Source organism: Eretmochelys imbricata, chromosome 18 (assembly GCF_965152235.1).
Source record: "Eretmochelys imbricata isolate rEreImb1 chromosome 18, rEreImb1.hap1, whole genome shotgun sequence".
In the NCBI taxonomy this organism is placed as follows: Eukaryota; Metazoa; Chordata; order Testudines; family Cheloniidae; genus Eretmochelys; species Eretmochelys imbricata.
In genome coordinates this window covers 20476168-20617958 of record NC_135589.1, presented here as the reverse complement: position 1 = coordinate 20617958, position 141791 = coordinate 20476168, and the positions used below count along the sequence as shown (strand labels likewise).

General features: G+C 44.4%; 6 protein-coding genes and 1 long non-coding RNA gene across 15 annotated transcripts in view; 4 read left to right on the top strand and 3 right to left on the bottom strand.

Moving 5' to 3' along the window:
- Positions 1-26477: 26477 nt before the first annotated feature.
- On the top strand, positions 26478-33864 carry C18H1orf174 (chromosome 18 C1orf174 homolog). Its single transcript, XM_077837486.1, has 4 exons — positions 26478-26634; positions 29937-30050; positions 31896-32405; positions 33430-33864. The coding sequence occupies exons 1-4, from the start codon at positions 26620-26622 to the stop codon at positions 33532-33534; spliced, it is 744 nt and encodes a 247-aa protein (XP_077693612.1). The 5' UTR covers positions 26478-26619; the 3' UTR covers positions 33535-33864.
- Positions 33865-35647: 1783 nt separating this feature from the next.
- Positions 35648-42017, bottom strand: DFFB (DNA fragmentation factor subunit beta). 2 transcript variants are annotated; one of them, XM_077837484.1, is made up of 8 exons: positions 41812-42017; positions 41143-41269; positions 39930-40118; positions 39436-39486; positions 39095-39174; positions 38714-38884; positions 37203-37303; positions 35648-36631 (listed from the first exon to the last, which is right to left on the bottom strand). In XM_077837484.1, the coding sequence occupies exons 1-8, from the start codon at positions 41923-41925 to the stop codon at positions 36412-36414; spliced, it is 1053 nt and encodes a 350-aa protein (XP_077693610.1). In that variant the 5' UTR covers positions 41926-42017; the 3' UTR covers positions 35648-36411. The 2 variants fall into 2 exon arrangements, with proteins under 2 accessions (XP_077693610.1, XP_077693611.1); XM_077837485.1 differs by lacking the exon at positions 39436-39486 and having other exon boundaries at positions 41812-42016.
- A 78-nt stretch (positions 42018-42095) lies between these two features.
- On the top strand, positions 42096-83885 carry CEP104 (centrosomal protein 104). Of its 7 annotated transcripts, XM_077837028.1 has the most exons (24): positions 42096-42191; positions 48618-48744; positions 49899-50072; positions 51141-51279; positions 56820-56882; positions 57516-57592; positions 59659-59827; positions 60062-60220; positions 61028-61258; positions 62517-62720; positions 63386-63553; positions 65356-65529; positions 69279-69455; positions 69879-70085; positions 70679-70795; positions 71586-71622; positions 72220-72301; positions 72977-73085; positions 75205-75343; positions 75828-75895; positions 76575-76665; positions 77506-77555; positions 79765-79816; positions 83756-83885. In XM_077837028.1, the coding sequence occupies exons 2-24, from the start codon at positions 48632-48634 to the stop codon at positions 83761-83763; spliced, it is 2808 nt and encodes a 935-aa protein (XP_077693154.1). In that variant the 5' UTR covers positions 42096-42191; positions 48618-48631; the 3' UTR covers positions 83764-83885. The 7 variants fall into 7 exon arrangements, with proteins under 7 accessions (XP_077693154.1, XP_077693150.1, XP_077693155.1 ...); XM_077837024.1 differs by having other exon boundaries at positions 79765-83885; XM_077837029.1 differs by having other exon boundaries at positions 48618-48749; positions 79765-83885.
- A 5323-nt stretch (positions 83886-89208) lies between these two features.
- LRRC47 (leucine rich repeat containing 47) lies at positions 89209-108179 on the top strand. The gene is made up of 7 exons (XM_077837248.1): positions 89209-89883; positions 90722-91183; positions 94155-94271; positions 102255-102370; positions 103325-103427; positions 104849-104938; positions 107228-108179. The coding sequence occupies exons 1-7, from the start codon at positions 89227-89229 to the stop codon at positions 107468-107470; spliced, it is 1788 nt and encodes a 595-aa protein (XP_077693374.1). The 5' UTR covers positions 89209-89226; the 3' UTR covers positions 107471-108179.
- Positions 108180-114720: 6541 nt separating this feature from the next.
- On the bottom strand, positions 114721-124436 carry SMIM1 (small integral membrane protein 1 (Vel blood group)). Of its 2 annotated transcripts, none has more exons than XM_077837391.1 (3): positions 123949-124436; positions 117260-117395; positions 114721-116008 (listed from the first exon to the last, which is right to left on the bottom strand). In XM_077837391.1, the coding sequence occupies exons 2-3, from the start codon at positions 117361-117363 to the stop codon at positions 115882-115884; spliced, it is 231 nt and encodes a 76-aa protein (XP_077693517.1). In that variant the 5' UTR covers positions 117364-117395; positions 123949-124436; the 3' UTR covers positions 114721-115881. The 2 variants fall into 2 exon arrangements, with proteins under 2 accessions (XP_077693517.1, XP_077693518.1); XM_077837392.1 differs by lacking the exon at positions 123949-124436 and adding an exon at positions 119690-119715.
- On the bottom strand, positions 123922-134132 carry CCDC27 (coiled-coil domain containing 27). Its single transcript, XM_077837390.1, has 9 exons — positions 133913-134132; positions 133018-133147; positions 131580-131708; positions 130843-130985; positions 130248-130409; positions 126975-127194; positions 125890-126020; positions 125637-125714; positions 123922-125113 (listed from the first exon to the last, which is right to left on the bottom strand). The coding sequence occupies exons 1-9, from the start codon at positions 134051-134053 to the stop codon at positions 124514-124516; spliced, it is 1734 nt and encodes a 577-aa protein (XP_077693516.1). The 5' UTR covers positions 134054-134132; the 3' UTR covers positions 123922-124513.
- Positions 134133-139979: 5847 nt separating this feature from the next.
- The window catches only part of LOC144276934 (uncharacterized), a 4019-nt gene continuing 2207 nt past the window's right edge, over positions 139980-141791 (top strand). The window contains exons 1-2 of the long non-coding RNA XR_013348365.1: positions 139980-140213; positions 141256-141430. This is a non-coding gene — a long non-coding RNA (uncharacterized LOC144276934). The remainder of the gene's footprint in view (positions 140214-141255; positions 141431-141791) is intronic.

The following is a 141791-nucleotide window of genomic DNA, read 5'->3' as shown; positions in this document are numbered from 1 at the left end:
ATCCATTATTTATCAGCAGCGTTTGTGTGTGTTGTATTACACTCTGAAGTCTTGCCTAGTTGATGTAGGACTGGCTGCTCTGGTTTCAAAGCTGTTCACTAATGTGCTGGCATCTAAGGCAGCTCTCGGTACAGCTGTGCCCGGCTCCCCGTACCTTTGCTATAGACACATCCCTTGGCCAGTTCTAACATCCTTCTTGGTGGAGTCTCAGTTTTTGGGATGGGAGCCACAGGAGTTTACTCTCCAGAGATGCAGCCAAACCTCCTCTGCTACCTCCCAAGCCTTTGTATCATCTAGGACTTGCATCACCTGGTTTAGGGAGGTGATGTGATTTAAGGCACTCTCCCATCAGCTCTAGTACCCCAGCTCCCCAAGATGGGTCGTTGTGAGGGCGACTCCCATTGACCCAGCACAGTGTAAACACCGCAGCAAGTCAACCTAAGCTACGTCAGCCAACGTGTCTCAGTTATGGCCATCTCTCCCTAGGGTTTCATACTGCATTTGCCCCCATGGTATCAGCAGCCCCATCCAGGGATGAGACAGCAGTTTATGCTCCAGGACTGGGAGTGTCGAAGGAGCCCAAGGGAGTTAGGTGCTCAACTCCAATTGAATGTCAATGGTGTTGGGGTGCCCAATTCCCTTAGGCACATTGGAAAATGCCAGCCCATGTCACATTCAGCCTCACCCTCTGTGCTGAGGCTGCGCATCAGTGAAAGGGCTCTCTTTGAAAATGTTTTACCTCGATGGCCATAAATGGATGAAATACCCTCCCTACCATAAAACACCTATTAGAGCCATGCTCTCTCTTCTTCTTAAAAATCTGTCCCCTCTCCCAAATCCACCAGCAGTTCCACCCCTCACCCAGACCTTGATACTCATCATGCACCTCTGGGTTGTTCACCCACCGGGCAATACCACCGACATTGCTGTTTGTAGCACATATTTTCTTTTGCTCTCCCATCCAAGCACTGACCAAGCCCAGCCTTGCCTAGTGAGATCCAGTTAGGTTACAGTTATGGTGGAGTGGCTGCTTATTATTCCTCATAGTGCTAACAGTGTGCTAGGTAATTTTGCACTGCCTACAGACCCCTGTAGTTCCCTCTGTGCAAAATATTTATTTGTCCCTTTCCAGAGCCCAGAAGGAGAAGCAGAGTAGGTAGATACTCATATTCTTTGATAAACAGAAACTTTTTGTGTTTTAGCTGAGAAAACCCTTAACTGTGGAGGTCCAGCATATTTGAAGGGTAATAGTGTATGATCAGTGATGCAATGATATAACTGTTCATTTCCCCCTCCTAATTATCTTGCATGCCAATTTAATAGCTTAGTTGCTAACTAAGACTAGATTTTCGTAGTAATAAACAAAACAGTCTCTTGATGGGAGGGATTTTTGGCATTTCATCTGAATTCCATAATGAATAATTTATAGAAAAGCTTTATTGGAGCCCAGAGTTACACAATAAATGTTCCATGAGAACATGCTCAAATCTTTCAGTGTTAATATCTCTCCAGTGAATTCCACTGACAGCCTGAACCAGATTGGAGTTGCTACATTGCTTATTTACGTAAAATATCATAATCTCACTTTTATTTGCATTTCCATGGGGTTGTTAGAGTGATGGATTTGGAACATACATGCCCAGTTAGCAGAATGCAGCTATGGCTGTTGATTTGGGGTGGGAAATGAGCTCAGGATTTCAAAGCAATGGGCAGTCAGGAGGAGGAATGGCTATTGGCAATGAATTGCCCTTGAAACACAAAGCAGTGCTTGGGTAAATGTCAATGGAATGGGAGTTAGGCATTTGTGTTGGGGGGAGTGCACCTATGGGTGATTGGGTGTGAGCACATGGCACTGCATTTGATTGTGTGTGTGTGCTTTGTTCCTCTTTAGTTAGGGCCTGATCCTGTCGTCCTTACTCTGTGAGCAGCACTATAAAAACCTAAGGAAAGAGGGAAGGAAATGGTCTGTTAGTGACAAAAGGACACGTGATAAATCTAAATCAATATCGGCCATTTCAAAATTGCCTGCAAAGATTCAAATGCTGTCCTTCCACCACAAATCCCATCCACTGTGCATTCATCCCCCATCCACACCCCATTTAACCTGTCCTGTCAGGAACCACCAGGGAGAGTGGATAGGCCTTGCAGCATGCCTTGAAAATTGATGCATCCAAGCTCTGATAGACTGAGGCAGGGCAGTAAGTTGCAGTATCGATGGCCCCTCACTGAACAGATGCCAGCACCAGCGCCTCCTCCCATGTAAACCTGGGAGCTGCTGCCTCATGTGCACGTGCCCCTTGCAGGTTGTAATGTTCGGCAGAGCATGCCACAAGACTGTACTTCCAGAGGAGAGAAATACGTCTGGCACATCAGTGTCATGGACATATTCACTTCAGGCCCTTACAAGAGCTAGCAGCTCCCAGGCTCAAATGAGAAGAGGGGCCAGTGGCTGGGTCTGTGCAGCATTTGAAGCATCAGCTGATGCCGACCCTTTTCCTCAGTGTCACTGAGGACTTCCCTCGCCGCCAGGTGCTGCTGCACCATGGCACATCCCTCGCTGTCACTGGTGGTTTTGGAGGCACCGAATGTTTTGTGGAAGTGCAAAAGGCCCGATTCTCCTCTGCTCCATGCAGAGCTCGATCTGGAGGCCTGTGTAACCAACGCTGCGAAGCGCCAGCTCGCCAAAGGGGCGAGTGCGATTTATCTCTTCCCAGTGACTGCAGCTCAGGCCGGGCAGCACTCACCCCAGGCACCCTCCCTTGGCTCCCTTCTGAGCCACTTCTCGAGAAGTTGGTTTGCCAGTTAGTGACGGGGAGTTCTACTTCCAAGACCACATCATCTCTTACACTGATTTGAATGTAAAGGCAAAAGGCAGGATGCCAATACAGGGGGAAGGTAATTAATCTCAGGAGGCTGGAATTGGGATTTAAGCAACAAGATCGCATTAGACGGATGCATTTTACCTAATTAAAAAGAGAAGAAATCGCTCGAGAGCCTGCTGCTTTTTAAAAAAATCTGTCCTGCACTTGGACGTAACATTGCTGAAAGGGGCCAGACTATCCCCCTAGAGAATGAGATCCGACATTTATCCACAGACCAGGGACAGCAGTGAAAATACCCCAAGTGGACCCCTGCTTAATGCTCCTCACCATGTGCCCTGAGGTTCCCAACAATGAGAGTGGAGGTTGGTACATTTATTCCTTAGCCTCCCTGCTGAGAGGGGAGCTAGCGGCACCAGGGTGTTTGGGGTGATGTGGACACCTGATCTCAGGGAACCTGACTGAGACCAGCCACCTATCACGTGTGTGTCACTGTCCAGCATTCAGAGCAGCACCAGAGACAGCAGGGAGAGTAGAAGGACAATTTCACCAGCCATTCTAGGAAAAAAATTGCCCCACGTTGTCTTTCTCTGCTCCCTGTTGCGTCAAGCTGACCTTCCTTGTGGCTGGATGCATCTCCCAACAGCATTTGTCAAATGCTGTCCTCATGTCATTCAGAGAAGAGCTGCAGAACAGTGCAGTCCTTGGGTCTCAGGAAGCGGAGCTTAGGAAGAGGGGAGGTTTCAGTCTTTCCAGAATCCACATGTCAGTTAATGTGCATTTCTGCTCTGAAACATGACTGCAAAATGGCTTTGCAGGGGTTTCATTGTCTCACAGGGACTCCTAGTCAAATCCACTCAGTTTATAAATAAAATAATGGCTTTTTTCTCTAACTTTCATCCCTGCAAACTCAGCCTGGGATCGGAGAGCCAAGCTGGGCTCTTCCCTTGCTCACTGCCAGCAGTAAAGTTTCCACGGGTCAAATGAGGCCCTTGGTGACACCCGTGCAGCCCCATTGTTGCCAACAAGTTTGCCAGGTGCAAGTGATAGAAATGTAGCAAGCCGTTCTATTGATGACACACGAGTAGGGGTAGAATCCAGCTCACTCGCTCTCTTAGCTGTGTTAGACCTGCAGGGCTAATGGGTTTAGAGCTCATAGATATGGGAATGATGGGTGCTGCAGAAGAATCTAAGGTCGGTAAAGAGCAGTACAACTTGTTCTAGACGATAACGTGAGCTAGCTGAACTAAAGACTCGGTAGATCTACGAAGTGACACTATTTTTACATAGTCACTTTTGCAAATAAAACCACACGTTGAAAACAAAACCTTCCTTTAAGTCGGGTGCCATTTTGAGGCTGCCCACATTAGCTCTGATCCTTTATCAAGTTTCCCACTTGAAACTGATGGGAGAAGAGCTAAAACGATGGAAAAAGGGAGTTCATCTGATCCAACAGCAAACTCAGCAGCATTACTCTTTCCCCATGGTATCTTGGGCCCAGCTGCACAGCCCTGTCATTCTTCTGCCTGGGCAAAGAACTTGTGACTAATGAGTGTTTGTGATTCCAGACAAACCATAAATTCAAGCCCTCCTGTAATTGCAATAACCCTTGTCAGCGCTGTGACCATCACAAAGAAAATGGAGTTGGAGTTATCTCACCAATCCTTTTGGGATCTGGTGAAGATAGCAGCACAAACAGCAATATGAACATTACAGCTGTCTCCTGTGTTTCACACTGACAGTCTTAAATATTTAAGGAGCAACATCCCTTTCACAAAAAGAACAGGAGTACTTTGGCACCTTAGAGACTAACAACTTTATTAGAGCATGAGCTTACGTGGGCTACAGCCCACTTCATCGGATGCATAGAATGGAACATATAGTAAGAAGATACATATATTCAAACAGAGAAGGTGGAAGTTGCCATACGAACTGTAAGAGGCTAATTAATTAAGATGAGCTATTATAAGCAGGAGAAAAAAACTTTTGTAGTGATAATCAAGATGGCCCATTTAGACAGTTGACAAGAAAGTGTGAGGATACTTAACATGGGGAAAGAGATGCAATATGTGTGATGACCCAGCCACTCCCTTTCACAGTTAGAGAGACTCAAAATCCATCCTAAATGTATGAGGCATATTTTCCTCTCTGTTTGGGGAGAAAGGAGATTTGTACAGGAAACTTCCCTTGGTATTTACAGTGGGATTTGCAAACACATCAGATACGATCTCATGCACTGACCGGATATTACAGTCCTTGGTGTCTCTCTTATGAATATGCGCAGTTTGAATTTTTCACTTTGAAATCACAAACTAATGACCTGGAATAGACATCCCTGGGCTGGACAATATCATCTTTCAGACCTGCCAATCTGGACATTTGATTGCTAAGGATAAAACCTATTCCAGACCTGGCTTTTATCCCTAATACACACACAGTATATGGTGAGTGCAGCATCTTATACCAGTAATAATGCTTTGTGATTCTATAGTCCTTTTCAACAGAATATCTCTGTAGTGAGTGAAAACCAGACCCAAGAATAGAAATGAGAACTCCTGATTCCCACTCCAACCACTAGACCACACTTCCCAATTCCACACAGAGCTGGAAACAGAACTCAAGAGAACCAGTTCTCAGTTACTTGCCCTAAACACTTCTCTTTCTGCCAGCAAGAGAATCCAGGAATCCTCAGTCTCTGTCCTCTGCTCCAGCCACTAGGCACAGTATCTAATAGTTCACCACCACGTTTCACTTTCTTCTCAACACTATAGATTTTGATTTTCTATAAAGGGTAGGTCCTGTGCAGCACCCTGGGAGGTAGGGTGACCTACTGGACAGAGCACTGCATGGGGTCTTAGGAGACCTGGGGTTTATTCCTGGCTCTGACACGGGCCTGCTGGGTGACCTTGGGCAAGTCATTTTGTACCTCTGTTTCCCCATCTGTGAAATGGGGATAATGGTACTAACCTCCTTGGTAAAACACATTTAGATCTACTGATGAAGGTCTAGGTATTGTTGTTATTACTATAATCAGGCTCACAGTTTAATTGCAGCTGAATTAATGAAGCCCATGTATTCCAAACGTCTTCCCAAGGGTCCACCAAACAACAAAATACATCTTTGTGCCTTATTTTAATTGCAGAGGAGAGGAACAAACAACCACTAGACATAAAGTGCCCCCTGGCTGTGCAGGTCCCATTCACCCTTTCAGGCCAGGTATCTTTGCTCTGAAGATAGTGAGCACAGCAGGAACTTCTGGGATTGTTTTTAAAAAATACCCCACTGGAGCCTCAGACATATTTAATGCAGTAATCATCATTTTAGTAGTTTAATAAACTCCATCATGAAATATTTATGGAGATCCATTTCTTTACATTTCACCGAAGATGCAACACGAATGAGGCTTGGGGTTTTTCTTCCCTTCCCTGATTCTATACTGTTGAAACAAAACAGGGGAAAGCTCACTGCTGCAGCAAGAACTTGTGACCCAAAGCACAAAGCAAAGTGGAACATATACCCTACATTAGAATGCATTGCCTTTAAACTGCTATAGGTAAGCAGCTGGGGGACCTATACTCTGTAAGCTTGACCACAGCACAATCCTGTGGACAAATCATATGACAAAAAACAACACAATGCACCCCCTGAGGAAGAACATAGGTCCCTGCTGACATAGATGTGAGATAGCAAAGAACCAGATCAACACCCCAATGTAAATCTATGTAGCAACCTTGGCTTAAACACCAGATGAGACATATGTGGCCCTAAAAAAATCAGGACCTATGAGAAACATACAGGACTAGAGCCCTTCAGAGGACAGCAATTGTGTTTCATGGTAACTTTCAAAGTTTATACATTTGTTTTCATTCTGTTGTTGATTCAGCAGGATTGGGGATAACACTCCGCTCTGAATCCAGCAAAGTAGGGACTTAAACCTGGGTCTACTATGATCCAGGCCAATGTCCTAGCTACCAGGTTATCAAGTCAGTCTCAGTAGCATTTGCTGTCTGTCTCCCCCATTACTTTTGACCCAAATAGACTTCCCGATAAAACGTTGTCAAAACCTAAATGTTTTGGCTTTGACAAAACAGCATCTTTCATCAAGAATGCTCCTTTCATCTCCATATACAATCCATGACTCACAAAGGGGAAGGCAGCCCTGCTAACTGTGTGAAAAATCATGGAGATGTGTAGCTGCAATGTACTAACAGCTTATTAGCTGCATCTCTGAACAACTTAGATAGCGAATTACTTGTTTCCTCTGTCATTCAGCAGAGCCCCAGAATGATAGACCCCACACCTAGAATGACTGCTGTCGAGGCATTCTGTATTTGACCTATTTGTACCTTTATATTCTTAGCTCTGTATGGCAAATACCATTATTTGGGCCATCCATATTATTCATTTGTAGCATAATAGACTGACTTAATTTTACTTTAACCCTACTAATACTTGCGCTTATTTATCATGCAGACTGATCAAGGTTAGATCTTTCCTATGTTAACCTGGCTAAAACCATTTTCCATCCAGGATTAAAAGATCCATTCAAGTGCTTCCTTCTGATCTCACTGGCCACAGGAGGCCAGTATGCTCCTTGCAGTCCATTACTTTGTTAACTTATGCTTGCTCCTTTGGGGAAATTGTCCTTCATGCCTGAGCTCCAATTCCCCAACAGTGCCAAGAGCTGCATGCTTTGTTTTCTATTTAAAATCACAACATGAGAGAGGGAAGCAGGAAATAGTTTATTCTTTTAAGAAGTCTCTCATGTTGGCTGACGTCATGTCACAAAATGTCAAAATGCCACAGCACACAACCTCTGTCCCTTTAAGATGGCATTTGAAGGACTGATTCTTTGGTTGAAAAGAGATCACCAATGGGGACTGACTATGAAAATCTGGTAAGGAAGATCCTGTATGTATGCTAACAAGTATGACTGTTGTTGTTATCTCACATGTACGTATAGCACCTTTTGTCCTGAAGGATCCCAAGCTCTTTACAAACTCTGGGTCAGGTATCGAGCCTGGTTAAGGCCCAGTTTCCCTTTTGGGGGGGCACAAGTCCCATCTGCCATTTTGGCACCTGCAAATGAACCGTGTGCACAGCTCTGAGTGCTTGCACCTCTAATGACCTGATTTGCATCCCTGATTTGTGGGCAGAAAATGAAGGTGCAAATTTTACAGGCTCAAATTGCACTCAGAAAAGAGAGAGGGAAGGTGTCCTTTCAAAAAAAATTCACAAAAATCTTGATATCTGGTTAATGGAGCCAGTGGAGTTCTCCCAAAAGTGAATTTGGCCAGGGTGGATGATTCCTGTTTGGTGTTGTAAGTGCCCTGACTTTATAACCAATTAGGCTTTAGTACTTTAGCTGCTTTAAGACAGCAGTAAGCTCTTGACATCTTTTACAGCCATGAAAGCCATGGCAAAAGAGCAGCATGTTATGAATTTCCGAAGAGCGGAAATCAGTGTGCCCACAGAATAAGTCAAAACTTGCCCCTTTTCAACAGACACAGGGTTTATGACACAAACCTCAAACAGAATCAGTGTGCAAATGGACTGAAAACACAGATGCCTTAGAACTGTAAAGCCTGTTATTCACCTTCCTGTATCTCAGCCATCCGGGCAGACAAAGATGGGAAGTGACAATCTGTGTTTATGTCCTCAAAGCAAAGCCACCCCAGACTCTGCAAACACATGCTTACAGTGCACTCCTTCCAGTGACAGTTCATGACTCAGCACAAATGACCTGGCATGACAGTCTCAAGCCCAGAGGTGTCACTCAAATCAAAAACTCTCCAAGTATAAAAAATTGTTTTCATTCCCAGCGGTCCCAGAGGGTTGGTTTTAAAGAGATATAGTACGCTAAAGGCAGGCAGAAGACACCAGGTAGATTTTCAGCCAGGATCGTGTGTTTTGATAGCACTTTTCATCCCAAAGGTTCTATTTAATTCTGTTTGAGTGATTCTGCGTCATGCACTGAGCATTGTCAGTGTGCACAGAAGAAGCCTGGAAGAGCTTACCCACCTGTCATGGAACAACTGATTGCCGAGACTCTATATGGGAACAAGGGAAGCTGTGGTGTGAATTACATCATACCCAGCTGAAACTGCAGAAGGTCCGAATCTGGCCAGGACATGCAGGCAACCATTCCTGCTCTTGCAAAAAGTGCTTTTAATGAACCAGTGATTGGTGATGTAATGTTCCCTTTGGTGGTTGGTAGGAGGACGTGGGGGGATATTTGCACACTAGTAGGTGAAAACCCATGCTGTCACAAGGGTGTAATTCATAAAACCACATGTGTAAAAAAGCCAAAAATGCCTGAGAACTTAAAATTGGACGGTAACAGTCCGTGAATCCCCGTGATGATTCCACCTGGTGATATTCTAAACAAAAAGCTCTCAGCGATGCTTGCAACTGTTTCCATCACTTCATGCTGACTCAACAGACATTCTAGTTTTCTGAGTGATGTTTGGAGTTATTGTGTGTTCTGGATGTGTTGTTCATGTGAGTGGTTGTGAAGGTTTGTGGGTGGGTTGTGTTGTGCTGGGCGAGTTGTGTGGATTTGTGCTGGTGGTGACTGAGGGGAGGTGGAGTCCTGTGGGGAGGGACCACGCGTAGGAGGTTGTACATGCTGGTTGTGCTGAGATGTAGGTGGTTGTGTTGATTTGTGTAGGGGTGTTGTGCTGGGAGACTTATGTTAATTTGTGCAGGTGGTGAATGAGGGTTGTATGCTGCAGTGAGGGGCTATATGTGTTTGGGGTTACTGTGTGTGCTGGTTGTGTATTTGTGCTGGCAAAGTTGTGTAGTTTTGTGTGAGTGGCAAATGGGGGGGTGCAGTGGTGAGGGACTGTGTGTATTTGGGGTTGGGTAGGCTGGTTGTGTTGTGTTATGTTTGGGGTTGGGTAGGCTGGTTGTGTTGTTGTCTGGGTTGTGCTGAGTGATTTGTGTTGATTTGTGCTCATGGCAGTTGGGCGCACGGGTGTGGCTATTTGCCCAAGTAAACAACCAGTCTCCCTTAGACCACCAATGAAACTGTTGAGTGCAAGTTAGCTGTAGAGGCAGGGTGGTACTTGGTTGAGTCAGCTCTGATATCACTGGGGCCTCTTGGTATGGCATAGGTACCTGCCTACTGTCGCTGCACACCATTCAAAACGGCTGAGAACTTAAAAACGGGATAGTAACACAGCACAAAATCCATAATGATTCAGCCTGGTGAGATTCTGAACCAAAAGAGCCCTTAACCAGGCTTGTAGCTGCTCCCATCACGTGGCAGGCTTCAGCGTGAACGCAGACAGAGTGACATGCCTGGGATGTGATCATATCGACGGAATATCAGGGAGGGAGGAGTACGTGACAGAGCCTTGGCTCCCTGACTCTGAGTGGATGCAAGGCTGGTCATTGAAGAGCTACTGCTGCATTGGAGACCCGGAATGGACTGAGTCCATAAGTCCGCTACAGTCTGGGACCTTGGAGAAGTTGCCCTAGCATGGACCTTTCCAGCGGAAGAGTTCCTCTGTTAATTTAGCAACTCTTAAAGAGAACTGGGAGGAAAGTAAGAATATTTTCCTGATTCTCTTTTCCCACTTTACCAATATAAACCCTACCCCCAGGCAACGTTCCCTCTAATTTTTGACAGGCCGTGTGCGCAAAAAAATTTCTTCTGTGCAAATTTTTGTGCATGCGGGGTTTAGGAGCTGTGTGCACACGCACACGGGCACAGCTTAGAGGGAACAGTGCCCCCAGAGCAAACTGGTGCAACCGCCACTACTTCCACATCTCCTCACACTCTCGGATAAAGAGATGGGCGCAGCTCTTTAAGAGAAACGCCTGGCCATGTTCTTTTTCTCTAGCATGTGTTCATTGGTAATTAGCGTTTTATTGTGGGGGAAGCATGAAAGCAGTGACCCAGAATGATATTTCTGCAGTGGCTGAAACTCCCACCCTGTAAGACATTGGAGAAAGATACACCTGCCAAGGAAAATATTTGTGGGGTTTTTTCCTTGCAATGGTGAGATGCTACTTGGCCTAGCTAACTTCATCTCAAATCAGTGACCGGCAGAGAGTTTTATTTCTTATGCTTCTCTGTTTTGGCTGACTCGAGTCCATAGGGATATGACTCATCTTCTTAAGAACTGGCATTTCTTAGGAGGCAGGAATTGAACTGCTGGTGTTTCCTAAACTTTATTTTTATTGAATTTTCACAGGATAAGAAATAGAAAAACAACAACCGTGAATTTAGAGTGACAAGGAGGGAGAGAGGCCACATGGTAATCACTTCACAAGGCAATCCAAATATTGATAGATCCTGTGCGCCAAACAATTGCTACTAAGCCCATTGCTCACTAACACAAGTCCCATTAAGTCACAGCAGTAAATCAAGACTGGGCTGTAGTTTTGGAGCCATTTAAGCCTTGATCTTGCAACAATTTACACACGTGCTTAACTTTAATTTGATCGCAATGGGACTACTCAGAAGCTTAAAGTTAAGCATGCGTGTAAGTCTTTGTAGGATCAGGGTTTAAAACATTCTGACTGTCCTTGAAGAAACACTGTCAGGATAAAATTAATATTACTTAAAATAAAAATTAATATTTTAACAATTGTTGTCCTTCTTTGTGCTATTAATAATACTAGAAGCTGGTGAACCTGAGGAAAATTTTAAAATCTCTGTCACAGTTGCTGAGCTCACTGCACTTCTGTTTCTCTGTGGTCTCTCTGAGTGCACACCCTCTGGTGTCAGGGGCTGCCTTCACTCCTCTCAGGTGAACTCGCACGATTATCCTACCGGGCCTTTGGCTGCAGTACTATGCATCAACCGCTCGTACCCTGCAATTCCAATGAGGTTTAGGATCCTTGTTCCTCTTCAGGAGCCTGTGACCAATGGTATTCAGAGACCCCATACAGCCCTCTGAAACCAAAGTATGGTTTATTTTGTAGGAACAAAGCACTGGAAGAAAATGGATTTTCCTAGAGTCCTTCCATGCCAAAATGGCGACCTACCAGACTAAGGCTAAACCACCCCTAAAGTCTGTGCTGGGTGTTAACTGTCTCTCCTCCTGCTTGATGGACTGTGTCTCTCTTTAAAACCTCTTGGACCATTTGATCTTCCTTCCCCACACAGGGACTGATTCAGTCAGGAAATGGGTCTGGCAAGCCCAGCAGAGCATCTAAGCCAGTGGCTCTTGCATAGTGCTTCAAGTGTTTGTGAGAAGTGAATACCAGGATCCACCTCACCACACCCCTATCTGAAAATGCTGATACTGAATTAACTCAAAAAGAAAACGAGGACTTGTGGCACCTTAGAGACTAACCAATTTATCTGAGCATAAGCTTTTGTGAGCTACAGCTCACTTCATCGGATGCATCCGATGAAGTGAGCTGTAGCTTTCGTGAGCTGTAGCTCACGAAAGCTTATGCTCAGATAAATTGGCTAGTCTCTAAGGTGCCACAAGTACTCCTTTTCTTTTTGTGAATACAGACTAACATGGCTGCTACTATGAAACCTGAACTAACTCAGTATACGTATATAGTAAACATCACTTAACCAGGTCAACATATGATATTCATAAATTATTACAGGCAGCTCCAAATCCAACACAATCTCATTGACGTTTTCCACATTTTTACACTCTGCTAACTTCTTTGCATTTCACTCCACTTGAAATAGAGAAGCCAGACTGGTCAGTTTCATTTTCTGATTCTCCTGCACCAGCAAAGGATGTTGTATTTGGGTTGCAGACACTGCAGAGGAAGGTCTAGATTTCAATAACTAATTTCAATGAAATTAAATCAAAGTGGATTTATCCTCATGGTAGATTTTGTTAAAGATTTTTTTTTTCCCAAATGAAACAAAATGGTGTGGCCAAACTATCTGACCAGGGAAAATCTTGTGGTTCCTCCTTAGTTGGTCCCAATGACAATTAATTGAAAGACCCCCTCAACTCAGATCAGCACAGAATCTAGCCATGCAACCTTCTAGTTTCTGTCCATCTTGATAAGTTTCCACATGGCTACCGCTCACTGCCAGTGACTGCCAATAACATTGCTACGATATACTTGCTATCAATACAAATACAAATTAAGGGTCGAACCCTGCAGCTCTTGCTCAGACTAGCCAGTCTACATAAGGTGTTTTAGATGGAATCCAGGTACTATTAAAGTGGTATTGCCAACTCTCACAATTCTAGAGTCTCGCAACATTTCAGTGGTGGGGTTTTTTTTGTTTTTCTTTCGGGGGGGGAGTTTAAAGTCCCAGTTCCTGGATTCATGTTATTATAAATCCATATGTTTGTGTCCCTCACGGTTATGAAGAAAAGGTGGAGAACATGAACACCAGCAGATAAATAAAAAGAACACCACATGCATTATTTTAGAGTCTCATGATTTTTAAGCCAAACTCGTGATTTTTGGACACTTGGGGTCGGTAATACTGCTGGAGTCTACGAGACTACGCCTCTTAGTAAGGGCCGTAGAGCTAGACCTTTCAGTGTCTGCCCCAGTTCCCTCATCGGTGTTATACAGTGGTTTTTGCTGAAGAGGTTCATGGTGTTACTCAGTCTATTCTCACAAAGGCAGGATAAGTCTTATCTTTATTCACAGCCAAATAGCGTCATTGATGGGTCAGAATTCGGTGGACCCCTGGGAAAAGGTCTCTTTAAGGGACTGTTTGGATTTTTATTTTTTAATATATGAAGTTGGAGCTAAATATTCACCTCAGACTCCAGGAAGGCCCCCTCCATTTTGCCTCCCATCCTTCAGGCTGGCCCTGTTCACCTGCTCTGAACCACAGTTCCACTCAGAGAGCTAATGCACGGTGTACTCTGTCAGATGGCCGGACAAACTCCGATTAATTTGAAAGCATGTTGACCTTTTAAGCACTGTTCTTACCTGAATAAGCAAAACACAAACACCTGAGTCCCTAGGCACAGCAGGAGCAATGGGACAGCCAATTGCATTTTAAGGAAACTCATAATAAAGGGGAAAGATGTGGTTTGTGGCAATTTTGGGGAGGTTGGGACCATTATGTCAGTCAACTTCAAGGCAGTGGAGACTGAAGATTAGAAGTTAGAGATGAATCAAAGCTGGACCCTTTTTCCTAACTCCCTTTCTGCACTTTGAGGATTAGGAGAGGATGTCACCTGCATCGCAACCACCCTTTACTGCTTTTCTAGAGCTAAAAGGAGTGGAGAACCCACCCCCATCCCCCATTCTGCAGAGCCCAGCAGCTTTGGGAAGCAGCAATTCTCAGCTTAAATAACTGGGGCAGTGGCCTGAAAAACACAGGCCTTTATTACACACTGCCCCAAGGTGGCTGCCTCAGCCCTTTGGACTGCACTGGACTTTAGAGCACTATTGACTCAGGCAAAAGTCCCATTAGCTTCTGAGGGAGCTTTGCCCGAGCAAGGAGTGCGGAATGGAACCCAAATCACTCGGGGAACTAACACACTGAAAACAACCTCTTGATTATAGCTTAGCAATAAAAAACACCTGGATCTGTGAGCGCGGGGAGCTCATCTGGGATTTCCCATTTGACCTAACACTCTGCTCCTCGCAAAGGATCCTTTTTGTGATTGATAAGGTAGAGTAAGACTCCCTCCAGGGCCTGTCAGCACCACTTCCTGCATCTGTCAACTCCCAAGAAGCCTCTTGAGAGATACTTCCTTCCCAGTCCCACCTCCCCAGGAGAGGAGGTTGCTGGCTCAGCAGTTTCTCAGGCTCACTTCATCTTTACAGTAATCTTCTGTGAATGCCACTTTTTGCCTGATTAGGAGCTGGACTTCAGGAACATGCATCATTTATGTCAGACGGTTCTCTTTCAAGCTTCCTTGAGTTTTCTCTCTTTAATGCAGCATGTCCTGCCCTCAGCTCTGCCTCTCCTCTCCATCAGCTTCTCACTTCAATCTATTTCCTGTGGCCAAGTGCACAGCAGTGGGGTGGGAAAGTCCAAGAAGGTGACAATAAAAGATACTATGCAAACAGACCATTTAAAAAGTAGAACATCCCCTAAACACACACTCCCACAACTCAACTTTCCACTGCAGCATGACAGAATGTGCCTTCACTTTTCAATGGGATGCCTAGAAATTACCCCCACTGCTTACAAACTGGGCTAGAGTGGGCTAGACCCTCAGCTGATGTAAATCATCAATGATTTCAATGGGGTTAAGCCAATTTACCCCAGCTGAGGATCTGATCCAGGATATTTTGTGGCCTGATGGCACCAGAAATTATTTGCTATTACCTGCAGGTGATAACAGGAAGAATGTAATTCATTTCCAGCCCACAAGCAATGAGCACAGAGCTTTGAGATGGGTTTTAAATAATCTCCCTGCCTAGACCACCAAGCCGCTTTTAAAGAGCGCTCCACATATTTAGCAACAACATATTATTGATAGAAATTTAATAAAACTTCAGCATCAAATATTTATCCCATTACACTGGCTTAAGTAATTTAAGCTGCTGAAATCAACATAATGTTTATATTTTTAATGAGCCTTCTGTAAAGCGGGCTCCTCTGTCATTGTCAGGTATGTGTGGCGGAGAGCTACATTTACACAAAGCAATTTTAATCTCCCCAAAGAAACAATACTAAATAATGCAGAACATTTACTAAAATGTTTCCTGGTACTGAAGGAAAATCTGGATGCAGTTAAGCCTGATATTCATTAGAGTGTAGGATGGATGCATCTTGCATTCTCTTGCTATTTCCTCTGAAATATGCTCCACGGAAAGCTTTGACACAGGCTGACCTGAGCAGTTTAAGCCTAGAACCATGTTTATTGCACCTAATGTTTGAATTTATATCCCAGACTGAGATTTACAGAAGTTAGAGACAGCATCTAGTCTATAGAAAATTCTCCTTTGCTTTATCCAGGCTAGTGTTCAAAGCTTCAGGCAATGAGGTGTCCAGCACTTCCCTTGGAAGAGATGTCCGGAGGCATATGGGGTATAGCCTCCTATAATACATGCTTGCAAACTGCAGAGACATGATCTCAGTGCAACACACTATTCAATTTGTTGTCAGAGATCTGACATTAAGCCTGCTACGAAATACCTGGAGATGGGAGGGAGGTGGGACAAAGCACACCAGGTTGTCCAACTTTGCTTCAGACCTCCTACATCCAATCTCAACAAAAAGCTTTAGAACTGAGTGAGGGAAGACAGTACCACCTTACTGTCCCCCAGTTCATAACACAAAGGTCTGCTTTTATGTGTCGTGTGTCCCTGACTTTCAAGGATGTCTAAGAACTAGAGATGGGCTTTAGCCACCAAATATAGACCTGGAATCAAACCTGAATGGGATTTCCCCAAAGCCTAGGGAGCAAGGGAGTAGCTCACATCCAGCAATCTAGCTGGGGACCCACTCCACTAAAACCCCTCCCCACATAACAGGCAATCTTCTGAGCAACAGAACCTTGAGCCTTCAACCAGAGTTCCTCCTGAACGAGGTGTTTGGTGCTCAGCGCTTGGGTCAGAGGGCAGCACCCAAATCACAGAGAATTATTAGCCTATATTAATAGAAACAGAGAATAACTATAGGGGTCTGGCCCCTGAGCTAGTGGGAGAATTGCTAGTGCATGCTCCTCCAAAGGGACATGCACTGTCTCTGGAGAGGAAGTGCTTTATGTCACTCTCTAATAAGGACAGACACCCAAGGGTGAGAGAGTGTGATGGGCAGAGAGGAATCAGCAGGGAACGAGGAAGCCACAAGACAGGAAAGAGAAGGGAAGACCTTCCCAGGAAGAAAACCTCTCTGAAAAAGCGAAGGACAAATGGAGGCGTGACTGAGCGCAGCTCATTAGCTAGCACCAACACCAGCTAGTTCCAGTGGCTGTGGGGAGGATAATGCCTGAAATCTCTCAAACAAAAAGCCATCCGGCAGCGTATTTTCTCAGGCCTTAGGCCAATATTGTCAAAGTCCTGATGAGCTGGCAAAGCACTGATAGGCTATTTGAAAGAGGCAGATATTGGGAGCAAGTGTTAACGTGGAACAAAGGGAGATTCCAAACTGTTAGGTGTATCATACAGGATGACAGAGCTGTAAGAATGTTCTGCATGAATCTGGTCAATACAGAAAGCCTGGTAATTAAGAGGAAATCTAAGAAGGGAGGGAGTAAGGAGCCTTCTCTCCATGTGGAACCACAGCTGCTTGGCAATCAGATTACTCTGAGGACCAGTGGGTTGCAGGAAGTCCAGCAATGACAAATCAAACACAGACCAAATCTAGGAGCCAGCAGAGTCAGAGAGGAAATGGCCCAGTACAGACATGAAAGAGAAAGAGACAGCAGGCCTCTCCCAAGGGAGGGGAATAGCAGAGAGGGACAGGAAAGTCCAAAACTGGGAGGGCCTTAGACACGAATGATGCTTGTTTCTATCTCCCACTTCTGCCCCTTTGCACTGCTCTGGAGGCATAAAGCAGGCGAAATGACCCTTCTGAGAAATCTCTCTTGCATAGTCCATTGGTTCGACAATGACATTTTCATGCTCTCTCTTTTTGTGGATCCTGGAATGACTTTGAAGTCCAAAGCATGATGTGCATGCTCATGAGCAGATCGGGCAGACAAAGTCATGAGTGAGCATCTTGGTAGCTATAGCAGTGGTCTGATGCTTTCCCCTTGCAGCTAACAGTTGATTATTTCTGTCTTCTTGAAAGGCTTGGAAACCTCTGGGTGCTGTGTGTCGCCAGGCTGATCTACTTGATGCAGCCTTGGAGATCATCTGGTTTTATTGCACCTAGGAGTGTGCTGCTCTTGATGCTGTCCTTGTAGCGTTTTCTGAGGCAGCCTGGATTCTGGTGTTCTTGTGCCAATTCTCCAAAGAGAATTTTTCTGGGGAGTCAATGTTCAGCCATCCTAATGACGTGTCCAACCCAACATAGTTGGGCTTTTATCAGCATGACCTTGATGCTTTTGGAAAACCTCCAGGTTGGTAATTTTGTCTTGCCAGCGGATCCCCATAATGGTGTGCAGAGACAACATATGGAAGGCCTCTAGCCGTTAGATATCCCATTTGTATGGTGTCCAGGTCTCTCAGATGTAGAGGAGAGATGTGAGCACAAAAGCATTGTAAAGGAATATCATTTTATATACAAGGGTTCCCTCCCTAGTGTCAAGCTCCTGCACAGTCCCCAGAATAGGGAGTGGTTCAGAGCAAGAGAGGAATGATTCTTAGCCTCACATGTAAGGCCCTACCCTGTAATTGCTCTAAAGTGAGACAGATGCCAGGCAAAGCCAGAATTTAAAGGGTGCAGAGGTGGCCTAAAGCCACCCCTGCCCTTCTTCTATCTGGACTTCATTTTTGCAACCTCAAGTATCAGTTGTTGTTTTTTTATTTTAATCAATTCCCAACCTGCTTTCTGGACTCCTGGCTAAGAGATTTCATGGAAGATGGAACCCAGCTTGAGGTGCCAAGCATGCGTGTGTGAGGGAGTGGATGTGTGTGAGTTGCCTGAAAGGATCTGCGGGTGGGTGGAAAGAAGTCACTCTATGTAGGAATAAGTCACCTGCTGTGTTGTGTGAAATCTTGCTCATGTGCCCAGAGGTGTTTCACCAGGTGCATTTTACACCCTTTTCTAAATTATTAAAGAGTAAATAAAAACAAATGAATAACAGGAAAAGAATTTCCGCCTTAAACTTTGGACTTTTAAGCATTCCCCAAGTTTAGTCCTGCAGAAGACGGAAAGTAAAGCTATCAAAATCTGGATTGCTCAGCTGAAATTCGGGAGTGGTGGGGACCCCAGGCTCAGACTGCTTACCTGCAACCAGTCAGCAAATGGAAACAGTGACAGTAGACTGACGGAAACAAGAGTGAAACTGTTTGATGCCAAGTGCCATGCTGGCTGGGAATAGCAGATTGTCAGGGCTATTAAATAAAATAACAGCTCCGGCTCTGTGACTCCCCATGGGCTCTGCAGCAAGGGAATCTGGCTACCCGCAAGAGAGCTAAATGGCTTGGCACAGTAAGTAAGTTCCTTTCATGATAATCAGCTCGCGCCAGAGAACAGCTGCTCCTCACCCATTAATACATTTTTAAATATTACATGTTCATTCCCCAATTGTCTCAAGGGTGCTGAGAGGGAGTCTGCAAATGGAGAAATGGAAAATTAACATTTCCCCCAGCCCTGCTGTGGCTTCAGGCTGCACTCTGACAACCCTGGGAGTCAAGAGATGTGCTACTTGCTCCCTCTATTTTGTCAAGCCCCACCCTGCCCCACACCTGGAACGTTCCTCCCCTCCCCCACATAGGGATAGCCAGGGTCTAGAACCATTATGACCACATGGCAGTGAGCTGCCCTTGCTGACTGCTTCCTTGTCTATGTAGTTAATTTCCTATCTAATACTGACCCCAAGTGTTTGGGAGCTGGGAGGTTTAAACAAAATCAGAGAGCTTCCAACCCAGTGCTCATTATATGATGACCTGTTTAGTCTTTACAACACCAAGGAAAGAGGCACTAAGAAAGACAGACAGACAAATAGCTGACAAGTAATTTGCATCGAAGGACTCAAAATAAGTAGCTGCTGCTGCTGCAAATTAATCCTGGTTCACCCCCACCCGGTGAAGCTTGCTGAGGTTTGCACTGGATGCAGAGTCAAGAGATTTGGCTTCATTTCCTACCTCTTCCACTGTTTTCTGTGTAAACTAGACCAGGTCATTTAATCTGTCTATGCCTCGGCTCCCCTTTCTCTATACACAAAAGGAGAATGTGGGGCTTGTGAGAGATATTCACTAATGATTGGGAGGGACTCAGATACTCCAGTGAGGGGACCATATAAGTAACTAGGTGGGTAGAAGCATTCAGAGCTTGATGCAATTTCACCCATAAACCCGTAGAACTAAGGTTTGGGAAGGAAATGGAAAGTGGTTAAAAAGTGGGTGTTGGTGTAACGCACATACCCTCTGGGTGTGGTGTTCTGTCCCATCTAGTGGCACCGAGACCACTTAGCTAAGGCTGTAGAGCAGACTTGTTAATCTCTTCTGTATGGCTTTTAGCTCATACAGTAGAGGCTCATGCATTTAGCTCCAGAGGTCCGAGGTTCGATCCCGCCCAACGATGACCGGGGTCTGTCGGTATTACATTGGTGTGGTTAACTTAACCATAGTTAAATTAACTCAGAACAAAAGTTCTGTGAGTCCCTGATTTCTGTTGCTTCCTCAGGGCAATGCTCATTCCTTCAGCCCCACTCTAAAGGATCAGACAGGCTCCTGAAGCAATGGTAGCAATTCTAAGGGTATGTCTATACTGCAATTAGACACCTGTGACTGGCCTGTGCCAGCTGACTCAGGCTCTAGGGTTCGGGCTAAGGGACTGTTTCATTGCAATGTAAATGTTCAAGCTTGGGCTAGGGCCCCGGCTCTAGGACCCTGTGAGGGGCAGGGTCCCAGAGTTTGGGTTGCAGCCTGAGCCCGAACTCTACCCTGCAATTAAACAGCCCCTTCGCCCAAGTCTTGCAAGCCCAAGTCAGCTGGCATGGGCCAGCCGCTGGTGTCTAATTGCAGTGGAGACATACTCTTAGATGCTCAGTGGGATATTTCTGCTAGGAGAGATTTACTTATTTTTGATTAAATTCTTTGAAAATAAGCATTATACAAAGCAATTAAGCATTGCAAGGGGTATAGAACCGAGGCGGACTCATTTCAAAGCCATTCACTCATGAGTTAAGGTTTGTAAAGTGCTTTGACAATGAGTAGCACATTGGGGCTAAGGACTGTGACTATCACTGAGTAAATGTGCTGAATACTGGGACCTATTAAATGGATTCTATTGCCAACAACGGGGAACACAGGCCAGGGTCCAGTATCTTTTGTAATACCAGAAACATTCAGAGGCCTGCAAAAGATAACTGTATATTCTGGTAAATAACATTCCCATCTGACCATGAAATTTCTGATTCCCTGTCTCCTTCCCTTAAGCTTTTTGGCTAAGGTCAAGCATATCATAAATCCTGTCTTAGCTGTACCTTACTGCGGAACTTGCTTAATTCCATCCCATCCTCTCACCCTGCTAAGACTCTAATGTAGAATGCAGTATATGAGAAAGATCTAAAGAGCAGGACACAAAAAAATCTCTTCCTTTAATGTAAATAACTTTGTCTATAACCTCTGCTTCGGGACTCTTTATTTCTGATGTGAATAATTTTCAGTGATATTAATAAAGGCACACTAGATTTGTACGGTGCGACTTCAGGACATTTGAAAGTTAGGTTATGGAGTGACACTCTCTGTTGTTCATGCTGGGCTGGGCACCTTAGAATGTTTCAGGAGCCCAAATAAGGTCTATTTTATTTGAACTGAGATGAAATGATAGACGGACACACCACACCTGGGAGTAGAAGGTCTAATGTATTAACTGAGCTTGCGTGACAACCGCCATCTTGGTTGAGACTATGGATTGAACCAGAGAACTCCAGAGCTAAAAGTCTCGACAGCTTGAGCTAAAGATTAACTCATGCAGCTGGGACTATTCCCAATTGACATCTTTTCTCAATCAGACACAGAAAGGGATGTGAAACCCACTCTGGGCGGAAGTATCCTGCTGATTAGTAGACCGTTCCCTAGTCTTCATGCTCTCACTCTCAATACCCCTACGTTTTCTTAACAAAGAGGAATTTGGACACCTTAGCTCAAGATCGTTACTTTCTGATTCAGAAAAGCATCACCAAGTGTCTCTGTTCAATAATTACTTGGCTTGGGGGCTGGGGGGAACCATCCAACAGTTAATAGCCATTACACTTACAGGCAAAATTCATTCCTTTGACTGCTGTCCCTATCCTGTCCCTAATGTTCAGCCAAATGAGCCCAGAAGGTTATAAAAAAAAAATGGAGACACTGATGAGTGTAGCAGGCAAAGAGAAATGTGCTGCAACAGACTAATTTACACATTCCATTTCACAGCTTGTACCTTGCTGCATGTTTAATAAGATTATAGTCTGGTTTCCCCACCCCAGACCCCCTTTGCTTAAAGGCAAGCGAGCTCTCAATACAGCATTTTTCATCTCTTTTTTTTTCTCCTGCCTGTCAGCCCAAAGGTTAAAAAAGACACTTTTTAATCTAATTGAAAATACATCCTCTTTTATGCAATCTGATCCCCTTGTAGGGCTCCTTGGTGGTTACTGGTAACATTGCAATTTCTCAAGTCACTTGTCCCCTGAAGAAGTCTGGACTGGCCTCAAAGGGGATCTCCATTCCAGCTCCCTTTTCATGGTGCATTTTCCATGTCACACTACTCTGCATAGTAGCAGAAGCTTCAGAAAAGCTCCCAGATCTTCAGCTGCAAGAATTCAGAACTTCCATGAATTCTTTGCATTGGTCTTCACTGCAGACGATGTGGGGGAGATACCCACATCAGAGCTATTCTTTTTGGGCAATAAATCCAAAATACTGTCCCAAACAGATGTGTCAGTAGAAGAGGTTTGAGAACAAATTGATAAACTAAAAAGTAATAAGTCCCCAGGACCAGAAAGTATTCACCAAGAGTTCTGAAGAAACTCAAATACTAAACTACAGAACTAACTGTAGTATATAACCTATCACTTAAACCCGCCTCTGTACCAGATGACTGGAAAGTCGCTAATGTAAAGTCAATTTTTTAAAAGGGCTCCAGAGTTGATCCTAGCAATTTCAGGCCGGTATCAGGCAAACTGGTAGAAACTACAGTAAAGAACAGAATTATCATATCGTATTGCCATGGAATGTTGTCATAAATATAAAGGGAAGGGTAAACCCCTTTGAAATCCCTCCTGGCCAGGGGAAAGCTCCTCTCACCTGTAAAGGGTTAAGAAGCTAAAGGTAACCTCACTGGCACCTGACCAAAATGACCAATGAGGAGACAAGATACTTTCAAAAGCTGGGAGGAGGGAGAGAAACAAAGGGTCTGTGTGTCTGTCTATATGCTGGTTTCTGCAGGTGATAGACCAGGAATGGAGTCTTAGAACTTTTAGTAAGTAATCTAGCTAGGTATGTGTTAGATTATGATTTCTTTAAATGGCTGAGAAAAGAATTGTGCTGAATAGAATAACTATTTCTGTCTGTGTATCTTTTTTGTAACTTAAGGTTTTGCCTAGAGGGGTTCTCTATGTTTTTGAATCTAATTACCCTGTAAGATATCTACCATCCTGATTTTACAGGGGGGATTTCTTTATTTCTATTTACTTCTATTTTTATTAAAAGTCTTCTTGTAAGAAAACTGAATGCTTTTTCATTGTTCTCAGATCCAAGGGTTTGGGTCTGTGGTCACCTATGCAAATTGGTGAGGCTTTTTATCCAACATTTCCCAGGAAAGGAGGGGTGCAAGTGTTGGGAGGATTGTTCAATGTTCTTAAGATCCAAGGATCTGGGTCTGTAATCACCTAGGCAAATTGGTGAGGCTTTTTACGAAACCTTGTCCAGGAAGTGGGGTGCAGGGTTTTGGGAAGTATTTTGGGGGGAAAGACGCGTCCAAACAGCTCTTCCCCAGTAACCAGTATTAGTTTGGTGGTGGTAGCGGCCAATCCAAGGACAACGGTTGGAATATTTTGTACCTTGGGGAAGTTTTGACCTAAGCTGGTAAAGATAAGCTTAGGAGATTTTTCATGCAGGTCCCCACATCTGTACCCTAGAGTTCAGAGTGGGGGAGGAACCTTGACAAATGTTGATCTGAGTCAGAATGGCAAGTCATACATTCTTATATAACCTTCATGGCCACTGAGTATAACATGTTTAGGAAGAAGGGAAGAACCTCATTTAGAGAGGATATCAAGCCAGTTGGTTTCTAGTGTACTTTATCTTGTCAGAAGTTACAGGGTGAAGTATTTGAAAGGAACAGTGAGCTGGAAGCAGGACATCTAGGTTATCTTCCCACACCTGCCTCAGACTCACTGTATGACCATAAGCAAGCACCTTGGCCACTGAGCACCTCATTTTCCCCATAATGACAATACCCACCTCCCAACTTTAATGAATTATGTGAGGCATAATTGTTCAGAACCAGAGGTGAAAGTAAGCCGGTATGGTCCGGTACGGCATACCAGCAAGAGTCGGTACACAGCCGACCGTACCAGGGGGCAGCTTCCCCAGGAGGCAATTTAAAAGGGCCAGAGCCCCGGGCCCTTTAAATCGTGATTTAAAGGACCTGGGGATTTAAAGGCCCGACCCCTTCCAGTTGAGGCCCCAACCCCCTGCTCAGGACCCCAGCCCTGCATATGGGTAAGTCCCTTAAGTTACTTTCATCCCTGTTCAGAACATGCTTTAAGATTTTCAGAGGAGAGAAGCTCAGGTAGTGCAACGTGTTAGATTAGATTATTCTGAAAAGCAAGAGTTGCTAATTTCAAGTATTGGCCAAGACTGGCCAAGCTAAAGCAAAGTTGAATGTTGGTTCTGATGTGTTTACAAAGCAGGGTTGACATTTTCACTATATAATAAAAACAATTATCTGTATTGCTTGACTACAAGTGACAATTCTGTAAGGGAATAGAGAACATTAGGATGCTTTTGGAGGAGGATATGAATTACACTTCAGCTACAGAATAAAGCACGGAAGGACCCTTGAGCCGTGCATGAAATTGCAGAACAACGTAGCAGGCATGTCTCTCAACCTCAGTTTAACTGTGAGAGCTTTATGCTGCTGAGAAAAATGTCTTATCTGAATTTTCTCACAGGTAAAACATTAAGCTGTTGCCATTTGTTTCTAAGACATAAGCTGTTGCTCGCTCTTTTAAAGCCGAGAGGTGTGGACAAGAGTTGTTCCCTGAGCAATAGGGACTTGGAGAAGGAAGGTGGGTAACAACATCAAACCACTGATGAGTGTTTGTATGGTTTTGAAATCTGCAAATGTTTGAAAAGTTCCCTGTGAAGAATTCAGCATTCAGACCTTTAATCTGGTCACTTGTCAGTTCAGAGTCACAGTTATGGTATTGTACTGCACTGTTATTCAACTGATGACATAGCAATAAAAGTTTCTATATTATTCTTGATCCATTAAACCAACAAAAAGCAGATGTGCAATTTAGTGTGACACTCACAGATATGCATGCACCAAGGCCCGAATCCAGAACCCACTGAAGTCAATAGCTTCCATTGACTTAAATGGACTTTGGATAGGGCTCCAACTCTTTCCCAGCACATATGCTCTGGGTATTGTAACACGATCCGTTACAGACCACAGATACCAATCATTACTTGAAATGATAAAATACTAAATAATCCTTATTAAAAAAATAACTACATATTTAAATGCAGGTGTCTCATTCCTTGCTTCACATAAATGCATCTATTATCATTGGTGTCACTGGAGTCCTTGAAGTTAAACAGAGATTTGAGTTACTAACATACTTTGTTCCCTGTGGGTTGCACAAATGAACTGAGAGGCAAATCTGAATAAGTCCGTAACTGCACATATTATAAATCAAACTACAGTTACAGAAAGGAGACGCAGTGGGAAGGAAAAGGATCTGCAATGTTTATAACTGATAGAGCGATAAGGCAAAAATTGTGTTTTTCCAAACGTCAGCCCATTGGGGAGCAACTTGAAGCAAAATTCTTCATTTTTATAAAAAGGTGATTTTAACATAGTCCTGTCTGTGGGCAAAATTCTCTACTCCCAGCTGCATAGCCAGCCTCCAGTGAATGTTCTACCCATAATTAGCATCAATTGCTATTCTACATTCAAAATGTGCACTAGAGACCCAGCATGCAGAGGAGAATTTTGCCCCTTTACTATTATATCCACTTTAAAACTCTTTTTATGCCCTGAATTATCTCCCAAAATATAACTTTTTTGTTTGTTTGCAAACTTTTGGTGAGGGGAATGGGTCTCCTTTGTTCTCCCTCCTTTCAGAAAGGGGATTATGTGTGATTCCCACAATGTTTTTTGACAAAAACAACCATTACAGAAAAGATCATAAATGTACGGGAAGTTAAAGGAGAGAACAGTGAAGGAATGAATTCAAGATGCATGTGTTCCTTCCTCCATCTCCTCCAAACTCTCCATGCCAAGGCCCAAATGTGGAACAAACATGACACAGACCCAAAATCGGGAACACACCAAAATTATTAATTCAGGCAATTTCAAACCCGGCAGGATTCCATCGTGTTGTGTAATCAGTCTTTTGATAGCAACAGTTTCCAGACTCTTTATTTCTGATGTAAAATAATTGTCCATAATAAAAGTCTGTCACAATGGCGGAGAGGGGTATAAGTAACTTTAACACTAAAATGAGTGATGTTCCCTCCTGATGAGTGACATTTGAGAGCCATGGCTCTGCAGGTGTGCCATTTTTCTGAGAAAGCAAAAGTCAGAGCAAGACGAAGCTGAAAGGATCTCATAGTAAAGGAAGTGACTTTCCCTCACATACACCCCTATTGCCCTCATCCCAGAGATCTGAAACATTAGCTATAATATTACAATATCAGGCATTCAAACATCATGAGTGCGGCCCCGGAAATCATGAGATTAGTTTAAAATCATGACTTTTTCTAAAACAATAAATGTGGGGTTCTTTTGGCTTTCTGGACTTTGAGCTTTTTTAAGGGTCACATTTTCAAGCTTTTCTTCACAACCGCGGGGGGAGGGGGAGGGGGAAGGCGGCTGCGCCCTTCACAAAGATGGCGCCTGTTCTCTGTCTGTCTTCCCCCGCCTTTCCCCCCCGGCCCGCGAGGGTCAGAACGCCCATCACAAAGATGGCGGCCGCTGCGTGCGTGGCGTAGTGTCGTGAGCACGGCGGCGGGCGACGTCCGAGCTCGTCCCGGAAGCGGCGCGGCGCCGGCTGGGGCGGGGGAGGCAGCTGGAGCTGGCGGCGCCCGGCCAGAGCCGCCCCCTCCTGGGCGTCTTATGAGGACCCGAAAGGTGAGGAGAGCCCGAGCCCGGAGCGGCTCTGGCCGGGCCAGTCACGCTCCCCTCGGGTGGGGGGGGCTACACGGTCAAAGCGCCCCCCCCCGAGCGCCCCTCCTCTCTCCACCCCCCTTTACCCTCCAACAGCCCCCCCGTGCGCCCTTTACCCCCCCGACTGCCCCAACCAGCGGCCCCCCCGTGCGCCCTTTGCCCCCCCCGACTGCCCCAACCAGCGCCCCCCCGTGCGCCCTTCGCCCCCCCCGACTGCCCCAACCAGCGCCCCCCCGTGCGCCCTTCGCCCCCCCCGACTGCCCCAACCAGCGCCCCCCCGTGCGCCCTTCGCCCCCCCCGACTGCCCCAACCAGCGCCCCCCCGTGCGCCCTTCGCCCCCCCCGACTGCCCCAACCAGCGCCCCCCCGTGCGCCCTTCGCCCCCCCCGACTGCCCCAACCAGCGCCCCCCCGTGCGCCCTTTGCCCCCCCCGACTGCCCCAACCAGCGCCCCCCCGTGCGCCCTTTACCCCCCCGACTGCCCCAACCAGCGCCCCCCCGTGCGCCCTTCGCCCCCCCCGACTGCCCCAACCAGCGCCCCCCCGTGCGCCCTTCGCCCCCCCCGACTGCCCCAACCAGCGCCCCCCCCGTGCGCCCTTCGCCCCCCCCGACTGCCCCAACCAGCGCCCCCCCGTGCGCCCTTCGCCCCCCCCGACTGCCCCAACCAGCGCCCCCCCGTGCGCCCTTTGCCCCCCCCGACTGCCCCAACCAGCGCCCCCCCGTGCGCCCTTTACCCCCCCGACTGCCCCAACCAGCGGCCCCCCCGTGCGCCCTTTACCCCTCCCAGACTGCCCCAACCAGCGCCCCCCCGTGCGCCCTTCGCCCCCCCCGACTGCCCCAACCAGCGCCCCCCCGTGCGCCCTTTACCCCCCCGACTGCCCCAACCAGCGCCCCCCCGTGCGCCCTTTACCCCCCCGACTGCCCCAACCAGCGCCCCCCCGTGCGCCCTTTGCCCCCCCCGACTGCCCCAACCAGCGCCCCCCTGTGCGCCCTTTACCCCCCCGACTGCCCCAACCAGCGGCCCCCCCGTGCGCCCTTTGCCCCCCCCGACTGCCCCAACCAGCGCCCCCCCGTGCGCCCTTTACCCCCCCCGACTGCCCCAACCAGCGCCCCCCCGTGCGCCCTTTACCCCCCCGACTGCCCCAACCAGCGCCCCCCCGTGCGCCCTTTGCCCCCCCCGACTGCCCCAACCACCGCCCCCCCCGTGCGCCCTTTGCCCCCCCCGACTGCCCCAACCAGCGCCCCCCCGTGCGCCCCCCCGTGCGCCCTTTACCCCCCCGACTGCCCCAACCAGCGCCCCCCCGTGCGCCCTTTGCCCCCCCCGACTGCCCCAACCAGCGCCCCCCCGTGCGCCCTTTACCCCCCCGACTGCCCCAACCAGCGCCCCCCCGTGCGCCCTTTGCCCCCCCCGACTGCCCCAACCAGCGCCCCCCCGTGCGCCCTTTGCCCCCCCCGACTGCCCCAACCAGCGCCCCCCCGTGCGCCCTTTGCCCCCCCCGACTGCCCCAACCAGCGCCCCCCGTGCGCCCTTTGCCCCCCCCAACTGCCCCAACCAGCGCCCCCCCGTGCGCCCTTTGCCCCCCCGACTGCCCCAACCAGCGCCCCCCCGTGCGCCCTTTACCCCCCCGACTGCCCCAACCAGCGCCCCCCCGTGCGCCCTTTACCCCCCCGACTGCCCCAACCAGCGCCCCCCCGTGCGCCCTTTACCCCCCCGACTGCCCCAACCAGCGCCCCCCCCGTGCGCCCTTTACCCCCCCGACTGCCCCAACCAGCGCCCCCCCGTGCGCCCTTTACCCCCCCGACTGCCCCAACCAGCGCCCCCCCGTGCGCCCTTTACCCCCCCGACTGCCCCAACCAGCGCCCCCCGTGCGCCCTTTGCCCCCCCCACTGCCCCAACCAGCGCCCCCCCGTGCGCCCTTTACCCCCCCGACTGCCCCAACCAGCGCCCCCCCGTGCGCCCTTTACCCCCCCGACTGCCCCAACCAGCGCCCCCCCGTGCGCCCTTTACCCCCCCGACTGCCCCAACCAGCGCCCCCCCGTGCGCCCTTTACCCCCCCGACTGCCCCAACCGGCGCCCCCCCGTGCGCCCTTTGCCCCCCCCGACTGCCCCAACCGGCGCCCCCCCGTGCGCCCTTTGCCCCCCCCGACTGCCCCAACCGGCGCCCCCCCGTGCGCCCTTTGCCCCCCCCGACTGCCCCAACCGGCGCCCCCCCGTGCGCCCTTTGCCCCCCCCGACTGCCCCAACCGGCGCCCCCCCGTGCGCCCTTTGCCCCCCCGACTGCCCCAACCGGCGCCCCCCCGTGCGCCCTTCGCCCCCCCCGACTGCCCCAACCGGCGCCCCCCCGTGCGCCCTTCGCCCCCCCGACTGCCCCAGCCAGCGTCCCCCCCCCGTGCGCCCTTCGCCCCCCCGACTGCCCCAGCCAGCGTCCCCCCCCGTGCGCCCTTCGCCCCCCCGACTGCCCCAGCCAGCGTCCCCCCCCGTGCGCCCTTCGCCCCCCCGACTGCCCCAGCCAGCGTCCCCCCCGTGCGCCCTTCGCCCCCCCCGACTGCCCCAGCCAGCGTCCCCCCCCGTGCGCCCTTCGCCCCCCCCGACTGCCCCAGCCAGCGTCCCCCCCCGTGCGCCCTTCGCCCCCCCCGACTGCCCCAGCCAGCGTCCCCCCCCGTGCGCCCTTCGCCCCCCCCGACTGCCCCAGCCAGCGTCCCCCCCCGTGCGCCCTTCGCCCCCCCCGACTGCCCCAGCCAGCGTCCCCCCCCGTGCGCCCTTCGCCCCCCCCGACTGCCCCAGCCAGCGTCCCCCCCCGTGCGCCCTTCGCCCCCCCCGACTGCCCCAGCCAGCGTCCCCCCCCGTGCGCCCTTTACCCCCCCCAGACTGCCCCCACCAGCACACCCCCCCCTCCACTGCGCCCTTTGCCCACCCAGAGCGTCCCCACACCCTGCCGTGGTGGGAGCAGCTGTGGGGGGGTGCTGGACAGAGGTTAAAGCCATCTTGTTCCTGTCCCGATCTCTCTTGCTAACCCTAACCACTTCCAAGTTCGGGTGCGGACTTCTCCCATGTGATAAGGAGGCGAACCTCCTGCCTTACCTAAATGGAGAGAGGATTCTGCCTCAGCGGTCTGCCCTGCGCTCCTGTGGGATCTGTGTCAGATCGTTTGGGTGCACACCGTGATACTTTCGGAGAGTCCTTGTTGCTCAAATGGATGCTTCTACTGCTAAAGATTTAACAAAACCCCCACATCCCTTCTGCATTGTAAAATTGCATCTGGTTTAGCTTGCAGATGGAGTGCCATCTTCAGAACGCCAGAAGGCTGGAAACAACGCAGCAACCCAGTCTTCATCTCATCAAGAGGTTGATCTTTGCAAATCCACAAAAACAGTGTGTCTGGTAGGAAAAACCTGTGACTTTCACTTTCTGAAATGTTTTAAGAATGTTAAGTAATTTCATTTTGCACTGAGCTGTTCATTTTGGAGTATGATATAGGGGATGTTTTGACTTTTAGTAAGGCCATGAAAATTATATGTTGTACAAAATGTTCTTAGTTACTTCACCCACTTTGTCTCTGTAATAATATCTTTTATTGGACCAACTTCTGTTAGTGAGAGGGACTAGCTTTTGAGCCACACAGAGCTCTTCTTCAGGTCTGGGAAAGGTACCCTAGAGTGTCACAGCTAAATGCTAAGGGACCATTCAACAGAAATTGGTCCTATAAAAGATATTACCTCAACCACCTTGTCTCCCCAGCATCCTGGGACTGACACGGCTACAGCTAAACTTTAGTTAATTTACACATGATTATCCAGAGAGCAAGGGAGATGGAAATAAACATGCATAACATACATGCCTTGTATTAGCTATATAAATAAACATAGCGATGAACATTTAATATATTGACATATGGAACATTCATTTCGCTTGTTAATATGGATGTGTCAGTAATTTGAGGTACGCCAGATCATATATAACTAATTCTGATTCCTCAGGTTGTTACTTCAGAATATCAGGGTGGCAGTGGCATGTTTTCTAAACATGCAACCAGTAGTGCGTACATGCAAATAAATGCACTGGCACCTTTTCCTTTTCACTCTAAAAACAAGGTTTTTTTGCATATTATGTCTATACAGAGGTTGAATTGTCCAACTTTTGTATCATAAAACCTTGGAAATGGTTCTAAGGAACAACAGCATACTATAGAGGAACACACTGGAAGTGAAATCCTGTCTTCCTGTTGACTACTGTACTGGCAGTTAACCTGTTCTGTTTAAAAAAAAAAAAAAAAAAAGTACTCTATAGTAATATGTAGTTTTATCTTGAGTTTATAAAGTGGTAATTTATTTTTCCTTAAACTTACAGTTTCATGGTTGATAATGGCAATAATGAATAGTTAAGGCATTTTCTGGTCAGTCAATGGCTGGTGAAGTTAATGACTCCATTTCTTCAGCAAGTCACTAATTACTAAGAAATAATGTGTCCTCCCCAGCAATCATTATCCCTTACTTTCTGTCTAGGGTTTTACCTTTAATATATGTGCAATGTGGCCTACTTATGGCTGCTGTGGGAACCACAGTTCTTCTGAGGTTTAAAATCTGTTTAAACACAGCAACGAAGGGTTTTTTGCATCTAATTATAAACAGCTACAAAATGAGCCACCAGTGTGATCGATTTAGCTTGAGAATTGGTTAAAGAAAATGTTTCAGATTCACTATATTTACATTATTTGATTATATGGCTATGCAAAAAAACACAATCAAGGGAACAAGTTTATACATTGTGGAGTCAGTTTTCTGGATTTGTTGTTCACAGCATAAAGTGCACTGTGGTAAACCATGTGTGTATGTACTGTCTTGTGAATTCCTATATAGCTATCTCATAAAATAAGGTGTATAAAGTTGTTTGTTCTGTTATGGTAATTATCAAGAAGAATATTGTGAAAAATATGATGGGTGATCATCCACATGCTACGTTAGTTCTGTGCTTTCTATGGGAAGAGGATTCCAAATGGTGATTGATTGTTTGTAATTTTGTGAAATGTAATTGCGTCAAATTTTAAACCCACTGTTTATCATAAAATCAACTTTACTTAAGCATATAGCTTTAGATCAAACGGCAGCCCCTTAAAGAACACCCAGTGTTCACTTCATTAAGCTGTTAAGCTCCATATCCAGCCTGCCGCTAATGTTGTCTAGTGAAGTTTATTTGAACTAGACCTTAGATCTTCTTTCTTTGTGATAGGCTTCTTCACACAAAGCAACTGACAGACGCCCTTCAAAGAGGCTAAAATGTGAAAAAAACAGTCTAGTGAAACTGCAGTTACAAGAACTTGTATCTGGAAATGGAAGTGTTCGCCGTCTGAAAGAACCAACGGAAACATCTGATGAGACTCAACTCTTGGGAGACTCAGTTGACCCCAATATGAAGCCTTTACAGAGTAAAATCAAAAGTGCACCAAAGATTAATGAAGAGAGAGAGGGGAATGATGATGATATTTCCATAAAACCATCTGCACTGAAGGGAAAGAGCTGCCCACCAAAGAAAGAGGAAGGTGAAACTTTTCTGCAAAACCATATCCCAAATGTGGAAGAGGAGAGCAGCTGTGGAACTGCGTTTTCAGATGAGTCTGGGCTGGAGACCGTGGATCTCCAGAAGAAACCAATTCAATTGGATAATAGTGCTTTCTTAGATGAGGACAGTAACCAGCCAATGCCAGTGGATCGATTCTTTGGAAACATTGAGTACATGCAGGTAAGAAGAATAAAACTCTGAAGTGTTTTTTTTTGTTTATTTTAATTTTGCTCTTATGAACTCCTTTCTAGCTTCTAGTCTATATGTCCAAAGAATGTTAGAGTGGTGCCAAAACTTCAAGCAAATTTGACCAATATTGACAATCTGTTAGACAAACATAGAATCATAGAATATCAGGGTTGGAAGGGACCTCAGGAGGTCATCTAGTCCAACCCCTGCTCAAAGCATCCTGAGCTATTGGGTACAGCCGGCTGATAATCTTTCAACTGAACATCTTGATTTGTTTTGTTTTTAAGGGGGGGGGGCAGTCTAATCTAAATTGAAACATTTTGCAGGAACTTTTGATTTTGAAAGGAAAACGTCTAAATGTTTTTTCAGCTTTATCATTTTGTTTTGGTAAGGTAAAATGTTTCATTTCAATAGTGTCAAATTTTTGACTTACTATATTTTAATAATATTAAAGACCATCTTTCATATTCTAATATGACAACCAAAACTAAACATTTTTACCTAAGCAAAAGAATGTTTCTGAATCAGGATTTTTGAGAATTTTCCCACAGAACAGAAATTTTCCACCAGCTGAACTAATGGATTGAGTATGGGACAGGATTTTGAGTTCTATTCCCAGATCCACCACTGACACATTGTAATTTTGGACAAGACATAATCTTTTTCCCCAGCTGTTTAATGAGGAATAATACTTAACCATCATACAGGGGTAATGTGCGGATTTGTTTGTAGAGCACTTAGCCCAATTTTTTCCCCCCAAGTATTAAAAAAAGAAAGCAAGAACCACACATTAAGGCAGATGTTAAGAGCAAAAAATGAGCAGTTTGAGCAGGCTCACCTCAGACTGCTTTTGCTTAAGATGTATGTGAACACAGTCAGCTGCAGTAGAGTATATGTTAATGTCTAGCATATACCAGTTGAGGAACCTGTATAAAGTAATGTGAAATGTCTGTATGGGAGGGCTGTTTAGTTGCTACAGCAGCTGGCTTTTGTTAATAAATTCTCTTTCTTAAAGGACCTCCCAGCAGCTGCAGTCACATGCACCACAATGAGCAGGCGAGAATTTAGAAAGCTGCACTTCATTGCAAAGGAAGACGATGACGACGATGATGCACTTTAAGCACAGAATGCAAAAAACATAACTTTTATAGTTGTTAAATTGTCTCTTTCTATAAGTCTGTTAAAATAATTAGTGATCCTATTATAATTAGCTGCCCTACCCATCACATTTCACTGGCATGACATCTTTGTGCAAGTGCCTTTCCTAGAGAAACTGTCTGTTTCTCTAGGAATCCTAGACAAAACCCCGAAGCTGGGTGTGGAAGAGAGTGAGTGCCTTTACTAGTGAATGTGGAAGTATGAAGTCTGTAGGATTTAGAAGCCACAGCTACTGATTTACCAATTTAACAGCATTAAAGGACTTGTTGCTTTAATAAACTAAGCAATTTTACTTTATCTCTTTGGTGCGAAGAGGAACAGCTAACGAGCATTATGTAAATTTGAGCACGTACAACACAGATAGGTCGCCGTGGGGCTAACAGTGATCTTCTTAAAAAGAAGAAAAACCTTAAAAGCAAAATGTGACTAACACATGTTTGTGTTCTTCACAGGTGCCTAGTAAGTAAGCTGCTGGTACCCAATACCTAAGAGGGAGTCCATCCTGTATTTCTTATGTTTAGTGTTATACCATTTGTTTACTTCTGAAACTAATCAATTCAACTTACAAACCTTTAAATTGTGGTTCTGTTGGGAAAACTGGCCCTGTACAAATGTCAGTGTGGGTTCTGTTTTGTCTCTAGATGACCAGATGTGCTTATTTTACAAACAAGTATGAGAGCTTTACTCTCTGTTCAATGAACTCCACCTACCATCTGAGGTATAAGCTGGGTTTTCTTTCTTTCACATATATTACCAGCAGTAAAGATACTGCAGGATAAATATTGCCCTCATTTATACCTATGTAACCTTACTGTTTTCTTCAGTTGGTTTACACAGCTCTCATTTATGGGAGCTCAGTAAATCTGTTGATGCTCAAGAAGGAATAAAAACTAATCTCTGAGCTTTCTTCAACCATTTATTACTAGATGAATGGGTGCTGGAAGTACAGAATAAGGTTGGTCTGCCTGATTTTCCCAGGTTGTAGTGGTTTTGGAAAATGAGCAGCTTCAAATAACTTCATGAAAATTGTTAGTTCATTTAACATTGGTAACACTTCACTGGCAGTGGTTATTAGGCAATAAGCTTCTAGATCTTTATTTTTGAAACATTTAAGTACTTGCTCTCTATACTTCTAGAAAAGTAGGGAACATCTCAGCAGATGGCTTACATATATATTAATTTCTACAGCTATTGCCTATTAAGCATCCACATAAAAGCTGAATGAATTGTATATGATATGTTCATTCACTTATTTTCACTTCTGATATGATATTACTGTCAGCAATGTCTTACTGCTTTTCCTCTTTTCTAATACACAGGCATTCAACTTTTTTTAAATAGTGTAGTTATGATTTTTAACTAAATCTTGCTGTAATCCCTATAGCTTTTGTCTTTCAGGCTTTTGGGGATTTATTTGTAAACCCCTGTCCCTCATAAGTGTCTATTCAGGCGGAATAACATTTATTTTGAATAGCATCTTGAAGGGTGATATTAAATTATTTAGGGAACATACTGTATAGACCACATTAGATTTGTCAGCAGGGCAAGAACAGGATCTTCATTTTGTTGTTACATCTCCAAAAATATCCTGGAGTGAATGTGTAGATTTCTTATTTACTGGTATTAAAACAGTTACAGATTACTATTCAATTGTTTTGATTGTATAAAGAAGTATATGTTTAAAAATTAACAGGGACAGGTAACTATTGGGTCTGCCATAGCCCTGCTTTAAAAATGCACCCGCTCATTGTATAGCAGCAATGCTGAATGCTTATTTTCTGAGTTTGTTACTCACTTTATATAGTAAAACTTCCCCACTTTGAACAATAAGATGGTACTTTTTTACTAATAACCTAATGCTACTTGGAGTAGTGTTTGTGGTGGAAAAGAGAGAGACGCAAGTACATGGAAAAAACAGACAGGCATATTGTGACCAGTGTTTCACCAAATGTAAAAACACAATTCTGTGCCAAAAGACATTATTCTAGCCTGACCAATTTATACTTCACTCTATCAGAAGTGGGTCTTAGTTCATTTGATTTTGCACTAGTTGCTTGTACACACCTTATCTCTCCTTTATACTTATGTATGAGGCAAAAGATGCCTGAAAGATCTTTATTAAACAAATATATAAAAATACATTGAAGTTTTACATTAACATAGTTCCTGAGAATTCAGTTGATTTCAGATGGCCTTTTTTAAAAAAAATCATTCACATTTTACTACATAATTAAGAGGTAGAGGGGAGCACAGCTGATGAACAGACAATTATCAAAGATATTGAACATACAATGCCTTTTCCTATAATATCCTTCATATGCAGTACTGTACACCACTGCAAGAAATGTCAAGCAGCCAAGGAAGTTGGAAGATGTTTTTTTAAAAAAAACAAGAGGAATATGAACCAAGAAAAAAAAAAGAATCTAGCACCACTGATAGTTCCTTTAGAAAATATGTATGTAAAATAATAGGTTAAAAATGGGAGTCATTAGTAGATTAGAGCAGAGATCACAGGGACACAGAACTGGGAGTAGCTCTGCCACTAACTGTGTGGTAGCCTTTGGTAAATCTAAGGCACACGGATTGTTTGCCCAGCTGTAAGCTCTGTAGAACAACTTAACTACCTCACAGAAAATGAGCTGGGGCCTCAGAAACCAACTGTATGAAAGGTGGAATGACAAATGTTTGAATGAGGTTTGATTGCAGCCACACATATTAGGGAATTTAGCAAGAAGAGATCAATCTATGATGTTCTTTCACTAAGAATTTCAGAAATATTATAAATGGTGTCCTTTCATATAGTTTAGAAAACCACAGCAAAAAGCCATCTTCAGGGAAGTCACTTTGAGACCTTCTGCATTCGCTTTCTTTTTCTGTATATTTTAGTTTTGTCACAGGTGAGATTATGGCTGGCTTTCTTATGGCAAGCAATATGCACTAGTTTTAAATTTTCCAGAGTAAATAGCAACTGATAGAAGTATTCCCAGGCTACTTCCCTTCCATCTTGTTCTTTGACAGCTTCTGCCAGTGTTGGTACAATAGTACGTTTCTTCTCTATTCTGCAATATAAAATGAGGGAACCATTTTCCATTATTGACTGTAACAAACTTCCTTTTAACAAACCATGTATGTATTCCCTAAAGGAAGGATGGGAGCTAACCTTTCAGTCATGTGTAAGATTTTTCTGGATTGATATTAGGATGTGTGTGGTGGTGATGGTAGTTTTTTTTAAATTCTAAAGAAAGGAGCTTAGCATGAGTAATGTGGACCCTAGAATCCTATGTAATTTCTAATTACATAACACCTGAAACAGCTTTGGGCAGGGGCAGAAATGAAAGACTAGTCACCTGAGCCTAGTGGGGGATGTTTTTAATACACAGAGAAGTTAGGGGTAAGGGAAGAGCAGCTAACAATGAATGTACTAGAATGTAGTATGTATTGTAGATTTCTATCTTGCCACCCATTTCTGCAATATCTGAGTACCTTCCATCTCAGCGGATTTAGGATAAAATGAGCAGACCAACCATCAGACTTCCCCATAAGATGAAAACAAGCTGGGTTGGTATCTTGTTTAATGCTGAAGGTGGACGGTGTGTAACAGGTATGTTTGGTTTAATGTTCTATACGTACATATGATCGAGATTCCATGTACTGAAGAGGATTCTGCTCTCCCTGTTACTGTAGGGATTGATGGAATGTTTACACAGGCAGTAATCCCTGTCAAAAGGACCCTGTAAAAAGATAAAGGCAGTGGGATAGTATCCACCCAGGAAAATGTATTCAACTTGTTGCATAGGAAAAGATATGGGAAGAATCAAGGCCATCCACTGACAAAGCCTGCCTTTGGAAACACAGGATAAAATTTTAATAGTTCTTCCCTGCACAAATAAGCAATCAATATCAGTAAGATAACTTATGCTTGTATTTAATTAGGTATCTAAGTAGTTATCTCTTTCCTCAAATTCCATCACTGTAGAGCAGTGGTGGGCAACCTGCAGCCCATCAGGGTAATCCGCTGGTGGGCTGCAAGACCGTGTTTACATTGACTGTCCTTAGGCACAGCTGCCCGCAGCTCCCAGTGACCACAGTTTGCCGTTCCCGGCCAATAGGAGCTGTGGGAAGCGGCAGGCAGCATGTCCCTGCAGCCCACGCCACTTCCCACAGCTTTCATTGGCTGAGAACAGTGAACCGTGACCACTGGGAGCCATGGGTGGCCGTGCCTAAGGACGGTCAATGTAAACACTGTCTTGCGGCCCACCAGCGGATTACCCTGATGGGTTGCAGGTTGCCCACCACTGCTGTACAGCATGCCAGCACTTGCTGCAGCAGAGAACTCTGGCTAAGAAATGACTGTGAAATGTGTGCCTATGTAAGAGGTGAAGGGGGGGCAGCTCTTAGCATGGTGGAACTTTTAACAATGATTGGAAAGCTTGTACTGAAGCCCCTGATACCGCTGCTGTTTTACAACAATTTGTGGATCAGTGGTTCAGGAGAGCAGATGTGAAATCCAATTTTTAGCTTATAAAGGGCAAGAAACAAGTCCTCTTTTAAAGCTGGGTGATTGTTTACACAACCATTGGCACCATGTCCTGCTGAAAGCCTAACAGAAATGTCAGCCTAAATCAGACATTTTACTTAAATAAAATACAGAATCCTGGAAAGCCCTGCCTCCCCTAGTAAGGCTTGAATTTGTTCAGCAGTATGACAATCAGCAAAGGGACACTGTCAACTTAAAAATGTTGTAAATCAGTTAGTTATGTTACCCACACCCTTGATTAATAAAAGAGGTAATATGCCACACTTTGCTTCTCAAAAGTTGGATGCTCAAAGTAATTAGTCAGTTTCACTCTCAGTGCTGCAATGTTTAAAATATCACTCCAAAAAACAAAACACTTGTTGGTCTTAAGTCTTGTTTAAATTTAGTAAAAACACCAAAGAATTTTATCTGAGAACAAATTATGCTGGCAGCGTCCTTCAGTCACTGTAGGTAGGTAAATTATTTCTCTTCAGTTTAATAGTTTGCAGTGCCTAGAGGCTTATTCTGCCTTTAAATGCTAACTCCCATTACAATTTATTTTCATAAGCACAGCACATAAAATATACTTTACACACACTTATTTGTCTTCGAAATAGTTTCTTACTTGACAGGAGAACCATCCCTCAGTAGTGCAGAGGCGGACCGCCGCCTCCTCTCTTCTGTCAAAGTAACAGCCATTATATTTAACAGACTTCAGTTTATCCAACATAAAGTCAGTTATTCTTTTATATTCTGCTTGTGCTGCTGGATGAACAGCTGAAGTATAACTGCTAACCTTTAAGAAAATAAAAAGCACTATGTCATTCCTAGCTCAGACAGTGCCTACTGCACCCTGAATCTACTTAATAAATCCAATAGATTTAAATGTACAACTTATAGTTCCATGGCTGTTTATGGAAAAAAATTCAGCTGTTCAGGTCTAATGTAAAGATTTATTTTTAATAACAGCTTGAAACCAAGCTACATTCAAAACAGCAATTTTTACCTCTTTCATATAACTTCGTATTCTGCTTTCACAACTGTATCTCATATAACTTGATTTATTCTTAAAGCGAGACTCCATACCTAAAAGAAATAAATATTTTATGACTTGTATAAAAAATCTCAAGCTGTTGTTTTACTTGGCTGGATCTCTAGCTCCTTTTCTTTATGAAATGAAGTGAGTATGATTGTTTATTTGCTTTGCTTCCCTGTTCATAGTGTAAGCACTCTGGACACCAAGAATGCCTTACTATTTTGGCTTTACAGAGGGCTCAGTACATTGTTTGTACTTAATAAATCATATACCAATCATTGCTCTTAACGGTACTCCTTGATGGCCCATACCTGGCATACGATGTTTAGTTCCAGGCGCTTCTGTATCAGAAAGATGACAAACTGAAGGGTATTTAGAAAGGAACATCACAATGATTAGGGTACGAGATCGATGGGTTTAAAAGGAGATATTAAAAGAGCCAAATAGATATAGCTTAACTGAGTGACATCTAAAGGGAACAGATATCTAAACAAAGAGGAATATACATCAAAAACATCTAAATACTAAAGAGTTGCCCAGAGACTGTATATGTAGAAGAAATGGGAGGCAAGTAAGAGGAATATCTGACAGATCTACTGAACTGTACAATAATGTTCCTAGGCAAATGGCAGGATCCTCTTCACTTGGGTCATTTTAGAATTAGATTTGATAAAGCATAGAGGAGTTGAAGACCTAGACCATGTGTTGTGATCAAATCTAAGAAATTAAAGATGGAAATTGTTTTAAACTATCTCATCTATCATTCTGCTGAGAGATTTAACTGCTATACTGATACAGAACTTACCTTCAAACCACTTTCTGTCTTCCTCTCTGCTTTCCGCCAAAATGTTTTCACTTAGGTTTGATATGAGATCCACTAGAAGCTTCTGTCTCTTGGGAGCCTGCTCATCTGATAGCAGCTTTTGTGCAGCCTCAACAATGTCATCTTTTTGTGCGTAAAATGTATTTAGGAAGTGATCTATGTCACTGACAACTGTAGTTTTAAATGAAGAAAAAAGCAAACTAGTGCTAGGAAAACTTATGTAGTCTGAACTGTGCTTTCAGCTGGGGTTTTGGTGTGTTCCATAAAAAGTCTCTGGGACGGAATAAAAAACATTTTAAAAGAGTAATATGCTACTTGCCAACATTTATATCTTAATTAAAAGTAAATCCAAACCCGCACTATTGACTTTCTAGTGTTTCATCAGAAATGTGGGAGCAAAGGGTTTCCCTTCAGGCCAACTTCCCATCACCTTATTCATGATGAACAGCATCTTGCTCAGAGTAGCCCCATTGACTTCAACATGACTACTTGGGGAGTAAGATTCCACTCAGAGCAAGTAAAGGCATCTTTACTTTTGTTCTGTGCCTGTTCAAAAACCTACCAGGCTTTTCTCCACCCAAGTAACCAACTCTGAAAAATGAGGGAAATTTCTTCCAGTTTACTTTTTACTTTTACCTTAGTAATAAAGGTTTCAGAGTAGCCGCCGTGTTAGTCTGTATTCGCAAAAAGAAAAGGAGTACTACTGGCACCTTCGAGACTAACAAATTTATCTGAACATAAGCTTGCTTGAGCTGTAGCTCACGAAAGCTTATGCTCAAATAAATTTGTTAGTCTCAAAGGTGCCAGTAGTACTCCTTTTCTTTTTTCTTAGTAATATAGTAACACATCACGAAAAAGTGGGCAGCCCATTGCACACATTTTTAAAATAAGGGCGTGAACAAAAACCCAATGATAATGCATCCACATGTATTTTTAAGATGACCACTGTAGATTAGCTTTAGTAGTTCAGACTAGTAAATGCACAGTAGAATGTTGTAATGAAATTTTAGTATGGTATCATACTCCTTTTTGCAGATTGGTAAACTGAGGCACAAGGAGGCCTTTACAAGGTCACCTTGAGCAACAGTTGCAAAGATGAAGATAAAATCCCAAATTCCGACTCCTTCCCTTTTGGGGTTTCGAAATGTGAAACTGTTTAAGCTGCAAGATAAACGGATAAATTTTTCCCACTTACAACCCTGCCAGGTCTCCCCTGGGGCTAGTAGTACAAGGTCTGTATTATCTGGAACGCTGTGGAAGTAACCTTCAGTCAGTTCTGTCCCATCCTCATACAAACAGAGCCGGCAGTCGGGAAAAGGAAGCTGTTCACAAAAAGAACACACACGCGCACACAGTTGCACTTTAATGAAGGTACCCTGCCAATGGACCCACAGAAACCTTTACAAGTGAGATCCGTTAAAATAAACAATGTCACATCAGCGCAGGTGCAAAAATACAGATTCCTCGAGCACCGAGAGGTGCCTCTGCGGCTCCAGAGCCGGGGTCTGCTCCAGGGCTGCCCGCCCTGGACTCTGGGACGGGGTGAAGGTGCAGGGGCCCCGTGATCGTCCGCTCCCGAAAAGCGGAGTGGTGGTGGGGGGGTATCCGGGAAGACAGGCCCCCCTGCTCTGAGGGCGATGCGCCCCTTACCCCCCACGCTCGGACGCGCCTGCCGGTCGGGGGCGCTCAGGTGCCCTAGCTCTGGGGCCCCCACCAACACCCCGCGACGCACGGGGGGGGGGGGCGCGGGGCCCCTGGGAGGAGGCTGTCCTGACAGCGCCTCGGGCCCGCCCCAGGGGAGCGACGGCGCGGAGCCAGGCCGAGCCCTGGGGCTGCCCGCAGCCGGGCTCGCCGGGGCTCGCACCTGCAGCCGCTTGCCCGCCTTGCGCAGCAGCTCCGGCAGGCTCCGCCCCGCCACCCCGTACTTCTGGGGGCCGCGCAGCCTGCGGATCTTGAAGGCCTTGGGCCGCGGGGCCATGGCCCAGCCGAGAGCGGGGCCCGAGCCTCTGGCATCAGCAGCTCCCGGGCCCTAGCGCCGCTCGGATCACATTGCGCATGCTCACAGCTCCGGACGCCGTGAGAGTTACCGAGGCGGGGAAGCAGTCTGCCCGCCCCATCGCCAACTCGGCTGGCGCATGCGCAGATGTGGCCGGGCCGCGCGGCAGGATGTTGCGCATGCGCAGGGGGCGTGGACTAGGCCGGTTGCCATGAGAGCAGTGGCCCTGGCGATGGCGCCGGAGTGAAGTAGGTTGAGGGCGAGGGCTGCCGGGAAGGGGGGGGGTCGTTGCCCCGCTCGGGGTCCTGTCATGCCCGGGGTGAGCGGTAACGGGTGTCCTTGGCCGGCCCCGCCCCCATAGGCCTGTGACTAGGGGGACCCCAGACCCGGCCGGCCTGGGCAGGGCCGTCTCCTCCCTCCTCCCCACAGCACCCCCGGGCTCAGGCCCGGGCCCCCGGGCGAGCCCCTGGCGCTTCCCTGCCGGCCTCGCGTTGCTGGGCGGGAGTCGCCGCCGCACGCTGCATTTGTCCGCCCCCGCCGGAGTCTTTGTCGAGTTTTACAACAACCCCCCCCCCCCCCAGCGCTTAGGGCCTGGCCCCCCGACCCTTCCCCTTTGACCGCCCTGGAGACAGAGCCTGGCTTTCACCGGGGATGAGCCGCACCCCCCCGCCCCCGCTCCCGTTTCTGTGCTCAGCCCTCTGTGCAGGCGTCTCAGCAAGCTCCCCCCGCCCCCCAGTCAAGGGCGCCAGTTGGGCAGGGGAGAGCGGCCCCCCGAGTTTCACACAGGAGGTGTGCAAGCTCCCAGGTGGAGCTCTTCACCACAGCACAGGGCTCGTGTGAGGCTGTGCAAAGGAGAGGTGCCCCTCGGGCAGGGAGTCAGGATTTTGTTTACAAACAGAGGCCGGTTTCAGAGTAGCAGCCCTGTTAGTCTGTATCCGAAAAAGAACAGGAGGACTTGTGGCACCTTAGAGACTAACCAGTTTATTAGAGCATAAGCTTCCGTGGGCTACAGCCCACTTCATCAGATGCATAGAATGGAACATATAGTAAGAAGATATGTATACATACAGGGACATGAAACAAGGGGTGTTACCATACACACTATAAGGAGAGTGATCAGGTAAGGTGAGCTATTACCAGGAGGAGGTGGGGGAGAACCTTTTGTAGTGATAATCAAGATGGGCCATTTCCAGCAGTTGACAAGAAAGTGTGAGGAACAGTAGGGGGGAAAATAAACATGGGGAAATCGTTTTACTTTGTGTAATGACCATCCACTCCCAGTCTTTATTCAAGGCTAAGTAAATGGTGTCCAGTTTGCAAATTAATTCCAAGTCAGCAGTCTCTTGTTGGAGTCTGTTTTTGAAGTTTTTTTGTTGTAATATTGTGACTTTTTTTAGGTCTGTAATCAAGTGACCAAAGAGATTGAAGTGTTCTCCAACTGGTTTTTGAATGTTATAATTCTTGAGGTCTGATTTGTGTCCATTTATTCTTTTACATAGGGACTGTCCGGTTTGGCCAATGTACATGGCAGAGGGGTATTGCTGGCACATGATGGCATAGATCACATTGGTAGATGTGCAGGTGAATGAGCTTCTGATAGTGTGGCTGATGTGATTAGGCCCTATGATGATGTCCCCTGAATAGCTATGTGGACACAGTTGGCAGCGGGCTTTGTTGCAAGGATAGGTTCCTGGGTTAGTGGTTTTGTTGTGTGCTGTATGGTTGCTGGTGAGTATTTGCTTCAGGTTGGGGGGCTGTCTGTAAGCAAGGACTGGCCTGTCTCCCAAGATCTGTGAGAATGATGGGTCGTCCTTCAGGATAGGTTGTAGATCCTCGATGATGCACTGGAGAGGTTCTAGTTGGGGGCTGAAGGTGATGGCTAGTGGCGTTCTGTTACTTTCTTTGTTGGGCCTGTCCTGTAGTAGGTGACTTCTGGATACTCTTCTGGCTCTGTCAGTCTGTGTCTTCACTTCAGCAGGTGGGTATTGTACTTGTAAGACTGCTTGATAGAGGTCTTGTAGGTGTTTGTCTCTGGCTGAGGGGTTGGAGCAAATGCGGTTGTATCGCAGAGCTTGGCTGTAGACAATGGATCGTGTGGTGTGGTCTGGATGAAAGGTGGAGGCATGTAGGTAAGTATAGCGGTGAGTAGGTTTCCGGTATAGGGTGGTGTTCATGTGACCATTGCTTATTAGCACTGTAGTGTCCAGGAAGTGGCTCTCTTGTGTGGACTGGTCCAGGCTGAGGTTGATGGTGGGATGGAAATTGTTGAAATCATGGTGGAATTCCTCAAGGACTTCTTTCCCATGGGTACAGATGATGAATGTAGCGCAGAATAGGGGCATTAGGGGACGAGAGCTAAGGAAGCGTGGTTCTAAGTCAGCCATAAAAACGTTGGCATACTGTGGGGCCATGCGGATACCCATAGCAGTGCCACTGATTTGAAGGTATACATTGTCCCCAAATGTGAAATAGTTATGTGAAAAAGTCACAAAGTTCAGCCACCGGGTTTGTCATGACATTATCAGGGATACTGTTCCTGACGGCTTATAGTCCATCTTTGTGTGGAGTGTTGGTGTAGAGGGCTTCTACATCCATAGTGGCTAGGATGGTGTTTTCAAGAAGATCACCAATGGATTGTAGTTTCCTCAGGAAGTCAGTGGTGTCTCGAAGATAGCTAGGAGTGCTGGTAGCGTAGGGCCTGAGGAGGGAGTCTACATAGCCAGACAATCCTGCTGTCAGGGTGCCAATGCCTGAGATGATGGGGCGTCCAGGATTTCTAGGTTTATGGATCTTGGGTAGCAGATAGAATACCCCTTCTCGGGGTTCTAGGGGTGTGTCTGTGAGGATTTGCTCTTGTGCTTTTTCAGGGAGTTGGCTGGTGATTAAATTAAAGACATGGAAGTTTAGCCTGTAAAAGAGGAATACGTCCCTGGAGAGGGGGGAGGGGTTGTGTTAGAAAGAACAGGGGATTTAGAAAAAATATAGCGAAGCACTGAGCCAAGGTTACATGCAGAAAAGGGGGAGATTTGGGGGTGTAGGTGGAAAGAAGGGGTCAGACCCAGGGCAGGGCTAGCCATGTATAGAGAGGTTCCCACTCTACCCATGGTACTTACGTGGCCCCATCACCGCAGTATCTGAGGCTGTGCCTCACAACGTCTAACCTATTTCTCCTCCCAGCCTCTCGGTGAGGTAGAGCAATGCTGTTATCCCCATTGTACAGGTGGAGCACTGAGGCACACAGAGACTAAAGGCCAGATTTTCAAAGGTATTTAGGCACCTAGTGAGGTTTTTCAAATGCACTTAGAAGATTTGGTGCTTTGTAAACCGCACTAGGTATCTAACTGCATCTTTGGGTGCCTAAACACCTTTGAAATTCTGTCCTTAAAGCATTGACCTGGGGTGGGGTCAGACAGGAAGTCCATGGGGGGAGTAGAACCCAGGTCTCTCAGGACTAGCTCCCTATCCAGTAGACCAGCCTCTCTCTCTGCTGCATGCTGCAAAAAAGAGGACTCTGATAGATGGGAGCAAAACCATGGCGGCCAGTTCTCTGAGACTCCAGCAAATGGTCCCAGGATGGATGTCATGGTTGACAGCATGAAAAGCAGCGCAGAGGTTAGGAAGGATGGAGAATGAGAGTCAGATGAGAGGAGATCACTTAACTCCCAAGGGGTGGCAGGTTCTGCCCCATGCTGGGTTGTAGAGCAATGGCTGCTGTGCAGTTTTACGTTTTAACTGAAAACCATTTTGTTCAGTCATTTTTTGTTCTGAATTTGAGAAAAAGAAGGAACGAGAAAGTGTCATATAAGTATCAGATGTGTTTATGCCTCAAATTCTTAGGGTTTCAGCTGTATTGAGGCCAATTCCAGAACAAAGAACAGAAACTGCATCCACAGAGTCCATAAAGTCAATGATTGTCATGATTTGCATTATTCACTGGGCACCATCTGTGTGCTCGGCACTCTTCAGAATATGCCAGAAAATCCAGTCCCTGAGCCAATGCGTATAAAATGTGTAAATCTGGATAAGATGGCTCAGATATTTAAATATGAGGTTGTACAGTTATTGACCACACGTTTTCACATGTTCACTGTGATGTTTATAGCTCTGAGTGGAGGCACTTCTGCAGTAGAAGTTTTACTTGATTAAGGACTAGAAGATTTGACCCTCCAACTTTCTTTCTAAAGGAAGAGCTGCCCAGAACTCCTGTGCCTGTTTGTTTTCCTTTCCTGCCTGCAGTTGCTCTGATATACCTCAGAAGTCTGTTTTTTTCTCAACTTTAAGATATAGAATTTTCTTGGTGTTTGGTTTTAAATATTCTCCTGTGAGAACTGCAACACAATTCTGTAGTGTTGTGTTTAAGAGCCTTCTGAAAAGTAACTAGCTTTTAAACAGAAGTAAGCAGTGTTGCCAACTCTTATTATTTTTGTCATGCGTCTTATGATGATGTTTTCCTTAAAGCTCCAGCTCCTGGAGTCAAGTGGCTATGTGATTATTTTAGCCTTCGTTCTTAAAGAAAAAAGAAGTTTTTAGTCCTCATGGCTGTGGAGAAAGCGTCAAAATGTGACCCCAAAGCACCCTAACATCTCAAAAAGCAGAAGGCAAATAAAAAGAACCCCAAATCTGTTATTTTGACATAATCTCATGATTTTAAAGCCAATCTCATGATTTTTGGGGAGCCAGATTCATCATTTTTGAACATTTGGGATTGGCAATACTGTGAAAGTGTCAGCTTCACTCCTGTTTAAGATTTGTTTCTAGTCTATTATTTATCATGAGATAACACCTCTAGAGCCCCAGGCAGGTGCAGTATAAACTCAGGGGGCCCTGCCCTAGTAGGATGTTTCCAAAATTAAATGATCTACTCCAATCTCGATGAACTGCAAAAAAGTGATAGAAAGTATTCTAGATATTTCTACAGTTGTTTCAATTGTTGTATTCAAGAGTTAGTAACAAAGGATATACATTAAAATTTTAAACCTAACCAGTGTTCCATAAGTGATTTTGACGCAAGATGTGAGAACATGTCAGTATTAGAGCTGAGTGAGTAATATTTATTAAATCCTCTTTTTATATATATATATATATATATATATATATATATATATATATATATATATATATATAGGAATTAGATACAGTGCTCCTAATTTTGAAGTTATCTGCAGAAAACAAAAAAAAACTTAAAGTTTTCAGGTGCCTAAGTAGCCCTTGGAATCACAGTTAAAGTTGCCCCCCACTTACCAAAATCTGAAATGGCACCCCTGTGCCCTGTCCCAGGGTCACTGAGAGTTGAGGGGGCTGGAGGAGTGCAGGCTCAGAGAATGTGAGAGATGGGAAAGTGCATGTGCTGTGTTAATACTTGCCACTGTTTGCTGTGCATAAAGCATGATGAGGTGGGCTAGAAGCTTAGCAAAACTGAATTTCCTCCCAAGAGAACCATTTTAACACGTGAAAGTGGACCACAGTAATGGGTGTACAGGGCAGCCCACAAGAGAATGTGTTCTGTGGTGTTAAAGCCTGCTCCAGTCACCAGTGCCAGTGGTCAGGTTGAACTCTATTTAATATTTTTTGTGGTAGGCTCACGGACTCCCAGGATTTTGCATGTATCTCATTTTAATCTAATCATGATACATTTTATTTACTTTGTCAGATGGTATAGACCATTTATGTTAGTTTTCAGAACAGACTGCAACTCGTGACAAACCAGCTTGTGAGAGTTTAAAACGAGGTGATGAATTTTGAGGCAGATGCTGATGAAAACTGAAAGTGTTCTACTAGGAGGGAGCATTTCTTTTACAGAGTTCACGAACTTTACAGGAGAAGGGAGCTCGTCATCCCTTCCTGCCGCCTACTTTTTGTGTGAAACTACAATGTGCTCAGTTTTCAAAGATAACTTAATACATTACTTTTTAGTTATTTTGTTGCCAATTAACCTGTTTGCAGACCACTCTAAGTGCGGGAATGATGGATATGTTTTACAGACATTCTAGGAAAGCAGGTGTTACATGCTAGCTCTGTATCCTTTTCACTGTGAAATGAGTTCAGTTTTATAAGATCACTAACCAGGAGGCTGTTCTTTGATCAGAGAGATCCATGCACTTTTTTGTGCTTTTGCCCCATGAGTAACTGAGTTATGTGGAGTGTTGTGATATCAGAGGTATTTCGGTAAATCTACTTTTCTCACTTACCAGTTCCATTCATTACATAAGAACAGCCACACTGAGTCAGACCAATGGTCCATCAAGTCCAGTGTCCTGTCTTCTGACAGTGGCCATTGCCAGATGCTTTAGAGGGAATGATCAGAACAGGGCAATTTATTGAGTGATCCATCCCTTGTTGTCCAGTCCCAACTTCTAGCAGTCAGATTTTAGGGACATCCAAAGCATAGGGTTGCATTGCTAACCATCTTGGCTAATAGTACAAAGTTCCCTCTGAGTTTGGAAGTTTTTATTGGCTTTATTAAACAATGCTAAAACTAATACCTTTAATATTAATGAGGTTTGATAGGATTTAGATTAAGAATCTGATGTGCTAGTATTTTTATTCAAGAAAGTTCCCATAAAAGTCAACAGTCATTTTGTCTGAGTAGAGACTGCTGGAGTGGGTTGTACTTATTTAGTTGTAGCTTTTATAAAATGAATTAACTTAATTTTAAAAAGTCATTGTTTTATCAGGTCAACTGTGCAGAATGCCACACAAAATTGGATTTGTAGTTATCAGTTCATCAGGACATGAAGATGGCTTCAGTGCAAAAGAACTGATGGTTCATGCACCAACAGTCAATGGATGGAGATCACCAAGGTACTGTAAGTGAAAGAGTTATTTATATTAAGGATGCGTTGAAGTGTCTCTAAAATATGAGATATAAGTAATTCACAGGGAAATAATTCTACCCTGGGTATCTGATTACATCAAAAAATAAGAAATCTAAGATAGAAAATCATGATTTTGCATAATTGCCTCTCATTCAAGATCACAAAGAGTTTGACAAAACCCAGCCCCAGTCCTGTGAACTGCTCCAGGCAGACTCCTGTGTCCACGTGAGACCCCATCAAAGTCAGTGCCCTGGTTCTGTCTGCCCAAAGCAGATTGCAGGGTGAGGGACCTCACTGGTTGTAAGAACTGTGGACCAAGTTCTTTAGTTACCTTTCATCCCACACAGCTCTTATCCCCCAAAACTCCAGAGTGTTCTTAAAAAGGATACCATTAACTTGAAACAAGTCAATTTGGAAAAAAAAAAAAGTGATTTTGGGCACTACATCTGCCTCCAAGTCCTCCTGCCAATTTTTGTGGTTTTACAATCACTTGCCTTCTCTTATTTTTTTTAATGCTTTTCTCTCCACTTCTATTGTGTGACAGGCCCACAGCCCACACATCCAGCAGGGTGACCTGTCTATACATACTGCTGTTAAATAAACAAAGTAAATTGAAAAAAGAGCCCCCCCAACACACACACACCAAAACTTGCTGTAGTGATGTTAGCAGGGCTGCACATTTTGGTGTGCCTGGGCAAGATCTGAAACTGAGGGCCCCCACCCTGCTAAAAAAGTTACCACTGAGGGAAGGTGGGGAATTGGAGAGTGAGCCCACACTACACTCAGCCCGCAGCAGGAGCTTGGCTCCTGTGTCACAGGGCTGGGCCTGGCTGTCTGGTCTGGGCTTTCCAACCTATTACATGGAGTTGCAAAGCCACTGAGGTTTGGTCTGGCTGACCCTCTATTGTGAGTGGCACTATGACCCTGCATGCCAGGCAACAATGTCACTTGGTTTTAGGAGCCCTCTCGAACAAGGGACCTGGGCAAGCTGTCCCTCCTCCCCCCATCCTTCCCAGCATGGCTCTGAATGTTAGGGGCTACTTGTAGCAATAAGAGAGAAACAATTTTTAGACAAAGTGTGATTCAAGTTGGCAATAACTCTTTAAGAAGATGACTATTGAAAATTTTCTTTACTTTCAGACTCTGCCAGTATCCGCAAGAAATCGTCCTTCAGATGGTGGAGAGATGTCGAGTTCGAAAGCTGCAATTACTTGCTCACCAGTATATGATTTCAAGCAAAATTGAGTTCTACGTTAGTGAAAATCTGCCTGAGTACTTTGCACCATATCAGTCAGAGAGGTTTCGCAGACTGGGGTAAGTCAAAAGGTGCTAAATGATGGTGTCACTTTAATCAGAAAGGTAAGATTTGGGAAGGGAGTGGTATGTTAGTCACTGGTAAAATGTTGATGTGATGTTAAGGAAATAGGGAAGGGAAATTCTGTCCCCCAGTTGCATCTGTGGAATGCTACAGTAATAAAGTTGAAGTCACTCAAATTGTATGGGTGCAACTGAGGACAACATTTTTCCCTGGACTTTCAGAACACACATGACAGCTGCATTCTTTTCTGTGGTTTTTATTAAACATGGATATAGACACCAACTAGACTTATTGACCAGTATCTCTCAGTACACAAGCTGACATGTCGTCGTCTTTTTAAATATGCATGTGGAGCAGGCACAGTTGTTGAAAGAAGAAAAATCTATAAAAAAACAGTATGTATTAAGTCCTGTGTTGTTGTTATTTATTTGTATTGTGGTAGCACTTAGAAGCCCTAGTTGTAAGCCTCACTGTGCTAGGTGCCATACAAAAACATGACAAAAATATGATCCATGTCCCAAAGACCTTATACTCTAAGTACATGATTTCAATTTTAATATCTTCAGATAGAAAAGTCCTTTTTATTGCAGTTTTAAAGGGATGGTGGTTGCCATAACTTCAGGTGGTTTTATGCATCCCTGTTCTCTGGTATTCTATTAATAGTTGAGCATATTTAACACATCAACTCTTTTAATACATAGGCCCCAGTGCTGCAATTGTGTCCATATGTGTGGCTGCCGGAGTAGAACCCCAAGGGTTCACTCACATGTTTTCTCAATGCAGGCTCAGGGCTGTGGGGCTTATTCCACTGAATTGGTATAGGAAGTGATCCAAAGCCCCTGGAACTCAGTGTCAAAACGTCTTTTGATATCAGTGCACTTTGAATTAAGTCTGTAGAGTGCTTTTTTAAAAAGAGAAATGGCATTCTTTATTTCAGTTCTCAATACCATTTTAAAACTTATCAAAATACTAATTTGAATGGATGTTCTATATTAACAAAATATATTTTACTTATTTGCATGTTTTTACACATTCCATCTGCCTTATCAATTTTCTTTCTACAGTTATGTCTCTCTCTCAGACAATGAGAAGACTGGGTACAAAGCACGGGAGCTGAAGTCAGTCTACGTGGATGCAGTAGGACAGTATCTAAAACTCACTTTCCATAAAAATTACATCAATAGATACAACTTATACAGTCAGGTAAGATTAATTAAAATGGTGACTTGATGCTCTAGACAATATTGCAGTTGTCCAAGACGGCCATAGCAAAATGCTGCCTTGATTTACAAAACTAAAATTGCCAGTGGGAAGTCGTTGTGAATGAGTAATTCTCAGAAAAATGTCAATTAAAAGTCTGGTGTCTCTTTTCTTTAATGTGCAAATTATTAGCTTCAATATGTAGGATTCTAAAGATTTCTATACTACACTTAAGACATTTGGATATAATCGAGAGCTTTTGTTTGGCACATTTTCATCCAAGCACTGCATTGTATATTAAGAGTATAGATAATATCTGAAGGTAAAAGTTCTCTTGCTGGCTGCTCTTCTGTCAGATTGGCCAGAAGTGGTATTCAGTGTATCCAGAACAGATTAATCAAGTGTGCAGTTCTATGCTGTTTTTCATTTTGCGCTCTGAGTGCTTATTGTATAATACAGGCACGACAATTAAGTAGTTACACTGCACATCTATCCAAAATGAAAGAAGCTGAGAATCACCCTCTCTAACTTTGCATACTTATGCTGTGTATGAATCAGACTTATGTCTACACTACGAAATTAGGTCGAATTTATAGAAGTAGTTTTTTTAGAAATCGTTTTTATATAGTCAATTGTGTGTGTCCCCACACAAAATGCTCTAAGTGCATTCAGTGCATTAACTCGGCGGAGTGCTTCCACAGTACCGAGGCTAGCGTCGACTTCCAGAGTGTTGCACTGTGGGTAGCTATCCCACAGTTCCCGCTGCCCATTGGAATTCTGGGTTGAGATCCCAATGCCTGATGGGGCAAAAAACATTGTCGCTGGTGGTTCTGGGTATGTCATCAGGCCCTCCCTCCCTCTGTGAAAGCAACGGCAGACAATTGTTTCACGCCTTTTTTCCTGAGTTACCTGTGCAGACTCCGTACCATGGCAAGCATGGAGCCCGCTCAGCTCACTGTCACCGTATGTCTCCTGGGTGCTGGCAGACGTGGTACTGCATTGCTACACAGCAGCAGCAACCCATTGCCTTGTGGCAGCAGATGGTATAATAGGCCTGAAAACCATCCTCCTCATGTCCGAGGTGCTCCTGGCCGCCTCGGTAAGGTCGGTCAGGAGCGCCTGGGCAGATATGGGCTCAGGGACTAAATTAGGAGTGACTCGATCAGGTAATTCTCTTTAGTCCTGCAGGCAGTCCTATTGTACCATCTTATGGTGAGCAGGCAGGAGGTGTGGATGGCTTGCAGTCCTTCTCCACTGTCTGCTGCCAGCCAAAGATGTAAAAGATAGATGGAGTGGATCAAAACAAAAAATAGACCAGATTTGTTTTGTATTCATTTGCTCCCCCCTCCCTCACTCCCTCCATGAAGTCCTGCCTGAAATACCAGAGGGAGGGATAGCTTAGTGGGTTGAGCATTGGCCTGCTAAACCCAGGGTTTTGAGTTCAATCCTTGAGGGGGTCATTCTGTGTGACTGTTGTTTTTGTTTCTCCTTGATGTAAAGCTACCCCCTTTGTTGATTTTAATTCCCTATAAGCCAACCCTGTAAGCCATGTCGTCAGTCGCCCCCCCCTCCGTCAGAGCAATGGCAGACAATCGTTCCGCGCCTTTTTTCTGTGCAGACGCCATACCACAGCAAGCATGGAGGCCGCTCAGATCACTTTGGCAATTAGGAGCACATTAAACACCACGCGCATTATCCAGCAGTATATGCAGCACCAGAACCTGGCAAAGTGAAACCGGTTGAGTAGGCGACGTCAGCATGGTGACGAGAATGATGAGGACATGGACACAGACTTCTCTCAAAGCACGGGGCCCTGGCAATGCAGGCATTATGGTGCTAATGGGGCAGGTTCATGCCGCAGAACACCGATTCTGGGCGCCGGGAAACAAGCGCAGACTGGTGGGACCGCATAGTGTTGCAGGTCTGGGACGATTCCCAGTGGCTGCGAAACTTTCGCATGCATAAGGGCACTTTCATGGAACTTTGTGACTTGCTTTCCCCTCTGAAGCGCATGAATACCAAGATGAGAGCAGCCCTCACAGTTGAGAAGCGAGTGGCAATAGCCCTGTGGAAGCTTGCAACGCTAGACAGCTACTGGTCAGTTGGGAATCAATTTGGAGTGGGCAAATCTACTGTGGGGGCTGCGGTGATGCAAGTAGCCAACGCAATCAAAGATCTGCTGATATCAACGATAATGACCCTGGGAAATGTGCCGGTCATAGTGGATGGCTTTGCTGCAATGGGATTCTCTATTTGTGGTGGGGCGATAGACGGAACCCATATCCCTATCTTGACACCAGAGCACCAAGCCGGCAAGTACATAAACCGCAAGGGATACTTTTCAATAGTGCTGCAAGCACTGATGGATCACAAGGGATGTTTCACCAACATCAACGTGGGATGGCCGGGAAAGGTACATGACGCTCGCATCTTTAGGAACTCTGGTCTGTTTCAAAAGCTGCAGGAAGGGACTTTATTCCCAGACCAGAAAATAACTGTTGGGGATGTTGAAATGCCTATAGTTATCCTTGGGGACCCAGCCTACCCCTTAATGCCATGGCTCATGAAGCTGTACACAGGCAGCCTGGACAGTAGTCAGGAGCTGTTCAACTACAGGCTGAGCAAGTGCAGAATGGTGGTAGAATGTGCATTTGGACGTTTAAAAGCGCGCTGGCGCAGTTACTGACTCAGTTAGAGCTCAGCGAAACCAATATTCCCACTGTTATTACTGCTTGCTGTGCGCTCCACAATATCTGTGAGAGTAAGGGGGAGACGTTTATGGCGGGGTGGGAGGTTGAGGCAAATCGCCTGGCCACTGGTTACGCGCAGCCAGACACCAGGGCGGTTAGAAGAGCACAGGAGGGCGTGGTGCGCATCAGAGAAGCTTTGAAAACCAGTTTCATGACTGGCCAGGCTACGGAGTGAAAGTTCTGTTTGTTTCTCCTTGATGAAACCCCCCGCCCCTTGGTTCACTCTACTTCCCTGTAAGCTAACCACCCTCCCCTCCCTTTGATCACCGCTTGCAGAGGCAATAAAGTCATTGTTGCTTCACATTCATGCACTGTTTATTAATTCATCACACAAATAGGGGGATAACGGCCAAGGTAGCCCGGGAGGGGTGGTGGAGGAGAGAAGCACTGGGAGGGGTGAGGAGGGAAGGACGAGGCCACACAGCACTTGAAAAGTTTAAAACTTTAAAACTTATTGAATGCCAGCCTTCTGTTGCTTGGGCAGTCCTCTGGGGTGGAGTGGCTGGGTGGCCAGAGGCCCCCCCACCACGTTCTTGGGCGTCTGGGTGAGGAGGCTATGGAACTTGGGGAGGAGGGCAGTTGGTTACACAGGGGCTGTAGTGGCGGTCTGTGCTCCAGCTGCCTTTCCTGCAGCTCAACCATATGCTGGAGCATATTAGTTTGATCCACCAGCAGACTCAGCATTGAATCCTGCCTCCTCTCATCACGCTGCCACCACCTTTCAGCTTCAGCCCTCTCTTCAGCCCACCACCTCTCCTCCCGGTCATTTTGTGCTTTCCTGCACTCTGACATTGTCTGCCTCCATGCATTCGTCCGTGCTCTGTCAGTGTGTGAGGACAGCATGAGCTCAGAGAACATTTCATCACGAGTGTGTTTTTTTTGCCTTCTAATCTTCACTAGCCTCTGGGAAGGAGAAGATCCTGTGATCCTTGAAACACATGCAGCTAGTGGAGAAAAAAAAAGGGACAGTGGTATTTAAAAAGACACATTTTATAGAACAATGGGTACACTCTTTCACTGTAAACCTTGCTGTTAACATTACATACATAGCACATGTGCTTTCGTTACAAGGTCGCATTTTGCCTCCCCCCACCACGTGGCTAGCCCCTCACCCCTTCCCCCTCCCCATGGCTAACAGTGGGGAACGTTTCTGTTCAGCCACAGGCAAACAGCCCAGCCGGAACGGCACCTCTGAATGTCCCCTTAAGAAATGCACCCTATTTCAACCAGGTGACCATGAATGATATCACTCTCCTGAGGATAACACAGAGAGATAAAGAACGGATGTTGGTTAAATGTCAGCAAACATACACTGCAATGCTTTGTTCTACAATGATTCCCGAGTACGTGCTACTGGCCTGGTGTGGTAAAGTGTCCTACCATGGTGGACGGAATAAGGCTGTCCTCTCCAGAAACCTTTTGCAAAGGCTTTGGGAGTACATCCAGGAGAGCCGCAAACGCCAGGGCAAATTAATCATTAAACATGCTTGCTTTAAACCATGTATACTATTTTAAAAGGTACACTCACCAGAGGTCTCTTCTCCGCCTGGTGGGTCTGGGAGGCAGCTTTGGGTGGGTTCGTGGGGTACTGGCTCCAGGTCCAGGGTGAGAAATAGTTCCTGGCTGTCAGGAAAACCAGTTTCTCCACTTGCTTGCTATGAGCTATCTACAGCTTCATCATCATCATCTTCCTCGTCCCCAAAACCTGATTCTGTGTTGCCGCCATCTCCATTGAAGGAGTCAAACAACACGTCTGGGATAGTGGTGGCTGAACCCCCTAAAATGGCATGCAGCTCATCATAGAAGCGGCATGTTTGGGGCTCTGACCCGGAGCGGCCATTTGCCTGTCTGGTTTTCTGGTAGGCTTGCCTCAGCTCCCTAAGTTTCATGTGGCACTGCTTCAGGTCCCTGTTATGGCCTCTGTCCTTCATGCCCTGGGAGATTTTGACAAATGTTTTGGCATTTCGAAAACTGGAACGGAGTTCTGATAGCACAGATTCCTCTCCCCATACAGCGATCAGATCCCTTACCTCCCATTCAGTCCATGCTGGAGCTCTTTTGTGATTCTGGGACTCCATCATGGTCACCTCTGCTGATGAGCTCTGCACTCACCTGCAGCTTGCCACGCTGGCCAAACAGGAAATTGAAATTCAAAAGTTCGCGGGCCTTTTCCTGTCTACCTGGCCAGTGCATCTGAGTTGAGAGTGCTGTCCAGAGCAGTCACAATGGAGCACTCTGGGATAGGTCCGGGAGGCCAATACCGTCTACTTGCATCCACAGTACCCCAAATTTGACCCAGCAAGGCCAATTTCAGTGCTAATCCCCTTGTCGGGTGGAGTAAGGAAATCGATTTTAAGAGCCCTTTAAGTCGAAAAAAAGGGCTTCGTCATGTGGACGGGTGCCAGGTTAAATCGACATAACGCTGCTAAATTCAACCTCAACTCCTAGTGTCGACCAGGGCTTATGGCCCTAAAAGGGGAGTAGCAGACCACTACACCATGTTTCTAGCCAAGTTACCTTTAGCTAATTTAATAACAAATTGTTGAACATATGCATTTTACTCTTACAATGAGCTCTTGCCTATATATATTTGGGTGCATAGGGCCCATAGACTCTATGAATTTAAGTAATTCACTACTAGATAATTTTCAGAAAGTGATAAAAAATATTTTAGAGGTGCCAGCACAAGCTGTGTAATGGCTCAGTGCATGTTATATAATGAAGTTGTTCAAGTCTTCATAAAATACAAGTAAAGTAATAGTGGTCTTGTATTTCTTTTTAATTCTACCTTAGGTTGCTCTGGTAGCAATAAATATAATTGGGGAACCTGCAGACTACAGCAATGACAGCAATAACGTAAGTATATAAAGTAAGTTATGGAAGAAAGTTTCCATCTCAAACATAGACTGTCCGTTGAATGTTGCTACACATACTTAATAATGATGTGCTTCACCTAATGTAGGGTGCCTTTTGATTTTTGTTGTTGTTACATTAGTGTTGTTTAAACAGAGCTGTCATGCACTTATTTTCTGTTTTTTGGTTGGTTGTTCTTTTTAATGTAATTTTGAAAAGAAATTCCCTTGGAAGGAGTAAACCAAAATAGCATAACGGAACTGAGTATGTTTGGAACAAATGCTGTTGTTCTCTTATAGTACAGTAAATATAAATGATAGCGTTTTTTATTTTAAAACTTACTGTGTAATTTGCATATAATAGTTTTGCCATGTTTGCTTTTTACTGTTGTGCTAAACAAAACTAGTATTTTGTCAGAGATGTAGTAAAAACTCTAACATTGTGAGACCTTGTTGTATATGTGAGTTTGTTTGAAGATACTGTTAATTCAACTTAGTTATTTAAGTCTAAAAATAGAGGCATATAGAAAAAGGCATGACATGATGTCTCACATTTAATTTTAATTGTTTGACTCTATAGTTTCTATCCTGTTCACAAAAAAATTGGTGACATTTCATTAACCTTTTTCTTTCAAAGCCTTCAAGAGAGAAGCTGATTGACCATTACCTTGGGAACAATCTAGATGACCTAACCTTAGATGGAACATACCTTCGGTAAGATTTCTCTGCTGAGATTTGGATCAGAGGAGTTAATAAAACTAGTGACCCGATGAGCTATAATTATAAACAATTTTAGGTGCCAGAACTTTGTCATTTCCAAGCTGTGAATTGTGCTGATTATTGTTGAACTTCAGCACTTAATTATGTCTTACATGCTTAGTGAATGAACAGAGTGCAGTCACATTCTGTTGGGTCTTTTCTTCATCAGCTACCCTTGTGTCTTATATCTCAGAAACGTTGTTCCTTAAATGCAAAATTTGAACCCAAGCGGTTGTTACAGAATTGATAGCACTAGCTATTCTTCTTGGCGTCTTGTTAACCAGCCCAACTTTAACTACTATTCATCCTATTTTCCTGTTTAACATTTACAGTGTGGTTGCCATCACAACATGTATGCTGGCTATCAGGGATTCAACCAATGTGGCGGCACTGCAAATTTGGCCAGTGGTAGTTCTTCTATCAGGTGACAGATGAGGAGAGTAGTTTGGCTAACAGACTAGCCTATACTCTCCAGAAGCTAGCTAGATCTCTGAGTCTTACTGAGTTACTCTCCTACCGATAATATTGTCATAGCAAACAGCCATGTCAGAGAGCACTAACTGTTTCTCAGTTAGGCTTTTTAGGCTGCATAATTACATGGCCCACATATTTCAAACCTCTACAAAAGCCATACAAATTGTGCCTACAGAAGCCCTCTTTTGGGCATGCAGATCAAGTAACTGACTCAGTTTGTATGCTAGTAAATGTGCAGTTACTTGATTTACACACATGTTGGTTTTTGCATGTGTTGGCGGTGTATGAACAATCTGTGTCCATTGCATAGGATTTTGATACTTTGGCCTACAATACTTCCTGCTTGTTCTGATCAAATTGATCCAATCTTATCATTATTTGTTCAGAATAATCAGCAGATTATGAATTACCTGTATGACAACTAGAGGTCATATCATTGCATGCCTAGTACACAAAAACACTCTATCAGAATAACACAATATTTTAGTTTTCAGGAATCTTATATTTCTGGATCTTTTTTCTTTGTTCATTTTAAAAATGTTAGCATCTCACTTAAAAGAAGAGACTGTTACTCTCAGTCATAAATTCATATATTTTTAAGGTCAGAAGGAATCATTGTGATCGTCTAGGATTCTAGTCTGAACTGTATAACGCAGACCTTACAGAAATTACTGGGTGAAATACTATCAAACCCCTATTTTGTGGTTGGGTTAGAGAATATATGTTTAGAAAGACATCCAATTGTCATTTAAAGACTTAAATGATGGAGAATCTACCATGTTCCTTGGTAAGATGTTCTAGTGGTTAATTTCCCTTGTAAGTAGAAGGCATTTTCTTTTGAATAAAAGACAATTTTCTGTGGACACTGACAAACTGTTTACTTACTAACATCACTGCAGTCATACCAACATCGACTAGTGCTAGAGGCTGCATTTTCCAGTTTATCTGATTTGAAGGAAGAAGCACCTCAAATTGGATCTGGGCTGGGAGGACGAGGTTTTGGTGAATGATGGAAATAACAGGAGTATAATAATTAGCTATTACCTAGTACTTTAAACCTTCAGAGCCGTTATAAACATTACAACAGACATCTGCTCTTCTTCCTTAGAAAATCTCAATGACCAGAGTCTTGAGGAGCTCTTTCATTTACATAGAAGTGTGATAATTTAATCATATAGATGTCACTGAAAACAACAGATCACATCAAAGTCTCGTTAGTGGTAGGTCTAGAACATTGAGTTAGGGGATAACATATCCAGTAAACTTCAATGTAGAGTAAAATGGAAAATATACATTTGCTTAAATGTTATTGAACCCAACAGAAGAAATAAATCTTACAAGAGCTAAACTTGTATTTCAAAGTAAAACAGGAAAAATGTGACTTTGATGAGCCATTTAAAATAAGTGAGATCCACAGTATACTGAAGAATGAGAAAAAAATAATTGTCATCTTAATATATATTAATCTTCTCACAGCAAAAAGAGAAGGAATATATGTAGCTGGTGCTTCAGATTAACCTCAAAAAAATATATATATATTTCTCCAGAAAACCTGACTCTATTTCACCACTGGATGATTTGGCTTTTGATATGTACCAGGATCCGGAAGTTGCTCAGATAATTCGTAAACTGGATGAGAAAAAGCATGAAGCTGTCTGTCATGAACGTTATGACTATGCCAAGAAACTCAAACAAGCTATTGCTGATTTGCAAAAGGTACTGTTTAATAACCGTCATGTCACAAATCCATGAGTTTTTCATTTGTCCATAAGATGGTCCTCAATCTTTGCAGTAAAATGCATTTTTGGTGGCTGCAGGTCACCCCTCTGATGTGTTTAAAAATAACAAATGAAGAGTCAGACAATTGAGTTTTACAGGCTGGAATTCTATATACATTTAAAAGAATGTGATTTCCAGCAACCTTAATGACATGAAAGCACCATTTTTCAGGTTGGGGAACGACTCGGGCGGTATGAGGTAGAAAAGCGCTGTGCTGTAGAGAAGGAAGATTATGATCTTGCTAAACAGAAGAAACAGCAGATGGAAGAGTACCGCCTGAAGGTGTATCAGCAACTGGAGCTGCACAACCTTCTGGATCCAGAGCTGATGGTGGGGATCACTAGTCATAATATAAAAATAAACACATGGTGGCTTGACTCATAGGGCTTTATCAAGTGGTATTATGTGTATCTGAGAAGCTAAAATAAACTCAAGGGATATGACTCATTAGGTAATTGTCATAGAGTATTTTTGTTAAATCTTTATTTTTTTTACTTGGATTGTTAGTTGCTCACATAGCATCAGACGTTGGCTTTCTCTGCTGTTGATCTGTACTCATCTAGTTTTTCCAGCCATATACACTTAGTGGTCTATAAATAATAATGAAAAGGCACTAACAATCACAGTTACACTAGAAATACTCACATGTTTTGTCTAATTTAAAAGCCATCCAGCATAGAGTCACAGATTTTCAAGGATAAAAGAGACCATTAGATCACTTAGTCTGACCTAAATGTAATCAAGACACGTGGCTTTCTCATATTACTAAGCACCTCTTGTTGTTGCTAACGTACATGCATAAAGGGCTTCTGGTGGCTTGACTGCAAACCACAGGAGTTCAAAATGAGGACATACCACAATCCCAAGGGGTATTTAAGCTTGGAAAGCTATTGGGAAACCATTATTTGCCAATTAGGTGAGGCTCCTTATAATCTGTTGTCTTCTCCCTTGTGTTGCTTTGCTGTTATGCCAGACACCTGCATTTAGAGCCACGATTTCCACTAATTTTTATAAGTGACGTTGTGTTGGTTCGAAAGCAGCTGATGTAGTAGTGGTGACTGAGCTTCACTTTCAGCATTTTAGTTTGAAGCCATGTCCGGAAATCTGATTGTACAAAATTGCCCTTTCTTGTCTCAGATCCGAAGACCTCCTGAATTTCCCCTTGAGCCTATGGTTTATTCAGTTAGCCCTCGGCAAAAGAAACCCATGCAGTCACCCCAGCATGAAAAAACAGAAGCACAGAAGACTGAGCCTTTGCCACAAGAAAAGCCACCCGAGACAACTTCTCCTGAGCCCATTGTCCCTGACCACTCCGTTTCTCATGTAGCCCAGCCACCAGCCTCTGTAGAGAGATTTCCAAAGATAAATGTAAGTGATCTTGTTTATCTGAGTCTTCTCTGATTTGAGGCCTCCCACATTTGCAAGAGATCATCATATAATCATGTCCAGCCAAAAGTCACCTTTCTTGGCCATTTCTATAGGAATCTACCAAAGAAAATGATTTTCTTATTACATTGAGGTTCCTATAGGAATCTGATCATCTTTTGGTTATGCTGATGTCTCATATGGCATCAGAGGTTGGCTTTCTCTGCTGTTAATCTGTGTTCATCTAGTAATAATGATGCTTGTGTGAGACCCTTGAAAGCCTTTACAAACATTCATGAAGATGAGTTAAGTAAGATTAGACCCAATTTACGAATAGGGAAACTGACATAAAGAGAGGTTAAGTGACTTGTCCAAGGTCACACTGCTGACTCACTTTAGAGCTGGGCTACAACTCGGCCTGTTCCTCTAATGATCTGATAACACTCCTCTTTTAGAAATGATCATGTGTGATTCTAGGCTCAGGGCCAAAACAGCAATAAAGAATATGCTAGAATGAGACTGAAGAACACAGTAATGGCTTGATGTCACGTGCATCATGAGGGAAAGTAATCCAGGCAGTAATTGTAATAAAATTCTTGGAACCAGAAACACTAAGACTATGTCTACACTGCAGTTAAAAACCCTAGTCTGGCCCATGCCAGCTGACTCGGGCTCACAGGGCTGGAGCTGCGGGGCTGTTTCATTGCAGTATAGATATCCAGGCTCAGGCTGGAGCCCAGGCTCTAGGATCCTGTGAGGTGGGATGGCCTGGTGCTCAGACTACAGCCGGAGCTGGAACATCTGCACTGCAGTTAAACAACCTCTTAGCCTGAGCCCAAGTCAGATGCACCCTCCAGCTCTAGATGTCTAATGGGAGACTCCCATTGACTTCAGTAGGAGTTGGATTGGACTCTAAGAGCAGCAATAATCTCTTTACAGCACACTGGAGTAAAATAATGTAACTGTTTACATTGTCTTCATATCTGGAGAGTGGCTATAAATGGAATTCCATAATGTTTTTATCTTATCTGCTTAATGTCATATAAAATATATCCTTAGTACTGACTTCCATTCTGAAAGCACTGTTGCCATGGTAACAGGATGATAAAAAATGAAAACTTCCAAACCTGCATTTAAAATGCAGGAGATACAACTCTGGAGAAAAGTCTGGATGGACTGTGTTGAAATGAATCAAAGTAGTGATGGAACAACATCAGATCTGAATCACAATTAGAATTACTTTCCTTGTCTTCTCCATTAGGTTGAATTTTTGCCTTACGATGAGAGACCTCTTCCAGCTATTCGTAAGCAGCATGAGGATGGATTTGCCTACCTTGAGCCAGAGATGAATGAAGAAGATATCAGTGATACTCCAAGAAGTGGCATCACTGGGGAGCCAGAACCATTAACTGAGAAAGCGCTGAGGGAGGCCAGCCCTGCCACTGAAGTTTTCGGAGAGGCCTTGGTAAAGACCAGAAAAATAAACCATTTCACATTTATAATCCAGATCTTGAGTCATTTTAGAATTCACTTTGTGAACAAAAGCATGATGAGATAATAGCTTCATATATGTAATGATTAAATAGAACTGCAAATCTAAAGTTTGGTATTACTGTCACTAGTATTAAAATCAGGTGCCTATTTTCAGCATTTACATGGCTACCTAACTTTCGGTTGTTAATGAGCTGATTACATATTATCAGAGGAATCTATTATATCTAGATAAGTTTGTGTAGATTTAGCTCATCCATTTTCAGGAGTGAGATAAGAAGAGGTTTACAGATTATCTGCTCTAGAATTTGTCCTCTGATGAAAGTTTCACTGTTAGTGTCACAGCGAATGGTGCTTTGTTGGTAGATAGGTAGTTGCCAAAATCTGGGTTAGTTTGTTGAGGTTAAGGTATTAATCCCATTTCCTTTGGTATAAAGTCTCATTTTTCCTTTAAGCAATTTTATGGGAGAGATTTTCAAGAATGCAAAAGAAGTAAGATGCCTCAGTCCCATTGAAAGTAAATGGGATTTGGGTGCCTAATTCCCATTTTGCCTTTGCAAATCTCTTCCTGTGTCACACTAAATTATGCATTGAGTTGCCAGTATTAGCCATTTTAACAGTAATCTTACTCTGTATCAGGTTGCAGGAGCATATTCCAAGACTTGGTCGTATCGAGAAGATGCATTGCTTGCTATATATAAAAAGCTGATGGAAATCTCTGCCAGCACATCTAAGGATGATTTAAAGAATATGCTTAGAGCTGCTGTCTTTCTTATAAGAAGAGCCATAAAAGACATAGTGTCTTCAGTGAGTAATACTGTTTCATAATAAAAATATCCTCATTGAAGCTCCAGTCCTGCACAGCCTTGTGCAAGGCTATACTCACATGGAACAAGTTGCAGGATCAGGGCCTAGTAAGTGAAGGCTTTTAGTTGAGAAAATAATTGTAATTTAATAATATTAAATATCTGAATAGCCTACACTCTAAAAGGGAATGCTGTTATATTAACTTTGGCTTTGAATTATAGTTGCAATTTTACAAAAATGTGAGTTCATGCAGGTTTTTAATTGCTGCCGAATTTAGGGAACTGCATAATATACAGAGGTAAATAGTTTATAAAATGTGAGCATCTTGGGTTGTCTATGTATTGCATGCCATGAAGAATAGTGACTGTGCTCAATAAATAAGTTTGTTGTGAAACTTTTATACAGCACTTAAATGCTATAGTAGAAAGAGAAACGTAGGTTATTTAGCAAATAATATATTTTATGGGTAAGGCTCCGTGTTCTGTGACTTTCCGTGACCTCTGTGACTTCTGCAGCAGCCAGTGCACTTGGCCCAGGGGCTGCCTGAGCAGCTCAGGGTACACCAGCCTCTGCTGGGGCAGTCTCAGGCCCTCCCACCCCTAGCAGCAGGAGTTTGGGCGTGGGGGGGCTCAGGGCTGGGGGTTGAGGTGTGGGACAGTGCTTACCTGGTCGGGGGGAGGCTCCCCGGAAGGGCGACAAAAACTCCCCTCCCTCAGCTCCTAGCTCCACGTGCTGCTTCTGCCCGCAGGTACCGCCCCTGCAGCTCCCATTGGCCATGGTTCCCAGCCAATGGGAGCTGCAGAACCAGGGCTTGGGACAGAGCGGAGGCAGCAAGTGGAACTAGGAGCTGGGATCACCGCTTCCTAGGAGCCAGGTAGGAAGCCTGCCCCAGTCCCACCAACCCCCTCTCCCCGAGCCCCCGCGGCGCCCCCAGGGCCACCCTCCCAAGCTGACCCCTTCCTAAATTTTAGTCAGGGGTATATAATAGAAGTCATGGACAGGTCACAGGCCGTGAATTTTTGTTTACTGCCTGTGACCTATCCATGTCTTTTACTAAATATACCTGTGACTAAAATGTAGCCTTATTTATGGATAATGTACCCTGTAATTATCCGCTGTGCTCCACAAAACATGAATGAAAGCTGAGAATCCTAAAATTCATCTTAAATTTAACAATTTAATTCTGTAAAATACCCAAAGAACAAGTAACAGTTAAATTTGCATAGCAGAAGTATGTAGTTAAATCAACTTGGTTCTTGCAACAAATAGTTTGTGCAGACTTTTTCAGAATGAATAAAGAAAGCTAGACTATCTGCCTTTAAATGACTTAAGTTAAGGCAGATATTCAAGTAATCTAGGGTTGGACAACATCAAGGCAATATTTTCCACATTTGTGTAAGTCAAAGTTGAGTAATGGGCTTGAAGAAGTAACTATGGATACAGTATGTATTAAAATTGGGCTATACTACTTTATCAAGTTGATACAGGGAACAGAAGAGATTGCAGAGGGGTAACTTTTAGTCTCCAGCTAGGCCTTAGGAGATGGGGAAAGTTCAGTTTTTTCAAGAGCTTGCTGGACTTTATAGAAAATCAGTAGAATATATTGTTTGGCCCTTCACTTAAGGATTTAACTCATATTTTCTAGGGGAAAAAAACTGAGGTCGCTTCCATTACCGTGTTTTCCATATTGGTAATTCTAGACTTTTGCTGTTTCTGTTAATTCTAGAAAACAGACTGAGTTATATTACATGGAAATAGGAAATTTTAAAATATTTTTTGTTTTAATAATCTTTTTAACTCAGGTTTTCCAAGCTTCCCTGAAACTTTTGAAAATGATCATCACTCAGTATATACCAAAGCATAAACTAGGTAAACTGGAAACAACTCATTGTGTGGAAAGAACGCTTCCAAATCTGCTTTCTAGAACAGGAGACTCCTCAACCCGTCTTCGTATTGTGGCTGCCAACTTTATTCAGGTAGGAATGTCATCTGGAAATGCATATTAGATTGACTTTTAATACAACATTTAGCTGTTTTACCCACACATATGACAGACTGAGAATGCCACCAAGACACGGACTGCATGACATCTGTCCAAAATCAAATGTAAAAAGATATATTGGTGCTACAGTAATCAGTTTACTGCTGCTGGATTAACCTAAATAAGCTCCATATCATGGTTGTACGTTTTGACGCTAAGTGTTAATTACCCTTTTTGGTTTGAATGTGCTATTTCTGGTAAATACTTCATTACACATTCCACTATCATATTTTCATGCGGATTGTTAAGAGCCACCAAGGACTTCCAGACTCCTCGGCTGGCTGCCTCCTGGGCTGCTGAGCTCCCAAGCAGGCAGCCATGGAAGCCAGCTTGCCCTCGGGTCTGGAAGCCCTCCATCCCCAGCCCTAAGAAGGTCCACCCCAAAAGTTGCAAAACTTGGAAGCTCCAACAACTGCTGACTGAAATGGACATTCTTGTCCATTTCACTGCTGTAGCAGTGGCTAAACTGCCAAGAAAGTCAATTTTAGTTTTGCCCTCTGGAAAGCGAGTTTCTTTTTTGGAAATGTAATGTGTTGGTATATGAGAAGCAAAATATTTTTCAGGATTTCCAGTTCATAAGAAATTTCAAAATATTGTGCTGAACTGGAATTAAACCATATTTCAAAATGTTGAAATATCTCGTAAACTGGAACTCCTGAGATTCATCTTGTACTGCTTGTGAATGCAGGAGACAGAACTCTCACAGGATTTGGACCTAAACTGTGGACTTCACTCACAGAAGAGATAATGACCATGAACCTCACAGTAGTTGGAACTAACTCCATTTGTTTGACTTAGCTTCCTCACAATTACTTTTTCAGCAGCTTGCTCAAATCTACTGGTTGTGAAGTAATCTGCTAGTTTTCAGTCTACTCCTGCAAGAGCAGAATGGACACAAAGTTTAGTTTGCCATTTTTTTTTATTATTATTAATTTGAAGGGTACTGCAGTGATAAGAGCTATGAAAGTACCTAGATAGTCCTTGTCTCCTATTTGTAATATGGTATAATTTTTGATTAAAAGAAAATATATTTACACTCAAACTAATTGTAAAATTATAAATAAACTTACCTGTTCTGTGACTGAATTTTAGGTCATTTTATAGAGTCATTTTAACCTAATTGCAATAAAAATTAAGGGAAATTTTCAATTAGAAGTAAACAAATGATGTAAATATCAGATTTAGCAAAAGTAAAAAAGGATGCCAATTTAAAAATTGACAATCCATTCCTTGTGTGGTGGCAGTGAGCATTTGTGAACAGCTGTTGAAGAAGTACAGACTCTGTTTTCCAGTAAAACTTCAAAGCAGGAACAGTAATTCTGTGTGTGTGTGTATATGTGTTAATATAATCCCAGGAGGATACTAGGTGAGTCACTGGCTCTGGGTTATTTTATCATTGTATTCATCAAGATTGGGAGAAAAGGTTTTTCTTTCACTACAGACTTGACTCAGATTTTAACAGGGATAGTGTGAGAACTGCTCTGGTTTGTCACTCTAAAGCCAAAGGTGGCTTTTTTTTTTTTTTAATACCTCTTGGCTCGTGTACACTAGAATTGTAATTGTATACTTGAAAGGAAATGAGGAAGCCATTACTGTTGTAGTTTTGTAGCCAGGACATAGAGTACTTGGCTTGGAAAAGGAGGAAGATATACTTAGTATATTATTGCTAGCAGAAAATAAAGCTTAATAGAACCTAAACAGTAAAACTTAAGAAATATTTAGAGTGACAGTGTAATATTCCTGTAGGATTTTTGTATGACATTTCCAAACAGGAGGTATAAAAGATGGTCAAGCAGCCCTTTTCCTATATACACTCAGTACCTTTTCCAGTAGGTTTGCCTCTTACTTGAAAAGTGAATGCAGATCATTCATGTGTCCTTTAAGAAATATGAACTAAGATTAAATGAAACATTGCTCCATAATCACTTAAAATCAAACCAATTTATGAAAGAAGCTGTTTCTCTACTGCCACTGCTACCACCACTTACTCCTTTGGCACAGGGCTCCCACACAGACCATGCAAATGAAAGCTTCATAAATTATCCTGTGCAATGCAGATCAGTGTTGTTCCTCCATGTGCATCCACTACATATTCTTTTGATCCTGGTGCGAGCTGCTTCACATGTCTCAGTTTTCTCCTATAAGCTGTTACTCTCTCTTTCCTAGCCACTGGCAACCAATATTCAGTCAGTTGTGATGGCAAGACCAATAGTGGCTTATGGTCTGAGCTATGTTGCAGTAAACCTGTTACAACAGACTCTTCTTTCTGTACAACCTACCTGAACTAATGTCTGGCTCCTTCTCAATTTTTCCCCTTTTTGTCAGGTTTGCTTACAAGAGGACAGAGTGCAGTGATTTCAAAGGAATACTACCAGGCTTCATAGCCTCATGATCTGGTGCCTGTTACTTCCATACTTCTATTGTCACAACTGACTTGGGTGTTTCTTTTAATCTCCTTGTTGTTGGTAGCTCCTTAGACAAGTCAGGAAACCTTAGCTTAAATATACTTTTCTCCTTTTTCCTGTGACCTTATCAAATTTAAAGCACAACTATTAAACTAAATGTTATGACTTTTTTTGATGTTGAAGACAATAATGATGCTTGGCACCACACGGAAAGTAAAAATAAACCAGTGAACCAAATTACAAACATTACTTGAAATGTTAAAAAGTTCAAACCAAAATCTTATCTTTGCGATGTGGCATTGAAGAAATGAAATGGGCACAAAAGTTAGTGTAATTTGAACACAAGTGAGACTCCAACTGCATTGACCATGTTTTAGGATTTAGAACTTATGTAGGAATGGAGAACTGTCCTAGAAATGTGCATTTCTTTACCCTTCATAAAAGCACAGAAGATATGAAAATGCTAGTCTTCACTGTTCATTAGTGGAAGGAACAATAATTGATTCATGCATATTAATATTTATTCACAGGGAAAAATAACTGGATTTATTTGTTAAATGTACTCTGTGTGTCAGATTCTGATCTGTTATGCTATATACTAGATCAGGCGCTGGTGGATTTAATCCAGGTTTCTTATTGAAAACAGAATCTAGCCTAATAAAACTAAAATGTTAAGTGAAAGTTACTGTATTTTTTTCTACGAACATGTTAAAATTATCAGTTTTGCACACACAGCTAGAATAGGTACTGTCTAGCATTGAAAGGACCAAACAGCAAGCATCTTATGACAACAGAATTCAGCTGTGAGGCTGTTTCCTTAGTAGATCAATAAAATGTGAGGTGGTAGATTTCCTCTGCTAAAGCACTTTCCTGAGATCAGTCTTGAGGCATTATCATTAGACTTCCTCTAGGAAATTTTCTCTCTCCTTCAGTTATCTAAAAACAAAAAAAAAAACTTAGTGTCCAATTCTGCAGGTCTTGTTCAGATGAGAGATCCCAGTGAAAACATATTTCCCAGCAGATGCAATGTGTGCATGTTCTCGGTCAATAAAGTTGTTGCCAATAGCAAGACTGACACTTTTTTCTTCTCTTTATGCTGTGTACAGCCGACTGTGTTGAAATAGTGAATGACCATCTTCCTCTCCTGAACGGTTTATCTCATTGTAACTAACACAGGACATTCTTGGTCATGAGGTCCTGAATAACATTGGCTTTGCAAACCATTTCATCCTGTGTTTCAGCATTTTCCTGTGCGGGTTAACTCTGTATTTCCCTATAGGAAATGGCACTGTGTAATGAAGTTAAACCTCTTCAAATCATTCCGGTTCATCTGGTCCAGCCATTGAAACCGAATTCCCCTACTCATCTGGCAATGAGTCAGGTGGACTTGGTGGAACGCCTGTTGAAAGACCTGGGAACAGAAAACTCTGGGTTTACCATTGACAATGTCATGAGGGTAAGCGTCTGAAACTACAGTATTTTAAGTCTCTTTTTCTTGAATGAATGTTAATTTATTTGTGTTAGAGTGCCTGGTGCATACACCAGTCAATGAGGCCCAGTGAGCTTCTCTAGGTGGCATTAGTCAACCTTGTGAAGATCCATAATGCAAAAGAAAATCTATAAAGGATACGTGGTTGGAGAAACATGTCTGTCTGTCTAACTAGGCAATATCAATGCTCCCACTGCAGTGGGCAGTCGCTCCTGATTAAGGGACAGATCCTTTGGTCTAACTGAGGTATGCTCAGCACACAGTGGAAATCGGGGCTGGCGAAGGTGGTTTAAAGCTATCTTTGTTTTTCCCCCAAATGTGGTGAGAATAGTCCGGCCCAGTTTAACTCCAGAAGAAAGTAAGAATAACCTTTTTCACCAATATTTTCAGTTTGCGACAGGGGCGTTGGAGCACAGAGTATATGAGGTACGCGATACAGCATTACGGATTATCTTCGACATGTACAGGCAGCACCAGGCCATTATACTGGATTATCTTCCTCCAGATGATGCCAACACACGCAAGAATGTTCTCTATAAAACACTCTTTGATGGATTTACTAAAATAGATGGTAGACTTACTGAGGCTGAGCTTAGGGTAAGTAATAAGACTGTGGAAAGTGTGCAGCTATGTTAAGATATTGTATTTTCAGCAGTGTCTTGGTGGAACCATGTATTGAATTTGTAGCTGCACTGATCGTAAAAAAAATGGTTATAACACGGCAGAATTTCATAATTGTAAATATCACGGTCGTATAGTAAAAAAACAGACTTGCACTCACTTTACTATATAAACCCATTTATAATCACTGTTATGATAGGGATCAAGGATAGAAAAAAGCACAGGTTATATTTCTGAAACAGTAACAATATTTTCACATCAGTAAGGTAAAAATCTAGGGTCAGTGGCAGTATGGTCATTCTTTGACTGTGGGACGAATGGAAGATGTGTTAATTTATTCATTATCTGTCAGTGGAGTATTTACATGAGAGACAGGTCTAAATCATAATGCATTTATTTAAAATTAGCATAGAAGATCCTTTTTTGTTTATATTGTAATGGACCAGTTGTTAGTTTTGCACACAGTAAGAAAACAACATTATGTTCTAGATTAAATGGTGTTTTTGCATCCTTCCCTGAGTGAAAGAGTATTACAAAACCACTGTAACTGAAAGAGTATTTCTTAACAGGCACAGAAAAAAGCAGCCACAGAAGAAGCAGAAAAACAGAAGAAAGAGGAGATTAAGGTCCTGCAAGGGCAGCTAGCAGCACTGAAGGAGATCCAGGCAGAAGTTCAGGCTGGAAAGGTCAATATCATTTTTTATCAGATGTCCTGGGTTGAAATTATCTTGTAATGGTGGTATAATTACAGGTACTGGTCCTATTATTTTTTCCTGATGGATACTGGAAACAGATTAAGCTGCTGTGTTCTGTGAGATGAAGGCTGCTTTGTGATAACTCTGGTACTATATTAAACCACAAGAAGTTTAACTGAAATACATGAAGGGACTAGTCTTTACTCATGGCATAAAGAGAAGTCAAAATTAAAATTCTGTGCTTTGTTTTTGGTACAGTGGTACAAAAATTGCATCCATGTAGAATTGTTGAATCCATCGTGTGGTGTTTGGAGGCTGCTTCTACAAGCTTTAAAATGTCCAAGTACTTGTTAGAGCAGTGCAAGGGTACTATACATAATAACTCATGTAGGTCACTTTAGAATGATGCTATACTATATAATTGTCATCAACTGGATTTGAACATACGTGACTTTAAAAGGTTAGTAACTGCACCCTGATATGGTAGAGGGACTGTTGCCCACCCTGCTGCAATATATGTGCCTGTACTAAGGCAGGGAAAGGGATATATCTACTGGAGGAACAGTGTTGTGTCCCAGCACTCAGGAGACATCCTCTTTGGGAAGGCTGTCTGTCTGCACCACAACCTGTGTTGCCTTGACCGTGCTTCTTGTTTGTTCACTGACTGGACTTTCTCTGGATTTATCTGTTCTTCTTTCTTGAAATACCAAGAAATTGTTCTTTCCTGGGTGGTGCCTTAGTCACCAAGGGAATTACTGACATCTATTTCTTTGTTTGGCAGGAGAAAGAAAATGATTATCAAAAACTAAAGACTCAAGGTAAAGCTTAAAACTATTCAACGAAACACAAAAACCAAATTAGCCTTGAAATGTTTTGGATGGGGAAGTAGTTAGGATACATAACCAATAGGTGACTGACTATGATATAATGCACGCTGACTCATCTGAGTTCAGAAACACACAGATCCTAGAGCTTTGGATTGGCTGACTCAATCTGACAGAGAGAATCATTCAGTCTTCAGGGGATAACTGACCATTTAGTGTGCCAACATTGGTTGCCATCAGCTAGGTGGGTGGTTTCTTACACCAACTCAGATTGGCTTGGATTGAAGCCAGTTTGCATTTCTCCTCACATTGAGGTGAAATCATCTGCTGCTTTATTTTCAGAATGTTCACCAGCATTTTAAGTGATGACTGTGTGTGCAAACAATCCATTGCTGCTGTTTTGTATATGGCAGCGCACTCAAAAGGCAAGCAATTGTCCTGCTGTATCCAGGAAGCATTTCCTCTTGTGCTTTTTGACGTTTAGGAATGTACTATTCCAAATAGTCAGTTGCCATTAAGACCTTGAGAAACAATATTTATCCAAAAAGAACTAAGAACCATCTATTGAGTTTAATAGATTCCTTGTTACAGATGAGCAGGGAAAGAAAGTCACCCTACCTGCGGCAACAGAGATTCCAGATGATCATTCCTCGGTTGCAAATTATTTAGATAAGTAAGTAAAATCAGCAGCGTCTAACCACTTTAAAAGAGTAATTGCTAAAGAGCAGTTAGTGATCATCCAAATGCAAATATCTATACTGACATTTGTGGACAGTTCATTAAATAAGATTTAAATTGTTAAGTGTTAATAGGTGGCATTTTGAATATTTGAATTTCTTCCTCCTTATTCTTTATCTTCCAAAATAAATATACTTAATATTGGACAAATCAGGATTACATATCCTTCACCACTTGTACAGTGTGAGGTTTGTACATGTGTTTGAGAAGTTGTGTCCATGGATTAGAAAACTGTCACAATATAACAGCATATCACTGCTACAGAAACAGAGGCAAAACTAAGACTAAGATTGTCACACTGAAGAGCTTGATGAAAATCTAGAATGCTTTCTGAGATCAGGTAAACTGTCTAAGTGAGCCCTCCCCAGAATGTATTTGTAATAATGTCTCTCTCTTTGAGTGAACGTTTTTAGTTATAGCTACACTACAACTTTACAGAAGTCTCTGCCTGAGCCCAATCAGAGGCAGGTATTATGTAGGGAAGATGTTTTATACAAAAAAAAAAAAAACTGTCTATGTCACAGAATGATTTTATACTGGAAGGAGGTTCCCTTCCCTTGTTTCTTTCAGTAATCTATAGTGTTTGTTATTCTTCCTCTGTCTTCTCCAGCCTATGCATTTTTTGTGGTGAAAGGGATGAATCCTTCACAGAGGAAGGTTTGGATCTCCATTACTGGAAACATTGCCCTATGTTGACAAGATGTGAGCACTGCAAACAGGTCAGGCATTGGACTCAAAAGCCTGTATCAATATTCAACCTAACTTACACGTTCCAGAACTAACACAAATAGTGAATTATTCTGTTGTCAATTGATAAGCTGCAAAAGGTGAAAATTGCTGTTTAACAAGAAGTTCAGTTTGTAGCAGAATCATTGTCATGGAAAATAACACGAGGAAAAAAGCAGTATAAGGAACCAAATTAACAACCAAAGTAAATCTGCTCAACATACTTGTCCATTTAAAATGTCACAGCACCATTAGAATGAGGAAACGGGAAAGGAAGGGGATCTCTCTTCTGGGTTAGGACAAATACCTTTTAAATAGTGTTGTTTGGAAGGAAAGGCTGTGTCACATCTATAGGGGAATCACTGCTATGCAGTATAAGCTGCGGATGCATGTGTGAAAATCAGAGCTCTTGCTGTGTGTGAAATTCTAAATCATTTCAGACCAGATGTCATACTGGGGGAGGAGAAGTTAGTGATACTCTTCCAGACTCCACCCACAAAATCAGCTCTGCCCACAGGAGACATGTAGTCATAGTTGATTGCGCAGATGTTCAAATATGATCACGCATGCTCTCTGGGTTCGGCTTTTCCACCACTTGGGTCCTAATACACTGCTGACTCTGCTGGGCTCCTTGAGCTTGGCTTCTCCTTAATGGAATTCTGCTGGGCTCAACTCTTTCTTGATTGAGGGAGGAATGTAGCAGTGTCTCCCAAACCCATTTGCTGCAGTTGCCAAGGGAAGCTGTCATTCACAGTAGATGGTGCATGTGCAGATTTTCATAATGTAACCCTCCCTCTCCTTTTTTACACAGTCTGACAATCAGTTGTATTGTTAACATTTTAGGCATCTCAGTAAGCTCCCATTGAGATGAATCGGGCAGCTAATAACACTCAGTGCCGTTGGTTCAGGTTCTGCAAACGTGGGCAGGCATCACTTTATCAGTTACACTCCATACATGTTTTTGAGCTGTGTTGATAATTATCACATTTAGAGACTAGATTTTGTCTTTTAAAAAGTGCTGAGATTCTGGAGAACAAGGCAGCATGCCATATGACTACTAACCAGCTCAGTGTGGGCCCTGTTTCAGATATGTATTTATTTGTGGGGACACTTTAACATTCCAGTGTTACCTGTCGAGTAGCTTGCTCCAATTTGTCATAAGCTGAAAGTGCAAAACAAATGTAACTTACACCTCAGGTGGGCAGAAGAGGGATGTAGCCGGAGAAGCAATTAAAACAAGGACTAAAAAGCGAGAGGCCTGGGACAGCTTATTTCAATTCCTTTTCCTGTTCCTTCTCCCACCTCTGCCTTTCTGTTCTTTAGTGTGTAAGCACCATTATTTTGTACACCCACTGACTTTTAGATTAGTCCAAATGTACTTCAGTATTTACATCTGCTTTGTGACCAACTTCTACCTGAAGTTCAGCTTGCAACACCACTTGTGGGCCCCAAGACTTCCATGGGAGTTGCATCCATTTATTTCATGATGAACTTGGCCTAGGAGCCCTTACTGAGGTGTTTAATGTGAAACTTTCATTGATTTACTCAACCACTGGCAGTCAAGGTGGCTTTGAAGCATCTATCTAGATGCTGCTTGATATGTTGTACAAAGATTATCCCAGGAAGAAGTATGTGTTCCTGTTTTGTCCCATGCCTGCCTGTACGTACATGCAGTGTTAGCAACTTCTGTGTTCATACACAGTACAATACATGGAATCATTTCTAACTGTATTTCAAGGTAAGAATAGAGTTAAACACAGGAACAAGTTTTAAGTTACCTTTCCTTGTTTTATTTTTAAGCCTATAACGATACATTTTTGCTTTAAATTTGCAGGTTACAGGTGTATGAAACACAAGCAGAATGTTACCAGACTTAGGCATTTTGAAATTTTACCCTGAGTCCTATTTTCAAAGGTGAATTAGGAGCCCAAGTCTCATTAATTTTCAATGACATTTAAGCTTGTAGGTGCCTAAGTCACTTTTAAAAATGAGACTTGAGCTCTAAAGTCACTTAAGATCTTTTGAAAATATTATTCTTAATTTCATAGCCCAATACAAGTCTATTCCTGTATTTCTTGTATTCTCAGCCACCTGTCTGTGTTCCTGTTGCAGGTGGTGGAGATAGCAAGCCTGACAGAGCACTTGCTGACTGAGTGTGATAAAAAAGATGGCTTTGGGAAATGTCAGCGTTGTAGTGAGGCCATTCTAAAAGAGGAACTGCCCAAACATGTGAAGGGCAAGACTTGCAATCGTGAGTAGTTTCAAATGGAATAAGTGAAGCTGGGGGGAGCTGCTCAATACCTCAAAAGCTCAATACCTTTGGAAAATCAAGCCTCTTCAATTTAGGTGCTGGTGTTGGAATCCTAACTTGAGGCTAAGGATTGAATATTTTTGGCCTAAATGTTTTTGCCTTTCAGTGCTCCCTGCACTTACCTCCAATTAATGCATGTGCAAGTGTCTTGTGAGCAAGAACAGAAAACCCCTGAAGATTGCTCCACAGTTTAGAGCACCCTCATTACTGTAGAACAAGCTGAATGCACTTCTGTTTGCTTTTCTCCCTTTCCTTTTCATTTTTTCTCTTGATCATCGGTTTCTTGACTAGGCAGGGGAAGGTAGAATAGTAGCCAGTTCCATCCCGTGCTCACAGAAACTGGCGGAGATCAAGCTGCTCCTCTTGCATTGGGCAAAACACGTGGCAGTAGCGTAACTTTTTTCCCTCTTTCTAATCATTTCAGCTGCAAAACCAGAAAAGGTGGCAAACCGCTGTCCATTGTGCCATGAAAACTTCGCCCCAGGAGAGGAGGTAAGAGAAAATGAGTGTAATGTCAAATTGGTCTTGGTAGTCTTGTCACTAAGACTTCAGTAGTTTGTTCTTTAACACGGAAATTACCTACACTGCCTGAACATAACCATATCAAAAAGTGCCAGGATTCTCTGCCTGTGGCTTCAGAACAAGGTTAATAAATGCAAACTGGTAGCAAACTACTTTCAAAGCCTGTGCAAAACAGGAATTTAATGGCCACCTTACTTATTCTGAGATCAGCCTTGAAGCAGGAAATGGTGCCTCCAATTCTCCCCCCGCCTTAATTTGCTTTGCTAAGTGATTTGATGGAGTAACATTTAGGCTTGTTCAGGTTACAGCAGGAATTGATTATCTATGTTTGGCTTTCATTCAGAGGTCTCTTCTCAATCTGATCAAGACCGTAGTTAATAGGCAAAAGAATGAGACAATGTGTCATCTTAAACCCAAGGTGACTGTGAGATGTTCCAGATTTTGTCCTCAGTGCAGGCCAAAACTATTGAAATCTGCTTGCTTTTCTCAGTAAAATGACACCTAGCATTTCATTTTTCCTTTGATGCTGTAAAAAGTGTGTGCGCATTCACATGGCTGTGCACACGTGTAGATACAGAAATAGCGTTCGTATGAAAGACCTGCTATTTCTCTGCTTTTGTAACACCACTTGTTTCTTAATTGATCATAGGCCTGGAAATCTCACCTAATGGGCAAAGATGGCTGTAAAATGAATCTGCGGAGGGTGCCTACGCTAAATAAAACTCTGCTGATGCAGCCTGGTATGGATTTCCTTGTGATTACTATGCTTTTCACTTGGTTTACTTATTTAAGCAGAAGGCTCTATTCTAGAAAGCAAGTTGATCCTTAGTCAAGAACAGTTCAATGCATTATTCAAGTATTTGAATATGCTGACTCTGTATTTCTAAATATGTTGGTATAGAATAGCACACGCAGAGGGCAGATTACCCTCTGATACTCCAGTCAATCTCAATGACTTCATCACAGATGCGCTGTTGTAATGGAGTGGAGAAGTTGCCTCATTTTTAATTTTGTCTTATTGTTCGCTCATTTTATGGAGCAGCATACCACAAAGACTCTTCTTGCTGTAGTTGCCCTCTTATATCACACGGTATGCTATAAACCCAACAGATACAGTAGTGCACAGGCAGCTGCTTAAATGCTATATTGTCAATATGCCTCAGGCCTGAGAAGGGCCAATTAGAGATGCTAATCTAATCCTAACTATGGGATGGAGTGAAGTGAATAGGTAGTCTTTATCTGTCCTGTAGAGAACTAGAAATTAGGACACTGGGTTGATAAGCATCAGACAAATGCCTGTGGCAGGTAGGTAGCTGGGAACTGAACTCTGACCATGAACTCATGTCACGTATGGTGGGTCTCTGAACAGACTGATGGTATGTTCATGTCAGATGTTAATGTTTACTCCCTGGCCTGGATTCAAATGTATGATCCATCTCCTGTTACCACTCCTGTGAGTAATCCTGTCACTTCAAAGTCAATCTTATTACTTCTGTCAATGTTGTAGCTAAGGCATGTACTTGAAATGCAAGAGATATGCAGTATTTGTTTGTGATTGATAATCTTTGTTCTTTTCCCAGGAAAAGCAGCAGGATTAACCATAACCAAATCAGGTCCTACAGCAACAAAGGTTCGATCCCCCTCTGTAGGAAGCAAGATCCCTGCCCCAAAAGGGGGCCTGAATAAAAGCACTGGCAGAACATATGCAAAGCGATGACATGAGAAGTACTCATTTCCTTTGTCTCCATAACTGAGCAAGTTTTATGTAATGCACAACATTTCCAAGATTTGTTTGCAAGTGATAGGAGCCCCACGTCATCCATTTCACCTGAACTACATGCTGCTGTTTATCAACCACAAATAGTGTTTGACTGCTTCATTTACCCAATAGTTAAAGCTTATATATTGGTTCTCTCTGTGTAGTGTTGTGTATAATTATCCCAAGAATCTGCATCTCACTGTTAGTGATCTGCAGTCTTTTAGGGACAAAGCCTCTGGCCTGCTACACTCCTTTTGCACTTCCCCAGTAGCACAGACGGAGCAGAAAGCAGCTGAACCTTCCTTGGTGAGGATTCTCTCAGCATGGGGGAGTATAGATCCGGCATAGCCAGATCCTGAGCTACCCACTGCAGCAGCAACCAATGTAGAGATCCTGGCCAAAATATAGCATGCTTCAGCTGTCCCTGGTCAGTGTATGATCCCATGGGATGAGGGCGGTAGCCAGTGTAAACAAGAGCATCCTTGATGCTAGGACAAGTAAGGAACTGGCCCCAGGGTCAGGAAGCCACAACTGTCTCTCTTTTGGCCCTTCCTCGGGGCATAGCTGAGACTCTGAGTCCAACTAAATCAGGTTTTCAGAACAAAGCTTTGAGGTATCTGTTCCTTTGAACCAAAGCTAATGTTCACTGACAAATATTCCCAAACTGTTTAGAGAATGCAATCATTGTATCATGTGACTTTATCACTTTAATGAAGTCACTATAAAATTTGTTGGTAATTGTTCTCTGTCAAAACTTGCTTGGGTGTGTGACACAGTAAAATGAATAGTGTCACTACATATCTGATTGAGGGGGGGAAGTGCTAGTTGTACAGAAATAGAACTACAATAAGACTATAGTATCATTTACCTACAGTATGGGTCGACTAGGTGTATTTCTGCACCAGTCCAGCAAATCAAAACCAATCTACAGAGAAATTACCATATTTAGGCTTTGAAACACATCACTGAATATTAGAAACACAATAGCTGTATTGCGATCACAGTAGCTTTGCTGTCATTAAGTTTGTGTCATCGGAGTCCCACAACCCAACTGTTCTAACATACAGCTAACAAAAATTAAAGTAGAAAGTAAGTCTTGAGCAGCTAAAAATATTCCTTTATGAGACACTTTGAAATTCTCTAGCTGGCCAATGTTCCGTAGTCACAGAATGATGTGGGTAAACAATATGCTCTTTCTAGAAAAACTTTAACTGTTCTTTCATTCCTTTGGGTTGGCTGTCTTACCTCCAGATCCAAGTTTGATATGATCAGTATAATGAATATTTCAGGTAGCAGCTTGTATATTATATAATAACTATGTATACTTATAAAAATATGCCTGTCTATACAGAGTACCTGTTAGACATTTATAGCAAGGGCTTAAGCATAAATTATTCTGTCAGTTAAAGTCACATTTAAAAAAGCAGATTGTACTTCCAAAACAATTATTTCATAAATGTGATTAGATGGACTCTTGTGAACAGATACACACCTGGAGCAGTGAACTTGTGAAATATCAGTTTCCCTAAAATAAAACTCTACTAGAGCTGTTTAATTCAGAAATAACATTGGAGAGTCACCAGCGCAGGCCAGGAACATATTTTGAATCCTGCAAGACCCGACCTGTAGTTTCTCTCTACCCATAAGGTGCCCAGTTTATAAGCAGGACAAGAAACTGAAAAGTTTTTGTCAACTGCCTTGTTCTCTATTATCCACCCTAACATCTTGTAAAGCAAAATATCATCCCATTCTCTGGAGACTGTAATTCTCCATTATGCCACATACTAACATGATTTGATAGTAATTCAGCAACAACCATTGACTGTGGGTACCATCTATATGTCTACAGCAAGCAATCCCATCTGTTCAGGGGTTTCTAATCATTCTGGGAGACAGATTGTTGGCTGAGGGGAAAAATTTTGTTTTAGCAAAAGTGGATGAAATAATTTTGGTCATTTAACTTACAGAACTGCAAAAAGCTAGTCATTTCTTCTGTATGCTTTAGCTCAAAACTGCCATGTTTCTAAACTGAGATTGTGCATAGTATTTTTTCTATAACAATGATTTATTCTTCATTTAGGACCAAATTCAACTCCCAGTGAAGTTTAGTGGAAAGATTCCGATTGACTTCAGTGAGTTTTGGATCAGCCCTTATAACAATACATGTCTGTGAGTAAAAGCTACCAGGAAGTGTAGCTTTGAAAAATGGTTTCTCTCGAAGGAGAGAAGTTACTGTTCAAAGGCTTTTACTACACTTTTCAGTGGGTTTTACGACATGCATTTGCTGTGCACAGTTAGTGCAGTACATATTCCAAAATGTTTCTCCAATAGACAATACAAGTTCCCAATAAATTTAAATTTTTTTTTACAGTCACCAAAGTGCTAGAAAAGTTGCTGTTTAAATGGCCTCTTTGACAACCACATAGTCTCCATCGATGATTTCCCCACCCTATTTGCTCAGACACCGTAATGCTTTCTGAACTGCAAACAAGAGACTAGCCTATTCATCAAAATGCATGGTGAAATCCTGGCCCTGTTGAATTCGATAGAAGTCTTGCTATTGACTTCAGTGGGGCTGGACTTTCACCCGCAGTCTAACTTACTCTACAGCTATGTGTTTGTGAGCAGCTGTTTGAAGTGTTACCCCAGTCTATTTATTATTTAACTTTTAATATAACATGCTGCACTTCTACATCACTTTCCACCCCCAGAGCTGAATAAGATTGTTGCTCCATTGCCTAGTAGTCTGTGGGGATGGCAAAAGTTTCCTTTAGATAGAATTGTTTGATTTCATAAGAGTGGGCTAATAGAAACCTGCTACCAATAAAGGCTATAGAGTGGGAGGGGGAAAATGTATGTTACAGGAGAAAATACTTCTTGATTAGAAGGGAACAGTTTGCATAACCACAGGAATTTGCAGCTTATTAAATTGTTAATAACAATACTAGTGTAAATGCATAGTAAAATGTTTAACTGTATGCCCTCCCTTATGTGTGTGGACAAGCACCTTCCTTAGGTATTAGCAGGAGCACTGACCGTATGAGAAGGAAAATGTGGTATACCTCGTAGGTTCTGTCTCTCTCTAGGAAATTTGTGATCCATAATTTGCCACCCGTGTAGCTCCACTGCTGGGAGCAATAGGGGAGGCGTATAGTCTTGAGACTGATTTCCCCTCTGTAGCTCAGCCCACCAAAATGATCCTTGGAGACGCGAACAAAAGCTGTGTATACTGAGAGGAAAGACCCGGTACCTTTAGTGAAATTTGGCCTTCCCTTCTGTTTAATCATAAGTCTAGACTTTTCAAGGAGGAGTGCTGCCCAAATCCTAGTTAATGCCAAGACTCAGCTCCAAATAGAATCCCAGAGGTTGGTTGAATATTGCCTTAAAAATGGGGAAGGGTTTTAGGAACTGTAATTACTAAAAAGTAAAAATCCATTTTAAAAAAAATATATTTTAAAGCTTTAGCTCTAGTGACCTTCTCCCTTGGCTATTTTCAGTGCCCTAATTTCATAATAACAGTTTCTCTCATTAGCTCTTTAGTAAAATAAACATTCATAAAGCGACATTCCACTGTGCAGTTTTGCTTTAAACAGAACACTGAGTTCTGAGGTGTAGTGTGTTAAAATTCATGTACACCCTGGAACAGCACTTAAAACACCTTTTATTCATTGTAAATTTCAGGATATTTCCTTCCAAGATAAAATTAATTGTTCTGCACCACTGTTCACAGCAGGATCCAGAAATATGGGATTATAGTAATCTGAAAGCAATATTTTTTCTTTTGCCACATTGATACGAATTTGCTGTATTTATTGTATTTTGTATATACTATATTTGTAGTGTACAGTTTTTAATAGAGCTTGGTTGTGTGCTCCGTACATGTCTATGAATTTTATAAGCACATTGCAGCACTTGCATTTGAAATGCTGTTGTATGTAACCTTTAAACACTCCTTCACATATTTGTTAGAAATTAAACGGTCTCTCCATTTTAGAACCTGATCCTGTAGTCCATTATGCAGGCAAAAGTCCTGTTGACTTTGCTCAGAGTTTAGCCTGTGTAGTGACTGCAGGGTCAGTTGATAAGATCCCAGTGTACAGCTTACCTTTGAATGGTCCAAACCTGTAATCTTTTATACCTGGAATTCAATGGACCTACTCCTGTCTGGAAAGGTTTTCATGCGTGTAAATGTTTGCTGGATTGGGCCCTCCTGGGGTGCACTGCATTGGTAAATGTGACCCTTCTCAGAGTGTGGTGTCTTATGAATCAGGTGATTAACAGTTAAAACGAAGGCATTTAGTTAAATCCTTCACATAACTGAAGCAGCAAATATGCTCGCTGTCTCTTAATTTGAGTAGGGGGTTGCCCAGAAAACAGGGCCGGGGTAGACTTTTATAACTACGTCGTCTATAGGTTAAGCCCCAGGAATTGAAATAAAGGCCATATTCTATTCATATTCTACTGTTACTCACCATTTTGAATAGCTGATAAATTTGGGGCTGAACCTGGCATTGTTTTCAGGAATTCAGTATTGCTTCTTTCTGACATCTCCAATTCTTTCCTTGGCTCGGACTCGCTCATCTCGAAGGTGTTTGAAAGTTGTGATGCTTAGGTCACTTGTCTAAAATGTGCATCTTCCCATTTCATGTGTCAGCACCTCACAGCAGGTGTATGAACTGCTTTCCTACTATCTTAAGCTACTTTCTAATCTTTAACTAGGCTCCTCGTCTGTGCAATAACTGCACAGGTTCCTTAAGTTCTACTAGTCAGTGCTAAATGCTTTTGGATTTATACTTGCTAATACAAAGACCCAAGGCAAACTTCAGCACTTTTGAACATTATTGGGACTGGGGACATTGCTTACTGGATTTGAATTCCATAAATAAAATACGGAAAGGTTCAGAGAGACGCAACAAATATGATCCAGGGTATGGAACGGCTTCCCTACACAGAGGGACGTAAGTGCTGCTCAGCTTAGAAAAGAGGTCACTAAGGGAGGCGGGATAGAATAGAGGTCTACAAAATCATGAGTGGTGTGGAAAAAGTGAATAGAGAAGTGTTATTTACTCTTTCACACAATACAAAAATCAGGGGTCACCTGATGAAATTAACAGGCAGCAGGTTTAATACAAATAAGAGGAAGTATTTCTTCGCACAAAGCACAACTAGCCTGTGAAACTGATTGCCATGGAATGTTGTGATGGCCAAAAATAAACTCCGTTAAAAAAAGAACTAGATAAGTTCATGGAGAATAGATGGACCAATGGCTATTAGCCAAGATAGTCAGGAATACAACCACATGGTTGGGCAACTCGAAATCTCTGACTGCCAGAAGCCAGGAGGGGAAGACCAGTGGATCGCTTCCCCTGAAGCTCCAGTACCGGCCACTGTCAAAGACAGGATACATGGCTAGATGGACCATTGGTCTGACCTAGTAACGCCATTCTTACATTATTTTGATAGCTTTTTTTTAATGTTGCACATGTTATGTAAAGGAGAATGGTACTCATTTTTCTGCAGGCTAGCACCATGAAATTCTAAATGGAAGCAGCTCCTCTCTCCATGAATAAACTCAGGATTACATATTGTAAATAACGTTATTTCTCTTCTAACATTCCAGGCTTCTGGGATGAGCAGAATGGATCCAAATTTCTGTTGGCTGTATATGCCCTAGTAAACATCATAGCTGTAACTCACTCCTGGTGCTGCACTAATTCTGTTCTGTGCAGGTCTATGCACCGCAGGGCTTAAAGCACGGGCAGGTTATCACTGTTCCATTCGTACCATTGCTAGCACTAGAGGAGCCGCACCTTGCTGATGTCCTTCAGCTTTCGAGCAAAGTTAGATGAGACAGTAGCAAAAATAGCTGAGCCCTACACTACAGCTTCAACATCCGCTGCCTTCCAGCGGTTCCACTGCTGTTGAGTTATGGCTACATAGTTTGCTGGTGTCGATCATACCCAAAGGGATGTTGTGTTAACACTTTTTAAAGCTTTTAAATGTTTTTGTGTATTTGTGTGTTTTTTAATTTTCAGTGGAAACTTTGTTTACATGTAAACTTTCCCCTTCAGGGTTGTGATCCAAACACAACTTTGTGAACGTGACAAGGCAGGCCAGTTCTGTTTTCATTGTCTCCAGTGACTGATGTGGAAAAAGTAAACACAGCATAAATGGTGAAAAATAAATGCAGGTTTAAAATTCTGTTTGTCGTAGTAAATATAGTAGGGTAATACCTAAGGTTTTAGTAACATAGGAACAAACTTTTTCTGATGACCTTTTTTTCACATTGTCTCAACTATTTTACAAAACCGTACTATGGATTGGAAAGCGTGTATTCACAGGAGGAAATGAGGATGCAGCCTGTTGGCACGCAGCATTTAAAATAACAATAAAAATATGTACCCCAGGGCAACTCCTGCGAAGTCATCTTTTAAGTCCTTAATTCCTTCCATTAAGTCCAGGGTAGTTTAAGGGATTTTGGTTGGTTGGTTGGTTTGGGTTTTTTTGTTTGGTTTTTTGGCAACATCTTTTAGGAAGTGAACACTTTAATAAAGATTTTAGTGTGTGTAATAGTCTATATATATCTGAGCACATACTGTGAAATCAAAATTGCAATCCCAAAATAGAGGTTTAATCCTATTAAACCATCTAGAATTAGAAACACAAAATTTCCAGGTGGATAAGTGGAAATTTTCAGAGACCTTAGAACACCTTTATTAATAAACACAGTAATACTATTTATAGATATAATTTTAAATGATGATTTAACTGGGCTGCTTTCTTTTTAATAAACAGTCTATTTTCCATCCTTTGTTAAAATAAACTCCTGAGTGAAAAACACAATGAGACACATTCCCATGCTATGAAAGAAGAAACACAGGTGTTTCCAGTGGCTTTTGTGGTTCTGGAGTAAAATATTCTGGAGCTAAAACTATTTTGCAAGGTCACATCTTGCAGGATAAAGGAATTCCCTCCCCTCCAAACACATCATGTGTACTCTTAGCTCAGCAATGGTGCAGCATCACTTCTAAAGAGAGAACAGACTTTGGCTCCTATTCTGTGGCTTTTCCATTTTAATGTACTGGGCTCTGTCAGTATCTGCCAATTTTTTCATCTGTCTAAACTGCAGAGACGATTCAAGCGCATAGAGCATTCACTCTCTCCAGGAGAGGCTCCTAGGCCTCTGCTTGGAATTCCACTACAACAAATTATTTGATTGTTCAGTACTTAGCAGTTGTGATGCTTTTCCTTGATTGATAAGCTATCTGTGGAGAGCAGGCCTGATCCTAGAGGTCTTCAATCATCATGTGTAGTGGGCGAACACCTAGATGAAATATGTAAATTATATTTTGTTGCTATATTCTAATAAAATTCCATCTATTTTAGCAAGTACTGATGGCGTCTCTGCTTTTGACAAACATGCTCTGTCCTGTGTGTGCTAGTCTCTGGCACACATGCTGAGCTCACTAACCTGCTAGTGGTTTGATTTCTGATTTACTCAATTCCCACACGAAACCTTTGCAGGTGAAGTTAAAGCTGCAGACACAGCTCACTGGTATGACTGCATGCACCTCACCTTTCAGGAACATTAATTAAAAGGGAACTCAGGAAATGTGGATTTTTTAGCTGCTCTTCTCACACAGGGCACCCAAATCCCTGATTTTCCCCCCTGAAAATATGCCCTGAGAAAATGTGGAACAAGCAGTTAGAGGTTAATCACCACGTGTAAACCTGAATAAAAAGGTGTAATGTACTCTCCAAGGGGAGACCCAGGCTTTATCTTGCATCGTAGTAAACTTACTCTCCGTTGGTTGTTTCTCCTACTATGACACACACACATTCTTTGCCTTCCTGCCCGATGTCCATGTAACTTGCATGATCTCTGAATCTGTCCTTGTATCTTGTCACCAGGTTAAAAAGAAAAACTAGTTAATTGACGACTCAACAAGTCTCATTTATTCATAAAAACAAGCCTCTTTCCGCACCTAGTTTGAAGCTGACCATTTATCTGAGGCAAGTGTGCGCTGCGGTTTGAGTTCACAAATTTGCCATCTAGCCTTGGGTTTTGTTTTCAGTTCTTTGGGAAAGCTGCAGCAGCAGAATAAATGTAGAAGTGACCAGGAAATGTAAATCTGGGGAGGCAATGCCCAGTCACACTGCAAAGCAAAGGATTTCACACAGTGCAGAGCCGCTCATCGCAAGGCCCCAGAGCATTAATGCTACCGGGCCATTCCAGCCAGAGCTTTTCAAGTGAAATGAACTGTCGTAGCACAGCTGATTCTCTTGTCATGCACAAGTTCCCACATCCTTAGTAAGGCCTCTGGGGTCATCTTGTGCACCAATAGCAAGCCCTTGCAGAAGCAAGAGTCCCTGTTCATAACACTGCTCCTGCGCCTGACAGTCCCAAAAGTCCTGAAGCCGGGGTGGGCCTTGGGCATATGCCCAGGAACATGTCAGTGGGGAAGAGCTGGATTGTCTCAGAGGCCAAGAACAATCTTCTGGCCAAGGCGGAGGCTATGCGGAAGGCTCCGCCACTGGCATACAGGGAGTAGAGCTTGTCATAGAGCCCTTTGGGGATGTAGTACTTGCTGTGCCTGTTCCCCAGGGGGAAGGCCCCACTGATGATGTCCCCGACAAAGGGCCCGGGCAGGTTGGGATCTCCGCGCCAGGGGTCCAGGAAATGCAGCACATTACCCGTGTGCACGAAGACATCGCTGTCTTGAAAGATGAATTCGACCTGTGGGCAGTGCGGGTGGAACCAGTGCAGGAAGTTGACCTCCTAAAGGGTTCCCACAAGGAAGAGGGTCCAGACCCGGCCACCCCTGGCCACCTCCAGCTCGTGGCCCTGCACGGCCACCTGCCACTCAAAGTGCTCCAGCCCTAACTTGACGGCAAAGAGCAGGGCAGTGCGGTCGCCCAGGCACTTCTCGGGTGGCTGAGCCACAGCAGGAAGTAACGGCAGTGGCGGTGCATTAGCAAGGGGTGGAATCACCTATCCACCTGCCCAAGCCCGCCCGGGGCACCCGGCACCACGCAGTCCAGCGTCCTGCCCTTGGGGAAGGGTGCAGCGCCTCCCAAGAGGAGCCCAGGCTCAGGCTACTATGGGCCAGCTGGAGCCAGGCCCGGGGGGCCCAGTGCCCCCTGGACTCTGGCTCTAGTTGCCGCAGCTGGTGCAGGTTGAGCAGCATGGCAGGAGACACTCAGGCCAGCCCTCAGCACCGTGTGCAGCCAGCAGCTGCGCTCCATGCTGGGCAGTGGACCCCTGCCAGCAGTTAGGCATCCGTGTACCCCACCTGGGACCCTGCACTCGACACCTGCCAGGAACACCGTCAGCAGGTCTGGCTCCAGCTTACCACTTCTCTAGCCTGGAGCTAGCCCATCCCAGGAGATGGAGAGATGTGCAGAGTGCTTCTGGTGTCCTGGCCTTGGGCCAATGGCAGGGCCACTCCCCAGGGCAGGCCTGCCAGGATAGGTCTGGCTCCCCAGGCCACCACCTGAGGCCAAAACTGCTTGGCTTGATGCCCGAGCCGCAAATATCTGCATGGCCCTGCAGGGAGCTCCAAGCCTGGGACCCTCTGTGTGGAGAATATTAATATTCCTCGCTATAACACCCCTTTATAATATTTTCTTGCTCTAATTGAGCAACATATGGCCCTAGTCATCTTGCTTTCTGGTAGTATACTGATACATACGTGGGCATAATACCCCCTCTGTTGGCAGAGCAATAGATTCACTCCTAGTGTTTTTACTAGAAGTTAGAGACATACTCTGAAGACACAGATAGCATTTGATGTTGCTGGTATCCGTGTTTCTGTAACATAGTGTATATTTTTTTGAAGTTTCTTTCAGTATGACAGGAGAATGTGAACTGATTCTTTATGATACCAAGATAGAGTATACTTAATTATCCTACTTGGTTTGTTTGGCTTTTTGAAGCGTTTGGCTTTTATAGTGTGTCTCTTAAGAAGTTTGCATAGCTCTAGTTTATAATTATTACATTTTCACTGTTTGAAGAACCCCAATTCCCTTCATAGGGGAGTCTTGTAAATGAGGTTGATTAATGATTATCTCTTGTTAATAATAATGGAATTAAATGTTCATCTTTTAAATATATCATCGGGCATCCAGATATGCTTGGCTTGATGCCCAAGCCGCAGATACCCTCATGGCCCTGCAGGGAGCCCCAAGCCTGGGACCCTCTGTGCGGAGAGTATTAAAATCCCTTGCCATATAACACCCCTTTATAATATTTTCTTGCTCTAATTCAGGAAGTCCACAAAGTACCAAAAACCATTTTCTAAATTATTTGGGAAATTAAACGGTTCCTATTTTATTTTTAACACATTTTATTTCACATCTAAAGGTTACATGTTGTATAATTAAGGTCAAATATGTGTGTGGACTTAAAGGGACAAATTCCTTTGGAAAAAATAGTATGTGCTTATGTAATTAAAGACTGTATCATAATTCATATGCAGAAAGGAGATGAATTAAGGCTGAATAGGCATTACTGGCATTTCCTAACTTTTGAGTGATTGACTTTCCACCGGTCGTTCACCATAATTTTTTTTTTTTAATTTTTCTTTGCTACCCATTTGAGAGAATAGAGGTGGGAAAAGGAGAATGATTCCCGCCCCCCACGTCTCCCTGCCTAGACTGGGGTAGCGAGCGCTCTCTCTTCTTCCAATGTCCTTCAACCACACTCATTTCATGGAAATTTAGCCCCATTTACGTCAGTGAAAGAAGGTACTTCCCATCCTTTGAGGCGAAGAAACCGGGCCCTTCTGAGCACTGCCACCCTGTGACAAAACGGCGCAGCCAGGCATCACCCACAGCCTGAAATCTGCCCTCAGCTTTGCACGCAGGGCTAGGCCAGGTCTACACTGAAAAAACAGATCGACCTCGCTCCCGCGCTCAGGCCTGCGCCCGTCTGCGCCACGCGGTTAGATCAGTGTCACCCCCAGCGGGCCCGGCAGCCGCCTGCGCGGCCTCTGGGAGCGGCTGTGGGTTCGCCACCGACGGAGACCCGCGGCCGCAGGGCCCGGGGCGCTGTTACACGGGGTTGCCAACCCTCCAGGATTGTCCTGGGCCCGCCAGGAGTGAAAGATTGATACCTTAGTTTTAAAGCTTGTGGCACGGGACGGAGCCCCCAGGGAGCCACCCCACCGGAACCGGCGACCCTCCGTGCTAGCATGGCACCGCTGCCGCGGCGGCCCCGCAGATACACCCTCAGCCGGGGCCCCCCACCCTGCAAGCGGCCTCCAGGCAGCTCGGCACTGAGGGGGAAGGCTGGTGGGACACTCTAGCCTCCCTTTGGGCTGCTCTCTATGGCAGCCAGGCCCACTGCCCGGCCTTTGAAATGGCAACGGGACGCTCTAGCCTCTCCGGCGGCCCCTCGCTCTATGGCAGTGCCGGGTATGGCGCGGCACGCTCTCGCCCGCCCGCCCTCCGGGCCGCTCTCTATGGTGAGACGCCCAAGCCCAGGCCAGCGCCGCCCCCGGAAGCAGTGCCGTGACCCGGAAGTGCGGGGTCGGCGGGCAGCATGGCGGACCCGGCCGCTTGGCCGGAGCTGGAGGCCGCGGAGCGGGAGCGGCGCCGGGAGCTGGTTCTCCCCGGCGCGGCGGTGGAGGCCCGCATCCGGGCGGGGGGCGGCCGCCTGCCCCCGCGGCTCCTGGCCCTGCCGCTGCTGCAGGCGCTGGAGCTGAGCGGCTGCGGGGCGCTGCGGGAGCTGGGCCCGGGGCTGGCGGCGGCGCTGCCGGCCCTGCACACCCTGGTGCTGCGCGGCAACGGGCTGGGCCCGGCGGGGCTGGGCGCTCCGGAGGGCCCGGGGCTGGGAGGCCCCCTGCCGGCCCTGCGGCTGCTGGACCTGTCCGGCAACGGGCTGGAGACGCTGCCCGCGGCGCTGGGGGGAGCCCTGGGCCCGGCCGGGCCCTGCGCTCCGGGGGGGGCCCCCGCCTTCCCCCAGCTGCGGAGCTTGAACCTCACCGGGAACCGGCTCCGGGAGCTGGGGCCGGGCTTGGCCCGGGCCGCCCCCCAGCTCCAGACCCTGCTGCTCTCCGGGAACCGCCTGAGCGCCCTGCCCGGCGGCCTCCTGCCCCCGGGCGCCTCCAGCCTCCTCCCGCTGCTCAGCCAGCTGGAGGCAGCCGACAACGGGCTGCAGGAGCTGGGCTCTACCATCGCCAACCTGCCGGCCCTCAAGGTCAGGGGGGGAGGGTGAGGAGAAGGGGCTGGGCAAAGAGTCTGGCTACCCCTTGGGGGTGTGAGGTTGGGCCCCCCATACGGTGGGCGGAGAAGAGGTTGAGGGGCTGGGACCCCACAGGACATTGCAGGTAGTTTCCTGTGGGTTGGAATGTGGGTGATGCTGGAGCCCTGTGGGAAGGGAGGGATGCTGTTTTGCCAGCCCCAGTGTACAAATAGCATAAGTTAGGCACTTTAAAAAAAGTGATTTTAACAGACAACCCATTTGGGCTTCATTTTATTTGCTTTCTAGTTTCTGAGCCTTTAGGTTTCATTTGGTTCAGGTTATCGAGCTTTTTTCCACAACCAAGAGGTCTAGAAACTTTTTTAATGGAAGATGAGATTCTCACTTAATTGATTCTGGATACTGGGGCTTTAAGAAAGTCACAAATATGGCATGACTTGAGAGTTATCAGCATGGGTGGTGATTAGACCTTCATGGGAAAAGGTTGATATGTTGGATTCGGCTACATTACCAGTTCTAAAAGTAGTGGGTGTTGTATAGAGGAACTGGCAGAGTTCATGAACTATGTAACAGTGCATTGATAGAATGGCATATCCTGGTTCTAGTGTTAGCTAAAACAAATTACCTTTTCTTTTTTGGGGGGAAAAAATAACTGATTTAAATTTCAAGCATTTTCAACCTGGTGTTATGGAATCTCTTCATGTAGATATTTTATGCCATGCCTTACCTTGTGGCATCTAGCTGCCTTCTGAGCAAACAGCATGCCAAGGGTGAGTGAGGCTCAAGCTTTTTAGAAGCAGCCAGTCTAACTTTGTAAATGCTTTTCCTCCCTCAGATCCTGGATGTTTCCAATAATGAGTTATCAGAAATCCCTGTTGAGCTTGCTGACTGCCCTAAATTAAAGGAGGTCAACTTCAGAGGGAACAAACTGAAAGACAAGCGGCTGGAGAAAATGGTCAATAGCTGCCAGACAAAATCCATCCTGGAGTACTTGCGGGTTGGAGGCCGAGGAGGTGGCAAAGGAAAAGGGAAGCCAGACAACTTTGATAAAGAGGAAAGTAAAAAAAAAAAGAGGGATAAACGCCAGAAAAAGGATAGTGGAGATGGGGAACAAGACAAGCTGGAAGAGGTGAATAAACTGATGATCAAGATTCTGCACATTGCAGAAAATCCAGCTCCAGTGGTAGTTAAAGTTAGTCCAAATATAAAAGAAGTTCGGCCATACATTGTTGGCTGTGTGGTGAAGGGAATGAATTTGAAGCAAGGAAATGCCTTGAAGAGATTTCTTTCTGCACAGGTAATTATTGAAGGATTAGGCTAGAACTTTTGTGAATGCGTTTTCAGTGATATCATTTTACTCCCATTCCAAATTAACAGAGTTAGGAACAGTCTGTTCCTGGGTATAGACTCTATTAAAAAGAAAACAGAGTGACTAAAGAAGCTATTGCACGTAGGCATAAACCTCGAGGACAGCTTCTCTGTAAGAACATAAGTTTAGTTTTTTGAGGGGGGGAGAGAGAGAGAGAGAGCTTTTCCCAACCAAGGAAGTAACTGATCAGTTTTTAAATTCTGGGTGACTTTAGATTGCAATATAACAGTACAAAACAACTTGCATCTATTCCTTTATGTACAGTTTGCTTTCCTATCAGATTTCTGCCCCAGTTTGCACTAAATTGCGTGATCTACTGCAAATTTCAAAGCTTTCTTTATTAAAAAGGTGTTGGAAGCTGAAATACTATTGTGGAGGGTGCCACATAAGCGCACAGATTCCCTCTACCAGTTTAAAAGATCCTTGTAGCTTTGCCATATACATTATGTTCTGGGAATGAAGGATAACTGTGAATCCATGTTAAAATTAGAGTCGGCAAAGATTGTTTCCATCAGTGATAGTCAGACCTCAGTGGCTCAGGAGCCAAATCAATGATCAACATTGCCCAAAAGAGTCACAGTAGTGTGAATTCATTGTTTCATTCACTATAGTACTATATAGTCATATTTCAATAGTATGACAGGAAATATTTAGTTTATATATTGGTGTGAGAATATCTAATATATAGATTATATTATTATTTTATCAACTACAATTGGTTGTTAACATAATGCAAGCATCCTTATTGGTTAAGAACTTAGACTGATTAATAATTAAATCCCTCAGTGTTTTAATATGTGCTGCAAATAACCACAGAATACACACTAAAGAGCCACTTGCAGCTTATGAGCTTCAGTCTGAGTATCACTGAGTTAGATTATAATGTTTTCTTTCTCTGGTGCTGGACTGGTAGTTTCCTACAACTGTTCTTCAGTGCTTTGTGCAGTCTAGTTTTAAATGCCATATGTGGCTTTAAAACTGTATTAAGCCATACTAATGGCACATGTTTGTACTCTAGTTTTCAGACTTGAAGGTGGTATGTTTGAAAAAATTTCCTAACTGGTACATTAGTCACCTTGTCCACTAGAGGGCAAATGATTGCTTTTCTCAAATGTGCAGGTCCTTGTGCATCTGTAGTTTTTTCTACCTTAGTTGACTTGGGCTGTGCTACACATTTCCTAATGGAAAACGGAGAATTAGTGGGATAGATCACCCAAAAAGCACAACTTTGGTCCCATACAGTAATTGATGCTTACAAATGCACAATCTTTCAAAATATTATGCATAACAATTGCATTTGAAGTTGCAGGCTGCAGTGGAGTGTTTTCCCCAAAACACCTTGTTGAGATTGGATCAGTTTCTTTTCACGGGTTTGCTAGCTTTGCCATATATGTGATAATAAGCACCTTTGAATACTCAGTTTCTTTACTTGTATAGTAAATAAGTATGGGATTTAGGGGTGGGGAGGAGAGAGTGGAGGATGGGGAAGATTATTCTGGAAGAAAAACAAGTGGTGCGGTGCAAAATTTGACCTACCTTAGCATTGTAAGCTGGAGGGAAGTTCCTCTTGCTTCTGTGTGTAATTGATATGCTAAATGTCTAAATAGAAGCATTTTATCTGCTCCCTAATTGTGTTTTGTTTTTGTTTTAAGTCTCCATTTTTATGGAACCAGCAAAACAGTCTGAACTCCTCTCTTCTGTTTCTGCATTATAATTAGGCTTGGCAGAAATTGATGTTTTTTCTCTAATTTCAACAGTGTGTTTGGTGTGTTTTTTAAGGGTAAAAAAAAAAAAAATACAAAAAACCCCACCCATAACAGCATGTCTGAGTTCACCCAGGCTCACATATGGGGATAAAAATAGCAGTGTAAATGTTCTTCCTCAGGCTGGAGCCCTGTCTTTGAGATCCACCCCACTCACCAGGTGTCAAAGCCCAGGCTCCAACCCAAACCGAATGTCTACACTGCTATTTATAGTCCTATAGAATGAGCCCAAGTCATTGACATGGGCTTTGAGGCTTGCTGCTGCGAGGCTTTTTTGCAGTATAAATGTATCCTTAATTTTTACAGTTGCTAGAAATTAAGCAGGGGTTAGATTTGGGGTTAGGGCAGCACTGACAGTAGGGGAATACAGGGGACTCCCTGTATGGCCGAAGGGACCAAGGGTACAAGGTGCTGGGAAGGCTGTGGGCCTGGCCTGGCAGAGCAGAGTCCCTGACCCCAGGTTGCTGCTGAACAGTTCCTGCACAGGGATGGCTTCTACATGCCTGGCTGGTGAGTGGGTGGGGCTGTGATGGCAGAGCTGCAGAGGGCTCTCTGGGCTGGTGACATTGAATCCCTGCAGGCAAAAGGGGTAAGGAATGCTCTTGTCCTGGTATGGCAGATTAGGGATCCCCAGCACTCCCAGTTGGTGAGAGCAGGGCCTGGCAGAGGGCTGCAGAGGGCTCCCTGCACTGCCACATGGATGGTGACACCCAGTCCTTGTAGGTGCAAGGCAGGGAGGCTGCGCTCCCGTTGACTGTTAGTGTTTTTTTTCCCGTCAATTTCAGTATGTCAGTTGAAATAGTTTACCAACATCTATCCATTTCAATCCAATGCTACAGAGCGTAATTATAATCAGCAAATTAACAAGCATTCCTTCCAGTGCCATGTGGACAGTGGTGAATTACTCTTTTGTGAACAAGTAAAGAGAACTATTGCTTTCAGCCTGATCCAACAGAGGGGGAAGCAAAGGCTTGTCAAATGGAAAAAGACAAAATTGATGGAGGGGGGGGCAAAAATGTTTTGACGCTAAGGGACTAGTTTAATAAGACAACTTAGAGTAAGGTTGAAGTTGGTAATGGTATAGGAATGCTGAAGGACATTGGCTGGTAACTTCATATTCCTGCACATTTTGTTAGATCAAACTTCATGACGACATCTGTGAGAAACGAACAGCAGCAACCATTGCCACCCATGACCTGCAGCTGATCAAAGGGCCCCTGCTGTATGATGCTCAGCCACCTAATGAATTAAAGGTAGGATAAATAACCTTTTTCCTGTTGCTTTATCAAATTTTGGAGTGGTACAGAAATGGGAAGATGCTATTTTGCACGCTAAAGAAATAAGAAAATTTAACTGGAACCAGGAGGTTAAGTTCAGAAAGTGTGCCAACCCCTATCTAAATCAGGCTCAGAAAACTCCTCACTGTTCAAATATCCTTCAGAATGTGAACGTTTATCAAAGTATCTGATTTACTAATAGTTACAGAACCCCTAGTACTAGTTGAATACCTTAAAAATTCAAACAGGTAAAGCAGTCCAAAATGTTTTTTCTTGCATGTTACGCACTTTGCTTAGGATGACAGAGGTCTTGGTGTTTCCCTGTTAACAGTTTCACTGCTGGTCCTCTCATTTGTGTTGAGCTGTTGCTAAGTTAATGTTCAGTGGAAGTCCATAAAATGTTAGGATATACTTGGAGTGTTGTGCAGCATAGCAGGTGTTCATTCACGTGAATGTACCGGGAGTGATGGGCAGCAATCTATAAGCTGATCAGCTGAACCAAATTCAGGCTCTGTTCACCAATTCTTTCTCTCTGGCAGTTTTATTGCCACACTCCCAGATAATGTAATCATTTACAACCCATTAGTATACCAACCTCTTAAGCTAAACTTGATATGAAACTTAAACCCACGTTACAAAATGTTACTTTAACATGCTGATCAGGAAACCCTGAATTGCCATTGTAAGAGGAAGTCAGTGAACTCACTAACTTAATTGTTCTAATTAAACAGTGAAGTCTGAATAGTGTGGATTTTGAGAGCGACTCTGTATTGTTCATTTCTTCATTCTGCACACAGTCTAATCAGCAAGGCTATGTACTTCATTTCCAGGTCTGCAGTTTATCCAGGGATTGCCCAAGAATGGCTTCTGCTGTGTACTGTAGTTATCCTCATTCAGTGTATGATAATAGCAAGATGATTATGCCAGTCTTTGTGATGGTTAATGGGCTTGTTGCTTTCAGATTAATTAGATGTCATCTGTGCCAGTCTTTTCAAAGGCAGCTTTTACCACTGAGGGTAATTCATGTTCAAAAGAAATTAGGTTTCAGGGCTGAATAAATCTGGCAAAATAAATTTTTCTACAGTAACAAATAGTAGAAAACCATTTTATGTTCGAGGTCCTACACTTGTAAAGCACTCAGAATATCGTGTATTTTGTTACATGGGCTAAAAGTAATGTTTCTTCTCCAAGATGGTATGGTGTCCAGTTAGTGAATCTGCAGGCTCTCTCCAGAGTTTGGATGTAAAACTAAGCTCTGGGTGCTCCTGCAGTAATTCATTTGTAATGAGCCATTTCAAACAGTAACACTGCATGCTTAGAGTAGAAGTCAGTCTGGTCCACATCAATTTGTGTTCCAACAGAGATGTGTACTCGAGTGTTCCGGTTCATTTGCAGTGCTAAAAACTAGATTGTCTGTCTGTCTCTCCAGTTCTTGGTTCCTTCTTATTAATCATGGGCAAGCTAGCCTCCTGACAGGAAATTCAGGTGAACATTGGAAAGAAGGTTATGTAAAACATAACTCAATATTAAACTTGGATATTCTATCAGAAATAGCTGCACTCTTTGAACACACAATTCTGTCAGTGTTTGTGCATCTCTTGTTATTGCCTACTAGCAACGTGTTGTCATGAAGAGAAGAGTAGGTCTCTTAACTCATCACATCCGCACAGTGGGAGCCAGAAGAAATTTTCAGTGGCACTAAAGCTTTTTCAATTCTAGATGCTGTGATTGCAAACCAGGCAGGAGTGCTTAAGGTTCAGGAGCTATAGAGTCCTGAAGCATGGTCCATGACCTCACTTTGGTTGGCTAGATCTCTTTCGCCTTGTCTACAGTACGAAATTAGGTTGAATTTATAGAAGTCGGTTTTGTAGAAAGCATTTTTATACAGTCGATTGTGTGTGTTCCCACACAATGCTCTAAGTGCATGTAGTCGGCGGAGTGTGTCCACAGTACCAAGGCAACCATAGACTTCCGGAGCGTTGCACTGTGGGTGGCTATCCCACAGTTTCTGCAGTCTCCACCACCCATTTGAATTCTGGGTAGAAATCCCAGTGCCTGATGGGGCTAAAACATTGTCGTGGGTGGTTCTGGGTGCATATCGTCAGGCCCCCGTTCCCTCCCTCCCTCCGTGAAAGCAAGGGCAGACAGTCTTTTTGCACCTTTTTTCTTGAGTTACCTGTGCAGACGCCGTTCCACGGCAAGCATGGAGCCCGCTCAGCTCACTGTCACCGTACGTCTCCTGGGTGCTGGCAGACGTGGTACTGCATTGCTACACAGCAGCAGTTCATTGCCTTTTGGCAGCAGACAGTGCAGTATGACTGGTAGCCGTCGTCGACGTAGTCCAGGGTGCTCTTTTAACTGACCTCGATGAGGTCGGGGCGCTTGGGCAAACATGGAGTGACTCAGCCAGGTCATTTCCCTTTTAAGTTTCGTCTCATGGCGATTCAGTCCTACTGGCAGTGCACTGTCTTTTTTTAACCTGCAGCCAGCAGAAGATGATGGCCAGCCGTCATACTGCAGTCTTCTGCCGAGCACCCAGGAGATGACGATGGCCAGCGGTCGTACTGCACAGTCTGCTGCCAGCAAGATGTATAAAGACAGATGAAGTGGATCAAAACAAGAAATAGACCAGATTTGTTTTGTACTCATTTTCTCCTCCCTCCCTCCGTGAAATCAACCGCCTGCTAAACCCAGTTTTGAGTTCTGTCCTTGAGGGGGCCATTTTGTTTCTTGCAAAGCCACCCCCTTTGTTGATTTTAATTCTCTGTAAGCCAATCCTGTAAGCCATGTTGTCTGTCTCCCCTCCCTCCGCCAGAGCAACGGCAAACAATCGTTTCGCGCCCTTTTCCCTCGATTGCTTGAGCAGGAGCAGACGCCATAGCATAGCAAGCATGGAGCCCGTTCAGCTCACCCCAGCAGTTATGACCATTGCAAACACCTTGCACATTATCGTGCAGTGTATGCAGAACCAGCACCTGAAAAACCAGGCGAGGAGGCGACGGCAGTGCGGTGATGAGGCCCTGAACACACTTTTCTCTAAAACCACGTTCCCCCACAATTTGGAGATCATGGTGTTTAATGGGGCAGGCTCATGCCATGGAATGCCAATTCTGGGCCCGGGAAACAAGCACAGAGTGGTGGGACCACAGAGTATTGCAGGTCTGAGATGATTCCCAGTGGCTCCGAAACTTTTGCATGCGTAACGGCACTTTCATGGAACTTTGTGACTTGCTTTCCCCTGCCCTGAAGCACAAGAATACCAAGATGAGAGCAGCCCTCACAGTTCACAAGCGAGTGGCAATAGCCCTGTGGAAGCTTGCAACGCCAGACAGCTACCAGTTGGTCGGGAATCAATTTGGAGTGGGCAAATCTACTGTGGGGGTTGCTGTGATGCAAGTAGCCAACGCAATCAGTGATCTGCTGATGTCAAGGGTAGTGACCCTGGGAAATGTGCAGGTCCTAGTGGATGGCTTTGCTGCAATGGGATTCCCTAACTGTGGTGGGGCTATAGACGGAACGCATATCCCTATCTTGGGTCCGGACCACCAGGGCAGCCAGTACATAGGCCGCAAGGGGTACTTTTCAATGGTTCTCCAAGCACTGATGGATCACAAGGGACGTTTCATCAACATGGGATGGCCGGGAAAGGAAGATCCCTGCTAGCCAAAAGCGAACGGCTCAGCGCCAAAGGCCTCCCCTTCCCACTGCGTGGCTAACTGCAGGGAGGATTTCTTTTTAGCCACAGACAAACAGCCCAGTAGGAACAGGCACCTCTGAATGTCCCCTTAATCAAACTCCCCCATTTCAACCAGGTTAGCATGAACGATATCACTCTCTCCTGAGGATAACACAGAGATAAAGAACGGATGTTGCTTGAATGCCAGCAAACACCTGGACCATACGCTGCCAGGCTTTGTCATGCAATGATACCAGATTACTTGCTACTAGCATGGCATGGTAAAGTGTCCTACCATGGAGGATGGAATAAGGCTGCTCTCCCCAGAAACCTTCTGCAAAGGCTTTTAGAGTACCTCCAGGAGAGCTTCATGGAGATGTCCCCGGAAGATTTCCGCTCCATCCCCAGACACGTTAACAGACTTTTCCAGTAGCAGTACTGGCCACGAATGCATCCCAAGTCCTCATGGCTACTTAATCATTAAAAAAAGCTTGCTTTTATAACCTGTATTGTATTTTAAAAGGTACACTCACCAGAGGTCCCTTCTCCAGCTTCATTGGGTTGGGAGGGTATTTCAGTCAGGGTGATAAAAAGATCCTGGCTGTCAGGGAAAATGGTGTGCTGTGTGCTCTCCTCAAGCTCATCATCCTTCTCATCTTCCCCATCTGCAAAATCCTCAGCCATGGTGGAGAGTATCCCATCCTCGGAGTCCATGGACAGGGGTGGGGTAGTGGTGGCGGCCCCCCCTAGAATTGCATGCAGCTCAGCATAGAAGTGGCATGTCTGGGGCTCTGTTCCGGAGCGTCTGTTTGATTCTTTGGTTTTCTGGTACGCTTGTCTGAGCTCCTTAAGTTTCACGCGGCACTGTGTTGCGTCCCTGATGTAGCCTCTGTCCCTCATGGCCTCTGAGATTTTTTGAAATGTTTTGGCATTTCGTCTTTTGGAACGTAGTTCTGTTAGCACGGATTCCTCTCCCGATACAGCAGTTAGATCCAGTACCTCCTGTTCAGTCCATGCTGGAGCTCTTTTTCGATTCTGGGACTGCATGGTCACCTGTGCTGATGAGCTCGCCTGGCCAAACAGGAAATGAGATTCAAAAGTTCCTGGGGCTTTTCCTGTACACCTGGCCAGTACATCTGAGTTGAGAGTGCTGTCCAGAGTGGTCACAATGGTGCACTGTGGGATAGCTCCCAGAGGCCAATACCTTCAAATTGCGTCCACACTAACCCTAATTCGAAACGGCGATGTCAATTTCAGCGCTAATCCCCTCCTTGGGGAGGAGTACAAAAATTGGTTTTAAGAGCCCTTTATGTCGAAAAAATGGCTTCGTTGTGTAGATGGGTGCAGGGTTAATTCGGATTTAATGCTGCTAAATCTGACATAAACTCATAGTGTAGACCAGGCCTTAGATGCAGACTGCCTTAGTTTTCATCACTAATAATGCAATCAAGGCATTTCTGTTCATTTCTCAAGCTCTATAGGAGTGCAGGCAAATGTTAGTAGTTAATGCATTTTGTCTAAAGCATTTAATCATATACTGATGAGGTTCAGTCCTCCAACAGTTGCCCTCTTATGGACTGAGGCCATGTGAAGCTAGAAATTACTTGGAACAAGCCCAGTACTTGTCTCTTGCTACAAAGGAACTGACAGACTGTAGTAAACTTACCTACCTGTTGCCCAAGGCAAAAACACTTTTAACTGTACTTCCTGATGAAATGTTACTAATCTTTGGTTCTTTGTTTACTTTTAATATTCCAGATGGCAAAGCATCTCTGATTTAAACCATGCAGCCCACAAAGTAATCCCTGATCAAACAAGGCTTTCTGAGAACCCACTCCACAGGATATATTTAACTCCTAGCAAACACTACCAGCCAGCAGTAGAATCCAGGAGCCAAGTCTTTCATATATAATTGAAATTAGAAAAAATGTTGCAGGTGTGGACTTTGGCCAAGGGATCACAAATAAATCCTGAACTTCATGTTCACCACCTGATGTTGAAAAATTGCCTCTCTTGTGGCATTAATTGCAGGTGCAAATACTAGAATGTGGACATCTGACTACCTGACTCTGCTTGCTTTCTAGTTAGACAGACATGTTTACTACAAGTTATTGTGCATGAATAGTCACAAAATACAGTAGGCTAATGCACACTTCTTTCACTTCTGGAGACTTTGGTCCAATTATTTCCTTGGATCACAGGTGAAAGATTTTGTTGGATCTTCAAATTCAGTTGCCCACAGCATCATGATTCTAAAGGGACCAGAATCCAAATTGTGGGGTAGTTCTTCACAGTATGAGACAATGCTATATTTTTTCTGCAGTTACCACGAATTGCTGACCAAGCTATGGGAATAGCCGTTGAGATGCACCTAAAAAAGTGTCCTCCTAATTCCATTAATACAATAGGAGAGCAGTTGACTGGCTTTTTTTTTATTTTTTTTAAAGGTGGTGGGGGGAGGCAGAGTGGTGAAGCGGGGGTTATTTGCTCATTAGAAATAAACCATAGTGTGTGTGCTCCAGTTTGACACAGCTGCGCTCCATACCCTCTCCTCCCCAGCTGTTCAGGAGTATTTCCAGGATGGAGTGATTAAAATAAAGGCATCTAAATCATTGTCATAATTTAAATTACTTGATCTAAAACAAATACAAATAACTGTTTTAAATCACGTTGAGGCTTTGTAAAATGAATTTTAGATTTTGTCCATTGCAATTTTAGATTGAAAAACAGTTGTGCTGGATTATAAATGAGGATGGTTCAGTATCTTCTTTCAGTTTTATGTAACTGCTATAGGCAAAATAAAACATTGAGAACTAAGGTCTTGATCCTGCAAACACACAAGTGGGTACGTAACTTCACTCACTAATAGTCCCATTGATTTCAGTGTGCTTAAAATCAAGTGTTTGCAGAATCTGGGGCTAAAATTGTATTGTTAAATATTTTTCTCTGAGTAGAATAATCATCTTTGTCATTTTAAACGGCTTGCTTCAATGCTAACCACAAGAAGTTTAGATTTTCAATACAATACCAAAATGATTGTGAATTTTATATGTACAAGCTAAAATATAGGAGCCTAAAGTTAGGCTCCAAAGCCCCTGTGTAAGTACCTCTGGGTGGAATTTTCAGAATCACCAAAGTGACTTGGGAATGCAAGTCCCATTGACTTCAAACTGAACCCTGATGTAGGAGTATAGCCTGTTTGAAGCATTTCAGCTTTCTTGACTTGTGGAAGTACAATCTATCGGAAGGTGTTGGTTGTAAATATAGCAATGGCTATTTGCGTAGCCATTTTCTGTTTGAGTTTGTGGATGTTAGGAGGTTCTGGACTTGTTTTTCTGCACAGATGAGCATTTTAAGTGTGATGGTTCTTGGAAAGAAATCTCTATGTAAAATCTGAAGTTCTGCAAGCAATTAATAAACTAAAGAGAAGTACAAAACAAAGACTAAAGAAGGCAAAGAACTAGCAACGCGTAAAGTTAAATAAAAAAAAGGTTTTTGTTTTTTTAAATGATTATTTTTCTACCCCTGTTTTCCATCCTGCTGTTCCCTCCGAGTCTTGCTTTGCTCCAGTCTGTTTGTAGCACCAATGAGAACGCGGATTGCAGAGTTGATCAAATAGTGAGGAACCATAATCACTGCTTGAGCATGTAGCACCAACCACCCTTCATAAAACTTAGAACAACTAGAAGAGATTTCAGCAGCACTAATTGGGGCAGGGGAGTTTTCTAAACTCTGCAGAATAAAGAGCTGTAGAGCTTAATCTATAGTAATGTAAAATCTGAGATATACACATCACAAATTAGGCCTCTAGGGCATAAGAGTTAATACTAAAACTATTCAGTTTTTTCTTCTAAAATAGTCCAGAGCACTGGAAAGTCTTTGGGTGAGCCATGGTTCTAAGATATGTATCTTGGGGTAAGCTTTTTATTCTTGAATGTCTCCTGTTCACTCAATTCTAAAATAAACATGGTGTTCAAAACTCAAGAACATACCATAATTAATAGGAATGTCCCTTTGGTGTGATAACACAAACAAGAGTCTGGGCAGGGAGTTTAAACATGCCTGAATATCTAGGATGTTTTTAAAGAATGAAGTGTCACAAATGTTTCATAAAATCCCCCATTGTCTATGTTCCAAGCAAAAGAATTAAAGTTATGCAGAACTTTCAGTTAAGTGTTATCTCCCCATTTTTTATTGCTTTAGCTCTTATGAACTAGCTCAGATAGTCCTGACGTCAATTGAATGACTCTTAGCTTTAAGTATTTGCTTTCTCTCTGATACAGGTAATGCCACTGGGTCGGAAGGAGATCAAGGCAAAGGATCTTGTCCGTCAGTTGCAGTTAGAGGCTGAGGAACAAAGAAAACAGAAGAAGCGTCAGAATGTTTCTGGACTGCACAAGTCAGTGTATTAATGCACAGCTTTTTTCAAATTGATCAGACACATTTTGGCCAATTTAAGATCACATGAAAAGCAACAGTATCGTAACTGCAGATTTGCCCTTTGTGCTTAGTTATGAAAGGCAACATCTAATGGTAACAGGGTGCATATGCATTTAACATGAGCTCCTGAAAATCTAGAGGAGGGGAGGGGGCGGAAGAAGGGTTGGGGGGAAATTTACAAAGAACAGTACTGAGTACAGTGTGGTTGAGTGACATGTTGTTGGGCCTCCAATTATACCAAGAGTTAATTTGGAAGTTGTCACCATTACTACAATATAAATTGTGCCGAAAGACAGCAGATGTTTGAGAGGAGGGAAATTGGAGGGGAGCTGAATATAAACGTAAGCACAATAAGTTTGCTTATGTGAAATGTCCAAAATTCTGTCAATGGAACAGCTTGTAAGGAGCTGAAACCTTTAAGTGACTACATCTAATTTGAAGGAAAACGACACATCACCCTTCCCATCCCGTTTGTTTTGGGATTATCTCACATGTCCATCATCATGCATGTTTTGGGGAAACCAACCAGGTAAACAAAGTGGGGATTGCATATTTTTGTAAGTGGTGGAGACAGGTAATGAGACTTAAATTTAAGCATATGAGCTTGTAGCATCAGTAAAACAAGCTCTAAAATGTTGCTATATTTTGAGCACCGGGTGCAGTAAAAGCATTAAGAACGTGTTTGCTCACTTTGGCAATCGGAATATTACTTTAACTTTAAAGTGCTTCATGATTATTGCTTCATTACTCACATTTAGTGCAGGCCATGCAGTTGTTGTCATGATGCCGTAGTTACGTTTTTCTGTGTGTTGGATCAGAAACACATAACCTCCATTTTCCCACGCTTCTAACTGTCTTATTTATTGTTGCCTGATCTCTTTCCGTTATCGTCACTTTTTTTTTCCCTTGACAGGTACCTTCAATTACTGGATGGGAAAGAGAACTATCCTTGTCTAGTAGATGCTGAGGGTGTTGTGATTTCTTTCCCACCAATCACTAACAGTGAGAGAACAAAGGTACAAAAGTTTCAATCCACTTATATCCAAGTCTCAACGATAGTGGAAGTGGGCCAGGCTTCAAAACTAAATCACTTCAATCCTCTCCTTGTCAGGAGATACTCAGGTGTTGTGGAATAAATGCTCCTGATCTTACCATATGTTCAAGTCTCCATTGAAATTTATGAGTGAGTTTAGAATCTGAACTTTTAAGATCTAAAGTTTATACATTAAAAGCACTAGATTTTTTAAAATGAATTTGAAGTCAAACTATGCATTTTTAATGCTGAATGTCAAAATTACATTCAGCTATTTAGCAGTGCTGCTTAACCTTTCTGGGCTCAGGAGCCATTTGTTAACCTTGATGGCCTGTAGCAACCCAGTGCATAGCTTTCCTGCAGAGAAGAAAAATCTGCCTTACTAAATATTTTTTTTACCTAGATTATATAATGCACGTTACTGTACTAAGTACTGAAAAAGAACACTCTGCATACCATAGCAGTGGTGCCTGTCCTGTGGGGCTGGCTGGGCTTGGCTCCTCACTCTGGGTGTGGTAACCTCTGGGGTCGTAGGGTTACTCACTCACATTTGGCCTGGCTGGCAGCCTGTCGTCATGATGGAGGAGTGGCTGAGCCAAACCTGAGTGGTGCTGTGACTCCCCCACGCAGCAGGTAGTAATGTGAGCCCAGCCAGCCCTGCAGGACTGGAGTTGTAGGCGTCACTGCTGTGGGGGGGAGGCTCTGCAGCCTCCCTTTCCTGTCCCACCCAGGGCCTCCCATCTCCCCAAGGGCAGGATTTGGCCACCCTTCCCCTCCCCTCCCAGGCCTCCCACTCGACTGTTTGGCTACATCTACACCATGAGCTAGGGGTGTGTTTTCCCCGGGTCGTGTACATAGACTTGCACTAGGTGTCATCGAACTAGCTGAGTAGAAATAAGAGTGTAGCCATCATCGCACAGGCAGTGGCAGCAGAGCCCCAGCTAAGCCATGCTGAACCCAGTAGGTACGTAGTCCGCATGGCTGAGCCGTGCGGCCGCTGTCACTCCCCGTGCTGTCGGGGGATGTGTACAGCTAGCACAAGTATGTGTTCACAAACAAGGGCATCATGCCCTTGGCTCATAGTGCAGACATAGCCTTTGACAAATCCTGGCCACCTGATATTTGGATGGCGACCCACAGGCTGAGAAACCGTACTCTGTGGCAAGCCGTTCCAAAGGTACGATGTTTTGGCCGGAGACGTGCAAACCTACAGTTCTTCCTTCATGAAGTTAGCAGGATTCACATGTCGTTACTTATGCATTGGATGCTTTTCAAATAATAGCTGAAATATTCTTTGAGAAACAAATGCACCAGTGTGATTATGGAGCTGTGCACACTAGTTTCTATTTCATTGTATTACAATTCAGCCTTCCCTTTTCTGAGTCCCTCTGGAATACTTTTTAGATTAGAAAAAACACTTGTGATCTATTTCTGGAAGTGACGAGCGGCACCAGCCTCCAGATATGCAAAGACGTCATGGACACCCTCATTCTAGTAAGTATTCCAATAAGCTAAATCTATAGCTTGTTCTTTGTGTGTTCCCTGAATAAGAGAACCAAGTTGGAATAGAGAGGTACATGGAGCTTAATTTCTCCCTTTATTGTTTATAATTTTGTCTCTTATTGCATGTTACTATGAACATTTATTGGTAACTTTATTGCCTGTGACTATGCCACTTAATCAGGAAGCGTCAATGGATTTCAGATGCATTACTGCCTACTGGACATGCCCATCTCTGTATAGATTCCTAGGCTCCAAGGCTAGAAGGAGCCATTGTGGTCATCTAATCTGACCTCCTGTATAACACGGGCCAGAGAACTTCCCCCAAAATAATCCATAGAGTAGAGCTTTTTAGAAAAACATCCAATCTGGATTTTAAAATTCAGTGATGGAGAATTTACCACAACCCTTGGTAAGCTGTCCCAGTGGTTAATTACTCTCACTGTTAAAAATGTACACCTTATTTCCAGTCTGAATGGGTCTAGCTTCAACTTCCAGCTATTGGATCGTATTACACCTTTTTCTGCTAGGTTGAAGAGCCCATTGTTAAATATTTGTTCTCATTTAGGTATTTAAGCTGTAATTAGCTCCCCCCCCCCCAATCTCTTTGTTAAGAGAAACAGATTGAGCTCTTTGAGTCTGTCACTATAACACATGTTTTCTGATCCTTTAATCGTTCTTGTGGCCCTCTGAACCCTCACTAGAACTGAACACAGTATTCCTGCAGTGGTCGCACCACTGCCAAGTAGAGAGGTAAAATAACTCTTTATTCCTACTCGAGATTCCCTTTATGCATCCCAGGATTGCATTTGCTCTTTTGACCACAGAATTAGACTGGAAGCTCATGTTCAGCTGATTATCCACCATGACCCCCAAATCTTTTTCGGAGTTGCTGCTTCCCAGAATATAGTTTTGCATTCTACAAGTTTGGCCTACATTGATTTTGTAGATGAATACATTTACAGTTAGCTCTGTCAAAATGCATCGTGCTTGCTTATGCCCAGTTTACCAGGCAATCCAGATCACTCTGAATCAGTGACCTGTCCTCTTCTTTGTTTACCACTCCCCCAAATTTTGTGTCTTCTGCAAATGTTATCAGTGCGGATTTTACAGTTTCTTCCAGGTCATTGATAAAAATGTTGAATAGCTTAAGGCCAAGAACTGATCGCTGCGATACCCTCCTGGAAACAGACCCACTCGATGATTATTCCTGTTTACAGTTACATTTTGAGATTTATCAGTTAGCCTTGTTTTTAATCCATTTAATGTGTGCTATGGTCATTTTATATCCTTCTAATTTTTTAATCAAAACATGCGGTACCAAGTCAGACGCCTCACAAAGGTCTAATTATATCACATCAACACATTACCTTGATCAACCAAACTTGTAACCTCATCCAAAAAAAAGTGAAGTTAGGCTGACAAGCTCTATCTTCCATAAACCCATATGTATGGGGAAAAAACCACGTTTATTAGTTCTCACGGACAACACAGCCGTGATGTTCTACGTGAACAGACAAGGATGGGCCGGGTTGACTCTTCTGTGCCAAGAAGCAATACTGCTTTGGGAGTTTTGTATTGCCAACACAATTCACTTCCAAGCCTCCCACCATCCAGGTCTCCAGAATAGGCTGGCAGATTGAACAGATCTTTCACCAGTCATCACAAATGGTCTCTCTGGCCAGATATAGTCATCCTAATTTTTCAAGACTGGGAGATTCCCCACTTCGACCTCTTTGACACTTTGTTGTGACAAGTTGCAGTTTTGTTCATGTGCAGGTCCCACAGTCCAGGGTGTCTGATGGATGCTTTACCCCCTAGTTCCTCTCCTACACTTCATTAATGAACTGTCATTAGCATGTTCTGAAGTCCAAGTTCAGTGACACTTGGATAGTTGATATAGGGCAGGAATGAGGACAATTTAAAATATGTTGAAAGCAGAGTCCTCAGTAGTGACACTGGAGCAGGTTCTTTTCATTTAGAATCGAAGTGCTGGGCTGCAAAACCTGATTTGTAAACCTGCTCCTCTAGAATTGGAGGACAAGAATAGCAGAAGAAAATAAGGTTTTCAGATAGAATTCACTAACCTGTATATTGAGCTGTAAGTTTCTTTTTAAAAAAATGCTTAAATGATTACTGAAAGCTTCCATTTATGATATCAGTCCCTCAGTAGTATGTAAAGCTCAGGCCTTCTTACTGGAAACTCTTTAAGCAATTCATAGCCCATCCACTGCGTTCACCATGTACATTGATATCTTTGATTCCTTTTTGTTTCCTAATCAGAAAATGGCAGAACTCAACAAATTCACTTTAGAGAATAAGGAGGAAGAATCTGTGTCTGATGCTGAATCGGACATGATTTCTGAACCAGTGAATTCAAATCCCAGCCAAAATGCAGAGCAAGAGAATTCTCCATTAACAGTGGAGCAGGTTCGCGTTGTGGACATGGATGGGAACTTAAAAGTACTGTATCCATCTAAAACTGACCTAATTCTGGTCTCATCTCTTTTAACTGTAATTCGTTAACAGCCATCAAGGTTCTTGTAAAATGCTTTGATTTTGAATTTTTTTGCGTATTTTACAAATACAGAGTTTGTATATGGTAAAATTAAATTATTTAGACTCCTCTGTCTTTAAGAAACATGTAAAGTGCCCTCCTTTTGGGTGCATAACTCTGATAATTTGATCCTACTATGGCAAGGAATACTACATTCTTTCCTGTCTTAGTAATAAAGTCCCAATGTTATAACTGGTTAGAGATGTGAATCAGTCTTTAAATGCTAAACTTGGGATCTAAGTATTTCACATATTTTGTGCTCAGGATTATTCTTATCCCATCTAGTTGTAATTTATAGATATGGTGACCTTGGAAGTTGAAATAACATTGAGCTGTTCTAAGATGCTTTGAAACAAAATACCAGTTTATGAAATTGCCCGCTCCCCAAAAATCAATCTTTTTATAAGCCTGTTTTTTGTTTTGTTCATGTGAATTAATGTGGAAACCTATTTTGTGACTTAATGAGTAAATTAATAGATAACACAAAAACTAACCAACAAGGATATATCCCATCTACTGGTACTAAAGACATTGGCTGTCTAATATACCATAAAAAGATGATGTGGAGAGTTAAAGCTATTGCTGATTATCATGATTTGGGTCTTATTTTTCTTGATGCAACTCTGCTTTGTAATGTGTTCATATGGGACTAAACCTGAATCACTGCAAACCCCGTAACCTCTTGTGGTTTTTTTAAACTCGTCAGTCTAAGTGCAGCCAAACATTTTTTAAAATTTCAGTTGTGAACCTTTCATGTGATAGTTACACCACCATATTGCTATAGGTGTGATACTGCTTCTCTTGCTCACCAAAGCACCAGCAAGCCACTTCAGGAGGTGTTTATCTGTCATGCTGCATTTTGAAGCTATAATCCATTCACACTGAAGTATTAGCCACCATTGAACCGTCCCAAACCATTACATTAGCTGCCTATTGAGTTTGCTCAGAGTTTATACTACACGCCTGCATTTGAGGTCTGTTGTTTGCAAAAGCATTGATGTTCCCCCTTGTGCTGTGCAAACTCTCCGTTAACCCTGCAGCACAGAGAGAGCTGCTTCCCAAGGGTGACTCAGGGGGTGGAATGTCTCATGAGCACACTCAGTATCGATGGAATGCACTGGGTGAAATAACGAAAAGCTTTTTTGAAGTAGCCAGGTAACTTCAATGGAGAAACGAAGAACTTCCTTGCACTCTTTGTGTGTGGGATGGTCTTACATCCCAGCTACTAACTCGGTAACGGCAGACATGCTAATAGTTCCATGCTGTTGGATGACATGTAAACTGTGTTTTCTCATGGAGACAGGCTCTGTCTACGTAGTTGAACTACTCACTGTTCTATAAAACACACTGAATTTTGCTGAGATCTTCATAATGGATGGGAAAACTGAAGTGATGGTGTCTCTAATCACGGTCAGTGTTGTCCTTAGTGTTTCTGTGTTTAAAGTCCTGTAACCTGCCAGAGGTACACCTGTGTACTAAACAGCTGGATCGCGGAGATACTTCCAGTAAGCCAGCCTCTAGTTAAATAAGGGTTTCTGTGTTGTTTTGAGAGCAGTTCGAACTTGCCTTCAGTTTACTTATGAGGTTTTTTTCTTTACGTGTATACACCCCATGAAACTACACTAGAAGCTTTGCAAAGAAGTGGTCTACGTTATCTGACATAGCTTCGAGTGTTCCTGCGAGAGCATGAAGGAACTCCTGCAGTGTGCTATTAAATACGTGCTAGGATAGGGCAGTCCTTTACAAAACTCTGCATATTTACAGTAGAGTTTTCTCCATTACTAGTTCTTGAACATGGAGTTCAGGGACCTCAGTACTCTCTCCAATCACAGTCCAACTTAAGAGAACAGCCATACTACTAAACCTGCTTTCTCTCCATTAAGGCTAGTGATACACTGTTATCTGTATTGTGCTTGTATTTGAGGAGCTATTGTGTCATACTCGAGCCCTACTTTAACCTGTCCTGTTCTTACGGAAACACTTTCTGCAGTTCAGAAATGTCCACTTCCACAGCTGCAAGTATTGCTGGGGTGGGAGGGAAGGGAGAAGAGAGGTGCATACAGGCAAGTTCTGGTGCCTTTTCCTTACTGGAGAAGCACCTCTACTGGAGCCCTGCAAGTCTCCAGATACCCGTAGATCACAGGTGGATGTGGATCCAAATTTTATATCTAAAGCCCTGCAAATCTGTGCCTACCCACGTTAAATCCATTGATGTGGATATCCGTGGGTCATTTCTGCAGCTTGTGGATTGGATGCAGATACAAATTTTGTATCCATGCAGGGCTCTAACCTCCACCCTCCAGAAGCTGTTGCCGGGACTGGGCAAGTGCCTAGTTTGATAGGGAATGTGGGATGTTGTGTCCTTCTAGGGAAGATAGTTTGGTGTTCCACCCTGCCCTTCTCTGCAAAATACTATCTTTTAAAACAGTAAATGGATCATGCACTTTCCTACTGCTCAAAGCCCTTTTCATGCCTAAACTGAAGTAGTAATGACCAAGCCAGTGCAGTCTGACCACCCCTCATTCCTCTCTCCCTCGCTTGTAAGCTGAGTCAGGCTGAGCCTGGCAGCCACTCAGGGCCTGCTCCAGGGGAGCTTGCAGACCCTGGAGGGCACTACTTAATAGGTAACAAAGGAGGTGCTAGGGCTCAAACAATCTTTTTACTTTCATAACTGATGGCAATATGAACGGCCACGCCCAGAGGTGTCAGGGCACAAATTAAGCACTGCTGCAGGGCTATGTTACTGCTTGGAAAACAAGCTTGTGCAGGTCACTTGTAAAGTGAGCCAGGATTCCTGCTGTTTGCTTTCTGTGCCCTGAGGGATGACCCTTATGGCCCCTCACAGCCTAGACTAACTGCAGCTGGGTGCATGGTTTCCTGTAAGACCATGGCAGATGTTCCCTCATGTCTGGGAGCTGAGTGAAGGAGCAGAGCAAATGGGTGCGGGAACTAGGGCCGGGCAGGTGCTGCAGCATCCCGGGTTACGCTGTGAAAAGTTGGCTGGTGCTGTCAGAATGAGCCGAGCATTATTTCGCAATTGTTGAGAATTCCAGAGCTGTGCTGTGAGCAGGAATTTTGCTTTTGAACACACATGGTTTACAGTTTCATTAGCTCGCTTTCAGCACCCCTACTATAAACTCTGGCCTTCCCCGCCCCCCATCCCCATTCAGCTGGGAGCGGCTCCGCCATGGGAGCAGCCGGTAAGTGAAAGCATGATTGTCCTGGCAGGCTGGCCCAGGAGCAGAGGAGGAGGGTCCCTGCTAAGCAGCGGGGACTCCCAGAGCCGGCTGGCGCTGGTGCTCCAAGGCAGAGGCTCCCCTGAAGGACTCGGCAGGGAGTGGGGGCAGCCAGCCAGGGGAGGGGCCCTGGGCATGCGGGGGTTGAGCCAGTGGAGCCTTGCCCGAAGGAAGAGCAGGGGCACTGCTGGACAGGGAAGGAGCCAAGCAGGGCTGTCCCAGGGCAGCCGGATCTGCCCAGCCCCCAGCTGGACCCTGACAGCATGTGGTACATCTGGGAGTGGCTCCTGCAGATCAACCAGAGCTGCTTTGCCCTGGGGAGCCCCACACTGGAGCAGAACACCACCATCCTGATCGTGCAGCGGTGCAGCAGCTTTGCTGGGAATCCGCTACATACCCAGTGCAAAAATACTCCAGCCCAGTGCCCTGGAACCTTAGATAGGCCCTAGGCTCATGCTCTGGACAGGGAGAGGGACCAGCCTGCAGATTTTCCACTGGTGAATTTCCCACTCCAAGGTGCTAGCAACATAGTGATGTTGGTTAAATAAATTATCCAATCAGGGAACAGAATCAACACCCTGTGACTACCCCAGCTCAGTGCCAGTTGGCAAACAGCTACCTGGACCTGTTCACTAATGTTCAGTCCCAAAAGTTTATAAGTAATTTCAAATACGAAACGTACCACAGTTCACCATTTCCTTGCAGACCGGTCACCCAGAGAAGCTGAGGCAGACTCAGTTATCAGTTATTTTATTACAAATAATTCCCCTCAGCACAACCTGGAGGGTTTGGGAGCAATAAAAAATTATCTTCGTGTGGTGTAAATCAGCATTGCTTTGTTCACATCAGTAAAGTTATTCTGATCTGTACCAGCTGAGGAGCGGGCCCAATGTATACACAGTGAAATACATAACCTAGGATCATAGTGGGCTCCAGAACTGGGATCAACATGCGATAGTTATTGGTGCACTAGAAAGATCCATCTAGATGGAGATGTCTTGCTGTAAGTGGAAATCAAGGTGGAAGATGATCTTTCAGCAGGACAGTGGGACATTACCAAGAATGAGCCTGTCACGCAATAGAAGCCATTGTTATTAGCAACATTTACTTAATGGTGCACAGATGGGATTTTTTTTTTCTTTGTTTAAATCGATGTTTGACACGTAGGAAACGTGCTTCCTAAAAGGTTACAGCAAGTTTCTGGACCAAGAAAACAGGTTGACAAGTGTCCTTTTAAAACAAACAAGAACTACAAGCCTGTAGCATTCAGAAGCTGTGGTGGAAGTGGGATGAGGGTAGAGTCCAGTTTGGCCAAACTGCTGACTTATACTTTTAAGCAATAAAGCTCCTGAGCAGTACATCTTGTTCCTTGGGAACATGCCACTTTTATATTTGGGGAAAGGACTAAATATGTAATGGACCAGTTATCAAGATACAGCTGCAAGTGCTGTACCAGCAGGTAGGTGTTACGGTTGCATCAGAACCTTGGCCTGTGATATTCCCTCCTCTGCAAAACTGCTTCAGCCCCTAGCAATATGCCTGAAACTGGCACAAGTTATGTCAGATGGACCTGAGTGTGCTATGTAATAACTGTATTTCACAATTGCTTCCACACATTATTACTGTCAGGCATGAGATACAACAGGGGTCAGCACATAAAATACCTTAGCTAGATACTGGAGTGGAATTACTCTGGGTTTATGTAGGTGTAAGATCAGAAACTGGCTCAATTTGCCACACATCAATTCTAACAATGATCTCCAACGCCAAAGATTGTGTGCTCTCATACAGTGTTTTAAAATGCAATCACTCCTGATAACTTTTTTCTCAAGATTGCTTGGTTCAAATCTCAGCCAGGTCAACAGCAACCAAAGTTACCACTACGTGGTAGCCTGCGTGAAATTAATTGGGTGGGTCTGAGCCCAGTTGCTGGAGGGACAGGTGATCACATCACAAAACTATCATTGCATCCAGCACCCATTAGCTTCCTTCTTTGTGGTCTGTTGGAGGGAGCACAGGATTGCCGTCGAGGCTGAACTCTCTGCTTAGACCTAAAAGTACCCCTGACTGATGGGTGTCAGCTGTGCAGTGTGGGGAAGTTGGCACTGTTGCTTCCTGGGCTCAGAGGACGCTAGGCTCCTGCCCCTCCGGGTTAGCACTTTGGACAACCATCGACTCAGGGCCACAGTAACTGCGTCAGACGGTGTGTTTGGAAAGAGGCTGCTCCCATCTAGCAGCACCACATTTTAAGGCAAATGAAGCCAGCATTAACTCAAGTTAGTGAAGGCTATTGCCAGAGGAGAAATCTCAGGGTTTGTAGTCTTTCTGCTCTGTTGCTTTCTTCTGGCTGACAGGTTTAATTGTGCTTGCTTCTTTCATTCTGGTCAGATGATCAGGTCAGGAATGTATTTTGCTCATGAGATAGCTGGTGAAAAGTTATTTTGAAAGCCAAGATCTCTCCTCTCATGAAAAGTTAAGCAATGCCATTGTAAACAGGAGAGGAGGCAACGGCTGCCAAATTAGACCTACCCCACAGGTGTTTACCGTCACTGTAGGGATTGCCAGACAGCCCAGCTGGGATGAATCACTCTCCTCTGATAAGCAGTCCTGTGAATGAGTTGCTTGGAGATCCATGGCTGAAAAGCACTCTGAGAGCTTCCAGCCTATTAAACAGCTTTTACCCTCCAAAACTCCTGGATAGCCCCACAATAATCAGGATTCTGAGCCCTACGTAAGAATGGCCTAGGGATCAGTGACACCAGTGAGCAGATGCAGAAGCTATTTCAGGGCAGTACATGGAATTGTGGGTAGCAGCAGCAGGGGAAGTTGAGAAATGAGTACAATGAATATCAAACCCAAAGTGCTCCCTTGTCTCATCCTGTCGTTACCCTGAAGTCTCCAGAGCACCTGCCCTGACCCAGTGCCCCATTCTGTGTTGCCCTGCTGCCCCCAAGGCTGCAGATCAGGTTTCATTCTTTACCAGTGACTTAAAAAAACCAAACAGACCCCTTGGTAAATAAAATACTCAGTGCTGCTTTAGTTTACAGTTTGTGCTATCTAATGTGGCTTCTCTGACTGTTCGATGTGGGGGCTGGCCTGTCTCTTCCACAGATGCATCTTGGGCCAGTCCATCCAGAGCAATAGATACTGCTGACAGCGTTGCTCAAATGCTTTTCCTCTCCCTTGTGTGACCTTCCACAGCACAGATCTGGGTTGACTCAGCATCTTTGCTCTTACAAGCATCCTGTCGAAAGGCTCCATTGCATGGGCTGTGGTCCAGTGGGGAATGAGGGAAGGAAGCAGAAGTTAGGAAAGGCAGCATGTGCCTGAGGGAACCCTGCCTCCCGGGGGAAGAAGAGAGGGATATGCTGATGAAAATGACATGAAGAGAACAAAGGCCTACCACCATTTTGTTTGCAAACAGCCTTGAGTGGGGGAAAGAGAACAGAATCTGCATAACTTTGGCTAATGCACCAGGCTTGTACTAAATCCCTGAAATAACTGCATCAGTCTCTCCCCTTTGCTTAGTTGTGTCAGGCCAGGCTGCATGCATGCACCTCGTGCCTGGGAAAGCGTTAATGCACATCTTAGATAAGATCTACCAGCAGGGCCTGCCTGGAGGATCGGAATTGGGGTTGTGCTCAGATGGAGTGAATTATTCTTGTCAGGATTGTTTAGAAGAGGCATGAGCTCAAATCTTTCTGCCTTGAATGGGGTGGGGTTGGGATTTGGATACCACCCAGACTCTTTACAGGGAGCCCTGGACCTTCAATTAGTTGAACCCCAAATACGTAATGTACAGTCCCAGGGAGCTCCAAGAGTAGAGTTCCCTGACCTTTCCTATTCAAGCTGCAGTTCACAGGAAATTAGTCTAAGACAGCAAGATACACTTCAGTAGTCTCCCCTGTATATGCCTTTCCATTGAGACACATATTCCAGCACTGATCAGAGACATGGGCAGCCTGTTGGCTTTAAATCTCCTTTTTATTGCTTAAAACAATTTGACTTTGTTGCAGAAATATGCAGAGCTTTACATGCCTGCTGCACAGTTTGAAAATCTGTGGGAGAGCCCTGGTCTGGAAGAGAGTTTTCTAAAGGAAACATTAACATGATTATAAAGAGCAACCGGTTCCTTTGCAGGGGGAAGCCAGTGAGGTTATGATTAAAATAAAGGTTCCCATCACACTGGTTTATAATGAACCCAGCTACGCTGGAAGCTGGCATGCAGCCTTCCTGAAGAGTTAGTAGAGGGGTTGTGTGCAAAAGCCTTTAATCTTCCTGGCAGACGTGACTGATAGAGCATAAAGAAGTTTCAAAGGTTGGTTCAGCAAATCCTGTGAATCCAGGCACTGCACTCGCAGCCTCTAGTAAAGTGTAGGCTAGAAATAAGGGCTTGAAAAGAGAAAGATCCCAAACGTAAGGGAGCAGCACCTTGCTCCTGGAAAATTCATAGTCAAATAGAAGCGTATGTGTGTCGACCCAGCGATCAACAAAGGGCTCCAGTGACTGCTAAGGAATTTGGATTAAAGTCTCCTGCACGTGCAATCAGGTGCACAAACGGGTTGGGTGCCCAGTGACAGGTTTGCTCACACAGCTACCCATTACGTGCTCACAAAATGGAGGTGTTTTCACATGCATATGGATGTTCCAGGAGGTATGCAGGTGCCATTAAGAAGCTCATAGAAAACATGCCCATGCAAAACCGGTACCCAGATCCCCTGCTGATGGGGGTGTCATAAGGGGTAAGGATGGAAACCGCAGGACCAGGGAGGAGTTCTCATTGCAATACAGGGCATTTTGGCAGCAGTGACAGGTTTTGGAAACAGCACATTTTGCTGATTCATGAGGGAGAGCATGTCCCTTTCTAGTTCCCCCTTTGCCTTTGTTGAGCTTCAGCTGCGACTGTACGATCGGTTCTCTCGTAGGCAGCAAGACGTGCTGCATCCAGCACTGGCTTTGTGCACCTCCCTGGTGCTGATGGTTCTTTTTGTGTGCTCATCTGACACATAGTGAAGATTCCTGCATCTTGCATGCATGCTTGGTGACTTGCCTGATTGGGGGTGGGAACTGGACAAGGAGGTTTGGGATTACCGCACCAGAGAAATCCAGGCCTGGGGTCCTGCCGGTGAATTTCACTGTTCCTTCTACTTGCACTTGTGCACATAGTAACCTGTCACGTAGCCAATGACAAAAACCGTCCAAAAGAGGATGTTTCCTCCAACCACTTTAACTGCAATGCCGATTTTCCCAGTGCACAGCTTAGTGTAGATTCTGGGGAGATAAACAGGGATAAGGAACAGCTGTAGTCATCCTGGCTGTATTAGCAAACCCAGTCAGCTCTACTTAGCCTGTTATTTGGCTGGGAGACCTGCTGTCAAACTCCAGGTTGGTATTGGAAGTGGTGCTGGTGATTCAGGAGGTGGCACCCAGTCACTAGTGATCAGCTGCCCTGTGAAAGGGGCTGAGGGCTATGCCATCTCCTGGATGAAATATAAAACCCAGGGCCTGACTGCTTGTGATCACTGAAGATTTTACAGCATCTCTCCTCAGAGTAGAAATCTTAGCCCTAATTCAGGGCACAGTCCACCTGGAGTAATTAAACTTTGTCTCCCTCAATCTTCCCTGAAGCTTCTGTTCAACACAACATTCTTCACAGCACTTCCTGAACTGTTGTGTAGCGTGGCTGTGTTCCGGCAAGAGGTGGCTGGTTTTAGTGGCAAGTGAAGTGATTCTAGTTTATTGTAAAACACGTTAGGGGGAAAGGCGATAGAGAAATAAATGTTACTATTATTCTTACAGAGTCTACATGGGGGGAGAGAAAGGTCGTATTTCTCTTCCTTTCCATGCGTTAGGGTGAGTGGAGGAAAGAATCACGATGCTGTAAGCCACTCAGTCACTGTTTGCAATTTTCTAGAACAAAGGAATTATTTAGAATTGTGTACAGACATCTTAGCTTTTAAAATAGTAACGTGGCAGCCAGCTATATCTGTAACTTCAGCTAGATTGTGAGTAGAGCCCAATTTCTCTGCTTTAAAAATTCCAAGTTTGGTTCCCATTCGGAAATCAATACTCAGGCACTAATCTCACTGACAACAGTGGCACTGTATGATTGGAACCTTTGTGTGTTTCTGCGCTGCTAGTTAAACTGAGAGACAAAGACAATCCTGGAAGATTTGACTCCATTATCTTCCAGGAGGTGATCTGTGTTCGCCTTGCAGAAATGCAGTTGGTAGATCCTGGGGAACAGTGTGTCTGGTTCTAGGACCATGTATGGTGGATGTAGGGCTACTCTGCTGATTGACCATGGGCAGTCAAACTATGTGGGTTTCTGTAATTCCAGCACAGAGGGATAAAAGGTTGACAGACTCTCTAAGGCTAAGGAGAAGGACAAGAGGGCTTGCAGGGAGCCTCCATAGCTCAGGAGGAACACCTTGGCAAGAGGAATAGGTTCTGGACAGCTATTCCTCTTGTGTGCATTGTTGAGTCTACACCTCTTAGGCAGCCGAGCCACAGGGGTCTCACCTTTTACATCCCGACACCTCAGCAGTGGATGTGTTCACACTGACTTCATCACGACTACTGTCATTCCACCTGCTGTACTGAACACCTGTGTCTTGAGGCTGCATCCTTCCAAGGAAAAGGTTGAAGGTAAAAGACTCTAGGAAGGAGGCAAAGGCAGATACAAGTTAAGCTGATGCCTTGACAAGAGGAAAAACTTAATGCAGTTTCCTAACTTTTGTTTATTCTCCTTTATTCCTTATGAAAGTGACAATTACAGTCAATGATGTGACACCGGGCATGACCATGTGGGGTTACACTCTCTTACTGACTCCAGATCAATAGCTGTCAAGACTAATGAGAAATACAGGCATAAAGTATTGAGACAACTATACGTACCAATTACTATCAGGGTTAAAATGGAATCCCCTGAAAAGTCTGACAGGACTTTGAACGGGAACTTTGATCAAGCCTAAAAAAAAGTGGATGGGTGACTGTGAAACCACTCCTGAGATTCCATTTATTGATCTAAGTACATCAATCAATTGGGCTCGTGATAATTTTATGTGTAAACACCTGTTCATTGGGAATTAGACTGAGACTATCAAACCAATTCACCCAAGCAAATAAACCTACAATCTGGGGTGAAAGGCTCCATCAAGTCATTCAATCTTATATATGCATTTGATTCGGGTCCAGATTCCAAACACCCACAAATCTTTGGAAGGCTTAAGAGCCCCCTCTCCCTGCAGAGTAAGGACTGCCTAGCTGCAGCCCTCCACACCCCAGAGGTGTCTGCACTTCAGTAAGGAGATGTATGTATGTCCCATGGTTTTTGAAGCGTATTGGGATTCTCATGGTGAAAGGTCCCCCTACAGAAATGTAAAATTTTATTTTATGAAGCCTACCTAAAATTCTCACCAAGACTGAGTTATCTAAAGTTACTCCTTACTCTCGGTCTTGCAATGCAGGTTGTCTGTTTCTCATGTCATAAGCTCTTCCAGACTGGGAGTACCAGATATTTGTGCCTTGTAGAGAACACGCCATCGGCACTTAACAGATAATGCTTTACAACAGCTAATTTGCAGTAATTTTAAAATTCTCCTGTTGTTGCCACCTCCTTTATGACCCAGCCCTCCCGCTCCTGAGACACGGCGCGCAGCACCCAGTGCTGTGAGACAGCCATGCCTGGCAGAAGGGAGCTAGAAGAAAGGGTGGCCCTATGGGAAGCAGCACAAAAGAAAACTAGAAATGCAACTAATTGACGTGTGTCTGGGAAAGAAAGGGGACCTGGAACACAGATGGGGCAGAACTGGGAAGGAGAAGATGGGGCAGGACCGAGAGGAATTATGCTGCCTGGGGGGTATTTTCAATTTGCCCTTTTAACTGTGATTATTTTCACTTGGACCCTAGCCTATGTTTTGTAAATAGAGGACTTTACGTTCTTGGCATTGCTGACATAACAATGTCCCTGATTAAGGTCTAAATTCTAAACCTGCTAGTGCCAGCAGTCGCACTGGTGTTTGCTAACGTACCATGTTAGCGATTAGACCCAGCAGCTCCGTTCAGAGTTCTGGCTCTGCAATCTAAATGCCTCTTTGTGCATATCCGTGTAGCATATTGCAGGTTTTTAGAAACATTTACTATCATCTGCAACTTGGCATGAGCCTGGCATATTGTGAGGAATTTTTCAAAATATTTTTACATTTTTAAAGATGCCCCTTTTTGACCAGCATGGTGCCGGATCAGATTGGTCAAAGGTGGCTTTAATCCACTTTAGCATTTGTCCAATCTTGGCGCTGCTGGAAAGTGGGTTAGAGCAGCCTGAAGGCTGTTCTAATTTACACCCATCTCCAGAGGCGCACAGGACTATCCCAGACTAACAGCCAGACACAACAGTGTCCTGGCCAAGCCTCCTCTTTGCTAGGCTGCACCTCCTGTGCTGGAGAAGGGGAAGCTGTGCAGGGCAGGAGGCACCCTGTGCCACAAGAGGATTCCTCCATGTCAGGGGACTCTCCACTGCCTGACTTTGCTGGGTTATATGGCTGCGTTGTGCTGGTGGAGCAACACTCTGCAGCTGCAGCCCCGCTGGGAATCTGGCCCCTGGTTTTCAATCTGATGGTGTTTTTTTCACTAATAAAAGCCATTGTCCCTGTACAGGGGTGACACAAGGAGCCTACTCTCCTTTAAAGTCCCAGGGAAGGACCCAGCACAACGTCAGTCCTTGCACTTTGGGATGTTGAGGAGCTGCTCCTTTCAGGTGTCTCTCTAGCTGCCTTCTGTATGATTTCCAGATCCAAAGGTCTCACATCCTCTCCAGTGATCAGTATATTCAAATAACATATTGACCAGTTGGCTAGAGCAGACACATTACTTCTGGCTGAGAGATTTTTAAAATGAAGCCATATTGCCTCTCTCCATTTCCCCCAAACCAACCAGTAAAAAGTAGTTTACCACTGGAATGGGCTTGGATTTTATACTCCTCCTCTCCTCCTAACGTCTGCACAGAGCTGGGCTTCAGCAAGTCTACCCCTGAAAATTGGGTGGAAAAGTGAAAAAAAGTAAGAAAAGAAAAGCGAGTTTGCCAGAGACTGTGTTTAAAGCTGCAGCGTGCTCTCACCTGAGGATCAAAGTCCTTCTCTGACTCTGCTCCACACTGTTTCTTGGAGAAAAATAACCCTTTGCCTCGAGCTCTTTCCTTGCTGGGTTGATTGTGAGCTTTTGAGCCTCGGTGTTTCCTGCGTGTGCTGTTGTGTTAAACCAAGATTAGAGGAGGAGCAGGGAAGGAGGCGGGGCCCATCAGTTCAGAGCCTTTCAGCACAAAAACACAGGTGCCAGCTACAGCTGGCTGACTCCGTACATTCTGACCTAAGCAGCAAAATTGCTGGGGCAAAATTTCCACAGTTTCCACACGCAAATTCTTTAACCCCACTCCATCTGAAGGCAAATGAGGTGCATGCAATGGAGAATGCATGCCAAAGGCTTGATTTGAGGAAGGAGTATAAGGGTTACCACCAGAAACATTGACCATTGGATCTGGCCCTTCCTTTATTTCAGCATTCTGACCTCAGTGCCATCACAGCATTGGGATTCCAGTGAAAGGTGTGCATGGCCCTGGGAGAAGCTGGACAGCAAGCAGGGGAAACTCTTGAATATTCTGTAATCCCTGAAATCCTGCCCGCAGCCCTTACTCCTCCTGGGCTAGATCCAGAGCTTCTCATTCTGTCCTCCATTGACATAATGTAGTTATTCCAGATTTACATCAGTGTTGTGAGATCAGAATAGGTACAGTGCACCAGAGATCTAGTCAGCACTATCAGTCTGAAGCAAAATCCTACACTTGTACTTCTCTCTTTAATGGTGCAGATTAGGGAACTGGACAGCTCGGGGGAAGGTTGCTGATGGGATACAGAGCCTTTCACACAGCCAGATTGCTTGCTGCAATGCAGCTCTGGTCTGTTGTTTCCAACTGAAGGCTGTCTGGTGCCCTGTCTGAAATCAGGCAGTAGCCCCAGTTCAGTACTGAGTGGGCAGGTGTCAGCATCCCAAAATCACCTTTACAACTGGCAGCTAGATCATCCATCTCAGCAGAGAGGGCACACTTGAAGGGGCCTAAGAAATTAACTCCTGTCTTGCCCCCAGAGATAGTCCACTCCAGCCTGGAGTGGAGGCCCAATGTCAGGGTTCTACGGAGCTTGCCCATGTAGGACCCTTAGTCCAGCATCTCTCATCAGTAGTCAGTTCACAGAGAAATGCAAAAAGGAAGTTGATTTTGTGTTTGGTTGTATTAGAAATATTAAAACTGAAGAGAAAAGCAATGGCACATCCCTCACTACCAACGGCAATGGTGTTTTCCAAGAGAGATTCAGCTGTGTGAAGACACCACCTAGAGAAATGCAAAGATCAGACTGAAGAGGGCAGTGGCAGACATTAGTCATGGAGATTCAGCCTGGTGCTAAGCTGACGAGGAAAATGTACTTTAGCCTGGTTGACCTTTGCAACAGACCTCTGGATGCAAGCATTGTAGAACTCCAGGCAAAGGGCTGGGACTGCCACACGGGGATGGATTTCATTTCCAAATAACTATGAGGCAACCATCTGAGTTGTGAATTTATTCTTCTGTTCTGTAGCAGAGAGGTTTGTATCCTTAGCCTTCCTAAGGGCTTTGGGTTTGAATCTCTTGTCACCCTGTGCCCTTTTGCAAAGTCGGAGTGAAATGGTACAAGTGAGTGGAGAATCCTAATTTGGCAGCGTTTCATCACCACTTTACACTGGTGTAGATGAGGTCACAATGTCCAGGCCCTGAAGAACCAGACCTTTTATTTGCTGTGACATAATTCAGCCAGAAATCTCATACAGATGAGGAGGCTGTTTTATGCATTTGGAATAACTTTGTCCAATGGGAAATTCATAAGTGTGGATCTTGGTTGGGGTAAAACACAAACATGCAATTTTGATTTGTAACTGGCTTTGGAGCTACCTGCTGACAGCACGGAATTGGCATGATGCACACGGGGAAGTCTTCCGGGAAGTAGATATTAGGGTATTTGACCTGTTCTGTTAGTTAGAACAGAATAATCATGTGCATGTCAAGGAGGTGATCATCACATTGATTATGGAACTGGTTTAAAATTTTGGTCACAAAGGCAGGTTTCTAGTTTGCTGTTATCAATGGCAATAAGGTACAGTTGAAAAGTGACTCTGTAGAAATGAAAGAGTGGGGTTCCGTGTTTGTCGCTCAGTTATGCTCACTTTGCAATCCAAAAGATTTTATTTTTCTAATCGCCAGTCCTGCAAACTTGTCTTGGTATCTGAAAATCAAGCTGGTTTTCTATGGCTCACACATCGCTGACAAAAAAGATTTTGCAATGGGAACTCAATTAATAATTCTGCTAAGGGAACATGAGACAGAATAGAATCCAGGTCCCGCTCTCAAAGCTGTATGAGTGCTACAGAGCTAAAAAGTGCAACCTAATTTTAGCCCATGAAGTCAGCAGACATGATTGAATAAGCACAGGCAGATTAGCCGAGTAAGGAGGCATCATTTTTACCCTTAAGAACCACACTTTAAAATGCACAGCTTGGTCCATGTTCCTTATCTTGAACTGATACTTTAATTTCATACCAGAGATAAGAGACTCTAGACCAGGCCTTACTAAGGTGATTACTTCACCGCTAGAGGGTTAAAGTAATTTGGCCATGACATTTGAAATGGGGACCCAGGAACACACACCACCTACTGTGTTTATTGCAGTGGAAAACTGAACACTAACATTTTAAGGGCCAGATTTTCAGCCCAGCCCTGAGTCTCAGTCTTGCAGGAACCAAACTGCAAAGACAATTTTTCATCGGCAATTATTTGTGCTGGCATTTTAGGCCCTTGTAGATGTCTAAGTTCCCAGTTATACCCATAAATCTATTATCCGCAACTTGTGTCCACTAAAACGGAGACCAGTCTCAGAATCTGGACCTAAAACCTAACTAGGATGTTTAGGTTTGTAAAGACATTTCAGGCTTGTCTACATGGTGGGTTGCACTGGTTTAACTAAAGATGTGAATTTAAACCAGTTTAGTTGAGTCAATGCAAACTCCTGTGTGGACACTTATTTAAAAAAAAAGAGTGGCTTATTCTGGTTCAGTTTAAGTCAATAAGGAACAGATTTCAGCTAACCTGAAATAAAAGCTGGCTTTGCAGCAGTCCAGACTCCATGGTGGGTTAGAGGGTGCACAACTGAATGGGAGGTTGGCAGTGACACTGTATGAGAGCCTGGCACAGTGGCTTAGCATTAAGGTTGGGAAAGGGGAGACTGATTACTAAAGCTTAGATTGCCAGCGCTAGTGATATCTAGCAGTGGGTGGGAACCATCCTGTTGTACAATATGCTCAGAGATGACCTGGATGTGATTGCTAGAATCTGGAAAGTTTGGAAGGCCTGCTTGTTTCAGGCCAGAGAAGCTTGGTGAGCCAGTGATTATGCCTGCACCCTGTGTTTAAAAGGAGCACGATGAGCAGCAATAGGATAACCTGGCCAAAGCAGGTGGTGTGCCCACAAAGAGAATCATTTTCATTTTCTAGCTCCTCTTATCCAAGGACCCCCAAAGCACTTTGCAAACTCACATTAACTCTCACACCTCCCGTGTGAGGCGGAGATTGTTCTACAGTGGGAAAATCCGAGAGAATAAATGATTTATGGCAAATTGAGCGCTGATTCCAGTCCCCAACTCCAATTATGAGACAACAGTGTAGACTAATTAGAGATCAGCTGGCTTAACAGAATGCAGTTGAAGTCCAATTTAATTGTTTAATTTGTCAATAAAAAACAAAACACCAGAGAACAAACCAAAATGCAACCAGGAAAGAACCTCAGGGGAAAGGGCCTTTCTGACTCTGTGACTCAGCTGCAGGAATCAGCTCTCAGCATACAAGGCCCTATTTCACAGGACTCTTTTTGTTGGTCTTAGAATTAGGAGAAGACAGATTTGCTGGCTCAGTGCTGAAGAGAGACGGGACCTTCACACCCTTCTGTTTCAGCATCTGATGAAAATCCAGCCGCTCACTAATTATTCTCTGGAAATCAGACACATTCACAGGAGAATCCAGCATTAGCCGTGGAGGTGATAGGATCGTTAAACTTTTCCTTCTCCCCTCACCTCTCTGCAGGTCCCCAGCTCAGGGGTCCAAGCAGAAGCATCATTCCACACTGAATCACATACCTGCATAGCCTCTAGTGCCTCCTCATCGCTAATTTCAGCTTGGGGGGATTTGGAGCCTGCAGTGCTGTATGTGGCCTGAATTATTTTGCTTCGAAATCTTTCAAACTTTGATTTTAAAAAGGAAAAAAAAAACTACCTTAGTTTAGGCTGAAGAGTTAATCAGGTTTCTCCAATTAAAGAGGGATACTGTTTGACACAAGCAAAGACCTACTCTCACTAGAGGGAGAATTTGAAGCAACCTTTGCTTTTAAGATATGCCAACAAGAGGGTTGGTATGACAGCTGGCATTTCTGACAGGTTCTCATGTCTCTGAATGTCCCCAGGACACCAGCAAAGGGCAGGACTGAAATTCTGTGAAATTCTGCCCTGGGCTGAGTATGTGCAATTCCAGATGGCTTCACCAGAAGCCCCACACAGACACCTAGTGGCAACGTGTGTCTCTGAATTAGTAACGTAAGCAAATCTGACCTGACGTTGGATGGAGTTGCACCTGCTTGCAGCAGGTCTGAATATGGCCCTTTAAGAATAAATCTGGAGAAATGTCTTCCCATGATGGCTGTTTAGCCTATTGCTGTATTTGAGAGAGGGGGAATCCCCAGACGGGTTGGGAGGCTGTGGGATAAAATTCAGAAAGAAGTTTGGCATTGTAACTATTCTGCTCTAAAACCTCGGGGTCTCTTTTTCTTGGTATCCCATAAGACCCATAACTGAAACAAAAGCCCCTGGCAAGCACAGGAGCCCAAGCCGCCCGGGAAAGTTTGGGGAGCAAGTGGACTGTTAACTGCCAGGCCCTCCATTCCAGCTGCTGGAGCTGAGGTGCCAAAGGGAGTCCCATGCAGTCCACCCAGTGATTGCGTCTAAGGATGGCCCTGACTAAACTGGGGCCTTTGTTCTCGTTAGCTGGAGTCCCTCCCTCAGGGGAGAGGCCCGCAGTGAAGGAGGCTGTCTTTACCCTGGCACTGATGCACTCCAGTGCAACTTTGGCCTGCTGCTCAGTGTGCTTCAAGGCCTCGACTTGGCTCTGCATCTCACTTTGGTCACACAGCTGCTTCTGCACATGGTGCTCGGCTACCATAACCTCTGCCTGGAGCTGGTTGATCTTGCTCTGCAAATCATCAATCAGTTTGTTTTTCTCATCCAGTTTGGATTCTTGTTCCACAATGTCCTGAGGAGAAACGCAGTTCAGAAGGAATGAAGGAGAAAGCTGCCTTACTCAAACATCGGCATATGTCAATGCCCAGTAACGTTACTGGTTTGGGACTTTGTCCCCCCTGCCAGGTTTACCTATAGTATTTAATAATTATTCTAATTAAGAGCCATTAAAACAGGTTTGTTCCCTTTTTCATCAATTCAGGCTCGTTAGAAAAATTAAACTGAGCAATAAAGTGTATTGAGAAACAACATATGCCAGGGCTATCCCATCTCTGATTTTCATGGGACAAACTCCCCTGCAAAACTAGGGAGGACATGGATGGGTTTAGGGTTGCGAGTAACTAGACTGAAAGACACAGGACATCAGTGCAGGATTTGGAGAGAGAGCAGGAACGGACCTAAAGAAGCACAAGGTGCTCACAAAATGGTATTGTTCTGTTTAATTTATACAGGCCCAGGCCTAAGAGGTGCACAGCAGGGAGAATTAGGGTGTTGGCTGCTGTAACTGAGCACAGGATTTTGCACCAATGAGTCACCTGTCGGAGTTTGTAATTTTCTCTCTCTATTATTCCCATCATTTCTGCACACTTCCGTTCTTCTCGAAGGCTGGAAAACTGAGAGGAAAAAGCTCCAGTTAACACATCATCCCCCTTACTACAGGTCACAGAATCATGATTTCCTGACTTGTTAAAAAAGAACAAAAAAAAAGTCTCACAAAGAATAAGTTCCCAGTTTCCCACACTACCCAATGATGGCCAATGGCCTGTGTTGTGCTCTTAGTGATTGTACCTTGGCAGACATAGCTTGTAGTTGATTTCCCCGCTCTCTAAGCTCCTTCTGTAGCATTTCCTTTTCAGACTCAGTTCTCCGCAGCTGTGACTCCTGGAAAGCCAACTGCCTTTGCAAGGAAGTGATGGTACCTGTATAATCACGAAAGCTCATGCTCAAATAAATTGGTTAGTCTCTAAGGTGCCACAAGTACTCCATTTCTTTTTGCGAATACAGACTAACACGGCTGTTACTCTGAAACCTGTATAATCAGAGTAGAGTTCTGAACCAACTGAATCCCTGTTAAAGCCCTCAGGAAACCTCCCTCAAGTGATGAAAAAGGGGCCAGTCATTTTATTCCATAATCCAAAAGTCATCTGGTTGTGGACATAAGTTCTTAGAACTACAGTCACTACAGAAGTACAGTGAGGGTTAACACTTCAGCTGAATGATACTTTATAGCATGACTGAATTGAAGTGTCCATTTCTTAATGCCAGCCAAATTCATCTTGTGCAAGAGTCCAAAGACTTAGAAATGGTCTGACATGCAGAAGCTCCCTCCAGGCTAGCGACAGAATCATAGAATATCAGGGTTGGAAGGGACCTCAGGAGGTCATCTAGTCCAACCCCCTGCTCAAAGCAGGACCAATCCCCAATTAAATCATCAGAAGCTGGACACGTCACAGAGTTCCCAAAGAGCTGCTAGCTAGACAGGGCTGCTCCTCTTTGTTCAAAAGCTGCTCTTGATTAGCACCCGCATTGTTTAGCTGTCCAAACTTTACCAGGCACTTTTAAGTAGAATCTGCCCTTGGTTGGTAATAGGCATCTTTACCAGGCAAGCTGTAAGGGGAAAGTAGCTGCTGTTGTGGGGAAGCTACCTTTAAAACTGCAGAGGGAATAGAAGCTGCAGACTCTCAGTGAAGATCTAATGTAGATCCTTCCTAGACAGAAGGAACTGAGCCACAATTATGACTTCCTCTTGCTCCCCATAACCAGCATACAAATTGTTCACAGAACAGGGGAAGAGTTTGGGATCGAGCCACTAAAATTTCAGATACTCTCTGGTCTTTAGCCCTTTTGTGTTCCCCCTATGCCAGTCCTGGTACCTGTGGCCATGTCATAGTCCATCTTTGCTTTCTCCAGTTCTTTACAGAGTTCTTGGTTCATTTGCTGGAATTCTTTGAGCTTGATCAGGGATGCTTTCTCTTCTGCCTCTGCCTCATTCTCCTGCTCCTCCTCTTCAGAAGCCACTTCAATCTCTGTACCACTGAGAAGCTCTTTTTCCATGTCCTCTTGTCTCAAGCCCTTTTGCTGCATTTCTGAATACTGTAAGGAGAAAAAGGACAGGAAGAATTTTGAAAGTTGAAGCGAAATGCAGCCTTCGGTAGAGACTGGCTTTAGTCCTATCAGGCTCCATTTCTGGAGCTGAACATTGGAAGGACAAGAGTCTAGTTCTGGAGTTGCATTTAGGGCACCTCTAACCCTGAGTTAGACACCTTACAAATGGAATAATATAATGTATGGTGAAACATTGACACCGGCGTAAGAAAATGACTCAGTAACTGCTGCAGCTTAATTACTAGTTCCCTTTTCAACTTTTGGACAGCTCTGCTTCCTGTTCTTCTTCTTTATCTGAAAGTGTCTATTGGGTCCAGCACTGGAGCATCTGGGGACCTCACAATGTCTAGATATTAAAAAAACATACTCCTGGAGGCACAACCCAAAAACCCATGCAGACTTGGAGCAAGATTTCCGGAAGTTCATTATTGGGCTGCCCTCCTGCCTAATTTGGTCCAAATGCAAACAGATACCAAATCCACTGACCGTGAACTTGACCCAAAGCCAGGCAATATCTCCAAGATATTACAAGAGAAGAAAATTCTGAATATTTGTCACTTTTATACATGAGCATTTGAAATGTGCTACATTGGAGCACCTTTTTGGACCTGTGTGGTTAGATGTATGTTTGTTTGTTTGTTTATAGACCCCCTCTGCACAATTAGGAGGATTAATTTATTTTAGGATCTGTCCACACTGATCTCTTTGGCTCCTGTGGTTAGACAATTTCCCTGGAATCTTCACAGCAGTGGACCCGGGAAGGAGGATTAAATTATAAGAATTTATCTTGTTGTAGATGTACCTTAATTTACACTGATGTAACTGAAAGCAGAATTTGGCCCAGAGATGTTAACCTAAGTTTTTCTTTATAATGATGGTTCTAAATGCTTTGGTTTTCAGTATACACTTTCCCATGTCTGCAAATCAGAGACCCAAAGGGGTTGGGGGAGAGAGGGAAATCTAGAGCAGGGGTTCTCGCAACAAATTTTTGGGTGGCCTCAGAGTGCGGCCACCAAGTCTCTTGCTGATGGCCGCTTTGACAATTTTTCCTAAAATACTTAATTAACTTTAGGAAAAACAAATACATATGCACATATACAGGTCCAATCAGTGTAATTTATTTATGTAGGGGTATTTTTGCAGACTCAATAATAACAACACACAGTTGTCTCTATTCTTTACTGGACCTAAACAGAATAAAAACACAAATAAGATGCTTTGCATGTTCTTGTCTTTGTTGTTGTTTCTTTTGCTTTTTTGGTTGCAGGTTTGTTTGGTTTTAGACTTGCTAACTAGTCTAAAGCCTTCTGTGAAAAGTAATATTTGTATGTTTCTTAAGATCACTTTTTCACAGCAGACACTTGTTATCTAGCTGGGAGGCAGTGAAAAGTGATATTAACAAACATGCAAATATCACTTTTCAGAGCAGACTTACTCAGCCCTGGCAAGCTGGGGGAACAAATTAAGCCTTGGATGGGGAGGTGGGTATGGAGGCAGTGGGAGCCAGGGTGATGGGGGTGGATGGGTGAGGGGCCAGGGGCGATAGGAGGGGGGTGAGTCTGAAGCCCAGCCACTGGAACCTGAAGCCCAGCAGCCAAAGAATGGAGCCCGCAGCTGTGCAGCCAGAGCCCAAAGCTCCATGGTCAGAGCCTGTGGCCAGAGCCCACCACCATGAGGCCAGAGCCTGCCGCCCACCAAACCAGGGCTGAAGCCGGAAGCCTGAGCCCCACCACCCCCAGGAAGGTGGGGAACTCACACCGGCTGTCTGCTTCTCTGACATTTGTGGCTCAAGAGGGGGGCAGGACCCAACCCCTCCTTGCTGCTCCTTCTCCCCGAATCACTGCCCAAGAGGCTGTGGCCACAGGAAAAGCCCCTGGTGGTCGCATGCAACCATGGTGGTTGCATTTGAGAAATGCTGATCTAGAGCAGTGCTTCTCAAGCTATCTGATGTGGGGGACCAGCAATTTTTTTTCCAATGTGCACCCAGACCTGCAGCTGATGGCTCCGGACCACCACTTTGAGTAGCACTGATCTAGGGGATGCAGTCACTAAAGGACACATTTAGCAACAGTGTGAAAAGTACATAATGGCAGAGACTCCTCTCATTCTACTGCCAGTTTCTTTTGCCATATCTGGACTAGTGCAGATCCTCTTTCACCTCCTTTTCCAGTTGCCATAGTTCCTCCTGGTCTTTCATCAAGGACTCAGACAGGCTAGCAATCTTGGAGTCCAGCATTTTATCAGAGTAGCTTAGTTTTAATTTTAAGCACGCCACCTCCTCTCTCAAATCTTCTCTAGTGCTGCTTTGTCCTAAGCCATCCTGCACTGAGCTGCTTAGCCTAGCCATCTTTGTCTTGCTGTCATCAGCTACAGGTTCTGAGGCTGCATCTTTCTGCAAGGGAAAATTTTTAGTATGAGGAAAACTACCTAGGAAGCTAAAAGTAGGAAGCTGCTTTCCACACTCCTAGCTTGCAGCACATAAAGGAAAGAGCTTGGTGCAGTAACCACAAATATACCTCACCTTGTCAATGAATTCTTAGTGCAAGGCCTCCACAATGGTTCTGGGGAAGCTGATAACATGTTTAGAAAATGATGCACAAATGAGCACTCCCAGCATTCCATTCTGCTTCAGATTGCCACTGACTGGCGCAGTGATAGTCAGTAGCTTTATTATATCCCTTATGAGGCTCATAATCAAAATGGGACTGCTGGGGTGGGTGTGTCTCATTTGCATATAATTACCCAGAATGCTCTTCCCTCTCACTGTGCTACTAGTGAATTCAGAGCACAAGGAGGGCCTTAAATAGCTTTTATTTTGAACCTCCTTCCTCAGTCTGGGGTGTGGGTGTGTGCGCGCTCACGCACCTGTTTGAGGAAGTCCCCTCTCTGCTTACATCATAGGATCAGAAGGGATCACAAGCATCATCACCATCAGCTTTTCCTCTAGTGATGGCCACTGCTGATAGCCATTTTGTCTCTCGCTATGAGGTCTGTCTTAAATGTGTGCTTCATTTCATACAGAGAAAATGAGTGTAAGTCACCTCGTTTGTGATGCCACTTTCCCTCCTGAGCAGCTCCAGATGCTTCTTCAGATTCTCCATCTCATCTCTAAGGATAGAGATTGCATCATCCTTCCTTGCACATTCCTCCTCACATCTTGAAAGACGAATAATCTCTTCTCCCATCATCAACAAGCATCGTTCCTGGGAATAGAAACAGGCATACTGTTCACTCAAACAATGCATCTTAGGTTTGATGGGATATTGGTGGGCAAGAAAAAGATGGATGAATGGCATGCGAGGGGATGATGTACTGTATTTCAATATCTGCCCATCTGTAGGGAATTTAATGGCATCTAGTCTAAGGGACTAGGACCCAGAACTCCTAGGTTCTTTCTTATTTTACGTGGACTTACTGCCATTCTCCTCTATTTGCTTTCCCTTCTTTCCTGCACTTCACGTTGTTTTGAAAAAGAACTCTGAGATCCTTTGAATCCATTTATCCAAATACAATTATATTATTAACATAATTTACATCACACCCTTAGAAAGTTAATTTTCTAGCTGGATCACTTTGCAATTAACTATGTGTGTGGTCTCTTCTTCTTTTTGAAGTATTATAGCAACATTTTCTTACCTTCTCACGGATTACATCAATGTACCATGGGATTTTACTCTCTCTAGGTCCTCTTTGTTGTTCGGGTGAAACTATTCCTTCTGTGAAACTCTTCCACTTAGAGAGTCCAGTGAGACTTCTACTGTGTGGGAGCTGGCCAGCTTCTGGGGGGTGGGGGAGAGGGGAATAGTGGAAAGAGCATTTATCTAAATAACAACCAGAGTCTTGGAAAAACATATTTGTTCTGTCAAACTTATTTCTTCTGGCAACAAATCTCGATTACTAACCTCAGCGCTTTGGGTTCCACTGACTGTACCATTTAAAAAACTCCTCAGAAATGATTATTTACCATACTGAATTAAAAGCAGTGACCCAGCCTGCAATGGATAGGCTTCAAAAGGGAGTTGTGTCTTGTTCCAACTTCTGGCTACAACCTTGATCAGCAAAATCCTCCAACTTATGGCTGGACTTGTATGTGCCCTGTGTTCTGCATATAACCACACCTAGACTGGAACAGGGACTCAGAAGGACCATAGACAGCACTTCTACTACATGGTGCAGGTTGCTCTATGGAGTATACAGCTTGGAGATCATGTCATGCCACCAACTGGTTAAAAAGAGCAACCAAGGCAAGCCCAGTGGTGTTTCCTGGAGCAGTGTAATGCGCTAACTTGCAAACACACCAATTTCGCAGCTGATTTTTACCCTCCTGGGAAAACACACATGCACACTCTTCACAGTCATCCCCTTACCCTTACCTTTGGTGACTGATTCTAATGAATGTGTGTTCTGAAGGGCAGCACTCCACTCTTCAAAGCTGAGTTGGGAGGACAGACTGATGGTACTGAAATTATAGCGCAAATCAGGAATGTCTGCTAAAGTACTTTCTGTGTTTAAAAAAAAAAATTCTGGTTACTGCTAAGTGGTTTTTCTTTTTTGTTTTTGGCAAGGAAAAATATCCATTTGAGGTATTCCAGATTGTCGGAACTTTAACGTGACAGAAGGTATAAGCCAAAGTGTTGAAACTCTTACCAGTTTCAGAGAAGTGAAGAGAATGTGGGTTTTATGCAAAATGAGATGGACTGATTTAAATATTAAACATTTATACTGAATTCCTAGTTCAGGTATGTGAGGAACCTATCACTTTTAATATCCAGGTAGATTTACATGGTCATGGTAACACAAACTTATGATAGAATGAAAGGGGCTGAGATCTGAGTCATCTCGTCCTTCTGAATAAGGAAAAATCTGTCTTCAGTCACAAAGGTTAAGGCTAAAAGGGACCACCAGAGCATCCAGAAACTAGTTCTGAAACTCTGTTCAGCATAAAACTGTCACAGCCCAGCATAAACCCAAAGGTTCCTTAGCCTGAAAAATGGGGCTGGTGTTCGGGACATAGGGAAAAACTCCTCTCAGTAGGACTACCCTACTCTGCGACTACCCCTTCAAGAGACAGTGTGGAGTTTACAGCCTAAACAGCCCGGGTGCAATCAAGAAGCACCCTGCCCGCCCTGGGGCTATTTATAAACAGGGAAAGGCAGCCAAGTAAGAGAGAAAGGAACCAGAAGTGGTGCTGGTGATAGTGGTTCAACCGTCCCATTGGTCACCAGCCTGACCTCAGCCTCAGAGACTTTGTGTTCTGATTATATGCTCTGACTCAACCCTCTGAGGTAAGGGCCTTATGAACTTGGTTAAATTGTTTCTTCCCTGACCTGCTGTCTAAGGGAAAAGGAGCCAGCTTGCCTGCCTCCTAGAACAATAAAAGAAGCTGGAACTCTAGATGGCTGGTGGTGGTCTGGAGGCCCTCTGAATGGCAGGATGGTTTTTTGTTTGCGTGGTCTTGGCCTCCTCCTTCTTGGATCATGTACACTTGCCTTTGGGTTTTTCACTTACTACCAACTAGGCTTTTCTAACTTTGTCGTAGCATTGAGGAAATGCTAAATAAATGATACTGTCGAAAGCCCCTACTAGCAAATACATACTCGTCAAGTGCAAGATCCATATTACATGTTAAAGTCGTGCTGAGGGAATCATCAGTACTCTGGCTACCTGCAATTTGACGAATGAATGGGGAAACAATTTGTAGGACTTAAACAGGAGTACTGGGGAAATAAGGGCTATTGTGTGGGAGAAATAGCTTAATATATTACAGGAAAGGGTATTGAGGGGTTTGCTGATCTTCCTTGTGATCCTTACCGAGCTGGGATGTTGAAGTTGCTCTGTTACTAAATCTAGGACATCCAGGGCGCATTAGAAAAGATCTCTGTAATTCCTCCACCTGGGGCTCATACTCTGACTCAAAGAAGCCAGCAGGTTTGATATTAGCCTGGCAAATAGGAGGAAATTAGACCATTAACTGGATGTGTCTTATTCAAAAAGTGCTTTTTAATTGTAGGTTGGCAGGAATGTAGGTGTAAATCCATTCTGTGATGTGACAACCAGCAATGATAGGCAGCTCAAGGTCAGAGCCTGATCTGCAAAGTATCCTCAACTCCATTTTGAAGTTGGTGGGAATAGAGGGGGCTCAGCATGTCATAGGAGGCACTGAGTTCACTGCAGGATCAGACCCTCACAAAGAAAGCCTTCATCAAATGCTAAAATTCCTTTCTCCCACTTCCTTTCAGCTAAGATTTTCAAGGGAATTAAATGCCCAAATCCCCTTGAAACTGTGTGCCTAACCCCTTTTGGAACTGTCAGCATTAATCCTGGGGGTGGGATTATGATTTTACTGATAAACAAAGCATTGAAATTGCACAGGAGGGATGAAAATCCACTTCTTGCCATTACCTGCATATGACAGCTGGCCTTGGCTGCAGTTGCCTTGAGAGGCCCCAATATTTTGTGGATAAGCAAATGGCATATGACTGGCTCCTGCGGTGTGCAGAATCCATTCCACTTAATGGGATTTTCCTTTCTTTGGAGCTTAAGCCTGAAAGAAGCTGCTGCCCAAAATGCCAACCTGCAAGGTGCTGAGTACTTCCCAGAAGGTGTATAGTGCTAGCAAGGCAGCCCCTCATAACCCTTTGCTTCTCAAATCAAATCCCATTTTATCATGTCTAAAATGTGATTAAAATAGCAGCATATTAAATACTTGGTTCTCATAGTAGCGTCTGACTGCTTGAGCCGATTTACTCAGCGTGGATCTACCGCTGGGAAGCTTCCATACTGGTGTCTGTTGCCTTCGGCTGCTTAATTCCTGGAGCTCACTGAAACCCTTCGTCATCAAGTTCATCTCTCTAATGGTGTTTCACCAATCTCAGCCTTTCACAAAATGGAGAGGGGGAGAATTAACAGGAGCCTGCTGGGTTAAAAGGCCTATAATTTTACAGATCACATTTCCTCATTTGTGTTCCTGATAAGTTTCAATCCAAGGTTTTCAAACGGGGGGGGGCAGTGGCAGAGGCAGAGAGGGACTTTCAGGGCAACACCAGCCCTATGTGGTTGAGGGTCTGGGCTGTGGGGAACAGGAGGAAGGAGAGCTGGCTTAGGGGTTGGGGGAGCCAGGGGAAGCAGGAGAGTGGGGCCAGGGACTGGACGGGGGCTGGGGGGAGCAGGGAGCTGGTTTAGGGGCTGGACACAGGAGGGAGGAGGGGTGACTCAGGGATTGGGGAGCAGGAGGCTGGTTTAGGGGTTGGGGGGCCAGGGACTGGGGGGGGCTGGCTTGGGGTCTGGGGGCAGGGAGTGGAGGGGGCTGGGAGGGAAGAGGGGATTGGGGGCTGGCTGGGGGTGGGGGGGCGGGGGGAAAGAGGGGGCTGGTTTAGGGGTTGGGGGGCCAGGGACTGGGGGGGCTGGCTCAGGGGGAGGGAGTGCAGGGAGGGGGGGTTGGGGCCTGGCTGGGGGGAAGAGGGGGCTGGTTTAGGGGGGAGGGAGCTGAGGGGAAGAGGGGGTTGGGGGCTGGCGGGGGGGGGGGGCGCTGGGGGCGGGGCTCCTCACCCGCTGCGGCCCCTGCCCCCAGCGGTGGCTTCTCAACCAGCCGCTTGGCCTGGGGGAGCCTGACCAGCCCCGAGGCGGGACGGACAGGGGAGGTGACCAATGAGCGGAGGGAACGGCGAGCGCGGGGCGGGGCAGGCGCCCGGCTCGTGGACGGCTGTTGCTAAGCCACCGGCCGAGGGCGCGGGGGGCGAAACGGGGCCGCTGAGCGCGCCCCTGGCGGCCGGCGCGGGCCATGCAGGCTCCCTGCTCCGGAGCGCCCCAGGCAGCCCGGCTGCATCCGGAGCGGGCGCTCGCCCAGGATCCGTCGCGCCGTGGTTACCGCCCTCTGCTGAGAGAGCGGGGAGCCCGTAGCCCCCTTTCCCGCCCCCGGGGCCGAGGGGGCGGGAACTGACCCTGCGTCTCCCCCTCCCCCCCCCGCAAGTGGCTTCCTGAGGCCACCTGTGACCCCCCCCCCCGCTCGGTGCAGAGGGTCAGCAGCCGCCCCGGCCCGCCCCTTCCGTCCTCCCGGCCGGGCGCTGCAGCCGCCCAAGCCGGGGCGGCCCCCCGCCCCGGGAGCAGCGCCCAGGGGGGCCCCCGCGAGCTGCGAGCCGGCGGGACGCGTTGCTTGTGAAAAGCCAGGAGCCGGCCCCCGCGCCGGGGCAGCGGGAGGGAGCTGGCTGGCCCCGGCCGGGGCGCGCCGAGGGACGCGGCCCGGTGCCTTTGGGATGCGCCGGGGGCCGCTTCAGCACCCGAGCGCCAGGACAGCTCTTCGCGGGGCTCGCCCGGCCCGGCTCCGCGCCGGCTGCGGCCCCCTGGAATCCGAACCCTCGGGACGTTTTGAACGGAAACCGGCCCCCCCTCCGCCACAGCTACCGGGCAGCCGCGGGCCCTGGGCGCGGCGCTTTCCGGGCCCCGATGGCTCGCTGGGCGGCTCCCCGCCACGGGCTCGGGGGCTTGCCCCTGGGGATCGTCTAATGCCACCAGCAGCAGCGGGATGTGAGATTCAGACCAAGCAGAGAGTGAACTGAAAATGCTGGGCAAGTGGATCCTCCTCCTGCCGTTATTAGCGACCCAGCTTCAGAGCAAAACCCGGGGTGCGTTATTAATTAGCCGTGGAAGTAAAACATAAATTCTCAGCTCCCACCCTGGATAAAGTTCAGGGTCTTTCCTACTCCGACTTAAAGCATAATCCTGGGGGAATCTAGAAGCCTAGAGTCAAAAGTATATTTGAAACATTGCTTAAAAATCTGTCCTATGTCAGCGATTATTGATATGCCATGAATGCTAAATTAGAATCGGGTGGTGGCATTTTACTATGAAGCTGTGTGAAAGCTCTTGCTGAACTGCTAGATTTCCAGAGAGCAAAAACCTTTGTCCAAAGGCTGTTAAAATGTGTCCCCTGATAACACAGCCTTATATGAAGATTTCACACACAAATGGAAAATGCTGATCATATTAATTCAAATGCAATTTGTTGTTCATCAGGAATCTAGATTTTGTTCAGTTTCAAATTACATTAATTTTTGCAAAGAAACAAAAATATATTTCTGGATTAACTCTATTTAAAAGATAATTAAATTATCAATTTGTGCTGGAGATTCCATTTTCAGACTTGGATCTGTGGCTCTCCCAAGCATTATTGACCTCATCCAAAGCCCACTGAAGGCAGTTGGAGTTTCTCCATTAATGTCAATGGATCAGGCCTTCTGGGACTTCTTGATTATATCATTCTATCAGCTTTGCATACTATTGATGAACAGGGATGGGTTGGGGGAGGGGAAAGGTGGACCAGATGACCTCTTGAGGTCCCATCCAGCCCTACATTTTTATGATTCTATGTGTTGTAAACAGTCTTTCTTTCCAGATCCATACAAGCAGGAATGCAGTACAAGGGGAATTCAGTGTCATCCAAAGGCAATTTGTCAGCTGGATGAAGTGACAACCTATTTCTATTGTCAGTGTCTGCCAGGATATGAGGGTGACGGCACTAATTACTGTCAAGGCAAGTGACATCTTAGGCTAATTCTGACAGCATGTTTAGGGGACTTCCTTTCAGCAGGAGGAAGTGTGGATCAGGAATCAGGTCTCTTGGATTCTTTTCTCTGCTTTGCCAGTGACTCACCTTGAGCGAGTTACATTACCTCCATGTGCCTCAGTTGACTTATCTATATACCAGTATAATAATGCCTATTTATCTTACAAGGGTCCTATAGCAATTAATTGGAGCTTATTAAATGCATTGAGATCCTTCCATGGAAAGGACTAAAGATGCACAAAGTATTATAGTATTATTGTCGGTAAGCAAAGTGCTGTACTGTAAAATGTAGACTAGGACAAGCCTTAACAAGGACAGACCAGTCCATGTCCATCCAAATATGAACAACCGCCCCCTATGGACTACCTGTGCCTGGAGGTAACTGCTTATGCTGCTATTATAAGAGGGAAATTGGTCAGACCTTTGTGGAGCTTCCTGTGTGTGTAATTTTCTGTGTCCAGAGAGCAGCAGCGGCAGAATTACCCAGGCAATATGGCTGAAATGGAGATTGATTTTTGACATCTTCTACCAGTACTGATTCACTAAGATAACAGTAATAAACAAGAGCAGGTTAATGCTGCTTGCCATGATTCTAAAGACAGACAAAGATCTTTGTTTATCCTTTTCTAGAGCCTGCTGACAGCATAACTGTTTTCAATAAATCTGCTTGTGACGGCTTTGGAGAGCAGGTTTGTCTTATCAAAGTGATGACTGGAAGAAAAGTCACTTTCAGAGTCTCTCTTGCTGGGAACCACCAGCCATCTATGATAAAATGGTACAAATTCTACTCTGCCCAAGGACCCCAGTTCCACAGGTATATTTAGAATAGTGCAGATTCCACACTATTATGGATATTACAAGCCCATAATATGTGTAATACAAGCATGATCTGATGCATTCTTACAGGAAATTATCTATTTTTACAGGTGGTGATGTCATTGTTAGGTATGCTGGGGACCAGCCTGGATAAAATAAGAAACAATCACAGCAGTGTATAGCTGGAAGGGACTTTGAGAGATTATTTAATTCAGCCCCCTGTGCCACGGCAAAGCCAAGTAAACCTAGACCATCCCTGGCATAGGTGCTGACTCTGTGGGTGCTCTGGGGCTGGATTACCCATGGGGGTGGGGAATGGTGGGTGCTGAGCATCCACCAGCAGCCCCCCATCAGCTCCCCTCCAAGGCCTCAGTACCTCCTGCCTGCTGGCAGGCCCCACAGATCAGTGCCTCCCGCCCGCCATGAACAGCTGTTTTGCAGCGTGCTGGAGGCTGGGAGGGAGACGGGAGGACGCACGCTCTCGGGGAAGTGGGCAGGAAGAGGTGGGGCAAGGGTAGGGCCTTGGGGAAAGGGGTGAAGTGGGGGCAGAGCCTGGGACAGAGCCAGGGGTTGAGCGCACACACACACCCCTGTGCTTGGGAAAGTCGGCAGCTGTGATCCCTGGCAAGGGTTTGTGTAACTTGTTATTAAAACCTTCAATGATAGGGATTCCACAACCTCCCTTGGAAACCTATTTCAGATCTTATCTTAGTTCATAGTTAATTCCATGCTCCAGACCATGGCTAAAGTAGCTGAGCAGGACTTACAAACTTTTTTTTTTTTTTTTTTTAGAAGTAGGAAGGAAAACTGAATTGGTGAGTCCGCTTGCACCTCATTCATTTCAGAATTAGTGAGCTTCTGCTCTCCAACACCTTGAGTTCTTCTCCTCATAGAACTAGCAGCTTCCCTAAGAGGAAGGTTTCTGCACAGAAGCCTGGAAGCATTGCATGTATCTGGCAAATGGCATAATAATTAGGGGAACCCTCTGGAACATATATTTTTGGGGGGAAGGGCCTTATAACATTTTGTTTCTTCCTCAGTCCCCATTAGCTATACCACTCTTCTCACCCGTTAGCTGAAGGCTGCAGTATTCCACTGTGGATTGCTTAACAAGCAGATTCAGGACACTGAGTTTAGCAATTTTTATAACCACTTGCCTGAACCTTGGCAAAGCTTGAACTGAACTGCTTCTTGATAACATAGGGGGAAATTAACGCCTGCATAGAAGACAGCCACAAAATCTATCAGCCCCTTAAGTCCCCTGTAAATCCTCCAAACTGGGTTTATGTGGGATTTAGATAGTGCCTAGGCCTTGGGTTGGCCCTTTGCATAGGGGAGAATTTCACCTTGAATTCTGATGGATTTTTAATCTCATTGGAATACCACTTTCAACACTAGAGGGCACTTGAGTGTTACTTAAATTGGTGCATGAAGTATCGTAGCCCTGTGGGTCCCAGGCTGTTAGAGAGACAGACTGCGTGAGGTAATAATAAAAGATAGTACCTCACCCACCTTGTCTCACTTAAATTGCTATCAGTCATTGGTGTGAGTAGTTTATGTAGTGAGTGAGGCTGAGAACAGCTAGTACGTAACAATCCTGTATTTGAAGTTCCTAAGTATAAGTTTAGAGATTTTTTAAAGAGTGTTTATCTGCAGCCGTCAGAGTAGCAGCCGTGTTAGTCTGTATTCGCAAAAAGAAAAGGAGGACTTGTGGCACCTTAGAGACAAACAGAGACTGTTATCATTTAGGGTGGCCAGCCATTTGTTCAGAGCACCATTACTGATCACTGTAGAAATGTGTTTGTGGGAGGACTTATTACTAATACACCTTTATATATACATGGCCAGGTCCCCAGGCTTGGTGGAATAGGACTTTTTTTGCATGGTGGGCTGAGGGAGAAACACACAGATAGCTTCATACCACCTTTACCCTCCAGTGATATTGGGGAGAGGGGCAACTGGCCTCCAGCACAAGTTAGATAGTTAAGTTACATCAGTGAAGAATGTCCCTAAGAAGCCACTCTGCTGGCCAGGTTCACCAGAGCATGTTATTCTTCTTCATTCTCCCATGTTCCTGATGTGTCCCTGGCCCACCTCCAGTTACACCTGATCTGCCCTCTATCATATCGTACAGAGGATCTAACCCACATGCATTCCTTGCATTCTATGTGAGGGGCTTCCATTGGTGTCAATGAGAATTGCCAAACACTGAGGGTAGCATATGGCTTGGCAAAGATCTGGAAAAGACCAGTCACCATTTCTATTCCCCTCAGCCTGGGATAGTCACTCTGAAATATAGAGTGTATCCAGTATTACACTGATCCTACAATTGATTTTAGCCAAAAAAATCCCATTTGGTTACAAGGACTGTTTCTTTGCAGTTATCGAAGGAGATTGACACCAGCTGCTAACCTGTCCCCAAAGATGGCTCTGGCCAACAGCAGTCTGTCTCTGAAGCTGTTTTCTATTGATGAGGATGATTTTTACCCAAACATGTTCTGGGCTGAAATCCAAGCAAAAGCCTTGCCTGATAAACAGGCAAACATTGAAGCGTATGATTTCACAGACTTTCAGATGTTAAACCCTTCCCACTTGAGGTACTTTTTCGTCCTAGAAAGAATGCCAATAGGTAAGAAATGGAAACTGCTACCACTGTTAACATTAGAAAACTTTGCCATGCTGTAAGGGTCAGTGTGGAAATCTTTGTCAAATAAGACAAAGCTGGTTATCATTTTTGTAAAACCAGAAACATGCCTGGTGCTTTGCAGTGACCATTACATCTGTAAACATCCCCTTAAATGAGAATGGACTAGCCCATGGGTGTTCATCCATATCAGGGCCCATTTTATCAGAAACGGCTGACCTGTACTAACACGCAGCCGATAAAACATAAAGGGTGGCATGCTCTTGAGCTAAGCCTTTTGTGTTTGGGATCACCAGCCATCCTGCATTTCATGAGACTTCCTTTTCCTAGTAAACGAACAGACCCTTTTTTCTTCTGTAATCACCTTCAGAGGCTGTCTGTAGGACTGTTTCTCACCTATAACGAAATAGTAAACTGTACCTCTTTCTGTGAAGGTAGCACCCTATTTATAGCTATGCCCATTTATTCTGTTGTATTCTTCATTCAATGTTGATTTTAGACTTTCATATCCAGAGAGACCTGATATTTGAGGGAGGAGTTTAAATCAGATTTACATTTACAGCATGTGGTTTTGCTTTTATATTGCATTATATGATGTTAATTGTATGCTGCTTATTAATATGATTATTTTCTAATTCTCTCTACAGCGCCCTGAGTGCTTGTGCAAGGACACATTATAAAAAAATTGGCTTCCTCCATAACACTCTGCTTAGATGCTTGTATGGTACTGATCATTAAAGATCAAAGTACAGCTGGCACACACAGAATCTGCCAATGAACATTGACAAAATACTGTCTCCAGGATCTTTGCATATATTTATCTCCAACCTCATGGAGATATTTATCGCACTTTGACTAGAGCATAAATCTAAGACATTTCATTCAGTTGACTGTTACTTTCCTTGAGGCATACTTGGCATGATTTATTGGTAGAATGCTTTTAGAACCAATGAAAGTTTGGGGGTTTTTTAGGAGCCATCGTAAATGTTTATTGATCTTGTTCTCTGGTTTTGCATTTGTCTTTTAGAGCTTGGACAGTTTTTAGAAGGAGACACCGTTACCATACAGCTGCCTCAGTATCTTCAGGTGTCTCCCTCCAGCTTTGTAAAGTGGACCAAAGAGCCTTCGCTTATGACACTGTTTGATACCAATGCTGTTGTGCTGGCCAACAGGACTGAGGGGATTGAGATCAAAGGAGTAAAGTATGCTTGTAATCTGCTGTACTTTCAGCCTGTAAACTCCTGTTTCCTTCTCAGTGCTCAGGAGTAATGCATCTTCATAAGAATGACCATCCTGGGTCAGACCAATGGTCCATCTAGCTCAGTATCCTGTTTTTTGACAGTGGCCCATGCCAGATGCTTCAGAGGGAATGAACAGAACAGGGCAATCTGAGTGATCCATTCCATTCCCAGCTTCTGGCAGTCAGAGGTTCAGGCACATCCAGAGCATGGGATTGCATACCTGATCATCTTGGCAAATAGCCATTGATGAACCTATCCTCGCTGAACTTATCTAGTTTTCTTTTGAATCACCTATATTTTGGCCTTCGTAACATCCCCTGGC

Coding starts and splice junctions, on each gene's coding strand:
- C18H1orf174 (XM_077837486.1), top strand. Junction 30,051..31,895: donor CCACAAAAACAGTGTGTCTG/GTAGGAAAAACC, acceptor TCTTTGTGATAG/GCTTCTTCACACAAAGCAAC. Junction 32,406..33,429: donor GAAACATTGAGTACATGCAG/GTAAGAAGAATA, acceptor TCTTTCTTAAAG/GACCTCCCAGCAGCTGCAGT.
- DFFB (XM_077837484.1), bottom strand. CDS start 41,925: ATGGCCCCGCGGCCCAAGGCCTTCAAGATCCGCAGGCTGCGCGGCCCC. Junction 40,119..41,142: donor AGGGGAGACCTGGCAGGGTT/GTAAGTGGGAAA, acceptor TTAAAACTACAG/TTGTCAGTGACATAGATCAC. Junction 39,175..39,435: donor AACTAAACATCGTATGCCAG/GTATGGGCCATC, acceptor TATTTCTTTTAG/GTATGGAGTCTCGCTTTAAG.
- CEP104 (XM_077837024.1), top strand. CDS start 48,632: ATGCCACACAAAATTGGATTTGTAGTTATCAGTTCATCAGGACATGAA. Junction 62,721..63,385: donor AAGTTTTCGGAGAGGCCTTG/GTAAAGACCAGA, acceptor ACTCTGTATCAG/GTTGCAGGAGCATATTCCAA. Junction 76,666..77,505: donor AACTCTGCTGATGCAGCCTG/GTATGGATTTCC, acceptor TTCTTTTCCCAG/GAAAAGCAGCAGGATTAACC.
- LRRC47 (XM_077837248.1), top strand. CDS start 89,227: ATGGCGGACCCGGCCGCTTGGCCGGAGCTGGAGGCCGCGGAGCGGGAG. Junction 89,884..90,721: donor CCAACCTGCCGGCCCTCAAG/GTCAGGGGGGGA, acceptor TTCCTCCCTCAG/ATCCTGGATGTTTCCAATAA. Junction 91,184..94,154: donor AGAGATTTCTTTCTGCACAG/GTAATTATTGAA, acceptor ACATTTTGTTAG/ATCAAACTTCATGACGACAT.
- SMIM1 (XM_077837391.1), bottom strand. CDS start 117,363: ATGCAGCCTCAAGACACAGGTGTTCAGTACAGCAGGTGGAATGACAGT. Junction 116,009..117,259: donor GAGGTGTCGGGATGTAAAAG/GTGAGACCCCTG, acceptor TTATCTCCCCAG/AATCTACACTAAGCTGTGCA.
- CCDC27 (XM_077837390.1), bottom strand. CDS start 134,053: ATGAACTTGATGACGAAGGGTTTCAGTGAGCTCCAGGAATTAAGCAGC. Junction 133,148..133,912: donor GACGCTACTATGAGAACCAA/GTATTTAATATG, acceptor CCTATTTGCCAG/GCTAATATCAAACCTGCTGG. Junction 126,021..126,974: donor GGACTATGACATGGCCACAG/GTACCAGGACTG, acceptor GTGATTATACAG/GTACCATCACTTCCTTGCAA.